The 141,832-nt window shown below is 35.3% G+C and overlaps 16 protein-coding genes and 3 long non-coding RNA genes across 27 annotated transcripts in view; 9 read left to right on the top strand and 10 right to left on the bottom strand.

Annotated features, from left to right (window-relative positions):
* The window catches only part of LOC140825985 (tubulin beta-1 chain), a 2,646-nt gene extending 1,153 nt beyond the window's left edge, over positions 1 to 1,493 (bottom strand). The window contains exons 1-2 of the mRNA XM_073188067.1: positions 919 to 1,493; positions 120 to 389 (exon numbers count right to left, since the gene is read on the bottom strand). Coding sequence (XP_073044168.1) covers positions 120 to 389; positions 919 to 1,312 — 664 coding nt within the window. The 5' untranslated portion in view covers positions 1,313 to 1,493. The remainder of the gene's footprint in view (positions 1 to 119; positions 390 to 918) is intronic.
* Positions 1,494 to 11,997: 10,504 nt separating this feature from the next.
* Positions 11,998 to 13,050, top strand: LOC140810977 (actin-depolymerizing factor 7-like). Its single transcript, XM_073168913.1, has 3 exons — positions 11,998 to 12,081; positions 12,326 to 12,585; positions 12,660 to 13,050. The coding sequence occupies exons 1-3, from the start codon at positions 12,079 to 12,081 to the stop codon at positions 12,808 to 12,810; spliced, it is 414 nt and encodes a 137-aa protein (XP_073025014.1). The 5' UTR covers positions 11,998 to 12,078; the 3' UTR covers positions 12,811 to 13,050.
* Positions 13,051 to 15,689: 2,639 nt separating this feature from the next.
* Positions 15,690 to 16,418, top strand: LOC140803324 (receptor-like protein EIX1; the record flags this gene model as incomplete). The annotated part of the gene is made up of 1 exon (XM_073159162.1): positions 15,690 to 16,418. A coding segment is annotated over one exon (729 nt), but the record flags the coding sequence as incomplete, so codon positions are not given.
* Positions 16,419 to 16,513: 95 nt separating this feature from the next.
* On the top strand, positions 16,514 to 19,813 carry LOC140825974 (receptor-like protein EIX2). 3 transcript variants are annotated; one of them, XR_012116765.1, is made up of 3 exons: positions 16,514 to 18,537; positions 19,091 to 19,169; positions 19,447 to 19,811. XR_012116765.1 is itself a non-coding variant. In XM_073188056.1 (2 exons), the coding sequence occupies exons 1-2, from the start codon at positions 16,514 to 16,516 to the stop codon at positions 19,110 to 19,112; spliced, it is 2,046 nt and encodes a 681-aa protein (XP_073044157.1). In that variant the 3' UTR covers positions 19,113 to 19,813. The 3 variants fall into 3 exon arrangements, 1 of the variants encoding a protein (XP_073044157.1); XR_012116764.1 differs by having other exon boundaries at positions 16,514 to 18,618; XM_073188056.1 differs by having other exon boundaries at positions 19,091 to 19,813.
* Positions 19,814 to 22,824: 3,011 nt separating this feature from the next.
* On the bottom strand, positions 22,825 to 27,066 carry LOC140825962 (uncharacterized). 2 transcript variants are annotated; one of them, XM_073188037.1, is made up of 10 exons: positions 26,767 to 27,066; positions 26,357 to 26,557; positions 26,146 to 26,268; positions 25,900 to 25,937; positions 25,676 to 25,781; positions 23,987 to 25,576; positions 23,821 to 23,849; positions 23,727 to 23,748; positions 23,299 to 23,405; positions 22,825 to 23,214 (listed from the first exon to the last, which is right to left on the bottom strand). In XM_073188037.1, the coding sequence occupies exons 1-10, from the start codon at positions 26,827 to 26,829 to the stop codon at positions 22,974 to 22,976; spliced, it is 2,520 nt and encodes an 839-aa protein (XP_073044138.1). In that variant the 5' UTR covers positions 26,830 to 27,066; the 3' UTR covers positions 22,825 to 22,973. The 2 variants fall into 2 exon arrangements, with proteins under 2 accessions (XP_073044138.1, XP_073044129.1); XM_073188028.1 differs by having other exon boundaries at positions 23,727 to 23,849; positions 26,767 to 27,063.
* Positions 27,067 to 39,007: 11,941 nt separating this feature from the next.
* Positions 39,008 to 41,364, top strand: LOC140825952 (remorin-like). Its single transcript, XM_073188017.1, has 5 exons — positions 39,008 to 39,412; positions 40,001 to 40,048; positions 40,164 to 40,251; positions 40,788 to 40,869; positions 40,967 to 41,364. The coding sequence occupies exons 1-5, from the start codon at positions 39,238 to 39,240 to the stop codon at positions 41,159 to 41,161; spliced, it is 588 nt and encodes a 195-aa protein (XP_073044118.1). The 5' UTR covers positions 39,008 to 39,237; the 3' UTR covers positions 41,162 to 41,364.
* A 1,600-nt stretch (positions 41,365 to 42,964) lies between these two features.
* On the bottom strand, positions 42,965 to 44,721 carry LOC140810967 (transcription factor LAF1-like). Its single transcript, XM_073168907.1, has 3 exons — positions 44,497 to 44,721; positions 43,726 to 43,855; positions 42,965 to 43,623 (listed from the first exon to the last, which is right to left on the bottom strand). Exons 1-3 carry the CDS (start codon positions 44,633 to 44,635, stop codon positions 43,047 to 43,049), a joined length of 846 nt encoding a protein of 281 aa, XP_073025008.1. The 5' UTR covers positions 44,636 to 44,721; the 3' UTR covers positions 42,965 to 43,046.
* A 4,331-nt stretch (positions 44,722 to 49,052) lies between these two features.
* LOC140825945 (pre-mRNA cleavage factor Im 25 kDa subunit 2-like) lies at positions 49,053 to 52,707 on the bottom strand. The gene is made up of 7 exons (XM_073188005.1): positions 52,381 to 52,707; positions 52,183 to 52,228; positions 50,403 to 50,496; positions 50,186 to 50,259; positions 49,750 to 49,836; positions 49,561 to 49,671; positions 49,053 to 49,424 (listed from the first exon to the last, which is right to left on the bottom strand). Exons 1-7 carry the CDS (start codon positions 52,497 to 52,499, stop codon positions 49,353 to 49,355), a joined length of 603 nt encoding a protein of 200 aa, XP_073044106.1. The 5' UTR covers positions 52,500 to 52,707; the 3' UTR covers positions 49,053 to 49,352.
* A 13,253-nt stretch (positions 52,708 to 65,960) lies between these two features.
* On the bottom strand, positions 65,961 to 68,796 carry LOC140825931 (uncharacterized). Its single transcript, XR_012116756.1, has 2 exons — positions 68,479 to 68,796; positions 65,961 to 66,317 (listed from the first exon to the last, which is right to left on the bottom strand). It is a non-coding gene; the product is annotated as an uncharacterized lncRNA (long non-coding RNA).
* A 1,270-nt stretch (positions 68,797 to 70,066) lies between these two features.
* Positions 70,067 to 71,115, top strand: LOC140803314 (fasciclin-like arabinogalactan protein 21). Its single transcript, XM_073159151.1, has one exon. The coding sequence runs from the start codon at positions 70,099 to 70,101 to the stop codon at positions 71,113 to 71,115; it is 1,017 nt and encodes a 338-aa protein (XP_073015252.1). The 5' UTR covers positions 70,067 to 70,098.
* A 9,246-nt stretch (positions 71,116 to 80,361) lies between these two features.
* LOC140825923 (heat stress transcription factor B-2b-like) lies at positions 80,362 to 81,877 on the top strand. Its single transcript, XM_073187976.1, has 3 exons — positions 80,362 to 80,569; positions 80,658 to 80,901; positions 80,978 to 81,877. Exons 2-3 carry the CDS (start codon positions 80,674 to 80,676, stop codon positions 81,698 to 81,700), a joined length of 951 nt encoding a protein of 316 aa, XP_073044077.1. The 5' UTR covers positions 80,362 to 80,569; positions 80,658 to 80,673; the 3' UTR covers positions 81,701 to 81,877.
* Positions 81,878 to 83,446: 1,569 nt separating this feature from the next.
* On the top strand, positions 83,447 to 83,806 carry LOC140803310 (putative non-specific lipid-transfer protein 14). Its single transcript, XM_073159139.1, has one exon. It carries the CDS (start codon positions 83,447 to 83,449, stop codon positions 83,804 to 83,806), a length of 360 nt encoding a protein of 119 aa, XP_073015240.1.
* A 5,446-nt stretch (positions 83,807 to 89,252) lies between these two features.
* Positions 89,253 to 90,243, bottom strand: LOC140825917 (uncharacterized). The gene is made up of 2 exons (XR_012116755.1): positions 90,100 to 90,243; positions 89,253 to 89,538 (listed from the first exon to the last, which is right to left on the bottom strand). It is a non-coding gene; the product is annotated as an uncharacterized lncRNA (long non-coding RNA).
* A 1,331-nt stretch (positions 90,244 to 91,574) lies between these two features.
* LOC140803305 (uncharacterized) lies at positions 91,575 to 97,952 on the bottom strand. The gene is made up of 7 exons (XM_073159124.1): positions 97,629 to 97,952; positions 97,516 to 97,538; positions 97,091 to 97,150; positions 94,347 to 95,832; positions 93,842 to 94,160; positions 91,990 to 93,544; positions 91,575 to 91,731 (listed from the first exon to the last, which is right to left on the bottom strand). Exons 4-7 carry the CDS (start codon positions 95,829 to 95,831, stop codon positions 91,575 to 91,577), a joined length of 3,516 nt encoding a protein of 1,171 aa, XP_073015225.1. The 5' UTR covers position 95,832; positions 97,091 to 97,150; positions 97,516 to 97,538; positions 97,629 to 97,952.
* Positions 97,953 to 99,515: 1,563 nt separating this feature from the next.
* Positions 99,516 to 102,824, top strand: LOC140825898 (F-box protein At4g00755-like). Of its 4 annotated transcripts, none has more exons than XM_073187947.1 (6): positions 99,516 to 99,659; positions 99,938 to 100,094; positions 100,992 to 101,405; positions 101,491 to 101,669; positions 101,971 to 102,089; positions 102,294 to 102,824. In XM_073187947.1, exons 2-6 carry the CDS (start codon positions 99,938 to 99,940, stop codon positions 102,571 to 102,573), a joined length of 1,149 nt encoding a protein of 382 aa, XP_073044048.1. In that variant the 5' UTR covers positions 99,516 to 99,659; the 3' UTR covers positions 102,574 to 102,824. The 4 variants fall into 4 exon arrangements, with proteins under 4 accessions (XP_073044048.1, XP_073044040.1, XP_073044031.1 ...); XM_073187939.1 differs by having other exon boundaries at positions 99,643 to 99,659; positions 99,900 to 100,094; XM_073187930.1 differs by having other exon boundaries at positions 99,656 to 99,727.
* A 732-nt stretch (positions 102,825 to 103,556) lies between these two features.
* LOC140810964 (uncharacterized) lies at positions 103,557 to 108,757 on the top strand. Its single transcript, XR_012113365.1, has 2 exons — positions 103,557 to 103,628; positions 108,596 to 108,757. It is a non-coding gene; the product is annotated as an uncharacterized lncRNA (long non-coding RNA).
* Positions 108,758 to 110,760: 2,003 nt separating this feature from the next.
* Positions 110,761 to 116,536, bottom strand: LOC140825885 (probable transcriptional regulator SLK2). Of its 2 annotated transcripts, none has more exons than XM_073187908.1 (10): positions 116,391 to 116,536; positions 114,645 to 115,826; positions 114,318 to 114,449; positions 114,076 to 114,124; positions 113,114 to 113,328; positions 112,954 to 113,022; positions 112,733 to 112,833; positions 112,061 to 112,154; positions 111,915 to 111,984; positions 110,761 to 111,652 (listed from the first exon to the last, which is right to left on the bottom strand). In XM_073187908.1, exons 2-10 carry the CDS (start codon positions 115,551 to 115,553, stop codon positions 110,955 to 110,957), a joined length of 2,337 nt encoding a protein of 778 aa, XP_073044009.1. In that variant the 5' UTR covers positions 115,554 to 115,826; positions 116,391 to 116,536; the 3' UTR covers positions 110,761 to 110,954. The 2 variants fall into 2 exon arrangements, with proteins under 2 accessions (XP_073044009.1, XP_073044017.1); XM_073187916.1 differs by lacking the exon at positions 116,391 to 116,536 and adding an exon at positions 116,179 to 116,260.
* Positions 116,537 to 123,931: 7,395 nt separating this feature from the next.
* Positions 123,932 to 125,635, bottom strand: LOC140825872 (protein DETOXIFICATION 49-like). 2 transcript variants are annotated; one of them, XM_073187895.1, is made up of 2 exons: positions 125,163 to 125,635; positions 123,932 to 125,069 (listed from the first exon to the last, which is right to left on the bottom strand). In XM_073187895.1, the coding sequence occupies exons 1-2, from the start codon at positions 125,522 to 125,524 to the stop codon at positions 123,974 to 123,976; spliced, it is 1,458 nt and encodes a 485-aa protein (XP_073043996.1). In that variant the 5' UTR covers positions 125,525 to 125,635; the 3' UTR covers positions 123,932 to 123,973. The 2 variants fall into 2 exon arrangements, with proteins under 2 accessions (XP_073043996.1, XP_073043988.1); XM_073187887.1 differs by having other exon boundaries at positions 123,932 to 125,635.
* Positions 125,636 to 137,464: 11,829 nt separating this feature from the next.
* On the bottom strand, positions 137,465 to 138,514 carry LOC140810958 (uncharacterized). Its single transcript, XM_073168892.1, has 3 exons — positions 137,927 to 138,514; positions 137,741 to 137,824; positions 137,465 to 137,604 (listed from the first exon to the last, which is right to left on the bottom strand). The coding sequence occupies exons 1-3, from the start codon at positions 138,350 to 138,352 to the stop codon at positions 137,524 to 137,526; spliced, it is 591 nt and encodes a 196-aa protein (XP_073024993.1). The 5' UTR covers positions 138,353 to 138,514; the 3' UTR covers positions 137,465 to 137,523.
* Between the last annotated feature and the right edge of the window lie 3,318 nt (positions 138,515 to 141,832).

Below are 141,832 nucleotides of genomic sequence, written 5' to 3'. Positions count from 1 at the left end.
AACGACGACATCATTGCTAACAAATACATGCTGTATTCAAGCTAATGGATAAGAACTAACAATAATATAGAGCACTTATCACTAGAAATTCAAAGAGATATATAAGAAGACAAACTTACAGCTTGGAGTGGTGAGCTTAAGAGTTCGGAAACAAATGTCATAGAGTGCTTCATTATCCAACACCATACACTCGTCCGCATTCTCGACAAGCTGGTGGACAGATAGAGTAGCATTATAGGGTTCAACAACAGTGTCCGACACCTTAGGGGATGGAAAGACAGAGAATGTAAGCATCATGCGGTCTGGATACTCTTCCCTGATCTTAGAAATAAGAAGAGTTCCCATCCCTGATCCTGTTCCACCTCCCAAAGAATGGCAGACCTGAAAACCTAAAAATGGAACAGGAAGAAAACAAAATTTGAATCAAATCAACACCGCAAAAGAATAAACATCCACCACTCGGTAAACACTTTCAACACCTCATACACACATTATCTTAAAAAAAATTCAGTCATGTATAACAATATTAGATGGTAAACAGATCATGGAAAGAATATAACGAAAACAAATAAGGGCCAATTTCTTTTTAACTCCACAAATTTTTTAATAACTCAATGAATGACCACAAGCAAGAAAAAACTCAATATTTTTTAGCCACTGCTTCATACCTTAATACAAAAGTATAGCTACAATTAACATAAAGACTTATGAAGTACTGTAACCAAAACAAATCCAATGAGAGAAAAATATTTATACAACTAGAGATCTAAAAAATCACAGTTTACCCCAATAGAGAGGACCATTTAATTTAGTGCATTGTCATCGAAAAAATTAGCTAAAAAAACTCCACAAAGCAACATAAAGCCCAGGCGAAAATAAGCATTTAAAAAACAAAAGCATCACAAATTAAAAGAATACCTTGTAAACAATCACAATTTTCCGCCTCTTTCCTCACCACATCGAGCACCGAATCGATCAACTCCGCTCCCTCGGTATAATGACCCTTCGCCCAGTTGTTTCCTGCACCGGACTGTCCAAAAACGAAGTTATCAGGTCGGAAAATCTGCCCGTACGTACCAGATCTGACGCTGTCCATAGTACCAGGCTCCAAATCCATGAGCACGGCGCGTGGAACAAACCTCCCGCAGCTCGCCTCGTTGTAGTAGACATTCACACGCTCCAGTTGCAGTTCATCGTCACCGCTGTATCTTCCAGTGGAATCTATTCCGTGCTCCGCGCACACCACCTCCCAAAACTTCGTTCCGATCTGGTTGCCGCATTGGCCACCCTGGATATGCAGGATTTCACGCATTTTGTGAGCTTCTGGATATGAAAATGGAGGTAAGTACAGATGTTTGCTCCTATAGGTATAGAGAATTGTTGGGTTCGCTCGCTATTATTGGTGTGGACTGCGAGAAGATGAAGAGTTTATATAGGCAGGAGGAGTTTTACCTTGAAGGAGGGATTTTCTGAATTTTGAAATTTGTGTGATTTTTTGAAAGTCGGGGTACGCGACGTTGGTGTGGGTGACGCACCTCCCGTGTGGAGGAAGTTGGATGTCGCGTGACAGGAAGTATTTCGGAGCACAATGCAGACATTAATTTTGGGGAGGATATTCCAGTTTCTCATATATTATTTAATTAAATAAATAATATATATACGCACACATTTGTTGTCCTTTTCACGGGTTTTTATTAAAAATAATTTAATTTTTTAAAAAAAATTCAAAAATATGTTAAAAAACCGTCGCTATATATATCAGCGACGGACGCTGGTATATGTAAGCGACAGTTTATTTCAGCGACGGAATATATATCACAACCGTCGCTCATTAGCAACGGTTGTTAAAATCCGTCGCCATTGGCGTCGGTACGAAAGACGTCGCTACTACCAGCGACGGGTTATAAACCGTTGCTGTGGGCGACGGTTTTAAACCGTCGCTATATTTCAATTGAATTATTATCCTCTTTCACCGAATGCTAATAATATGCATGTCGTGAATAATAATATTGACGGCGTGCGATTAATGTACGTCGTTAATGTCCAGACATGATTTTTTTAAAAATATTTTACTATTAACGGCGCACATAAACATACACGTCGTTAATAATACTATTAACAACGTGTCTTTATTGTGCGCTGCGAAAATTGCTTATGTTATTAAAATTGCATATGTTATTAACAGTACACATAAATGCATGCTGCAGATATTACTATCCGCAGCGTGCTTTTAGTACTATTCGCAACGTGCTTTTATGCACGCCGTTATTTCTGTCAAATACAACAATATATCGATTTAATTTCACGCTACGGTTTGATTTCGGTTTTAATTTCAAAAAATCGGTTAAACCGAATTAATCGATTTAATGAATATATTAATTTAAATTGTATATGAACATTAGAAATACACGAGAGCCCAACTCTTTATATATGGGCCAAATTTGTCAACCCAATATAATTTATTTAGCATAACAATTGAGTCAAGTCATAACACCATTTTATATCAATTATATTTATATATATTCATTATTTTATTTTCAATATTTCTATTTCTTATTGATATTTTTTATTCAATATTACTTGTTATTTACGAGATCTGCATCGTTTTTTTTTTGTTAATATTGTTGTACTTGACAGAAATAATGACGTGCATAAAAACACGCTGCGCATAGTACTATCCGCAACGTGCATTAAAAGCACGCTGCAGATAGTAATAACTACTGCGTGCATTTATGTGTGTTGTTAATAACATATGCAATTTTCGCAGCGCACGCGTACATTAATCGCTCGCCGTCAATATTATTATTCACGGCATGCATATTATTAGCATCCGGTGAAAGAGGATAATAATTCGATTAAAATATAGCGACGGTTTTATTTGAATCGGCGACGGTTTAAAAAACCGTCGCTATTAGCGACATCTCTTTTTACCGTCGCAAATTGCGACGGATGTTAACAACCGTTGCTAATTAGCGACGGTTGTGATATATATTCCGTCGTTAAAATAAACTGTCGCTTACGCATACCAGCGTCCGTGCTTACGAAGCGCGGATGCTGCTCCACGTAAGCAGCGTCCGCGCTCCGTAAGCGCAGATTACAGTCGTTTTGAAAAGGTTTTTTTTTTTACATATTTTTGAATTTTTTAAAAAAATTAAATTATTTTTAATAAAAACCCGCTTTTCACCTGTACTGAAAAAATAATGGCAAAAACTTGTATGAGACGGTCTCACGGATCGTATTTGTGAGACGGATCTCTTATTTGGATCATCCATGAAAAAGTATTACTTTTTATGCTAAGAGTATTACTTTTTATTGTGAATATGGGTATGGTTGATCCGTCTCACAGATTATGATCCGTGAGACGGTCTCACATAAGACTCACTCAAAAATAATTGAAACAATAAATTAAATTTTATAAAGAACTTTTTTATTTTATCTTGATAATAGATAAACAAAATTAAATATAAATATATGAATATATTTTTAGAGTGAATGAAAAAAAAATGTAATTTTTATAACATTGGGACAAGATAGGAAGAAACGTGTGTATTTAAAAATTAATTTTCAAAACCAATATATAATACATAGCATTGTTCTAAAAAAACTTGATCAAATATCGTTTAAACTCGTTTAAGTTTGAAGCTTGGCTAAAAGAGATAAAAACACGGTCAATCATAGGTTGATATATTAAGAGCCGTTAAATACTCTTAAGTGCGATATTTAAAAAACGAAATTGATGAATATGAAGAAGAGGGAACACAAATTAACGATTTTATTAGTAAGTAATGCTAGTAATGTACAAATATATTTAATAATAATTAAGTGGGCTTTTTTTAAAAGAAAGATTGATGAACAAGAAGAAGTAAAACGTGAATTAGAAATTTTACTAGCAACTAATGCTAGAAATGTACAATATAGGATAGTGAAGTGTAAGGACGATGAATTCGTCATAGATATTGACACTTAGGCTGCGTTTGGTTTGGAGGATAAAATAAACTAATGATTAGTAAGAAAATGATTTTTGTAGGAATGTAATATATGATGTTATGTTTGGTATGATTTTTAAGTGTAGGATAATTTTGAATTTTTTGACGAAAGGACAAAATTGTCCTTTCTTCTTTTTTATTTTCTTCTTCCACTCCGGCGGCGGCGACGACGACGTTCCGGCAACGGTCGATGGTCCCGCGTCGGCTGGTTCTCGGCACTTGCTGGCGGCGATCGGCCGGCAGTCGGCGGCGGTTGTCGGTGGTCGTGACGGGAAGTGGTGGTGAGTTTGGATATAGGAGAAGGGTAAAATTGAAAAAATAGGAAGGATTAAGAGTTGGATAAATAATCCTATGGGATGAGGAGATATTATTTTAACACACCTATGATAAATAAATAATCACACTTTTATCTAATGTTTGGTTAAAATTTTAAGATATATTAATAATCCTTTTGACTTGGTTTAAAATCTAATTTTATGATTAATTGTTTGATTATTAATCTAATAAATTAGGTGGGATAAATTATCATCACACCACAAATGACCTTTTTCTCCTTCTCTTATTTCAAAACCCTACTCACGGTATACATAAAGGAAGAGTAACTTATGGTCACTCGTGGTACATCAATTTTTTTCCTAAAATACTTATTTTCATAATATCATATTTTTTGAATGAAAAAAATATAATACAATAAAATAAAACTTCAAATATTAAATTTAAAAATTATCTTAATCTTATAATATAAAAATACTAATTTTCCATAATATCATATTTTTTAAATTATATGCTGCAAAAGTTTGCTAGTTATATAAAATAATGTTTATATTTAAAATATGCTAATAGATTCTGAATTACCAAAAAATAACTTATACTCAACTTTTATCACAAAAAATATTATTTCAATATTTGAAGTCGGTAATTCAAATTTCAAATCAAATAATATTGTGGCATGATTCAAAGTCTGTTATCCAAAGTCAAAAGCAATTTTAGGAAATAATTACTCAAATTATTTTAAAAATACATATTTAATTAGCATTTAGGGCATTTTGGTCATTGCAATAAAATTGACAAAATTAATCCATCATTTTAAAATCATACTAAACACCATGTTATTTATCCAACCATACTATTAATCTATATATCTCATTTTTTAATCACTCTAATTATTAATCATTCACTTATCCTATTACACCAACTAAACACACCCCTAATATAACTAATCATTCATATGAGGTATTGACTTGGTTAAATAATCACGCGTACCAAACGAGAGATAAGGTAGGTTAAAAAAATAAATCCACCTTATCACCCCTACCAAACACTCTCTTGATATCATACAAATGATATTTAATGCTAATTGTTTAGCCCAAATAGATGGGTCATTACCCAACTTGTAGTAATTTAGCCAAAGTCTTGGGAGCCCAGGAGATACAGCCCAAACAGAGAAAAAACCCAAGTAAAAATACAGTGGCCCAATGAAGAAACGTGATAGCAGTTCGCTGCCACGGCCCGACGTGGAAGGAAGTGGACGAACGTGGAGTGACGGGGGAAGGGAAAACTGTCGTACAGATTGGAACAAAAGTGGGTGAAGACGATCAGAAAACGCTCTCAACAACTACACACAAAAAATCTACAGTAAAAGCTCTGCAGAATTCTATCATCAATTGCACGCTCATTTTTCATTTTCCAGTATTTTAGTTTCTTCATATTTCGCATATTCCTCCGACTTTCTTGTAAAAATGTCGATCCAATTCATGGCAGCATAATGAATATTGATGTTGTTTATGAATTCCACCTTTAATTTCAGTATATTCTTCATTTTATGTTCTTATTTTTGGAGACATTTCGAGGGAATTAGAACGAACGATCGAATCGAGAAACACAACGCTTGGTAAAAGAAGTCAGATTATTTTCACAAATTTGACACGAACACGTGCCTGGCACGCCCGCAATTTTCGTGACAAACAAGTTGGCACGCTCAGTGGGACCAAATGCCTCCAAAGCGTACTGAGAAGAATGAAGGAATTCCTCCATCACATGGAAAAAATCATCGTTCACAGGAGGAAGAAACTGATGTAGAAGGAAGAACGGTTGAAAGGCTTGTACACCAGTTCGAGGAAGAAACTATGAAAGAAGGAATTGCTATTTCTGGTGGTGACGGGTCTTCGCTGAACTTTATGTTGGCTATGGAGAAAAATATCCGCTGTGATTTCAAGGAAATGACCCAAATTTCTCTACTGTTATGATGGAATTTGTGGCAGAAATGAAGGAATGGAGGAAATCTGTAAGAGGAGAGGCTGTTACACCAGAAAATGCTGAACTCCAAGAAACTGACGTTAAATTGCTAAAAGATCAAAGCCAAGGATCAGGAACTTCTCAAGCAGGTGAAAATCGCCGCTTGGGGGAAACACGAATTCCAGAATCTGCCAGGGGAGGGAGATACACTCCTCCGCACAAGAGGGATGAAGAATTCGGATTGAAGTTCCAAAACTGCAACAATGGCCAACAAATGGCTGGTAATGTGTTATCCGTGACGTCTCCTAACTCACATCCAGGGATGTATGGTGATGGGGGAATGCGTGGATTTCCAGCGCCAGGTTCAGGGAATAACACTCGGGGGGCAATCTATCCTCCTTACCAGTTACGACAAACTCCAGTTGTGGATTTTGAGATGGTACGTGATGTTATTCAAGAGTTGTATGGCCCAGGAGTGAGGCCAATTAACCGACCAGAATTCCATAAACCGTATCCTGATGTTGTGGATCGTGACAACCCTTATCCAAGAGGATACCGCATTCCAGACTTCACGTTATACTCCGGGGAAGACGGTCAGTCCAGAGTAGAACATGTGGCCAGGTTTACAATTCAGTGCGGGGAATTGGCAAATTTGGAGAACTTTTGTAATTACAAGTTACGTTTGTTCCCCAATTCCTTGACCAGCACTGCTTTCACATGGTATGCAACGCTGCCTCGGAACTCTATAATGACTTGGCATGATATGGAACGTCAGTTCCATACACAATTCTTCAGAACAATGCCGGAGATCAGTATAGCGGAATTGTCAAGGGTGGTCCAAAAACCGGGGGAATCTGCTAATGATTTTATTTGCGAATTCAAGAAGGTGAGAAGCAGATGCCGAGTTTTCCTCCCTGAATCAGAGTACGTGAAGATGGCACAGCGAGGACTTGATTTTGAACTTAGAAAGAAGTTCCAAGGGATAGAATTCCGTGATTTTTATGAACTTGCTGCCAAAGTGTCAGAGTATGAGGAATTGTTACGAGAGGAGAGTCATAAAAGAAAGTCTACAGTGGGCTCTTATTTCCAGGAAGTGGAGGAAATTGCGTTGGCAGAAGTAGCAAATTCCGGATCACGCACTGTCCCTTTGTTGAAGCGCAAGAATGAAGAATTTTCCAAGAAAAACATGCCTCCAGCGCAAACTCCCTATACGTTCGATGCATCAAGGACGGAGGAAATTTTTGATCATTTAGTGAAGGAAAAGTTTATAACATTCCCCCCAGACCATAAGCTGCCCACTAGGGAGGAATTGAAAGGGAGAGATTACTGTAAGTACCACAATTCCTTCAATCATAATACTAATGCTTGTTGGGCTTTCAAGAATGTCTTGCAGGAAAGAATCAACAAGGGGATCTTGAAATTCCCCGAGAAAAAAGAAGCAATGATCGTGGATGAAGATCCTTTTCCCCCGATAGCCAATGTGAACATGAGCAGTACTGACTTGCGCTTCTTGATTAATGAGAGGAGGAGGAGTGGAAACAGGGACATGTCCATTAGGCCAAGAATTACTGTAAAGAAGTGTTGGGTGCCTCGGAAAATGATGTTTGAGGTTAAAGAGAAGAAATCAGAAACTTGTCATGGAAAAGACCGCTATTACAGTGAGGAAGATCTGCATTATACTGGAAGGAATATGAGGTATGACAGGGAATCCATGGCCATAAGGCCGGTGAACCAGTACCTCAGAAGGAGCCCATATTCTTGGTCGATGAATAACGAGAGAAGAAGTGGCCAGCAGTCATCTCATAAGATAATACAGAGGCCGTCTCTTATGAACACTGATAAAAAATATGAGAGGAATTCCCGCTTTGTTGTTCCTCCCAGAGCAATCCCTGATGGTGTATGGAGGCGAGTAGAACATCCAAAATTCCCAAAGCCTCTTTCTAGAACCCAAAAACGACGTTTGTTGAGTTAAAAAGCTGCTGAACGTAGGGCTGGGGTAGAGGAGTCATTTAACGAGAAGAAAAAATTTGGGAGGAAGGCTACTGAAGACAATGAGGAAGAAGATGACGATCTGTTATCAGAAGAAGACAGTAAACAGGTCAAGAAAGCTACTATCAAGGTGGGGCAGATCCTCGTTTCATTTGAGTGTGCCACTGGATCGTTGATGTTGCCAGAGGAGTTTAAACGCAAAAGGACATGTGAGACCGATGTATTTATTGGAGATCAAAATGGTACAGAATCCATTCAATCTGATATGGTGGATGAGAGCATTGGTGTTCTTGTCGATGAAGAGAAAAGAGTATTGATGAAGCGACCCACCAACGAAATGACTAAGCATATCAAGCCACTCTACATTGTAGCACACGTGAATGGAAAACCATTGTCTAGAGTACTAATAGATAATGGGTCGGCTGTGAATATTCTACCCTACAGAATCCTTCAAAAATTGGGCAAGAATGTTGAAGATTTGATTCCTACCGAAGTCTCGGTGGCGGCTTTTACCGGGGAATCTACAAAAACTTTGGGAGTGTTGCCAGCAAACGTCACTGTAGGGTCCCGATCTTCGTTGTCAGCCTTTTTCGTAGTAAATTCCAGTGCTAGTTTCCACGCTTTGCTAGGAAGGGATTTGATTCACACCAATCATTGTGTGCCATCATCCATGCACCAGTTGTTGTTGATGTGGAAAGGAGATAAGGTGGAAGTGGTACAGGCTGATTCACAGCCATACCAGTCAAACTCCAACGCAGTAGAAGCTAGATACTATGATGGCGCCTTCAGACCTATCAGAATTCGTGATTACAAGGTGAATGGACAGCAAGGTGCAGTCTACATAGATACTGAAAAAGTGAGAGAAGCAATTGAAAAAATTCTCAAACCTACTGCCATGGTCTCTCCTAGACCCATGGTCCGACCTATTATCGAGGAGGTCGATGACTAAGTTCACTAAAGAAGAGATGGAAGTCGCTGCAACTTCCGAGTGGAAAGCTAAAATGCAGCAGCTGGTGAACGAAGTGCAGTCTCAGGAGTTGTGGGATATCAATGGAGCTGAAGTAGTATTTGAGGAGGAATGTGGAGGTAGCGAGGAAGAATAGTTACAAATGGATGATTTAATGTTAGCTCTGGCTCGGATGGAAGATCAACAGCCGGAGATGGTTCATAAAGATGGAATAGATGAAAAGTATTGTACAAAGTAGGCTAGATGGCCACTTTGGTTAGCTTTGTCATATTGGCTCTTAAGAAGTTTCTGTAAATATGTGAGGAATAGGCTTTTAAGCCATTCATTGCTGAAGTTGTTTGTAAATAATGATGGAGCATTGTGAATAAATAAAATGATTGCTCATGGAATTCACTGTAGTTGATGTATTTTAAGAGGAATTTTTGTTATGTTAGTTGGCCAAATTGGTGACAAAGCGAAGTTCATTTAGTGCAGGACTTGAAACTTCACTGAACTTTAATGGGAAAATATGGTTTGGCCGTTCATTGAGAATATGTGTTGATTCGTGTTGGTTTGCGTCGTTATGAGATGTTCACTTTTTAGAAAAATTTTGGCAGAGTTTCCCTTGTAAATGTAGTATGCCAAAAGTGTGAATACCTGCAAACAAACCCCAAGCAATGGATATCCAAACAACATTATATTCCAACAGCAAAGTTGAGTTTTTAGTCATTCATCAACATTCACGAAGCAAAAAGAACAAGCCAAATCATGGCAAACAAGTGTAACATGTCAAGAAAACACTACATTAGTGTTCCAGAAATTCCACAAAATACCAAAGCATAAACCAAGATTGCCATAAAGATGAGACGGAGTCTTCAAGAGAAATCAAGTTGACGTAGCTCTTCCCATTTGGACAAGCACTCGGCTCGGATCTGCTCAGCAGCCTTCAAGGTATCTTCCCATTGTTGATAGGCCTGCTTCTGATTTATCAAATCATCGCCCAAGCATTGGATGTCGGTCTTGAGTCTATCAGAGGAAGCTTTTAGACCCTCACTTTCGTGTAGAAGGGCTACCATGTCGACTTTGTGTTGAGCAAGTTCCATCTCTAATTTTTTCACCAGTCCTTCCTTCACATCGAACTCAACATTTTTCTGATGTAAAGTGGACATGGCGGTCAGCGAGCATGCCATCCAACTTCTCTTTTGTTCCCTGAAATTCTGCACCTGAATCAATGTCTCGAAAAAGTGAGGCTTGAATCCTGAAAAGCTGAAAACATTGAAGGCATATTATCTAAGATATCATGCAGTGGTGTTGCAAGGTATTTCTCATAAAAATCTCACTCAGACATATGCACAAACACCTTGAGTACAATATGAAATGTGACATATTCTACAATATTTTTATGATGGAGGATTGAGAAAAATGGTGAAATATACTTATCTTGAGATAGTATGGCTTGATGGGAATGATGTTGATGATGGAAATTTTCAGAAACTTGGTTGATGTGGGATATGGGATCTCCGTGAGGGGTTGATTAGTTTTCTCAAAGTGAAAGAGGATCGGTTGTGAGAAGCAATGAAGAATTGGATGATTTTGGGAGAAGAAGGCAAGGAAGAAGTCTAGGAGGAATGATGTTGTAAACCACACTGCTATCTTTCTTTTTCTCCTCATCTGCCTCCTCATCCTATATATCGTATTAGCACTTGGACCCAACTTATAAATGAGCTAATACATTGGAATTATTACACACATAGCCAATTGGCCCATGGGCCAAATTGGCTATGTGGGGCAATTGTTTAACCCAAACAGATGGGCCATTACACAACTGTAGTAATTTAGCCAAAGTCTTGGGAGCCCAGGAGATACAGACCAAACAGAGAAAAAGCCCAAGTAAAAATACAGTGGCCCAATGAAGAAACGTGATAGCAGTTCGCTGCCACGGCCCGACGTGGAAGGAAGTGGACGAACGTGGAGTGACGGGGGAAGGGAAAACTGTCGTACAGATTGGAACAAAAGTGGGTGAAGACGATCAGAAAACGCTCTCAACAACTACACACAAAAAGTCTACAGTAAAAAGCTCTGCAGAATTCTATCATCAATTGCACGCTCATTTTTCATTTTCCAGTATTTTAGTTTCTTCATATTTCGCATATTCCTCCGACTTTCTTGTAAAAATGTCGATCAAATTCATGGCAGCATAATGAATATTGATGTTGTTTATGAATTCCACCTTTAATTTCAGTATATTCTTCATTTTATGTTCTTATTTTTGGAGACATTTCGAGAGAATTAGAACGAACGATCGAATCGAGAAACACAACGTTTGGTAAAAGAAGTCAGATTATTTTCACAAATTTGGCACGAACACGTGCCTGGCACGCCCGCAATTTTCGTGACAAACACTAATGTTTCAAAATAGTCCACTTAAATTGAGTTTTTAATTTGATGATACGAGAAATGAAATGAATGCTATAATAGATTGAACTATTTTCTGACAAAAAACTAATGCAGTACTCTTAAATGTATTATATTTATGCATTATTTACTCCATTAATTTGTTTGGGATAACTATAATTACAGTTTAAATTTTATATATATATATATATATATATATAATTTAACATTAAACTCAAATAATTTTGGTTACATGATAAGTTCGGATTTTTCCGGGATAAAAGGTTGGTCAGGAATAAGGAGATTATGAACCAAAGATGAATAAGTGGCAAGACAATTATTGACCCTTTATTTTCTCCTATTCACCGCATTTGTCTCTTGTTTTACAATACACCACATTAATTTCCAATTTTCCTCAAATTTCAAGAATCCACGTGACTCTTTCCAGTCCTTTCTTCTTTGTTTACATAATTATAATAATAATGATAATAAATTTGCAGGTCTTTTCTTCCTTTATAGGCAGCCAAAATGGTAACCCCTCTTATCTTTTCTTTTCGATTTGATTCGAATGCCTAATATCTATTAATTGTTGCATACTTTTAAGGTTCCATCTTAGTTTGACATAATGTTTTGCAAAATTTGTTCCATGTTGGTTTTTGTTATTGATGGAATAGAACAATTTAATGCATTTTACAAATTAGAGGGCAAGCATTTAAGAGCATTTAAGTTTGGTCTAAAATGTCACATATATATATCAAAGATCATTTCTGTGTAGTCGAATGCTTCGTCTGGGACGGCGGTGCACGACGACTGTAAGCTAAAATTCTTGGAATTAAAAGCAAAGCGAAACCACCGTTTCATAATCTTCAAGATCGAGGGGCAGAAGGTGGTCGTGGAGAAGCTCGGCAGCCCCGGGGACAGCTACGACGATTTCACTGCGTCGCTCCCGCCCAATGAGTGCCGCTTTGCTGTCTACGATTTCGACTTCATCACCAATGAAAATTGCCAGAGGAGCAAGATTTACTTCATCGCTTGGTGTGTATACATTAACGGGCGTCCGAGTCGTCCTCATAACTTGAAGTTACGTATTGATTATGTAGCGATTTCAGGTCACCGGAGATGTCGAAAGTGAGAATGAAGATGGTGTACGCAAGCTCGAAGGACAGATTCAAGAGGGAACTGGATGGGATTCAGGTCGAGTTGCAGGCCACAGATCCAAGTGAGATGAGCTTCGATATCATCAAAGCACGTGCTTACTGAATGCTGCATTCTGTGCCTAAGTTCCCTCGAGTATAAATGTTTCAGATTCTTAGCTATTATTTTTTATTTATAGTAATCGATTACATATGGTCCGATATGGATTTCCCAAGTGTGGCAACATTAAATGCCTAGTCTTGGTATGATATGCAAAGTGTTTTGCATTTAAATCTTGGACTTTTTATTCAATAGCATTTCATTTTTTTTTTTTTTGTATTTTCCCTTCCAATAAGCATATGGTTCCTTCTCCATCCAGCTTCTGCTATTATTCCCTTTCTGCTATACCCTTGGATAAAACCTCCCATGGTTCTATATTAATCTCTGGCCTAAATAATGAAAAAAAAAAACCGTTTCATTTATTTGCATAAACACACATGCATTTATTTAAAAGATTATTTTAAATTTATGTTTGTTTATATTGACGATGTTTTAATAGCATCTAAAAATATGGATGAAATATATTAAACATTTAGATATTTTCTCTACAGTGTGTAAAAAGAACTAGTCTTATCGAAAAAGAAGGCAGTCATGCACAAAAGAAAATTGAATTCCTTGGAATATATAAATTGACGAGTCATGAATAATTCTGTAAGAACGCTTTGTGAAAAATATGCAAAATTTTCCAAAAAAAAAAAAAAACTCAATGACAAGAAACAACTTCAAAGTTTTTTACGAGTTGTAAATTTTGCTAGAATTTCATAAAAAATATGGCAAAACAAAGAAAATTTTTAAGTCCATTACTAAAGAATGATGCAAGATTCTTATGGACGGGAGAACACATAATAAGATTAAGCTAATTAAAAAGATTTGCAAAAATATCCCAAAAATGATCATTCATCAAGATGAAAATGATCTATTAATAGGTGGACATCGGTTCTTACAAAGCTCACACAAATGGAGTAGAAAAGGACAAGTATTGCAATGGAATATTCTCAGATGCAGAGTTCGTAAGATGACATATCAATGAAAAAGAATTACATGTAGTAAAAAAAAGCCTTTGAGAATGACCTTTATTTGTATTTGCAAAAAAATTTACCTTAAATATTGAAAATACATAGGTAAAATCTTTCTTGAAAAATAACATTGAATCTAAACCCGAGAAGCCTAAAGTACTGAGATGGCAAGCTTTGTATCAAAATTATATTTTTGATATTGGTGTTACTAAATCTCATGAAAATATTCTTGAAGATTTCTTAACAATAGATGTGCAATGCTAATATCGATGTCATCACTAAATTGCAGAGGTATTTGAGGTAACTTCTTGAAATGCTTCAAACGAAGTTCAATATGCTTTCCCTAAATGAATAAGTTGCGGGCAGAGATGAAGATAACACTTGGGAAAATTAGGTTTTCATTTAAATTTTATCAAAATTATGTAAATATATCTTTTATGTTAAATACTATGACATGAAAAACTACAAATTTTGCCAAAGATATATTTGAAAAGAAAATAATCTTTTGAGCATACTTGATAGGCATAACAACGTCACGTACCGAAAAGGGGGACTCAAAGATGATTATGCAAAATTTTAAATAAAGTAGGGAGATTAAACGAACTTTTGATGGGGAATATAGTAAAATCTAAATTAAACTAGAGTTTGTAGATTTATCTGAAATTTGCCGAAATAATAATTTTGAGGATAAATTTCACAGTTCTTTTCTTATCCCTTAAAGATGAGTGTATACTACACTAGTACCAAACTAACAAAGACTTTCACATGATTATTGTAGCAAGTACCTTTGCATCGTTACCTTATTGACGTGGTATAGTGTACCGTATCGTATCAAAAATTATGTATCTTATATCGTATCGAAAATTACGATATAAGAAAATTTTATATCAATATCCTACCGAAAATTTCGATGCATGTAACTACCACACCGTTATATTGAAATTGTACGGTATACCGAAATTTCAGTGCGATATTGGTATATACCGTTTTATATATCGAAAAAGCTTATATTTTTAAAATTTTAAATTTATTGTTTAAAGATATTATATATTTTTAAATTTTTTATATTATTTCGACATTTCTAGTATTTCGATATATACCAAAATTTTCAAATATCATATCATAACAAAATCTTCGATATGTAGAAAATTCAGTAAATTCGATATTTTTCGGTACGATATTCTTGATGTACCGAAAATTTGTTATTTTTCCCACTCTTATTAATGAGAACTATGATAAGATCCTAGCAACTTACACTCACGATAATTCATGTGCACAAATTTTAAATGTAAATATATATTTTTTAAAATCATTGATTACAAATAGCAAATCTCATTTGGTTATTTTTAGAATTTACTAAAATAGGTTATTATAATAATTTTTATTAGAAAAAAGAAGGGGTATTTGTGTATTATTATATAGTATAAATACATATAATCCATTGAGTACCCCTCCCTCGAGTATTTTCTTGATATAAGTCACTAAACTCCACCCGCAAAATTCCACTAGCTAGCAACAGACTTCGTCAATTTTATTATTGCAACGTGTTTGAGACGGCTTTGTGTAGTGAAATATTAATTAATTAATATTAATTTCCCCGAATTTGTACAGCTTGGACTATTTCTTGATATTTTTGAGATATTTTAAAATCATTGTCCTCATTCAATAATTTCATTCAAGTCTTCGCTAATATATGTGTTTCTTGATTGGACTTCTGCATTAATTTCTCAGGACTTTGCAGTTGGAGTAGCTTGCATGCATCGACGCTTATATAGTTGGCATTGAGGTGCTAATTAAAAGATCACTTCATAACGAGACGATCACTGTGATCATGAAAAACACAAAGATCCCTCAAAATAAAATCTTTGATCTTCTTCTTTTAGTAACCATTCTGCTTTCTGTGAGCTTGGAGAGTTTTTCTGGACATAACAATGGAAGAAACGTAAATATTTGTCCCGAGAGGAGAGACAAGCGCTTCTCAAGTTCAAAAGCGAGCTTACCGATTCTTACGGAAGATTATCTTCATGGGGGACTGGAGAAAACAAAATGGAGTGTTGCAAGTGGAGAGGGGTTCGTTGCGATAACCGGACCAATCATGTCGTACGATTGAATCTCCGAGGTCCAGCCATATCATCAAGTTATGTGATTCCCGAGGCTCCCCTGAAAGATAAGTTCCAGTACTATCCAGCTGCTCCCCTTACAGGTAAGATTAGCTCACCATTGCTTGAGTTGAAGCACTTGACTTATCTAGACTTGAGTAGCAATTTTTTCGACCCTCGTTTCCCGGAGTTCATATGTTCACTCACAGAATTGCACTATCTCAATCTTTCCCAAGCTGGTTTCAAGGGACCAATCCCTCAGTGTGTTGGAAACCTTTCCAAGTTATTATACCTCGATCTTAGTGGAGTTTATGGCTTCTACGGTAAAAGTCTTGATTGGGTCGTTCAACTTCATTCACTTGAATATCTTGACCTCAGTTTTGTGGACCTCCATGAAGTAACCAATTGGTTACAACCAATTAGCAAATTAAGTTCCGTAAAACAATTGTACTTGATCAATTGTTCCCTTCACGATATCCATATTCTTTACCTACAATCAATGCTTCCGCTCCTCTTGAAATCCTTGACTTCTCCTCAAATCAACTCTCTTATAATTTAATTTACTGGCTGCCAAATTACAGCAGAAGCCTTAAATGGATTGATTTCTCTTTTAACGTGGACTTGGACAATCCCAACCCCTATCATTTGGTGCATATGACACCACATACACATGTTCATCCATTTGGCAATGGGAGCAATTTAATATACCTCGGTTTGCGAGGGAATGGCCTTGTTGGGCAGCTTTCTCAGTTGATGATGAGCTTGTTCGGGCCTTTGGGAACCAAATTACGATATCTTGACTTAAGAGCTAATATGCTAAATGGATCGTTGCCTGACATGTCAAGGTTTTCATTTCTAACACAGTTGAAGCTCAACCACAATTATCTTAGCGGATTCGTCTCGAAAGATCTCCTACAACTTCCACATCTTCGTGTTCTTGATCTGTCTGATAACCAAATCATGGGCCCTGTCCCCGATCTCTCGTTTTGCTCGTCGTTGAAAGAATTATATCTTTACAAAAATATGTTCAATGGAACTTTGACTGAAAGCATCGGACGCTTATCCGAATTAGAGGTTTTGTCCTTACAGTTCAATCGCTTGGAAGGAGTAATAACAGAGGCGCATATGCTCAATCTATCTAGATTACGAGTACTGGACTTTTCTTTTAACTTGTTTCTTGATATAAAGTTCAACCATTTGTGGGTACCTCCTTTCCAACTACAGCGTATCAGGCTAACACGATGCAATATTGGGCCACGATTTCCAACATGGCTAAGAACACAGAATGAAGTCATATATTTGGACATATCTAACACGGATATTAGCGACACCATCCCTAAATGGTTCGGTGAGTTATCTCCAAATTTATTGTATCTTAACGTATCAAATAACCAATTGTATGGCGTTTTTCCAAACATATCTGTTTCTACCCACAAGCCTGGAGTTTCAGTTTATCTATTGCCAATCGAGTCTCTACATTTTGGTGTGATTATGGATATCTCAAGAAACAGAATATCGAGTTCGTTAACATTTTTGTGCCATATTACGAGTTGGAGTTTCATTGACCTCTCGGATAACATGTTATCAGGCAAGCTTCCTAACTGTTTTGCAAGCTTTGAAAAGTTGGAATATCTCAATTTGGCCAACAATAATCTCTTCGGGACGATTCCTTATTTGTTTGGCGCTTTACAAGGTCTAAAATGGTTGGTGTTAAGGAATAATAGTTTATCAGGAATCATCCCAAAAGCTTTGAGTAATTGCACAAGCTTGCAGATTATAGATCTCGGGCAAAATAGGCTAACAGGCAATATTCCAACTTGGGTAGGACGTAGATTTAGAATGATTACTGTTCTAAGTCTACGCTCCAATGAGTTCACTGGCAGCATACCTTTAAGCTTATGTGGCTTAACTGAACTTCAAATCTTAGACCTCTCATCAAACAAGGTTTCCGGAGCTATACCAATATGCATATGGAATCTCAGCGCGATGACAATCGAAGATCACGGATTTGATCTATATTTTAGTCAAGTTTTGACATTTCTGGCTTTTTCAATAATGGGGGACGACTACAGTAACTTTGCATCTATGTATGCAGACTTAAATAGTGTGTATTTAAGGTGGAAAGGAAATGAGGTCAAGTACAGTAACTCTTACGGCCTGTTAGTCAACCTCATCGATCTTTCATGCAATACATTATCCGGTGAAATACCTGATGAACTAACAAAACTTGTTGGTTTACATGCACTAAACTTGTCAAGAAACAACTTAACCTCGCATATTCCCCATAACATAGCTCTCTTAAACTCCCTACAGTCGCTCGATCTTTCATGGAACCACATTTCGGGTAGTATCCCCACCGGTCTTTCAAATTTGGATTCCCTTGGAGTCTTGAACTTGTCCTACAACAACTTGTCTGGAAAAATTCCACCTCAGATGCTGAAGTTTGATGAATCAAGCTATATGGGGAATCCTTTACTTTGTGGGCGTCCTATACTCAACATATCCTGCCCTGGGGACGATGAAACTCATGGAGATTTGGACTTCAACAATGTAATGAACAATGTGGAGCACGAAGAGAACGAGTTCATCACCCAAGGATTCTATATCAGTCTGGCCTTTGGATTTATCTTTGGTTTCTGGGGAATTATCGGAACAATTATAGCAAATAAATCATTCAGGTACGCATTTTTTAAGACTACGAGTGTTGCAGAAGACCATGTACATCTTGTGGTTGTCCTCCTCAAGAATCGCTTGAAAATGTATTTTTCCAAATAAGTTAAGTTTTTGATTAATTTTCAAGAATTGTTCCATGATTAAATTATTCTATAGTTTTGCAAATTGGCCATTAAACTTAATACTGATATCTGTTTAGATGTATAAATAATATATCTATGTATATTTTGTCACCTTCAATTTGATTGTGATAGCATCAATGACCAAATTCTAATTTGATCTTACAATTGCTTAAATTTGTTCGTTTATCTATTAAAATCTCATTTAATTTATTTTAAGATAATTATATAACTACTTATTTAAATTTGAACTTTATAAATATAATAATTCTATGCACACAACGCATATGTTCAAATCTTTAAGATCAAACACACTGTTTTTCTCCTCTAAAATTTCATATTCCATTGCTCCTCCCCTTGAATGGCTGCTCAGGTATGCTTCGATCAAAATTAACATGCAGATTCAAATATGTTTTTTCGTTTAATTTTCATGCAACAGAAGGTGGTTCTCAAAGTCATGACCATGTGTGATGAGAAGACCAAGCAGAAAGCTACGGAGGCAGTTGCTGATATTTTTGGTATCCATCGAATTCGATCCCAACTTTTTATACACATTAGTGATGAAACATATATTTTTAGCAAATAACTAAGGCCTTGAAGATCATAACATCTCGGGACAAATGGGCGGGATTACACCGATAAATACAGCATTCATATCCCCCTTGGATAAATGTTTCACATACGGTTTTTAGTTTCTTCACAGTAAGAAATTCTTTCCTGCTAGGGTCTGGGATTATTCATGATGCACAAACAGGTAGATTTTGAACATTGTATCTGATCTTAAACATGGTCTAGGGGTGGATTCCATTGCTGCTGATTTAAAAGATCAGAAGCTGACGGTACTGGTTGGAGAAATGGATGCAGTAGCTGTGGCGATCGAAGAGTCTGAAAAAAGTGGGGAAAGTCGACATTTTGGCAGTTGGGCCAGCAAAGGAAGACAAGAAAGGGGATGGATAATAAGAAAGCACAAGAAAATAAATAATCAAGCACTACATTCCATTTCATCTTATTTTTGTTTCGTTTTTATTAAAAATGTTTTAAATTTTTGTTATGCATTCTCCATCACGAGTTTTCTTCTAAATCTTTATTTTCAACTTGTGAAAATGATGAACATCATAGTAAATTCATTGGTTGTAACAAGTATTTCTAGAGAATTTATTTATACTAGAAATAATTGGAATAATTAGAATTCGAAACAAAATTAATTAACTCAACAAAAGATAATGACGATATTATTGTAAATTCTGACAATTCATGCTAATTGCTCATATGTAACTAATTTGGATAAAAACAAATTTTTTTAATTTGTTTTAAAAAGGATTTGGACAACTCAATTTTTTTCTCATATCGTTTTCTTTTGTTATTTGTCATATTATTTCAAATAATGCATATATTTTATTATAGTCTTCAATTATTTCATTCTTTTTTTGGCAATCAATAATATGCACTTTTTTTTAATTTACAATGATATTGACTATTAATCTCTTGGTAAAAACTTGTGTGAGTCGGTCTCACGGGTCGTATTTGTGAGACGGATATCTTATTTGGGTAATCCATGAAAAAGTATTATTTTTTAAACTAAGAGTATTACTTTTAATTGTGAATATTCATAGGGTTGACCCGTCTCACAGATTAAGATCCGTGAGACGGTCTCACATGAGACACGCTCTATTCTCTTTTATGTAAAGTAACAATCATTGCTAGATGTTTCTACTTTCTTAATCACCTTTAATTTAATATTATTAGATGCTTATACTTAATAACATACTGATAAAAAATATTGATTGAATGTTGCCGTTTATTTGCAATTTATAATAATAGTATTTTTAACAATAACTAATCTTTTTATTGACTCTTATAAAACTATTTTAATATTTATACCAACTCATTAGCATAATGAGTATAATTAAATTAATAATGTCTTATTGATATTATCTCCAAATAAAAATATCTTTAATTTTCTTAGTTTTTTATATAGCTCCACAAGATAATTTGCGTATCCTTATTTTGAGAAAATTTGGTTGCATTATAAAGTTTGAATATTGACTTTAACTTTCTTTTTTTTAAAAAAAAAAAGGACTATAACTTTCTAGTATAATACATTAATTTGGAAACATAATTCATTGTATATAAAACGGCGCTTCTTCCTCCTTTTTATTTTTTGTATAACCAAAAGAGCTAATATTTTTTCTATTTTATTTTCTTTATTTCTTTGTAAAAAGAGAAATTAAAAAAAAAATATTCATGTCTAGAAAATACTTTTATTTATTGTTTCTCTTGTCTATATATTTTGTTATATATGAATATATACTCTACTGCATTGTCTTAATCGACATATATCTTATATATATAATTTGTGATATTAAAGATATTTAAAAGTATTTCGTAGTTTTTTATTACTTGGACTTAATTAGGCTAACATATTAAGATGTGATATATGATATAAAAATTTCAAATTCAATTTATTCATACTGATTTTTTTCATAAAAAAGATCAACTCAAAATAACGAAAATTTGGATTCATAATTATTTATAATATGATATAAAATAATAAATGAATTTTTTTTTGACATTTTAGTTGTAAAATTACAACGGTAAATGCTAGTAGGTGCATTATTTCATTTTGACAATTATAACTTTGTTTAAATATCTCATTTCTCACTCAAGGATCAAACTTTGTTTATTTTTTGTTGGAAAATTTAATGTTCGCAATCTTGATTTTGATTTTAAAAAAAATTATTATTGTATTTCTAACATATTTACTCACGTGTGAAGTTGCAAACACAAGAAGAAAACTGAAACTGAATTTAGCCAAATTGAATTTCTGACGAGTTTTGGTGTTTTGATGATATCTCTCAGCTGGATGATTCAAATGACAATCCGCCAACTTTACCGATCAGAAAACTCAATTTAGGACAAGTCATATTTCACGTCAGTTGAGAAAATCGGATGTTATCTTGGTCAAACCGTTTGCTGAATGACCAAACTGATTGCACAAAAAATCAATCAGTTGGGTATGAGTAGTTGTGTTATTCATAATACTGAATATTTCAATGTCTGATACAAACTCGAATTACTAATGTTTTACAGCGGAAATATAAAACCAGACATAACAATGTCTTAACAGATGCAGCGGAAACATAACTTAGAATTGAAAAACAACAGTCTTCTTCACCAGTCCCAAAACTGACGCTGTTCTTCTTCTTCTAACAGTTCTTCCTCGCTCTTATCTGAGATGAGTTTGGTGGGTGAGTGATATGGTTGTCACTCAGTAAGCGGGGGCGGGAATAACTCCTAGTTTTAAAATTCGTTTTCAACAGAAACAGTAATACAAATAATATACAGAAATTCTTATTTTCAGAATAGAAATCAGTATTCAGGAATCAGTATTCAGAAATCAGTATTCAGAACAGGAATCAGAACTTAAAATTTAGCGAGCAAGCACTGAGCACGTTTGTGAATTTCATGGCTAAACTGATATAAATCTCATATATGTTCTCTACTCTAAGGGGTGAGGCCAGTAATCAGTAATCAAGAATCAGTAATGTTTCAGAATATATATTTATACCATTAGTTCACTAGGTTTCAGTGCTTTAAAAATCAGAGATCAGAAATCAAAAATACATATAATTTGCTTCAAAATAGGAATTATTAAACTGATTTCAAGACATTTATACATATGTCCACTTACCGTAATTTGCTAGAAAGCTTTGGTTGAAATCTGAAAATCTGATTGCCCTTGCTACTGGATTTCACTGTTTGAACAAGGCACTCTCTTAACTCAAATTTTCAAGTGATAATTCAAGATTTGTGTAACACCAAATCAAGGATTTGAGGGTGTTATTTGTAGGCAAAGTTCTGACCGTCAGTCTCTCAATTAATGGCCATAATCTGCTATTATGTGCATTAGCTGCTGGAACTTGCTAGATGCTGCAAAATGCTAACTAGTGCTGGAAATTCAGGTTCTCACAGAAACTATCGTGTCTAACGTATATATCATTGTTGGAGCCTATAAATACATCATCTTGAAGATAGCTTTTTAAAAAGATTCAAAGCATGGGCAGTTAGCATAAATAAATTTGCTAGTTGAGAGCACAAGCTCTTGTGTGAGGATAAAGAGATCCGTAAGCTAAAAAAGTGAAGTGCAAGCGCCTGATAATGTTTAATGCAAAATTTCACAAAACAGAATAACTGTATTTTATTGCTTCAGCCACAGAACAAATAATGGAGAAAGATGCAGTTGAAAATGTATTGTTGATATACATGCCATGTCTGCTCGACAAAAAAACTCAACAGTTGGTCTTCACCATTATTCCAAGTATCTAGTTTTTCTTTCCATTTTTCAGGTTACGAAGGGTCATAACAAGTTGTTGCCGTTCACCCTCTACCTCTGCAAATCTGAGACTTATTTCTGAATATCTCTCATGCATTTCTTTCAACCTTTTTTCCATGTTTTTGTTTTTGTCCCTCAGTGATACTACTTCACTCAACAAGCTGGAAGTATCACAACTACAACTGAAGTGGTCGCTCTTCTGTTCCAGCATTGTTTGGTGAGTTGCTCCTCTGGAAAAATAAACGGAATCAATTCCTTATTTTGTCATGTTAAATATTATGATACTAATGGCTCAAGTCAGTGCCAGATATTACCTTTTGATATGTTCTGTGTCCAGCTCCCCTGTCGTTGGAAGGTTGTCTATACCCTTGCTTCTTTCTTGAAGCAGTCTATCATTTATGTCCTTGGCAGGTGCACTCGCCTGTAGTCAGTTTATTGTTTCTTATCATTACAATTTGGTAAATGGGTAACTTAATTTATACACATCACTGAAGTGAGATTTATTGTTGCTTAAACTTGTATAAGCTATCACTTATACTTCATCAAGCACAATGTTTTACATCATACGGGAGTTGGTAGATATCCAGGCTTTAGTATTTCAGTAACATAAAGAAGAAAGCAATGTTAATTCACTTGATACATTTTTCAGAGCATAGTGGCTCCATGCACATAGAGATTTCAGGTTTGAGAGGTTTTTTTGAATGTTGGTTATTTTATGCTACATTTTCATAAATGTACCAACCTGCTCTAACTGATCTGTAAGGTTTGTCTGTGTGTTGCTCTCTTCTTCTCCCGCGGTATTATGCATAAGATTCTTTGCCTTCACTGGAGACCTGATAATATTTTGTAGTGCTGCTCTCTCTTCCTGTAAAGTTAACCAAAGTTAGTTGAGTCACTTATAAGCAAGAATAACAAATGCACTAGAAATCAGTTCTTCAATGTCTGACTTAGTACTATCATTTTGGAAATTTCATGGTTTTCCTCTGAATGGGTGATTATTACCTTCTCATTATGCAAGTCAATCTGCAGTTTGGAGACCTCTGTCTTTAGCTTTTCTTTCTCCGATTCGACCTTTAATAAATTATTCTTCACCTCACTGTTCTTCTGTCTTAGCTTTTTCACTTCTAAATGCAAGTTCTCTTCTTTTGTCTTTGCCTGATCTATTTGAGACTTCAAAGAAATATTTTCTAAAATAAATTTTTCTGCTTCCTTTCTCTCTGGTGCTATTTCTTTTTCTGAACCTTCATTTTCCTTTACCCACGTCCCTTTCTTTTGTTCTTGAAGGTCATGAAGTGTTCTTTCATACTCATCACTTTTTATTTGATGTTCATCCCTAGATTTCTGAAGCAGGTCTTCAAGAATTTCATTCCTATGTCTCAAATCATTGGCTTCTGCAACTGATATCTGTGCCAACTTCTCGTTCTCCTCAATTTTTAACGACATATCAGCAGAAAGCCTTTTGAATTCCTCCTGAAGTCGCTCTGCTGCATTTGCATTATTCCATCTTGTCTTCCTAAAGGCTTCCTCAGCTCTTATGGCTCTCTGTTCCTGCATTATTTTTGCCTGAGTCACTGCATCCAAATCTTCTTCAAATGCTTGCGCCTGATTTTCCAGTTCTTTTTGCAGGTTCTCGACCTGAATCTCAAGCTCATTAATTGCATTCAAAGATCCGGAGTATTGAAGTTCCTGATTTTTGACCTCTTCTTCCAAGCTTGCTACCTGGAGCTTCAACTGCTTCACCGTGGCCAAAGATTCAGTGTAATGGTGTTGCATTTCCATTTTTTCTTTTTGGTTTTCATGCAATGTGGAGTAGATTTCCTTGCTTTCCGTCTCTAAACATTCATAAACCAACTTAAGCCTCTCTAATTCTATTTGAATCTCTGCTTTTTCTTTCTTTTGGATTTCTAATTCGAAAATGAGGTTTTCAACATCCTGCTTCAACCTTTGTATTTCAGCATCATTTCCAAGATTGTTTACCAGGTATTCCAATGCTTTCATATCTTCATTTTGATCCATCTTTTTCTTCGGAACTGCTGCAAGGGCCCCTGCTGCACTTTTAAGGGTTTTAATTTCACTTGAAAGTTGAGTGATTTTCATGTTTTTCTGCTCCAACTCTTTGTTAAGATCTCTTAAGGTAAGAACAAATTCAGAATTTGAATCCTCTGTCTCTTGCAACTGTGACTTCATTTTTTTATTCAAGCACTTCTCATTTTCAAGCTCGTGCTTGACATTTTCCAGTGACCTTCTCATATTTGCAGTCTCTTTTTTTACATAAAATGGTTCATCTTCCACATTCTCACGTTTTGATGAGGACTTGAGTCGTTCACATTCTGCTTTAAGTGCATCCCTATCTTGTTTAAGGTCAACCATCTTCTTGCTCTCCTTAATGACTTGCTGCCTAAGGGACTGTGCTTCCATTTCTGCAACCTCTGCCTTCCTTTCTAACATCTTCATTTGGTTTTTCAAGTGCCCCAACTTATCATGTGAAGTTTCTATCATCCCATTTGCTGATATATAATCATTATTATCCGATTTGGCATCTCCTAAGCTTCCACTTTGTTCGCGACTTGTTGCTTCACTTGAGCCCTCACTCTATCGAACAAATGAAGTCAGTTCTAGTTTATAGAGCCGATAAAGTATGTGTCATATTAATTCGTTTAATCAGTATTTGCTGATAATTAGAGACCTTACTTCAGAAGAATGTATGTTTCTCTTTCCTTGACTATAGCAATCATCCAATTCCGTATCTAAGCATTCGTCAGATTCATTCATTGGTGATAGATCATCTTCGATATATCTGAGCTTCCGAGTGAAAACAAAAAAACAAAATTATCCTTTCAATTTTTACTATCACTCAACATTGTTAGGCAGAGAAAAGGAAGATGAATATTACTGCTGTTGGTCGAGATTGTTACCTTGAATTAGGATCTCCTTGAATCCTCTGAACTGTAACCTGGTATTCAATAGTAGCTTTAGGAAATATTTTTACTGATGGTACAATTTTTCAAACCACCTCATAATTATTAAAAACTAAGGAAAGAAGAAAAAACTGGTGCAAGCTACTTTCTCTGCAGCTTGGCCTCTAAATATGTGTGCACAAGTTGTGTGCAGTGACAGAACCAGGATTTTAATTGCGCAAGAGATGGAGGGAATGAACTAACGTGCAAAATTGCTCCAGATTTTGAAGTCTGCAGTGGCAAAGTTAACTTCAACGGTTTGTGTGCTTCTGCTAGATCCGCAAAATCAATCGAGACTTCTCCCAGAAAACCTGACTTTGATGATCCCTTTGACGAATAAAATAAATAAAACTGTTATCTTTTTTTTTTATCATATGTGAATCTTGGGAAGAAGAAACCAGAAAATGTAACTTACAGTTGACACAATCAAGTAGTAAAATTTCTCTCTAATTCTCCCTGTTTTGATCTCTTTGACTAATTTCACCGCTTCATAAACAGGATTTTCCCATGTACAGATTCCTTCAGCGATTAAAGCTTTTGGCAATCTCACCGTTGGCTTGCCGACATCTACTGGAACCAGAGAAATCATAAGGCCTTTTGCTTTCATCAGTGGAACCTGGAACAACATTACTGGTGAGAAACTGCTTTCCAAAATCTTGCATTTCTTGATCAGAATATCAGTTATTCTTACAACCCATGAACAAAATGATTTGTTTTTCGCACTGTCGCAGTGAATACTACATTACCATCCCTGCATTTTATGCTAAGAAGAGAACTCATTTCCATTTCTGATCCATTATAATTTGGTTTGACATCCAATGTTACCTGTGTTGCTTGAAATTGCATCTTGAAGACAGCTTTGATCTTTTTCTCGCTTCGTTTGAACATCTTTTCTTGGATATTAAGGATTCAAATTCAAAGAATCCTTCAGTTCTTGCTGTGTGAGAATTAGGAGAAATGGAAGACCATGTGTTGCCTTTGCTGCGTCAAGTGAAAGAATCGAATTTACTGTGGAAAATTTTGGTAGTTGAGAGGCGGAGGAGAATTAAATGAATAGAATAAAAATCGTTTTCTTTGTATAAATATTTCAGAAATTTACCGAGGGGACCTTCTTTTTTTCTTTTTTTTTTTTTGAAAGAAGCGAGGTTACCTGCATAGGTAGTGAAGCTTGGTTTTGACTTTTGAGTTGGATTGTTTAAGATTTGTCCTGCATTTCGTCTGCTGCTGCAGTGAATGGTGCGAATTTCAAATTTCTATTAAGAAAGTTTGATAGTATTAATTGTGTTTTTTAAATAAAAAAAAGGTTGGTTTTTCTAAAAAAATAACAAAGTAATACATTTCCCTTCGAAAATTCTAGATTGCTCTAGTTGTGAAGCATCAAAATTCATCATGGTTACGTAACCATTTGAAAAAATTTGAGTTACACCATTTCTATTAACTATAATTTTTGGTAAAGCGGTAAGCGTCCGTTCCTACATACATTATTATCCGATTCCGTTCAATCCGTGTCGAACCACTTGATCTTGATCTTGATCTTGATCTTGATAAGCATCTCTAACACACATATTTTTATTTTCTCTACCATCGCTTACATTTAATAATAGATTTTTATGTTTCAACCTAATTATTAATGTAGGTACCAATACATTATTAGTGACAAGAGAATGACGTGCCCTATGTAAATAAACAAATAACGGGATCGTGAGTGAATAAGGTAGAATACAGAGAGAGAGAGAGATTAAATTGAGATATGTATATTTAACTAAACTAGAAAAATGCACGTGCGTTGCACGTAAAAAACTAAACTACTGAAAATATATGTACGAAATTTTAATAATATTTAAATGAATTAAAACATGGTTATTAACATTTATCAACTGAAACAAACTAACCCATAAAAAATAAAAAAATCATGACCATAGACGGTATATAAATCAGAGAAAGTATCTTATCCACTTGACACATTTTCCAATATGCTTCTTGGTTGATTTTGACAACTCAACAGCTCTTTGTCGTAGTTTGTTATAACATAAATATAATTAATTTGATATGCTCAACAAGTATCTGATCGTCTTTAACATCTATTATGTTATTTACAATCTTTATCCGGGATCTGACATGCTCGTAGTTTGCTTCTTTATCACGACATTTTTTCGATTTTCTATATTGTTTTTATTTGATAATCTTATTTTTCCGACTATTTTTTTGTTGTTAAATGATTTTTCAGCTTTTGACAATAATCAACTATAACTCCTATGAAAAAATGCTTTTACTCGTGATAAGTTTTCACTTGTGACTAAAAGTATTTATAACCTATATATTCTTCAACAACATAACCAATGAATGGTGTTGCACCTTCTTCAAATATTGTGATATTTGTGATATCATTTTTATATATTTAGTATCATATTATCAACATATAGCTGTAAGGTTAATAAATTTTTAACAACTATTTCTCAATCAGTGTGAGAAAAATACTTGAATTTTTTCAAATGGCTATATCTTAGAATTGTGCCCTCATTTAATTTGACACAATTCAATGAAGTCATCTTGATCGTCATTTTTTGGAAGCTTTGAAATAATGATTGCGAGCATCATGTCATGATGATGATATAGTTTCAATCTCATTTGTTGCGTTTAGAACATAATATTATATTATTCATTGAAACAAAACAAATTTTCTTCTATCGAGTTTATATTTTGTTTTATAATATTTTATATCTTGTGGAACGATATACAAAATTAATTATTGTATTTTAAAAAGCTTGAGAAGAGATACGAATAATGTTATTAAGATATGCATATGAGATATCATTCAAATATATGTCAAAGTATTTGTCTTATTCAATATCTCATCTAATAATATAACCATTTAGATTTGATGACCATTTTATGATAGTCAAAATTAATTTGATGAAATATTGTAGAATTTTATTTGAATTTCAATATTTTGTTAAGTGAATTTATTTGACGAGGATTTTTCTATGCTACCATCATATATGTTATAAATTAGCTAGTTAGACACTTTGACTAAAAAAAGAGACAAAAACAATCTCGTATCACCTCGAAATATATCGAGATAAAATTGGAGAAAATAAAGTGAAACTGACTCAATGTCTCAATAAAATGCACAGAATTGATCTGTTATATTGTGTCAACAAAGTTTTAGAATTGTTCTCATACCATTATAAATAGAATGAAAATTATGCACAATTTGTTTTTCATGTATTTCTTTTTCTAAATGAATAATTTTTTTCTTTTTGAAAAAAACTATTTTATTGAGAAATATTGACATTTTATATGACATTCATATGTCGCACAACCATGAAGTAGCAACATAATCATTATATAACACTTAACGTACACATACAATTCTTCAATTCCTTCTTCATTATGTTTCGTTGAAATTTAAATCTGAATCATTCTTGATCTTAACATTTTGCTTTAAATATGATTTAATATATATGTATATGTTTCATGTTACTTAATTAGACCTAATTTCAAATATCTATAAAAAAAATGTGCTTGAATTATATCATACAGAAATTAGGACATAGTATGTAGGACCGAACGCTTGCCGCTTTACCAAAAGCTATAGCTAGTAGTAATGGTGCAACTCAAATCTTTTAAATCGCGCAGCAGCTCAAGCACCATAGTTCGGCCGCTTAAGCAAGCAGGGACAATTATTGCATCCAACAATCTTCCTCCCAATAATTGCACTCCTTGCAATCAATGGGAATCGAACCCGTGACCTTGCCTCTGATACCAATTGTAAGACCGATCGCTTGTCGTTTTACCAAAAGCTATAGCTAGTAGTAATTGTGCAACTCAAATCTTTTAAACCGCACAGCAGCTCAAGCACCACGGTTCGACCGCTCTACCAAGCAGGGACAATTATCGTACCCAACATAGTAATACACAACATTATTTTTTTATTTAACATGTCTTTTTTTTCATCAACTATGTTTGTCAAAATTTTTTTGTTCAAAATTTGACGCATTTCGTAGATTATATGTATGAAAAACCAAGAAATTATATAATTCATAGAAACCATTTACTATTCTCTTCGTAGAACAGAAGACTCAAAATACGTGGCTTTGATTGATGTACTCTCATATTTATTTTTATATAAACAACAAGACACATGATATAATATCAGAAAAATCAATTACCGCCAACAATACTAACCAAAACGAATAAAAAAATCATAACACAAACAACCTCGATAAGAAAAAAAATTATAACTCAAAGGTTAAAAATAATTTATTTAGTACAATAACAAAAAAATTGAAGTATATACGAGCAATAAAAACCATAAATCACTCTCAAATTAAATATTAACTCATATTATTCACAATTTGTATAAATTTTCCAATATTTTTTCAAATAAAGAGAAGAAGCCTTATCAATGTCATCGTTTTATAGATATTCATTTCACTTCTTTAAAAAACACATGAAAAATGGTGCCTTGAAATCATAATAAAACCATTTAGAAAAGTAGCCGTAATAATATAATACAAAGTCACACAATTTTTCTTAAACCATAGAAACATATTAGACTATTGACTAAATATATCTAACAACAACAAAGCATGCGTTAACTTGTGATATAATTAAATTTATAATCATGCATAATCATTGAATTAGAGCAAAATCGCATGTCAAAAATCTACTGGATATTATATATTTTAATAATTTATCCATATTTGTCGTTCACCAGAGGACTCTTAGATCTACCAAATTTTGTAGTTCACCTATTATTTTCATGATAAATAATATTACAAAAATAATATAATCAAGAACATAAAAACTCAAATTAAAATGTCTTCTATCAATTTAAGTAAAAAAAATTGATTAGAGAATATAATAATGTCGTAAAAAATTTAAATATTGATTTATAGACAGAAGTTTGAAAATACATTTGCCCCAATAAATAAAAAATGTTATCTCTTGATATTATGAGACATAAGGTAAAAACGAATAAATATTTCAATCTTTTTAATATTTTCTAAGTCACTTCAAACTAAGTAATCTAAGCAAACAGAAAACATGCATTATGTGTTTAAAAATTAACAAAATATCTCAACAATAAAAAATTGAAAAATAACCGTTTTTGTTGGATATTTGATTTTGTTTTCTCTTTTCTTTGTGCAAACAAACAAATCACATAAACAATGCAAACACAATTACATGATCAATACAAAAGACATATAACAATTAAACATGTTAACGCTAGGGTAAAAAAAAACTCCTCTCATTGCAAGAACACAAAATGATCAAATGGAGCATATTATTTAGTAATATTTATTTAGCAGCATTTATAAAAAAAAAATTGACTAAATAACTTAAAAACAATGTTTGAAATCACTTAAAGACAAATATTTCTCTCAATCACATATCTTTATTGACACTTAAAGAGTCTAAAAATATTTTTATTCTAAATGGGAGAAAGAAATTTTGTATGAGATTAATATTTATAAATAATTTATTTTTATTCAATCCGAATCATTTCCCTTTGTCTTCCTGTTATTATTTGATGACAATGTATAAATTTAAGTAACTAAAATTAAATTTAAAGTAAATTAAAATAATAATTAGTTTGATTGAGTTAAATACACTATTAATGATCTTATTAAACTAAGAAAAAAAAAATGAATTAAATAACACCATTAATATGACAAATTGTAAAACAAAAAAATAATATAATAGTAAGCTAACAAATGAAAGTCATATACTTAATAGATTAATAATAGATAATATATCATTTAGTAATATGTATTTAGCATCATATATTGAAAATTGATTTAAAAAATATATATATTAATGATTATTATTAAATGAAGGTCACATTCATATATTTATATTAGTATAGATTAGTATAGATAGATATAGATTATTTGTAAGGTTTTTTCACAAAACAAATTTTAATCTCGGCTATTGAATTTAAAAGTTTAGTAATTAGTAAATAAATAATAAAGATAAGGATTAAAAGTTTATTAATTAGTAAATAAATAATAAGGATAAGGACAAAAGAGTAAATGCATAATTGTAATTAATAATTAATAATAAAGATTGAATTTAAAAGTTTAGTAATTAGTAAATAAATAATAAGGATAAGGACAAAAGAGTAAATGCATAATTGTAATTAATAGATAATAATAAAGATAAGGACAATAGAGTAAATTCACAATTCAATCTGTATATTTATAGATATATAGATATGGTGGGTTGAGGATCCAAGTAACCAGCAGTTTGCTGTAAAAGGCTGTCGGTGGAGCATTTATACCAGACTTGTCACTTTAGAAAGTGCCTCTCCATCTCCCTTTTGTAATTAGCTTTGTTCATCCATTTGTAAATGTTTTCCCCGTGACATTTCTCACACCAATGTACCGTTGAGTCAATTATTATGAGTATTCATTAGATCAAGTTTATGGTGAAATGGATGAATCGAGTCGGGTGTTCTACCGGATCAAATCAATAATGTTGTTAGTAAAATGAGCAAAGTAGATGTCTTCGATCGTGACCTACAAACAATGAAAGCAGCTCGTGAATGGACGTCGGAGGAGTGTCCGGCGTGACAACTCCAATGAAAAAGTCAGCATATTGTCCTAAGGGTATCATAATATATTTACCTGATATATATCTCGGTGTTGCATAAGTTAAAAAAAATGGCTTTTTTAAAACATTTACAAACACTATATGCCAATAATCGTTTTCGTTGCTTTATCGACAGCAAGAGGAAAACTTGTGCCCCTAACAAGTACTTTACATTGTATCCCATTAAAAAAGAATAATAGATTAAACTAATAATTATTTGACATTCCTTCTAGTTGTGAGGAAAGATATAAGCCTAACTACTAGATAAAGCAATTATTTAGTCTTAGAAACAATTTCAAAATATAAAGGGAATAGAAAATTTCTTTCAGAGTCTTCCTGATGTGATATATAGGGGAATTGTATAAGAAACTTTAGAATATTTAATGGTAATTAAGAGACACTTCACTCTTTTATTAGTTGGAGGAAATTAAAATAATTGAACGATTAAAATATAAGAATTCGGGTGTGCCTCTAATTTTACATTATTATTATTATATATAAAAAAACAGTAAAAAATGTGCTGACGTGACAGTAGAAAATAATGATATCACTGTGAATATTGCTTACGTATCTAATACTAAATCAACACTCCGATAAAAAAAATACTAAAATAGAATATGTGTGTGTATATATATATATTTATATATTGTACTATAGTCATAACAATGAGGGGGAGAAAAAAAAATTCCATACAGTATATTGGTCTCTTTACGATTTCAGTAATATATATTATCAAATTTCGGTATAAGCCTGCTATATTTGTTTTTTGACAATTTTATTCATTTTTCCGAAGTTGTACTGATGTGTCAGTATCATGTCAACAATCATAACGAAAAATAATTAGAATTGTCAAAAATCGAAAATACATGATTAAAACTTAAATTTGATTTCAAAATCATAAGATGACAAAAATACAAAACCAAAATACAATCTATATATATATATAAAAGCAGAGTTTTTGTCAAAAATAGTAATTTACCGCCAAAATGTCATTACTAAAAAAGGAAAGATTTATAATGAATATTGATATGTGTGTACTGCAATAAATGATCACTTCAATTATTGTTTACATTGATTATATCAATTCATTTAAACAAATTTGAATTTAAATAAATTTATATTAATTCAAATGTAATTTATGTATCAATTAAACTAAATTTTATTAAAAACGTAAACTATATTAAATTTTTTTCATTGATTATATCAATCAGTTTTATTAAAAACTGTATAAATAAATTTAAAATACAAATTATTCCAATGATCAGTATCACTCATGAGGTAAATCATTCAAAAATAAATTTTGCTATTTTAAGTAATTTTCTGTCCAAATTACTCACTAAAAAAGAAATACGATATTTAATTAGTTTATTTATTTTTTAAAAAAATTAGTTGAATGTTAAGAGTTATCACTACATCAAGGTTTTTCAATGGACATTAATTTACCATTTAATAATCATAAATTTTTTATCTCAGATACATATTATTTCGAAATTACCTTAATTTGAAAGAATTAATACATTGAATTTTTCTTCCAAAACTATATGTATTTTGTATATCTTTAATTGTCTTCTTAAAAATTCAAATAAGAGAGCATAAAAAAATTAAAAGAGATAGATTCAAAAGATTTTCAAATGGACATTAAACTACTCTCAATAAACATGTATATTACCCACAATAATCAGATATGTTTGACACCCAATGCATGTCATTTGAGATTTCATAATTTGAAAGAGTTAATGTATGATATAATTCTGTCAAAAGCATCCAATGTATAATTTTTGTCTTTTGGGATGTCTTATTTGAATTTTAAATTATAAATAATGTAATATTACCTATTTATTAGAAATCAATTTTATTATATTTATCTTACTAAATTTATCTACTCCAAAATTGAATTCTGAAATGATTCATCTTTTTAGCACCATATATGAGTTGAATCATTCCAAGATGTAATGTTCGTTTAAATTTAAATTTGTTCGTTGTTATGAACTACCTACATATAGAAACAACGAGAACAACAAATATTAAGTTTGAAATATGTCTTTCATGATCGAGAAGTAAAAAATAGTATTCTTATATTTGTACAAAATTTTAATTATGACGTATTACTAATGTGATAATTTTCTTCTATATCATAAAGTTCATGTATATTTGATTGTATAAAATGCCCCGTAAAGGAAATGATTAAACCAATTCTAAATAAAGTAAACATCTTGTTAGAAGAAACATTATAAAATTTATCGACATTGTTTTGGAATACACATAGTAAACGTTATTAAAATAACATTTCTTATTTATACATAATTTACTTATGATTACATGTTTCATTTTTCTTTCGAAATAATAGGTTGTTGTGTATATTATGAAGATATTTTGTAAATAAAATCACAACCCATTTGGATAAATATATTGATGAAACAATTATTGTTATCATTCAAATGTGTCGAACATGTATCATGTCCCAAAATTGCTTGTGAATGTAGATTTAGACGAAATTACTGTATTTTAAAAAAATTATTTCTCATTAATTTTATTGAATGTGATTTAAAAATATTTTTTATCAAAAAATAGATTGCTTCTCGAAAATTAAAGAATTAAATATAAAACTTTTGATATATGATAGTGATTATTAGAAAAAAAAATTTAATCGACAGGCGTTATATTTAATAAATTTTTTTAAAATTAACGAAAAATAGTTTTTATTTTTATAATTATAATATTTTTTTTGATTTAAATATCTATTCATTTTTCACTAATTTTTAATAATATCATCCCGTGCATCGCACAGGTTAAATACTAGTTTTCTCTAACAACGATGCCCTATCTACTGGCCACGGACGATAACTATTACATGGAATTTAAAGCTAAACATATAATTCTTATAATTCCTACCTACGAGAATATGGAATGATCAGAACAAATAATTTAAAATTAGAAATCATAATTTTATTTGTCCTCCATGTAATGCATGAGTAGATCTATTGTGAGATGGGTCGATCTGATCTATGTACACAATAAAAAAATAATATTTTAATATAAAAAATAATATTTTTTCAAAAATTGAGACATCTGTACAAATCTCATGTTAGCACGAAGATCCTAAATCCACTTATCCAGATAGTACTCGTTGAAACAAAAAAAAAAAGAAAAAAGCCAGTGGTGTATGTCTGCCATATTGGATCTGGAAATTAAGGTTTGCACGTGCCTCCATGTTCTCCTTTCGTTCATTACGCTGTTTGGCCCATTCTCCATATTCATTTGCATCTCTCTTCATTATTGCTATTTTTCAGATTATGTTACTTTAAACTTTTATTTCACAAATAATTAATTAAGCTATTCATGCACGAATCAACATCTTACTGTCAATATTTTGAAATTATCAGATGTTAGATTTTAGTATTTGTTGATTCTAGTACGGAAAAACAGGATTTTGAAAGCCGGTTTTGATGATCGCTCCTATTAATTTCATGCAACCTGATTTGAATTGGATATCCGTATCATTGTATGATTTGTATCAAGAACTCAAATTTTGGAGAGGAGGTACGGGATGATTTGAGCGGGATTTTCTATTTTTTGTTTTTAATATTGAGATTTTGGTCAAAATTTTTATTTAACTAGGTAACTCAAATAGAAAAATAAAACGACTCTCGATAACAGATATCTCGACTTCCATGAGCTCATTGGTGTCTACGAAGGATAATTACATGTGGGCCTGTCAATTTTGTTTAGCTAGTAATCAAATTGTATTTGTCGGGCTGTAATAAAGCCCACTGGGGGCGAATCCATCATAAACCAAAGACAAAAAAAAAATAGAGATATTTATTTTTTTTATTTTTGAAGAAATTGAGTCATGACCAAATTCATTCATTAAAGTAAATTAGGCACCAATGGTCACTCAAACCAAAAACATCATAAGTATCTTCCTACCCTTTAGGGGACCTAAACACATACATACAACTTCTAAATCTCAACTCGCTTTCAATACTTAGAATATGATTGATTTCTATCCTATCCATCCATGCTGTCGGATTATGACATGATAGAGTGAACATATGTAAATGTTCGGTCGAACGTTGAGGCTGAACCATTATAAATATTGTATGATTTCTTCGTGTTTTTTTGTTTTTCGCCAATTCGAATCTAATCCTAATTAAAAACACCAAATATTGGTTGTTTTTAAATATATGGAAAAGAGTATGTCTTTTGTGAGACGGTCTCACGAATCTTTATATGTGAGACGAGTCAACCCTACCGATATTCACAATAAAAAATAATACTCTTAGCATAAAAAGTAATATTTTTTCATGGATGACACAAATAAGAGATCCATCTCATAAAATACGACTCGTGAGACCGACTCATACAAATTTTTACTTATGAAAAAATATATAATAAAACATCGAGATATCATTTTTGTCACATATGTGTACCTATTTTTTGTATTATTAGTGACATATATGAAATGACCTACGCTTGTAGTTTAACTTAAAATATCTAATTAAATATTTTTTATTTTATTTGAATTGGTTCCCAATTATGGGGAGATGGGTTCGTCAAATTTGTCACCATAGCAACAGAATATTTGAGCTGTCAACTTTTAATATTTAATTGCAAATTTATTTTCTCTTTAATGAATGTGTGTAATTTTTCTTTAAAGCGTGATCACATGATCACATAATTTCCTTTGTTGCATGCTTTTCTGTGGACCTTTTAATTGCAAATAATGAAATTTTAATTGATGTTTTCTGACCCAAAAAAAAGCAAAAAATTAATGGTTTCTAAAGTGGTTGGTTAGGTGTTATGGAACCCCACAACCCAACAAAAAAAAAGTATTTAAAATCAATTGTTTAGTGTATTTTTAGATGAAACTAATGTTTTTATATAATTTTTAATGAAAAATAAAATATGTTTTGCTTGTGTCCACAATATGTTATGACCTGATTTTTTCCTAAAGATTAATCACATTTTGGGGATATTTATAGTATTTATTATTGTGTCTTATCACACTTTAATGCATAAAATCTTTGATATTAATTAGAATCAATATCTTGATGCTTATAAAGTATGAAGAAAGGCGAGTTAAAGGAAATAAAGTGTATCAAGAATAAATGGTAGGAACTTTTCTGCAATTCTTTTTTTAATAAAAAACAATAATAGAAAATTTCATTAATAATTAAAATACAAAAACTCATGTGAGACTGTCTCACGGATCATATTTTGTAAGATGAGTCTCTTATTTGAGTCATCCATGAAAAAATATTACTTTTTATTATGAATATCGGTATGGTTGACCCGTCTCACATATAAAAATTCGTGAGACCTTCTCACAAGAGACATACTCTAATTAAAATTTTCAATTTCAATTTTGAGAAAATATAATTTCTAGTTATAGATATTTCCAAAAATTAATTTTTTGGAAATATCAAATACAATAATTTAAATTATAGAAAACTGGATATGGTGCTGAACTACTTTTAATTTCTCTGACCAAAAAAGCGAAGCAGCAGATATAAAGAAATTTACCAAAAACTTACCAAAAACACATAGTAACGGTTAAATTTGGCTTTTAAAAGGAAAAGTGACAACAAAAAAGTGCCCACTCAAGTAAAAAGTCGCATTTTTTGTGGACCACGTTTTATAGGTACACATTTACGGACAAAATAAGGCCACACCCCCCCACCCCCAAACGTATCTCTTGGACTTCACTCCACATGCAAACATAAATTATTCTAATTTTTTTAAAAAAAAATTTATTAAAAAATTTATATATATACTTGGAAAAATTAATAAATAAAAATGGGTCTTTTTTAATTTTTTATTTTCTATTTTTTGCTCAAGAATTTATATATTATTGTATTTAATAAATAAGGTGGGGTTTCATTGTCAACAATTGAAATACACCAATCAATCTCATAGAAGGCCCATGCTTCTAGCTCGTTTGGTGTCTCAAGCATGTGGATGAATAAAACAATTGATATATTTATATGCAAAATTTGTTTTGGATTTATTTAATGATTTGTTTGGATGAAGAGATGTGGAAAAAGAAAATTTATTTCAAGTTATCACAATAGATCCACTCAATTTGTTTGTGGAGTTCCTAAACATGAATTTAACTGTTATTTTAACTTATTCCTTTTTGTAAAAAAAAAAATCAAATTCATTGATCGATAAAATATACATAGTCGGACCTGAGGCGAGGCTCAAAAGACGGCCTTCTCATACCCAAGAGCGAGAGGGACCTAAAATATATATGATATCTAATCACGAAATGATTACAAATGCAAAATTAATATGATTTGTATAATTCAACAGCTGAAATTTTTTTTATAATTTATGGTCTTCTCAAATAAAAAGAAAGAATTAATCAAAATCCACACAATTTGGTATGTATATCAAAATTTATATATGATAAAATATTAGCATTGGGAGCAAAGTTTTCTATATTAATTTTACAAAAGCTATGGGCATTGTGAGCCAACTCACAGCAAGCCAAACGTGTCCAATCTGTATCAATCATCCATCTCTCCGCTGTCCGTTCAATTCCAAGCGACACTTACCTTCCCTCAACCACCGCCGCAACTCGGTTTACTCTCATTTTCCTGCTATATAATCTTCTTCTATCCTCGCAGCCATTTTCTTCTTTCAGTTTTCCTCTCTACAGAGCTAAATTAAGCCAAAATAGCTAAGTTTTCTGAAGTTATGGCTGAGGAAGCCAAGAAAGTAGAACCCGAGGCATGCGTCGAGCAGCCACCGCTGGTGGTGGATACCGTGGAAGATCCGAAAGACGTGGCTGAGGAGAAATCCGTTATACCGGCGCCTCTTCCTCCCGCCGATGAGAAAGCTGATGAATGCAAGGCCCTTGCTGTTGTTGAAAGTAATGTATCTGCGTGTTTATGGGTTATGTTTGTGTGTGTTTTGATGGTATATTTTTGTTTTCTCAGGAAAAAAAAGTGGGTTCTTTCTGTTTGTGGGAAAAATTGATTCTTGATTTGGGAATTTGTACTGCAACTTACTCCAGTTCACTGGAGATTATTCTGTATGTTGTTTCTGAATGTTGGTGGGGTTCAGGACTCGCAAATTTATTGTTTCTGCTGTGTGTGGGAAAAATATATAAATTGATGATTAAATTCACTGAAATTTGTGATTTTTTCTTACTTTTGCTGTCATCTGTTAGTTGTTTTGAGCTGGAATGCCAGAGTGCCAGGATCGATACTTCTTTTATTTTTTCCAAATTTTCTGAAAGGAAGTATATGCCTGTTGTCTGAACTTTTACTGAGAAAAATGTGCTTCAATAAGATAACCCCAACCCCGCCGCCAACACGCACACACACAATGTCTTATCTGTACCATGTACGACTTGAGTAATTTCAAAGTTCACTTTACCTGCATATTTGTTAGCTGATTAGTAAGTTCTTCGTTCGAAAATCTTCACACTTCAAGTGTTTTTCTGTGATTTCCAAAGAACCAGAAGCTGTGGAGGAGAAAAAAACTGAGAACTCTATAGATAGAGGTAATCATTACTGTTGTGAAATATTTCTTTCTTTATTCGTTTTTTTATGCAGGAATAATTTGGTGGAAAACATCAGAGTTTTCAAGAAATACTAATTTCTTGTATGTATCTGCAGATGCTGTACTTGCGAGGGTCGCAACTGAGAAGAGAATATCTTTAATAAAAGCATGGGAAGAAAGTGAGAAATCTAAAGCTGAAAATAAGTGAGTGCTCTCTGTTCTTTGTTCAATTCTCGAGAATGTCTAGCTGTTCTGATAACTATGTACAAATCTTTGTGAAAGAGTGTTGGGAGATTCGAATCCCAATCACAACCAAAAATTGGTGTCTACGTTTCCTGAACTTTTTCGTGCTTTTTCTGTATGTCACTTGGTTCGAGCTCTTCTTTCCTAGTCAGCATGATTCCCAAAAGGTGTATCCAAGAGTGAAACTTCCAGCATTAGAAAAAGCAAAGAAAATTGTAAATCTTGGATGAGATTGTTGTGCATTATTCCCAAAGGTGGATCCACGAGTGAAACGTACATCATTAGAAAAAACAAAGAAAATTTCAAATCTTGGATGAGATTGTTCTGCTATAATGAACAGCAGTAAGGTCTTTGTGCCTTACTTAAACATGAGATGGCCTAAACTCAGCGCATTGAGATATCTTCTTGTTCATGTTATGAGGCATAACAATGGAAATTGTGAAGCTTATTTTATTATTGATCAGAAGGTTTTAGTGGTGTCTATTCTTCATTTGCAGGGCTCAAAAGAAACTATCCGCAATTGGAGCATGGGAAAACTGCAAGAAAGCGAGCCTAGAAGCCGAGCTCAAGAAAATCGAGGTAACCTATATGTCTTTGCTGATTCATAATCGTCACCAGCATACTTTTAGCCTTGAACTAGCTATGGTCGACTAAATGAACAATTGATTTTCCATAGGAGCAACTGGAGAAAAAGAAAGCAGAGTACATTGAGAAAACCAAAAACAAGATTGCTCTTTTACACAAGGCTGCTGAAGAAAAGAGAGCGATTATCGAAGCCAAACGGGGAGAAGATCTTCTCAAGGCAGAGGAAATCGCAGCCAAGTACCGAGCAACTGGAACCAGTCCCAAGAAACTACTTGGGTTTTTTTAAGTATGAAGAAATGTCTCGTCTGCTATATGTTACAGAAGTATTTGGTTGTAAATTTTTGTTATTATTATTCCGTTTGGATGTCTAAATCTTGCAATGTTTTCATGTATTGTGGTAAATTTGTTGTAGAATTGTTTGTTTGTTTGTTTGTTTGTTCATTAGTTTTGTGTGCAAATTTCTCATTAGTGATAACTCCATTATTTGTTTGTTTGTAACCAATGTTTTACCTTAGCATCATGTTTTGACGAGGGTTTTTTGGTCGAAATGATTGATCTGTCAAGCTTTGGGAAGATCTAGCCCCCGTTCACAGCCTGAAACAAAAACAGTTGCTACTTTTGATTCTATTTTCTAGTTTAAGGATTTTATGGAAAGTGTATCGGACAATTTGATGAATTTGCCCTCAATGTACATGAAGGCTTATATATATATATATAATTCTTCGACAATATTCCTATAATAAAATCAAACATATATATATATAAAGTTATTACGTTTTGTCTTATTATAAGACTAATATAGTAATATAATATTTTTGAATTTTAATTTAAAACCAATGGCTGTATTATTGTTAAAAAAAATGAAAAATATATTCGAGAAAATAAAAGTAAGAAATGAATTAGATTTATTATTTACTTTGGTTTAATATAATTTGACTTGGGTTTCCTTTGGTTTTAATATTTCGAGCCTGCCTTACTTCTGGTGTATGTATTTGTGTTTCCTTCAAATTATGAAGAACAAATAATTACAAACTCAATTACTAAACTAATTTTTGTATGTATTTTTTGTATCCACAATCTTTCTTACAGACACGCTTTTTCCAACAAATTTATTAACAATTAAATTCAAATTATACTTTTATTCTTTTTTTGTTTGTATTTTATCATGTGGATTTTTCTTTATTAAAAATTGTAGTTGATAAATATTTGGGGTCCAAGTAGGATCATTTTAAAAGAAAAATGCTTAATTTTAATGTCATATGGGCAAACTAATAGTCAATCAATCAATTTTCAGGGACCTAATGATTTCCGGCTAAAATCCGACGGAAATTGCAGAAAATAGAAAGTTTGTACACTAAAACACATTTATGTTAATTTTAAAATTACGATGGATGTAATGTCAGGACTGAAAAAGCAATTTTTCCAAAAAAAAAAAAAATCTACTATTTAATAATACGCACCTTCCATCTAAATAAATAAAGGTTTGAATAAATCAAATATTGATATGATTTGAAATCCAAATTTCAAATAGAATAATTATTTAGTTGTTGAATTTGCATGTTAAATATAATTTCTTTGTTTCAGTATCAAGAAAAGTTGGAATGCTTCGCTGGTTTGTTTTTCTGATAATTTCTTCTCCCCGAGAGAATAGCTCTGAGATGCACGTCAACCGGAATAATTCCAATGTACGTTGAAAAGGCATTTGTGGTGAATGGTGATGTATCTTTCTTTACTATTTTGACATTTCATGCGATCAAATTTCAATTTTTTTTGTTATCTTCGTGTGTTTTTGAACAATTTAATATTTTTCTGACATGATGTTAATATGAATACAATAGGGTGTTGATGTGACGTAACGTGTGTATAGTGACACATCAGCACTTCAATAAAAAATGACTAAAATTATCAAAAATCGAAAGATACAGGACTAAGATTGCAACTAGACAATTTAGATGGTCAAAATTTAAAGATATACAAATCTAAAAATAATAATTTTTTCACGATGAAATTAAATAACAGCATATTAATCGTTATAAGAAAAAGTAAAAAGAAAATAAGAGCAAATTAATAATGTAAACAATCAAACAAATTGTTCCATGTGTTCCTCTCGGTCTTATTCTCTGTGTTGTATTTCTCTGTACATCGTTTCTTGAACTTTCTCTATGCATCATTTACATGTAAATATCATCACAAAACAAGTCGAATTCACGAGGAAAAGTATTGATCAGATCGCTATCTGAGATCTGATCTTCGAAACCGAATGGCATTTGTGATCGAATCATGTCATCAACCGAAACGCCGTTGGATTGCATTTCGAATGGCCCTTCATTCAGAAGTAAACTATGAAGCAAACTGTCGTCGAAATTTGGATTATCGCACTGATCAATGGTACTCTTGAAATCCACTTCGCTGCAAGAATTCACCGGGTCCTGGCAATGAAACTCGTCTAAAGCTAGCCACTCGGTGAAAAAAACTTTTGGTAAATTGCTTTTTTGAACTCCCCAAGAGTGTTCTGTTTCTATAATCTGTCGTTCCTTGATTTCAAACGATTCAGCGATGGAATTTTGAGAGATTGACTCGAGGGGAGGCAATGTTTCTAGTTTTAAAGGTTGGTTATTCGTGCATTCGTCTTTGATCCGAGCTTCCGTTTCAGCCTTCTTCGCCACCTTTTTCTTCAGATAGGAATGCCAGTGGTTCTTTATTTCGTTATCAGTTCTTCCAGGCAAATGACGTGCTATCTGTGACCACCTGAATTATGATTTCGTCAGAACATATATTAATATATATGTACGTACATGCATATATAATTTAATCTTCTGTATAATTATTTGGAAGGACTCAGTTTCTTACTTGTTGCCTAGTATTTGATGAAGGGCAAGGATTGTTTCCTCTTCCTGCATGCTAAACATTCCTCTCTTTAGTCCCGGTCTTAAATAATTAATCCATCTTAACCTGCAGCTCTTCCCATTCCTCTGCAAACCTGCCAAGTAAAACGACCATATATTTCAAATCTCCGCCTATAGCTCGTGTTACATCAAATGCAATACTAGCTGAATATATTCGCCACGAGCCTCGGCCTGCTGGCTTGATCTAGTCAATTGAAGAAACGCCAGAGTCGATAAACAACTAAAAAATCAGCATCTAGGCTATAAATTAAGATGTTTAGATGGTTACTGTCAATCTACATCCTTATAAACAATATGATTAAATCTTATTGAACGTAGAACACATATTTCTAATGTTGTTGACTTCTGTTAGCAAGCTTACTGGTTCAAATATTATTCTATATATTTAGTACTGAGTTAATTAAGATTTAACAAATCTGATGTAATGTGTTCGTGATTCATCCTAGTTTCATTACATCATCTTCAACAGATCAACAGCCATTCAAAGTCATTTGGTTTGCCTTTATTCTTCTAATTATTTCCTACTTGTTGAATTTCACATGTATGTCTTCTGATTCTTACATGAGTACCTAACAACGATGTCGATGATGAACAATAAGGCAGTACAGTAACTGTCTTCCATTTACGCTTATCGTCGCATTATTTTAAAGATTATAGGCATGAGCATGATCTGTTTATACACAAGTATATATCATATATGGGGCGAGCATGTTACCGGCATTTATAGGAACCGAGCTCCAACAGCCATGGCCATTCATCATGATGTAGTTTTTCAGCTTTTGATCTTCGTCCGGAGACCATAGCCCCTTTCTGTGCTTCTTCTTTGGCTTGTGATCTAATGGCTTGCAACCCATTCTTGAACAAGTAGGATCCAAGTTTATGTAACTATTTCTGCAGATGTGAGTTGTTTATTGTAATATGTTTGTACAAGAAATGGAGGTTTGGGGATAATGTGGTTTTGATGTGAGATTAGGAATCTTGGAACATGGAAATTTAAAGGTTGGAATTAGTAGGAAAAGATTATTTAGAAAATAAAAAATGGGAAACAATGGCATTACCTACCTCTTTGTTTGATTAGGAATGATATTAAAAAAAATATTATGCACTTTTTTAATATATTGTTGGCAAACAATTGTATTTCACATTAACAAGTGTAAACACAATCAAATTAATGTATTGACCAGTAAAAAGTTCATAGAGCAGTACTCTTGAACAAAGATGGATTTTATAGAGTGACGACATATTTGAATTAATTTCTATATGAGCCAATATTGTGCAATCGCGTTTGTGCAGATCTAGTCCATGGTGTGGATAACGGGATTTTTCAGTTTTTAAAGACATATATATATATATGTGTGTATTTTACTTCTGTTTTTTTTATATAACTTTTTTTTTTAAAAAAAAAGCTATTCTGTTAAATGATATTTATGCAGAAACCCATTGCCCTAATTCCCACACTGATAGTAACAGGAGATTTTCAAGCCTAGGATTCAACAATTAGGGAAAGAATTAAGATTTTAATTTAATATGGACAAGTGATTTACATGTGGAATCTTCGTCCTTAAAAAGTTTGGTTTGGTTTGGTAATTAGTAATAAATTCTTCTTGGCGTGTCGAATCTTCATGTCCATTTTGACAAAATCCAATAATTAGCAATCATTTATATAAAAAATGAACAAGATTAATTATTTTATAATTAACCAAAAAACTATAATTTGAGAGCTGGATTATATTGTATTTCATTTGGGCTTATAAATTAATCATTATTAATTAGCCGAAGTCTTCGAACTCAATACATTATCCTAAATTTGAGATCTTGATGTCAGATGAGCTACAAATCATCGACGACTCCAGGGTTTAGAAAAATACAAAACCAAATAAACAGAATTGAGTTAATTTTTAAAATAGGTTAACTAATTAATAACAGAAATATTGTATTCCAATTAAGTAATCTAATTTAATATAAAACTTGTGCAAATAGAAATGAAGAGTGGATGATAGTAAATAATATTCCTGAGGCTTTTCGTCATCCTTATTCCTTAGACTTTGTTGTGCTCCCCGCCTAAGGGCATATATTATTGTTTATATATAATATCTGTAAAATCAAGTAAAAAATAATTTTTGGCACCAAATATTTCTGACTTATGATTAATAAATAATGATTTGGTATGTACTTAAAAGTCAAGTGGAATTTTTGTGTACTGAAGAAAATATTAAAAGATTTCTTCAATTATTAAAATTCGGAAAGTCAATGACGCAAAAAATATGTTAATTAACTATATTAAATTTTGTTTGCATTTGATTTGAGATTTGATTAAAGAAATATTGCTTAAATTACCAATAAGCATGCGGGATTATTATTTTGTATATAATATGAAGTCAAGGTGACAATTGTGTTAATTTTTTTACCACATCATTATTTTTAATAATAATAATAACCTTTGTTTTTTTTTAAAATAAAAAATGAAGTATTTTTTTAAAAAAGTTGTACATTGACTTAAAATCAATTTTCTTTCTATATGAATTTATGGTACAACACATAATAATTTTATTTTAAAAAAAGAATTTATATGTTATACACATATGCGGACCTGAACAAATTAATTAATCTCAAGAATTAGTAATTCGTTACATTAAATACCATTTTTCTTAAAACAATAAACAACAAATTAAGATGAAATGGAAGGTCGACATTAATAATAGAAGTTTGGTCGACCCTACCCCTGCGGGCCCGCAGGGGTCGATACAACAGCTCGGATCTTTCCGAGTCAATTTTTTTTTTTTTTTTTACATGGAGGTGGGCCTGGATCACTCATGTGGAGTGATCCGGGCCGTTCATTGTCCTTGCAGGCACTGCCTGCACGGGTAGAGTGAAACAAACCTTACTCTTGTTGCTAACCTTGTCATTTTTTTAATGATATTAAACCTTAATCAAATCTAATACTCACTTTATTCAAACAAATCTTAAAGGATTAGCGAACAAGTTTTAACGTGTCAATGCTAGTGAAAATATATTAAGGTGTCGATCACTACTCATTCAATTCAAAAGTTTCATGTTTTAAGAATGCAAAGGTAGATGAATCGAAGTTATTTTAAATATTATCCAGCCAGTGTAATTGAAAGTATTCGAGCCAAGTATAGTCCAAACCCATTTTTATAATACATATTTTTTTAAAAATTATTATCATATTAAAATTTCTTCCTTTTACTTGATTTTCCATGTTTAAAAAACGAAGCAATGAATTGTCGGTACAAATATGGAATGTCAACAATTTGAATGTATAGATATTATAAACCAGAAGCAAAATATTTTCAAGAAACACTGAATCTGGTTTCCAGGAATTTGTTTAATTAAATGTAATATATATATATATATATATATATATATATATATATATATATATATATATATATATAATCGGACTCGTCGTTTCATCTAAAAAAAAATTAGTTATAACGATGATGCAATTTTTTAAACCGTAAAATAACTCAAATATAATGTCTTGATTATTCCTCCGGTTTACACATCCAACAATTACCTTAGTATCATGGTATGTTTTCTTATTATTTCTAAGATGAGTAGACAGTCTACGAATCTTTATCTGTGAGACTGGGTCAACCCTATCGATATTCACAATAAAAAATAATACTTTTAGGATGACCCAAATAATAGACATGTCTCACAAAATACGACCCGTGAGACAGTCTCACACAAGTTTTTGTCTTCTAAGATAGGGGTTTATATAACTACTATTTAGGTTTTGTTTTTATAAATTTTCTAAAAATACAGTTGAAAAACAAACGATCGATTTTTTTTTTTTAAAAAATTAATACACTGACAATCCATATAATTATGCTTTAATTAAATAATATTATAATGATCCAAAATATTTTGATTCAGATAAGAATATATTTTACTTGCAAGCAACCATGTGTGAAACATATTTGGGAGAAGGATCAACTTATCAAGTGACCCCTCGACTTTCAAATTTTTCATGATTTTGCAGCATATTTATTTTTTTAAGAAAATATATAAATAAATTTTAACTTTTGGACCTCCACTCTTATTTTAAATAGAAATTGATATTTTTTTAAAATTATTTATAATAATCTATCATTCATAGTTTTATTTTATATCTTTCTAATGTATATATTTTTCATTTACTTTGATGGTAGAAATTTAAAATAAATTTATCATATTAAAATTATGTTTTATCCATTATTTTACACAAATATACGTGGAAACGGTAGATTAATCTAAAATTTTGTATCCTGGCCCTCAAAAATCTTGGCCTTATCCCTTCCGACAAATGCTCAATAACATTAATATTATACTTAAGAGTATTTATATATGTGTGTGTATAATATCACTGGTTCTAAATTCTATTAATATTAATGGCTCAAGCCAGATCGGGTAGAGCAAAAAAGAACCAGAAAATATTCTTATCAAACTGGACTTCAAAAAAATAAAGAAAATAAGAAGCAATCACGATATATAGGTAAAATAATGAAGAAAAAAACTTAAATAAAAGTTTTTCCTTGCAAATTTCTTCACGATCTTTACCTGAATACCCTGATTGCTTCTTGTTTTCTTTATTTTTTTAAGTCCCGTTTGATAAGAATGTATTTTGGTTCTTTGGATCAAACGAGACTAAAAAATAAAGAAAACAAGAGGCAATCATATATACTAGTAAAAGATGCACATGCAATGCTATTATTATTTTTAATTTGATTAAATAATATTAAATAATTAACACGAAATTATTTTCGATTTAGAAAAGTTGTTCGATTTAAAATAGAAGTTTTGTTTTGATTTTTTAATATTTAAAATATTGAGTGACTTGAAAAAATTTTAGTAGAGTAAGAAGGATAATATAATAGTATATATATATATATTTCTTCTACGTGTTACATTCAAACATTATAATAGCATGTACATCTTCTTTAAACATATTTTACATAACCAAAGACAATAAAGAATAATACAGTTCTTAAAGCCTAATAAAATAATTGTACATTTTACATTGTGAGAAAATTAAAAATGGGTGAAAATTGCAATATTTTCAATTCCATGAACACAAAAAAACACTTTGAGAGATAAATTTGAAATTAATTGATTTCGAATATAATTTTATTATTTACAATAAAATAAAAAAAATCAAATTTTAAATTCACACCTTATTTATATACAAATTAGTGATACAAATTAAAATGAATTTTAAATGATGTCATTATTAAATAAACTAAAAATCATCCTAATTAATATAAAATATTATATAAATACGTAAGATTTGTATTTGAAGTTTTAAGGTCTTGCTTCTCTAAACCACAAAATATATTTAAAATTCATATATTCTAAATCCATCAATCTTTAGCACCACCTTGAATAACGTAAAAATATGTGGTCAAATAAATTTGCTAAACCAATGCCTAACCTAAGCCTTGAGAAAGCCAATTGGTTAGCCTTTCAAGATTTTAGAAACGCCAAATGAGAAAACAAGTTCAAGTTTTGCGAGACCTCGGCGGATGCATCACAATATGATCTAAGAATTAATCAAGTCATCAAAATGATCTATGCATCGATCATGTTGAACTGGAACCTGGATAGCTGCTGTGGGATGGTAGATATAACAGGTCCATATCTCTGACATAGATCAACAGAAGGCTTTGTAAAAATTATCGTGGTTGTAGATATATGAATATATATCATGGCTACTTTATTAAGATGAATCTCCAGTAAATGCTGACAAAAAGAGTGTATGAAGTTGTTCTACTCGTACCTGAACATTGTCATATAGCTCAAACAATGGAACAGCAAGAAGTTTCAAGTTCTTAGGCACAGCAAAATACTCTCTTTCAGACAGGTGAACAAGGAAAAGCTTCTTGCACTCCTGTGTTACCAAATGATAGCGGTGAGTGTTATTGAAAGTACATGAAGATATAACGTGCTACAAGACACAGCGTGGTACCTTAGGCTTTGTTATGTGTGGGGGGGAGTAAGGGTACATAATGGTTTCGAAATTTGGTCTCCACCAGACTGCTACGCACTCGCCAATCTGTAAGAAATTTTGCATCACAATAAGCATCATCGAAGCAAAAATTTAACTGTTTGTCTATCCAACATCAAGCTGATGAACAAGAAGCAACAAGAAACAACGTATAAGCACACATGAGTCTTCTGTCTGAAATGATATATCAGATGAATGAACATGGAACTCACATTTTTTCCTTCAGATGCACATATGAAGTAACAACTAGATATGTGTTGGAAATGATATAAAAAATAAGTTCCACTTCCATGCTTCTGATACTGATCCTTGTTAGAATAGATAGTTCTCCACTTTCCATTTTCACATTGGTTTCTTGATATTTTCGGTTATATACCAATGGTTCCTTAAACAGTACCTGCCAATCAGGCTGTAAAGAAGGTGAATTAGCAGCAAGTTTGCTCGAGAGTTTCCTTTTCAACCCTTCAATCTCTGTGAATTGGTTTAAAAGGAACAGAAAAAACATAAGTATAAGAAAAATGAATAACACAAAGATTGAATTTGGAACTTGGAAGGAAATATCTCTCTGAGTTCACAGAATACAATGACCAATAAAAATGAAGTAATTATCATACCATTCTCTCCTGGTTTCAATCTTCCACCTGGCAGCTTGCAGAAAGTATTTCCAATTTGCAGAAGAAGGATATGGGGATGATTATGCTCCTGTACCTGAAAGTTCAGGCATATTTCACTCCAATTAGAAAAAACAAGATGATTAAACTGTTAGCTCGTGAATACTTTACATCCTAGTATGTGGTATGCATTTAATCCTTCTGTTAAAATAACTTTCATGCGAGAAATTCACGAATAAATTTGCTGTAGACAGAAAGACCACAATGAAATAACCAATGCAGAGCACTTTTAGGACCATTCCTTATCATGTTATGAAAATGACATCAATATGCCAATTTCAGTTGTGATCCAGAAATGTTACGGATGGTACAGGAACTACAACGAGGGATATGTTTCTGGCGATGTTTCCTTGGAATGATAAAAGAAAAAGAAATGTTAGCACCATTTTATGAGATGACTGCATTTCTTAATACCAGGTATTCACTATCATTCTTCTGTTAGTCCTGTTCGGTATATATCATACAAGAAGGATAGATGAATTATCTTTATACGATCCACGTTTGGTGTGATTGTGGAGAACCCAATAATATCATGGAAGCTCATGATAATCTTCTGTGCAGAAATGATGTGGCATCCTTAGGTAGAGTTGGGTTCAAACATCTACATTCTACAGTATTCATTATATTGGTAGGCAATTTACATTTTTGCTCATTCAGATGCCATTCATTCTGGTTCCCCCCAGGCAATTATTGGAGTGAAAATGAATCCACCCCCGTTCCACCACATAGAGGCGGTTAGAAGGGAAAAAACAGTGAAAAAGGATGGAGGAAAAATGAAGAAATTAGCCTCGCAAATGGCAATTCGGATTCAATTTTAGGAAGGTAATGTCCATTGCACAAACAACAGATGTTGGCAACTTAATCAAGCCGTAAAACAAATGAAATCAACAAAAGAAACAAAAAATGCCCAAGCCAATTTGGCTTAGTAGCACCATATTCTCACAAATGCGAGAGAGACTCCGGTGCGAGTCTTCCCCACCCCAAAATAAAAAAAAAATAAAAAAATCAAGAAACAAAATGCTAGGCTATCTGTGCCTCTATTAATGTATTCTGGAAAAGCAAATTAGTCCCAAGCATCTAGTCCTCTACTTCTCGATATGAAACGGAGATTGTTATAGAAAATTCAAAGAACTATGTCAACCATAAATAATAACTATAAGCTGATTGGAAACTTATTAAAAATACATGAATAATAGAAACAACTTGATTTAATTTTGGAGCCAGTATAACCGGGTCAATAAGTGATGCCCAACCAAATGTAACAAGACAAAAGTGAGCATTACTTGAGTGTGATTCTCAGAGAGATGGAACATTAAGATAATGTCACTAAATAAAAGCATCACAATGCAATGTGTGAACGTAGAATTATTTAAGGTGAAAACACACCAACAATCATGTTTTCAAAGGAATGTTGAAGGAAGAAACGCTAGAACCATTTTATCAACATTTATTAAGAAAACATCTAAAGAAAGAAACTTTTTTACTTTTGAGTGAATTCAGTTTCGATTAATCAAAACGTTGCTATCCAGTTCTCCCAATCTAACCTTTGGCCCAAACGCAGAGTTTGAGAAATATATTTAACGAAAAAAAAAACAAATTCCTCACATGTTTGTAAACTAGAACCACTTCAAGACTCAATTTTCAATCTCGAAATGTGTACGCAAAAACATCAGAATAATTGAACATCCTAAAAATATCCAAACTGAGGGCAAAAAACACGTACCATCAGAATCCCCTCGACGCTAGTCCTCGTGCCTTCTTTCATGTAGCTGCAACACAAAAAACAAAGAAAAATGCTGTAAAATTCGAACAAATTCACCTCAAACAGTTAATCTCGAAACCCTAGACATTCAATAAATTTGATATAGGGTTTTGCATACACAGTAAAAATTAAAAAAAGAAGAAGAAACCAGATACGAACTTGACTTTCATACGAGCAAGACGATCAGCGACTGAAGTATCTTTCTCCATTTTTGGCTCTTTGGTGCCGAATGTGTAGCTGGACAGAGGATACGTATTCACTAAATCTGATGTTACCATTTTCCTCTCTCCCCGAAATCTTCGTTTTTTCTTCAATCGATCTTAGAGAAAACTCCTGTCAATAAAATTTTTGTACTTTTGTTTTTCTGAAGAAAGGTGGCCGAGAGCCGAGAGGGAGGAATTGAAGCTTGTGGACTGAGCGTGGCAGCTTAGAATGAACCGAACCGAGCCAACGACGAAACTCTGATCACTCACCCAACAAAAGTTCGAATCGAACGACGAGTTTGTTTTTATCTTTTATTTTTTAAGCTGAAAAAGATTTGTTACTAATGGACTTAATTAAAAGGCAAAACTTATGTGAGAAGGTCTTGTAGATCGTATTTTATGAGATAGATATTTTATTTAGATCATCCATGAAAAAATATTATTTTTATGCTAAGAATATAACTTTTTATTGAGAATATCGGTAGAGAATTGACCCGTTTCACGAATAAAGATTCGTAAGACCGTCTACAAGAGACCTACTCTAATTAAAAATATGAGTTGAATTTAAATGATGAATATATAGTTAAAAGGATGTCAAATCGTTTGTCTTAATAAATCTATTTAACAATGAATTTCAATCTCAATTGATTATTTTTGAATTATTGTAATTATTGTGATGAATTTCAAATCCATTCTAATGCGAATACACTTTTAAATATTTCCTCAAATCCAAACACAACCTGAAGTTACAAATGTTTTTTCTCAAGTATTGTTTGTTGGTCCCACGTGCGGAATTTGAGATAATAAAAGCCGAAAATGAAGAATAACTGGACACCAAGATTTACGTGGAAAACCCCTAAAAATTATTAGGGTAAAAACCACGGGCAAGATGGAAAGAATTTTCACTATAATATTTTGTGGTGTACAACTCACTCACTGTGTTTCCAAAGAGAACACACACTCTCTTAATACAGGAGAACAAACACCTCACAAATATTATAGAACTAAGCACGCAAATGCTTATAAGATGAGAGAAAACTCGAAGAAGGGATGATTTCAGAATGAAGGGGGGAGCTCTATTTATAGAGCCTCCTGTCAATGTGAACACGCGTTAAAAACGCGTAAAACAATTCTGTTTCAAATTTTCCTTCGCATTTGAGCGGCCCACGTTTATTATTTTTTTTATAAACATTTCTTGGCCCCATCTCATTAAAACTCTTGTCTCTTTGTCGACATTTCTCCCACTTGGAGATTTGATTGAGAATCAAACACATCTCCACACATCCTTTCAATCTTGCCATTTCATGCTGCTTACGTTTCTGCTAGACCACTTGAGGATCTACACCACTTAAACTTATCAGTGTTCACTGGCTTGGTCAGAAAATCAGCTATGTTATCCTTTGTATGGATCTTCTGCATATCCACACTTCTTTCCTCTACTACTTCCCGCACAAAGTGAAATTGGACTCCAATGTGTTTCGTCCTGGAATGAAAAGCTGGATTCCTTGCGATGTGCAAGGCACTCTGACTGTCACAAAACAAAGGAACATTCTCTTGTTTGTGCCCGATCTCCTCCAACAACCTTTTAATCCATATTGCCTCCTTGCAAGCCTGAGTAGCTGCCATGTATTGTAGTATCCCGATGCCTAATTTGAGTTAATTATTGGATTAATTATATTTCGGTGGGATCGGAAGGACCGAACCGGGTTCGGATCGTCCGAAGACAGATGGCTGGACACGTGGAAGACATGCAGAGTTCGGATCGTCCGATCAGGGTTCGGATCGTCCGAAGACAGGTGTCTGGACACGTGGAAGACATGCAGGGTTCGGATCGTCCGATAAGGGTTCGGAAGGTCCGAAGGGTACAGGGTTCGGATCGTCCGAAGTGGATCGGATCGTCCGAAGAGGATCGGATCGTCCGATCGTTGTCTATAAATAGAGGCGCGAGGCTTCATTTGTTACTCGCCAATTCCGAGTGTTCCAGAGCGTTTTAGTCGTTTCTGATGGGTTTCTAGTCTTTTCCCGAGGATTAGGCACTAGCGGGGAGCTACTAGTCTTGTAGCGGAGCTGTGCTTTAGTTGGGAGCTAGCGGCATCAGTGGGCTGACTACGGACGCAAGCTTGATTCTAGGGCTGATTGCTAGGATCTACTGATTTGAGGTACGGAAGTACTATCCGAGATAGCAGGATTGAGTATGCTTTACTATGTGTTGCATGTTTATATGTTGCATTATTATCTGTCATATGATGCATGGTTTATTATGCGGCATTTGCATAATCATGTTGAGCCTGACTATTTTTGAGATAGCCTGTTGAGAGGGTGCTCAGCCCTCGTTTGTTGTGGATGGTTGGACCCCGTTGGCCGACGGTGGTCAGGTCACCGGTATATCCACAGGTTTATTTTGGTATGGGAGCCACCTCCTGGTGCGACGGCGCAGAGTGCTACATACCTTGACGTCATTTACCTGAGCAGTATTTCGATATACCCAGATCCTGGTATCCAGTACATTTTGCATACATGCATGTCATAGTCTTGTATACTCATGCTTTCGGTGCTGAGCGTTTTATGCTCACGTCCTCGGTTTATCTCTGTTTTGGACACCCTATTCGATGGGGCAGGTCTCAGGTTGGGCGGTCCAGGAGGGAGTGGACAGGAAGCTGGCAGAGGTTGACTTGTAGTTATTGGTATTTGTTCTTAGAATTTAGTTCGATCTGGTTGTTTAAGTATTTTGTACTTACAGATTCGATTGGGTTGTATTACTGTTTTTCCGCTGTTTACCTGATTCAGTTTTAAATGTTAATTTTGCATGCTTAAGTTCTGATTAGTAGGTGATTCTGGAACGGGTCACTACATTTATGGTATCAGAGCATGCATTAAGATTTTGGGATTTAGAACTGTTCTTTTGGGTTTAATCTCTGGTAACTTTTGTAGCTAAGAGATGTCTGGTTTTGACGACGATGCTAGTAGTCATGGCAGCGTTGGACGCTGGGGAGACCGCGACGATCGGGAGCGTCGTCGAGAGCATCGAGAACGTCGTCAACACCGTCGTGATGAGCCTCGGAGTTTTAGTATGCATCGGTTCTTGCAGATGGGGCCGAAACCTCTTTCAGGCGGTGAGACCCCGGATGTTGCGGAGAACTGGCTCGAGAGGATGGAGAGCTGCTTCAAGACTTTTCAGTGCTCGGAGGAGCAGCAGATTGATACCCTTGATTTCTTGCTGGAGGGTGGTGCGCGCAAGTGGTGGAGGTCTACCTCTGCACCGATAGTTCAGCGACAGGGTCGAGTTCTTTGGGCCGATTTCCGAGCCGCTTTCATGTTGCTTTACTTTCCGCCAGCTCTTCTGCAGACCAAGGCGATTGAGTTGATCAATCTGAAGCAGGGAAGTTTGTCTGTTGATGAGTATCAGCAGAAGTTCTTTGAGTTGCTTCCGTATGTTCCGTATGTCAGTGACAATGCTAGTGCCAAGTATAACCATTTTCTTCAGGGCCTCAATCAGGAGATTTATGATCGGGTTGTTGTCTGCGATGATCCGACATCGTATGAGGGCCTTGTGAATCGTTGTCGCCAGGCTGAGGGCAGTTTGCTGAGAGGTCGAGCCATGCAGTCTGCTCGTCCTACTAGTTCTTTGGGTCCCCGCGCCCAAGCATTCAAGAAAGCTGGATCTACTTCTTCTTCCTCTGGATCTGGAGGAGTTCACCATTTTGGGAAGAAGAGGGGCCCGTGTCAGCATTGCGGGAAGGATCATCCGACGGAACGTTGTCGCAAGGTTGCGGGTGCTTGTTACAAGTGCGGTGAGTTGGGCCACATGAAGAGAGATTGTCTACAGACGGGCGGAGGATCAGGATCTGGTTCTCAGGCTTCAGTTCATCAGAGGCCACAGCAGGGACAGTCTACTCAGGGTTCTAACCTCCGACCGCGTACTCAAGGGCAGGTCTTTGCTCTTAACCAGGATCAGGCTGCTGAGGAGAACGAGAGAGTTATCGCAGGTTTATTTTTATTATGTGGATTACCTGCTTACGTTCTCATTGATACTGGTGCATCTCATTCATTCATATCTGCGAGATTTGCTAAGCGTCATGCATTACCTTTCACTTCTTTGGACGTTGTGGTATCTGTTTCCACGCCGATGGGTCATTCGGTGCTAGCTAAACGTCTAGTTTTGGGTTGTCCTCTAGAGTTTGAGGGTAATGTTTTAACTGCTAATTTGATGATTCTTGCGATGGAGGATTTTGATTGCATTCTGGGAATATATGTGCTGACTGTGTTTAGAGCTACTGTGGACTGTTATCAGAAGTTTGTGCAGTTTCGTCCAGTTGAGGGCGACAGTTGGTTTTTCTATGGAGAGGGAGCGCGACCCCCGATGCCTGTGGTTTCTGCTCTGAAAGCCTGTCGTGCTTTAGAGTCGGGCGGGGAAGGCTACCTTATCTATGCTATTGATTCGTCCGCAGTTAGTGTCGGTATCAGTGACATTCCAGTGGTTTGCGATTTTCCGGATGTTTTTCCCGAGGAGATTCCTGGTTTTCCTCCCGTTCGGGATGTGGATTTCGGCATTGATTTAGTGCCAGGCACGGCACCAATCTCTAGAACTCCTTATCGTTTAGCTCCATCGGAGATGCAAGAATTGAAACAGCAGTTGCAGGATCTTCTTGACAAGGGGTATATTCGACCCAGTGTGTCCCCGTGGGGAGCACCAGTTCTTTTTGTCAAAAAGAAGGATGGTTCTATGCGGCTCTGCATAGATTATCGGCAGTTGAATCGTGCTACGATAAAGAATAAGTATCCGTTGCCACGGATTGATGATTTATTTGATCAACTGCAAGGTACCTCTGTGTATTCCAAGATTGATTTAAGGTCTGGTTATCATCAGCTTCGAGTTCATCAGGGAGATATATCGAAGACTGCATTCAGGACCCGGTATAGGCATTATGAGTTTCTGGTTATGCCTTTTGGGGTGACGAATGCACCAGCAGTTTTTATGGATCTGATGAATCGGGTTTTTCGGGAATTCTTGGATAAGTTTGTTGTGGTGTTTATAGATGATATCTTAATCTATTCGCATGATCAGCAAGAACACGCACAACACTTAAGGATTATTTTACAGACACTTCGCGAGAACCAGCTTTATGCGAAGTTGAGTAAATGTGAGTTTTGGATTGACAGGGTTGTATTCCTTGGGCATATCATTTCTAGCAAGGGAGTTTCAGTTGACCCGAGCAAGGTGGAAGCGGTATTGAACTGGTCGCGTCCGACGACAGTAGCCGAGATCCGCAGTTTTCTGGGATTGGCTGGGTATTATCGCCGTTTCATTGTCAACTTCTCTCAGATTGCTAAGCCACTCACTCAGCTCACTCGGAAAGATGTTTCATTTGAATGGACATCAGAGTGCGAAGAGAGTTTCTTGGAACTTCGCAGACGTTTGACATCTGCGCCTGTTTTGGCTTTACCGTCTGGATCTGGTGGTTTCAGTGTTTACACCGATGCCTCTTTACAGGGACTAGGGTGTGTTCTGATGCAGAATGAGCATGTGATTGCTTATGCGTCGAGACAGTTAAAGCCTCATGAGGAAAACTATCCTGTTCATGATCTGGAATTAGCAGCGATCGTTTTTGCTTTGAAAATCTGGCGCCATTATCTGTATGGTGAGCGATTTGAGATCTTCACTGATCATAAGAGTTTGAAATATCTGTTCACTCAGGCTGAGTTGAACATGCGTCAGCGTCGTTGGATGGATCTACTCAAAGATTACGATTGTGAGATCAAGTATCATCCAGGATCTGCGAATCTCACAGCCGATGCTCTTAGTCGCAAGGTGAGATTATCTGCTCTTCAGACTTGTGCTGTATCTGGGATTATTCAGGATTTCTGTTCGATGGGATTCAATTGTAAGCATCGGAAGGGGACAGAGAGTATCCGTATAGCTACTATTTTGTCCGAGCCAGTTTTGTATTCTCGGATTAGAGATGCTCAGATGTCTGATTCTAAGGTTCAGAAATTAGCTCGGTTGGCTGATGGAGATAATACTTCTGGTTTCCACTATCAGTCCGAGGGTCTTTTGTGCTTATCTGGTCGTGTTGTTGTACCGGAAGATGACACTTTGACGGAGGAGATTTTGTCTCAGGCTCATCGTAGCAAGTTGAGTGTTCATCCAGGGAGCAACAAGATGTACAAGGATTTGAGGACTCGATTTTGGTGGAAAGGTATGAAACGTAATGTTTATCAGTATGTCTCCAAGTGCCTTGTCTGTCAGCAGGTGAAGGCTGAGTATCGACGACCTGGAGGTTTGTTGCAGAATCTTCCTATTCCGGAGTGGAAGTGGGAGCATATCACGATGGACTTCGTGACTCACTTGCCTATGTCTGTGGGGAATAGAGATGCTATCTGGGTGGTAGTGGATCGACTTACTAAGTCTGCCCATTTTCTTCCGTATAACAGAGATTTCACTTTCGATCGGATGGCACGGTTGTACATTCAGGAGATTGTACGGTTTCATGGTGTGCCCGTGAGTATCGTTAGTGACAGAGATCCTCGATTTACGTCTAGATTTTGGGGCAGCTTTCAGCAAGCTTTGGGCACTACCTTGAGTTTGAGTACTGCATATCACCCAGAGACTGACGGTCAGTCAGAGAGGACTATTCGTACTCTTGAGGATATGTTGAGATTTTGTGTGATGGATTTCGGGCCAGCTTGGCAGGATCATCTGCCACTGATAGAGTTTGCATACAACAACAGTTTTCATAGGAGTATTGGTATGTCTCCGTTTGAAGCATTGTATGGTCGACGTTGTCGTACTCCTCTGTTCTGGGAGGAAGTCGGAGAACGACAGGTCGAGGGTCCAGAATTGATTCAGCAGGCCATGGACAAAGTTCTTGTGATCAAACAGCGGATTAAGACTGCTCAGGATCGACAAGCGAGTTATGCGAACACCAAGCGCAGACCTCTTCATTTTGATGCAGGCGAGAAAGTGTTTCTCAAGGTATCACCTTTTCGGAGGATTCTGAGATTTGGACTCAAGGGTAAGCTATCTCCGAGATTCATTGGTCCTTTTGAGATCTTAGAATGTGTGGGAAATTTGGCCTACAGATTAGCTTTGCCACCGTATCTGTCTAGTGTTCACAATGTGTTTCATGTGTCCTTGTTGAGACGATACGTAGCGGATGAGTCTCATGTTTTGCATCCAACAGAAGTTCAGCTGAATCCGGATTTGTCTTTTGTAGAAAGACCAGTTTCGATCTTAGACCGGAAGGATAAGGTACTGCGGCATAAGACTATTCCTCTTGTCTTAGTGCAGTGGCAGCGCCGAGGTACTGAAGAAGCTACTTGGGAACTAGAGAGTCGCATGCGGTCAGAGCATCCAGAGATGTTCTAGTTGTAGTATTTTCAGTTATGATTGTAATTTCAGTTGTGCTTTCAGTTGTAATTCATTCTTAAGTTGAATGTATTGTTGTTCAGAATTGTCATTCTTCAGACTCGATTTCGCGGACGAAATCCTTTTTAGAGGGGGAGAATGTAGTATCCCGATGCCTAATTTGAGTTAATTATTGGATTAATTATATTTCGGTGGGATCGGAAGGACCGAACCGGGTTCGGATCGTCCGAATAGGGTTCGGATCGTCCGAAGAGGGTTCGGATCGTCCGAAGACAGGTGGCTGGACACGTGGAAGACATGCAGAGTTCGGATCGTCCGATCAGGGTTCGGATCGTCCGAAGACAGGTGTCTGGACACGTGGAAGACATGCAGGGTTCGGATCGTCCGATAAGGGTTCGGACGATCCGAAGGGTACAGGGTTCGGATCGTCCGAAGTGGATCGGATCGTCCGAAGAGGATCGGATCGTCCGATCGTTGTCTATAAATAGAGGCGCGAGGCTTCATTTGTTACTCGCCAATTCCGAGTGTTCCAGAGCGTTTTAGTCGTTTCTGATGGGTTTCTAGTCTTTTCCCGAGGATTAGGCACTAGCGGGGAGCTACTAGTCTTGTAGCAGAGCTGTGCTTTAGTTGGGAGCTAGCGGCATCAGTGGGCTGACTACGGACGCAGGCTTGATTCTAGGGCTGATTGCTAGGATCTACTGATTTGAGGTACGGAAGTACTATCCGAGATAGCAGGATTGAGTATGCTTTACTATGTGTTGCATGTTTATATGTTGCATTATTATCTGTCATATGATGCATGGTTTATTATGCGGCATTTGCATAATCATGTTGAGCCTGACTATTTTTGAGATAGCCTGTTGAGAGGGTGCTCAGCCCTCGTTTGTTGTGGATGGTTGGACCCCGTTGGCCGACGGTGGTCAGGTCACCGGTATATCCACAGGTTTATTTTGGTATGGGAGCCACCTCCTGGTGCGACGGCGCAGAGTGCTACATACCTTGACGTCATTTACCTGAGCAGTATTTCGATATACCCAGATCCTGGTATCCAGTACATTTTGCATACATGCATGTCATAGTCTTGTATACTCATGCTTTCGGTGCTGAGCGTTTTATGCTCACGTCCTCGGTTTATCTCTGTTTTGGACACCCTATTCGATGGGGCAGGTCTCAGGTTGGGCGGTCCAGGAGGGAGTGGACAGGGAGCTGGCAGAGTTGACTTGTAGTTATTGGTATTTGTTCTTAGAATTTAGTTCGATCTGGTTGTTTAAGTATTTTGTACTTACAGATTCGATTGGGTTGTATTACTGTTTTTCCGCTGTTTACCTGATTCAGTTTTAAATGTTAATTTTGCATGCTTAAGTTCTGATTAGTAGGTGATTCTGGAACGGGTCACTACATGTATTCTGCCTCTGTTGTAGATAACGCCACAACTGTCTGTAGTTTTGAAACCCAGCTTACTGCTCCTCCTGCAAGTGTAAACACATAACCAGTAGTAGATTTCCTCTTATCAGGATCACCTGCATAATCTGAATCGACATAGCCCCTGAGTGTAAAATCCGATCCTCCATAACATAATGCAGCATTCGAGGTACCTTTAATGTATCTAAGGATCCTCTTAACAGTGCTCCAATGCTCTCGTCCAGGATTCGCCATATACCGACTAACTGCTCCCACTGCTTGAGCAATGTCCGGTCTTGTACAGATCATGGCGAACATCAAACTTCCTACTGCTGATGCATATGGTACTCGAGACATCTCCATCCTCTCTGCTTCACTGCTAGGACACATCTCGGAGGATAACTTGAAGTTAACAGGAAGAGGGGTCGAAATTGGCTTACTATCTTGCATGTTGAAGCGTTGCAAGACTTTCTTCAAATAATTTTTCTGGGAAAGCCAAATCTTTCTGTTACTTCTGTCTCGGTGAACTTGCATCCCTAGAATCTTGTTTGCTGGTCCCAAGTCCTTCATATCAAATTCCCTAGCCAACTGTGCCTTCAATCTTTGGACCTGATCTTTGTTGGGGCCTGCTACCAACATGTCGTCCACATACAACAGCAAAATGATATAATCATCACCAGACCTCTTGAAATACGTACAAAGGTCTGCACTCAGTCTGTTGTATCCAAGACTCATGATATAGGAATCAAATCTCTTGTACCAACACCTCGGCGCTTGTTTGAGACCGTACAGAGATTTGTTCAACCTGCAAACCAAGTTCTCTTTGCCTTTTTCCGCAAAACCTTCTGGCTGGAGCATATAGATTTCTTCTTCAAGATCTCCATGAAGAAACGCCGTTTTTACATCTAGCTGTTCTAGATGTAGGTCAAACACCGCACACAATGCCAACACTACTCTGACTGTTGTAAGCCGAACCACAGGAGAAAATATCTCATTGAAGTCAATGCCTTCTTTCTGAGCATACCCTTTTACCACCAATCTAGCACGATATCGCTCCACTTGGTTATTGCCATCACGCTTGATCTTATAGACCCATCTGTTTCCAATGGCTTTCCTCCCTCGTGGTAGTGTAACAAGATCCCAAGTTTTATTTCTGTCTAATGCCTCCAACTCTTCTTGCATTGCTATCATCCATAAAGATACATCCGAGCTTTGAGTAGCCTCGTAGAAACTCGATGGCTCACCATCTTCTGATAATAGACAATATGCAATGTTGCTTTCAGTGACATAATCTGAAAGCCAACCTGGTGGTCTTCTGTCTCGAGTTGACTGCCTTACATTGGAAACCTCAGACTCAACTTGTTCTTGTTCTTCGTGCTCTGGTACTGCTTCACAAGAAACTTGACCTTCGTCTGTCTTATTTTCTACCTGAAAAATAGTAGTTTCTGAATTCTGTGTGCCTTTGTCTCCTTTTACTTTATCTTCCTCGAAGATAACATCCCTGCTGATGACAAGCTTGTGAACAGTAGGATCCCACAAGCGAAACCCCTTTACTCCATCAGCATAACCCAAGAAGATACATTTTCTGGATTTCGAATCCAACTTTGATCTTTCTTGCTCATTGTACAGAACGTACACCGGACTTCCAAATGTATGCAAATGAGAATAATCTGTCGGCTTCCCGGTCCACATCTCCATCGGAGTCTTCAGATCAATCGCCACTGAAGGAGAACGATTGATAATATAACAAGCGGTTTTGACTGCTTCTGCCCAAAATGACTTTTCTAGACCTGCAGTCCTCAACATAGCTCTTGTTCTCTCCAATAAGGTCCTGTTCATCCGCTCCGCCACTCCATTCTGTTGAGGTGTGTAAGCCGCCGTGAACTGTCTCTTGATGCCTTCATGTTGACAAAATTCATCAAACTCGTCACTGGTATATTCTCCTCCATTGTCAGTTCTCAGACACTTGATTTTCTTTTCAGAATCAAGTTCAACCCGCGCTTTGAAATCTTTGAAGATCTGGAAAACATCTGATTTTTTCTTGATTGGATACACCCAACATCTCCTAGAGAAATCATCAATGAACGAGACAAAGTATCTCGCTCCTCCTAGGGATACAATCGGTGCTTGCCAAACATCCGAATGAATCAGCTCTAATATGTTTTTGCTCCTGGCAGTAGAAGTGCCAAACTTTAATCTGTGTTGTTTACTGGTAACACAGTGCTCACAAAAGGGTAGTGACACTTTTGTAAGTCCCGGCAGCAGCTTCCGTTCTGAGAGAATTTTCAACCCTCGTTCTGACATATGCCCGAGCTTTCTATGCCATAACACCGTTAATTCTTCTCTTGAACCAATTGATGCAACAGCTAGTTCTGCCTCTTTGTGTGTTTCTCCCAAAAGAACATACAGATTTGTAGCAACTTTTTCCGCCTTCATAACCACAAGCGCGCCTTTCACTATTTTCATGATCCCGTTCTCGATCCGAGTTTTGCACCCGATCTCATCCAATTGCCCCAAGGACAAAAGATTTTTCGTCAGTCCTTTCACATGTCGTACCTCCTGTATGGTGCGAATGGTGCCATCAAACATTTTAATTTTGATAGTACCGACCCCAGCGATTTCCAAGGCATGATCATTTCCCATGAATACAGATCCTCCTGAGACTGGTTCATAATGATCAAACCATTCTCTCCGAGACGTCATGTGCCACGTCGCTCCTGAATCCATAATCCATGTGTCACAAAATTTGTGTCTGCCTTCTGCAACAGTTGTTGCTTCGCTGAATAATATTTCGCCACTGCCTGAAGTACTGGCCACATTTCCTTGAGAACTCTTCTCGATACTCGTACACTCTCTCTTGAAGTGCCCTTTACCGCCACATTTAAAGCAGTAAATATTTTTCTTCTTACTTCTCGACTTTGATCTACCTCGTCTTTGGCTCCCACTGGAGTCACGGTCCATAAATCTTCCTCTTATCATCGGTAACGCCTCTGCCTGCTTCGAGGATACCAACCTATCTTCCTTATTCTTGCGCCGGCTTTCTTCTCCGAGAACCGCAGTTAAGACATCGTCGAATCATAGAAAGCCCATCAGAATATTGTTGGTAATGTTGATGATGAGTTGATCGTATGAATCTGGTAGACTTTGAAGTAGAAGCTCTGCACGTTCATTTTCCCCTATTTTATGCCTCATGGAAGTGAGTTGGGCAAATAGAGTATTTAGTGTGTTGATATGGTCGGTCATTGATGAAGATTCCGTCATCCGAAGAGTATAAAGCCTTCTCTTTAGGAAAATCATGTTGTGTAGCGACTTGACCTCGTACATCTTTGTCAGAGTATCCCAGATAACTTTGGCTGTTTTTATCTCAGAGATATTTGACAAAACTTCGTCAGCTATAGCCAAGTGTAAATTGGCAACAACATTATCATTCATCTCGTTCCACTTTCCATCATCTGTAATCTCCACCGGTCTATCTCCAATAGCCGCCAAGCAATTCTCCTTTCTTAAAACTGCTTGTATCTTTATTTTCCACAGCATAAAATTGCTTCCGTTGAACTTTGCTATCTCGTACCTTCCCGCCATTATGTCTACAACAATTTTAGTAGACCGGACAAAATAATCCCTCCTTAAATAAAAAATCTCGAAAAATCTTTTCTGATGTGGAAGATCAGTCTAGGCTGCAACCACAGAGCATACTAAGAATTTTAAGAAATTTTAAACCAAGGCTCTGATACCACTTGTTGGTCCCACGTGCGGAATTTGAGATAATAAAAGCCGAAAATGAAGAATAACTGGACACCAAGATTTACGTGGAAAACCCCTAAAAATTATTAGGGTAAAAACCACGGGCAAGATGGAAAGAATTTTCACTATAATATTTTGTGGTGTACAACTCACTCACTGTGTTTCCAAAGAGAACACACACTCTCTTAATACAGGAGAACAAACACCTCACAAATATTATAGAACTAAGCACGCAAATGCTTATAAGATGAGAGAAAACTCGAAGAAGGGATGATTTCAGAATGAAGGGGGGAGCTCTATTTATAGAGCCTCCTGTCAATGTGAACACGCGTTAAAAACGCGTAAAACAATTCTGTTTCAAATTTTCCTTCGCATTTGAGCGGCCCACGTTTATTATTTTTTTTATAAACATTTCTTGGCCCCATCTCATTAAAACTCTTGTCTCTTTGTCGACATTGTTGCTTAAGTTGCTATAATTGAATGGGAGGACTAGAAGTTTTCAAAGAGATATTGACATAAGACATCGAGATCAAACTCACGTAACTCTCCAAATATATGAAGAAAAAAATTGGATGAAGAATGATATATTTTTTAAATAAATTTAAAGCTCATATACTAGCAAGTTATAGAATCAGAAGCAAAATGTCAATAGTAGTTTAGTATGTATTGATGTGTGATATTTTTAATAATGTATATTTCATTCAATCAATTATAGTTATGTAAATATATTATTTGGTTTTGATAAAAATATTAAAAAAAAGATTGATTTATTCTATTTGTCCAAAAAATTTAGGTTATATTAGTATTATTCAACTCGGTTCGGCCACCGAAAAAAGTCTGGCCGATTCGATTCGTCCAAAAAAATTTGGGGTTAATTCGGTTTTGCTCATTTTAGTCAGGTCATCATGCTCACCCCTACGTGCCTTGCATGGTGTTCATTTTTTTCGACCTTGTGCTGCATCGGACATGTATCCACTGAGATCATATGGTTTCACTTGCGAATATTTGAACTCAAGCATAAACAACAGCTCACAAAGATAAAGACACGTTTTCAAAATCCAAGGTTTCAAATTTCTTTGATCTTAAGCTTAGAAACGGTAGCAGCATCTCCTGAACTATAGCACCAAGAGAATCATTATTCCTTCTCAGTGTACCGAATTTGAAACACCAAGTCACAAATCTAGTCATTTGTTGCTTCATTAAACGCAGACGTTTATCGATTGTTTTGAGATGAAAGGAATCTTAGAACACACCTTCCAGAATCTGTTACAGAACTTGCAGCTGCATTTCAAAAACTTTATTACAACCTAGTAGTCCTTGTTCCCAAAATTCTTGCACCAAATTTGGGAGGGGATAGGCCGAACTGGAAGATGTGGACGTTGCTGCAAAGGAAAACAAAGTCTTGATAACTACATAATCAAGTTAAGACCGAATATGTGTGTACAACTTGGAAAAATGCATATGACAGACGACCTTTGCAATGGAAAACATAACAAAACGAAAATACAGACCAACTAAGGTTGCATTTAGATTTACGGATTTTAAATTCATTGATTTCAAATATAGTAACTATATTTTTGTAATTTTGGAGTAACAAGATCATAAATTGCAAATCCACTTTTGCATGTTTATAGAGTGTTTTATGTTAGTTACGATGAATTTCAACTTCACATAATAATTGAGTTATTTGAAATTCATTCTACTTTGTGTAAATAAGTAAGATATGGATTTAAATATCATCATTTGTTTCTACAGTTAACAATAAAATTATAATCGAAATCAATTGATTTCAAACCATCAATCCGAATGCAACCTAAGAGATATGCTCAAATTTACATCCATCAATTACTATTCTTCGTGACAATCATATTCTAAGGTTGTGAGTATAGGTGTAAGATGCAGGGAAGACAGGTTTCGATCCTCTCACCTTGATTAGAGGCATCTCGGTGAACCCTAGTGTATGGAAAATTTCCAAATTCAGATGAAACACAATTTTAACCGAAGAGACTGAAAACAAGGTAAAAGTAGCATCCGCACTTGTCAAAACACATACTACATCTACAAGTTCCCAGACACATCCCCCAGTTACAATTAGTAGCCTTCCAAAATTTCCCTGAATCCCATCAAATACAAAATTACATCAGGCATTCCCTACAACGCAGAGATAGGATCTTAAAGACTTGAAAGCGAAGGTTTGGGTCAGGAAAGCACGGAAGGTGAAGCTTCCTCATGGTCTTGCAGTCCTAGAGAAAACCTTAAAATTTGTAACACAATTTTCACAAAAACCAAAAATTATAATTGAAGAGTTTTCTGTTAGTATGCAACTATGCAAGTCCAAGAATGAGCTCAAAACGAAATACTACAGTCTATTAATTGGGATAACTTTCTAAGCTTACTGCTGACATATATATCACATAATAAATGCTTGATCACAACATGGCTCACCCCATGAGAGATATTCCAAAGACAGTCAACTTTACAGAGCTTAGCACTATCATATATGGCACATATAACTTAATCCAGCCTATAACATAATTATGAGCCGCAAAATTGATAGAATAACAGTCTTCCCAAATTACTCGTTATACTGTATAGATATATAAGCGCCATGGGAGGATTCAAACTCCATGTGTGTATATATATATATATATATATATATATATATATATATATATTTATATAAACTAGCATGTCAAATGAATTTTTTTTATAAAAAATAAAAATAAAAAATCTCATCCACAGTTACTTGTCTAAAATCAACGTGTTATCATGACATTTCCTTTGTGTATCCCCACAAGTGCTTCTTCCATATTTTCTCCTGTAATGTTCCCAACACAACACCAAGTATTGAAAATTTGGAAATTGACTCTCTGAAGATATTTTTAAATTCAAATATGATCGTCTATATGTATATACTTTTGGTTGGAAAAAGATCACGAATTTTAAAAATATCATTTTGGAGGAAGATTTCAAATTATCCCCTTTTAATCACCAATTCTAGATCGATGACTCTGCTCGGCAAGTATGGCAATATTTTTCAATGACCTTTGTCGTGAGGGCTTCAAGATTCTTAACTTCGACGATTTGTAATTGGATGGTGCTGGAAGGGTCATGTAAGGGGGAATAGATCACTCATATGCTCTATTTTGTGCTAAATTTCGTACTACATTAAAAATTGCAAATACACGAGGATAAAATTACACCACCACCAAAAAAATAAATTTAAACCAAGAAAATAAAAAAGATGAAAACTTTATCGACGACAAGGAAGAACACAATCCAACCCCTGAAATACTCGAAAATGTAATCAATCGTAGCAATAATTATTAAAATCCCATTTCTCAGTAACCCTAAACTTCGAAAATCAGAACAATCAAATGAGGTAAAATAAAGCTGAAATCTAGATTCTAAATTTTAAGAATGATTAAAAATTGAGTTTAATAATGGCGAACAACACGAAATTCCCAATCCTTTAGATACAATACAACAAAATCAGAATCAAAATTTAAAAATAAGTTAACCCAACGCTAGTTATGCTTTTACCTCAAGTTCCGCAGATTTCATTGCGATCGGAATACATATCAGAACAATGCCACACATTGCAAAGGCGGTGTTGCGCTTCCAGTGTTTGGGCCGGCAGTTGGGCCCACCCGTCAGGCTCCACACTTTCGATCTGAAGTCTCCTCCGTCGTGCCCGTGGGCTCCTTCCACGTGGTGATGCTCCCCGCCGCCGCCCATTTCTTTATCCGGCAGAACTTTTTCTTCTTTTCCACTGCTGATGGAGGTTGAAAGATGAGAAGGATTTTTTTTCCCGAAACAATAATAATAAAAAATCACAAGGAACCGGGATTGGAAACCTCGGAACCTCAATTTTTCTTATAATTATTTTTTAATTTGTTAAATATATAATTGTTTTTGTATTATTTAAATAAAAAAACGAATCATATTGATAAAAAAAAGGCAATATAATGATAAATTTTTTAAATTAACAACAAAAATCATAATAATATTACGAAAATTAGAGATGAATAAATATCGGTATGAACCGAAAGCCAAATGGCTGAGATGATTGATTTAATTCAAAAATTAGGTTTGATTAATTTGGTTAATAGAATTAACCGAATTAATGGGAAACCGATATGAATTAAAAATTAAAATTGATATTTCAATTTGTATCCGATTTTTTAGAGAAAAAAATACATATAGATTTTAATTAAAAAAAAATTAATTGATATACAGATAAATTAACCATATTTTTAAACAAAAAATTAAACACAAAAAATTCTTATGAGACCGTCTCACGAGTCAATTTTGTGATTTTATCCTATCAGACCCATAAAAAAAATACTATTTTTATGCAAAAAATATTATTTTTCGCTCTAAATATAGATAAGGTCAACCAGATGTTATAAAACCCCCCAATTCATCAAAAATTGTGGGGTCTACTGCCACATCTTCATTATAATAACATATCTGTTTTACTCACATTCTTTTTAACTATTGAGTGGGTCTCATGTGAGGCCGTCTCACATATTAAGGCCGTTTCACGGATTTTAATATGTGAGACGTGTCAACCCTACCAATATTCACAATAAAAGGTAATACTCTTAGCATAAAAAGTAATACTTTTTCATGGATGACTCAAATAAGAAATCCGTCTCATAAATACGACCTGTAAAAACATCTCACACAAGTTTTTGACTTAACTATTGTGGGTGCTCTAAATGAATTAATGACCAAATAATAGTCGCTAATTGGTGGATTCTGACATGAAAACTCTAAAATCAACTAGGTAAGTATAGAAATGTAAAACGAGTCAAGTATAGAGATATAAAGAAAATAATTTGTATCATTTTTGCAAACCTTCTGAATTGATTTTTTTTCCCCGTTGTATTTCTAACAAAATTTTATATCATATTAATAAGGTTGGAATAAGAATTTTTCCCGTAAAATTTATTTATTTTAATAATTTAATTAATATATGTAAAAACATATATAAACTTAAATAAATGAGGAAAACAATAATAAAAATGGAACTAAGAAAAATATATACTTTCAAAAACAAATTTCTAAAACTTGGCACTCCTCCATTATTGTTCTTCTCCCTCATTTCCAGCAGCAGTGATTTGTATTTCGAAATAGCTAATTCTCCAGCCACCGGCAATGGCGGATTCCCCTTGTTCGCACTGGTGGCACGCTCCATTCTACTTGGCCATGTCTTTAACCCTCGTATTCATATCCATATCAACACCCTACCATTCCGGGCCCGACAACCAATCCCCGTCGGGCCACATGTTGGCCTTCAACGCCTCCAGGGCCCTGCGTGCCCACGGCGGGTTCAACACGATCGCCACTCTTCTACAAATATCCCCCGAGCTATTCATCTCCAGGCCCGAATCCACTCTCTTCGCCGTCCAAGATTCCGCCATCTCCAATCTCTCCATCCCGCCATGGGCAATGCGGCAGCTCCTCCGCTACCACGCCACTCCCTGCACTCTCCCCAAGGTGGAGCTGTTCAAGAAACCTCCCGGGTTTTGCTTCCAAACCCTTCTTCAAGACAAGAACCTGGTGATCACCAATAACGATGCGAAAACGGGCTCGATCATGATCAACAACGTCCTGGTTTCTCACCCTGATTTGTTTATCGAAGGCCCGTTTGCTGTGCACGGCGTTCTAGGGCCTTTCGACCCGATTTCATCCGCTGTATGCAATGTCTCAACTGATCAGACCAATCTTGTTGCTTCCAATCCTACGGATAACATTGAATGGAATATAATTGTCAGAATACTCGGCTCCCACGGATTTGTTTCTTTCGCAATTGGATTAAACTCAATTCTTGACGGGATTCTTGAAGATTATAATAATTTGAGCTCTGTCACTATCTTTGCTTCCCCGAATTCGGGCTTTATTTCGTCGCCATCACCATTTCTGGACAGAATTGTGAAACTTCATATTCTTCCACGGAGGTTTACTCATATGGAGTTGTTAGCTGCGGGGAATTCATCTCTAAAAACGCTGGTTCCGGGTTACGATCTCAAGATCAACACGTATTTGGAGTTTCTGGAGATTAATGGGGTGGAGATTAGTAGACCAGATTTTTTCTTATCCAAGAAATTTGTGATTCATGGAATTCTGAATTGTTTTGATTCGGAGGAGTTTTCAAATTCATTCAGATCATGATGGTTTTCTAAATTTAAATGGACTATTTCTGTCTTCAATTTTTTCTATTCGGATTAATATGTCATCCGCAAATAATGAAACAAAATCTGATATCAAACATCAGCAGGAAAATAGCATCTTGGTATTGTATGTTTATTCGCGATTTTGTTCTTCGTGTTCTTAAATTTAGTTTTAGTTCGTTTTCTTTTTGTCAATTTTAATATTTTTTTCCCACGTTATACTATTTAATATGACACAAATACGATACTAATGTCAGATCAACATCCCGATGAGAAATAACTAAAATTAATCGAAAAATAAAAAGACAACATATATAACCAAAGATAGAACTTTTTCAGATGCTATGAGAAATGACTTTAGACCATCTAATAACTCATTTAAATCTTCACTTTATAATTCATACAATATCAAATCTAATTATTTAAGTATACCGAGTTATCATCCTCATATTATGTCCAGGAGCCAAACGATATATAGTATAAATAATCGTTAAATGTGTACTAGCCAGGGACGGAGCCACGTTAAAGGCTGTGGTGGGCTTCAACCCAGGCTAGAATTTAGGATTAGCGACGGTTTTACCACTTCCGTCGCTAAAATTTTTGAATCTGTTAAAAATTTTAGCCCATAGCCCACTACGAAAAACGGATGGATTAGCGACGGTTTTTCTACATCCGTCGCTAAAATTACGACGGTTTTGTTCTAACCGTCGCTGATTTGCGACGGATTAATATTAATCGGCGACGGTGTTTAGAAGAGCCGTCGCTAGTAGAGCTATCATTCAGCCCAGTCTCGGTTTAATTCCTGGCTACGTCCCTGGTACTAGCCTTCATGATCTTGGTTAATGGCGTTCCATGATCAAGAAAACTTGATCAATGAATTGACTTATAAAGGCTAACCCCATATACTACACTTGGATAGCGTTTGCACCAATAATAAAATTAGGTTCCACATTTGTAAATTTCAAACCCAAGAAAAGATTTTGACTAACCAAGTTATGCAGGAATTTCAAATTCTTGAGAACTAGCACACGGGAAAGAGATAATAGGGGATAAAGAAGCGAGTGCAAGAAGATACAAAGATGATGACTCGATGGATTGATCAAGCTGAGAAAGAAGATTATTAACAGATTTATGAGAGAAGGAAAACAAGACTCATCAAATGTAACATGTCATGAAATGTAAACCCGGCCATCAGGACTTAAGCATTTATACCCTTTGCTTATAGGACGAAGACAAGGAAAACATCTACACCCAAACACTCAAAGCAATAAATAATTTGGTTGTCTTTTGAACATATAGTAGTAATTAGAGGCATATCATTTTGAAGGACGGTGTTAGCATTATGTTAATGAAATATCGTTGTCCCAAAAATCAAGAGGCGTGGATGCTTGAGCAAGAAGAGAACCCTATATCAACTATGTGTCTATGCTTTCGCTCAACCACTTCGTTTTGCTGTGAAGCATGAGGATAAGACAATCGATGAGAAATCCCATGCAGCTTAAGAAATGAAGTTAAAGTCCTAACTCGTTTCCCCAATATGTTTGTATCCCCAAAGGCTGAGGTAGGCTCCAGTCCTGGATAAAATATATATATATATATATATATATATATATATATATATATATATATATATATATATATATATATATATATTATAGTAATTATAGTATATATCTAATTTTATCATACATTAAAGTTTTGTCAAATCCATAAAATAATTATATTTACTAACTTAGTCCACTAAAATTATTTTCGACCCATTTAATCATAAAAGAAATTACTCACTGTACTTTTGTAAGCAAGAGCCTCGAGTTGAAAAAAGTCGCGAGGATGAGGATTTAAAAGGAATTTCTGGTACGAGATTTGAAAAAGCTTATGCGGCAGAGGGCCTCGATTGAGTTTGCACGAGGTGAAATAATTGTTTTTTGCTACTTAATTAGTTTATTCCATTTATTATGTAGAAAGATTCAAACTATGGCTTGGTTGAGTTTGTAGTTATTTTTCAGCTTATGTAGTGATGCAGTCATAAAAGATTAGATTTTTGGTATGTATAAAGCTTGAGATTAACTTCTGTATGATGTTATTTTTAGTGTATTTTCTGTTTTTCCGCCCCAACGCGAGTTTCGAGAAGAAAATTTCACCCGGGACATTATGACGGGGAAAATCTTCCGCCCTAGCATGCCTGCCTCGCGGCTCCGGTACATTTTTCTTAAAGATTTGATTTGTATTGTTTTAACGCTTCATGTTTTTACGGCAACAACTGAACGATCATTCTCAGCTATTAAATTTCTTAAGATCTCACTCTGGAATAAGATGAAAGAAGAGTTATTGGCAGATTATATGATTATCTACACTGAAAGAAATTTTAGTGCAAGAATATATACTGATTCAATAATCGATGAGTTTTATTCGATGAAAAACCGTAGGACAGTGGCTTATATCTACTTCATGTCACTATTGTTTATCGAGTCATCCAGCCTTAGGTCAAAAATTTTTCTGGCTACGTCCTGAATCGAACCTCGCCTTGGGCCTTAAAGTCTTTGAACACTTGGAAAACTTTAGATTCAGATTTGAGAAAAAATCCAAATGTATCTACTATAAACATCCACAAAACTCGCATAACATCTATATTCATTGGTGGAAACCGTGTGTTATGGCTGTTTAGAGATATAGGTGATTGATGTAATTTATTACATTAGCGCAGCACATTTTGCGGGCTATTTGCTTCCACATTAGATGTTAGGCATCCCATTTGTGAATGGCTTGTGGATTTTTATGATTGCATATTAAATTAATACACAATGTTTTCTTGTTTAGCTTGAGACAGTCTCACATATTCCATCTGTTGATGGGCGCATTCATCCTGCCAATTAGCTGAAACCATGGTTCGCCGAAACGGCCTTTATGCGGTCGGAACGACTGGAACGGAACGGAAACGGTGACCACCATTCCAAAGTTCCAGAGCAAATCGGTGATTGTTTTGTAGCACTGTTTTTCGACGTTTTATCGGCGATTTAACGGCGAAGCGGAACGGAACGGCCGATCGGAACGGTTTGATGTTTAAAAAATATGATTACGAGATATTCATGGTTCATTACGGTAAGGTATGGTAATGGTTATTGTAGATGGTTATTGTTTATGGTTATGTTTATTGGAATGGTAATAGAATAATTATGTTATTTGTATTATATTTCATAGTTGTTGTTGATTATGGAAATGAATGTGTAGAATAGAAAGTTGATCTTGAGCCACATAGGAAATGGAAGTGCAGAAACTGTATGAAAAATGTGGTAGTAGTTGTGATTTTTTAGTATAATGTCTTGTATATTGATCCAATTGTTGTGAGGCCTTAGAAAGATAAGATATAAGACTATAACTTTCGTGTTTTGATAAATCATTTGATTTTTCAATATCTGGTACACATGGAATTAGACATCGTGGATTTGATTATGGGTCGTCTCAATATATTGGTGATAGATACAATGAATCTTCATCATCTATATGGCGGGGTGTTAGACGTCATGGTCCCGAGTATAGATCTTCAAGTACATCTGATAGTTCTAATGTGTATCGTTGATTCAGATACTATAATCGTCGTGACGAAACACTATTACAAAATCAGTCATCACATTCTAATGATATTTTGTCATCTCAATCTAATCAATATCTCTATGGACAATCACGTCAATATCCAAATGTTCGAAATCAATTTAATCTACGAGATAGTGATGAAGAATATAACAATGATTTCGCTCATCCGCGTCACTCTTCATGATATTAGCATTGATATGTTATAATTTTTAGTGTGTATTTCTAATTGTGCTATTATTGCAAAATAGTTTTGTATTGATATATTAATTTGTAATAACGTCATATATTTTATTTTTTAGTATGATATAATTTATATTTAAATTTTTTTACCAATTTTTTGACTTTATTAATTTTTTTATATAACCGTTCCGCAACGTAATATTGGAACTGGAGCTGGAACGGTAATTGTCGTTCCAAGCACTGCAACCGTTCCGACGAACCATGGCTGAAACTCGATCCAAGTTACTGCGGTATCTTGCTTATTAGTTGGAAAGATTTTAATTTTTTAATAAATAAAAAACTGAATTAGCATGTAAGACATGTAACTTCTGTTCATCCTCACTGACCCATATATAAGTAGTTATTTTATTTGTTTATATTTGGCTTTTACTTCCGTTTGGTCTTCCTATGTGCCATGCAAATACTGTCCACATGTCTAGTTTCAATATTTGAGAACCTTTATGTAAAAATCTGGTTTTAAGGAGTTACTGATTATCGAAATGATGTAAATGTGCTATGACATTTCCTCACTGTTTTATTCACAAAAGCAGAATTGCCATCGCCTATTCGAGGGAGTTCCGAGGATATATAGTTTTGAAGAGGCCATGCATGCAGAAGCCATTAAATGACGTAGCTTCCTCGAGCAAAACTAACTCGCTTCGCTCAGGCTGGACATCTTATCAAGATGAAATTGATGCGATGGAACAAGATGATAAGAAGGTTCTTTTCTTGTCTGTTTTCAATTTAATTTTTCATGTCTATGGGCAGACCATTTGGAAGCTGGACGCTATCCAGAAAAAAATAATTAAAGTTTTTATATTTTTTAAAATAGGTTTCATTCCTGCTCAGCACCACGAAGTTGCCCCTAGGTTTGCCCATGCATCTATTAATTATTCTTGTTCTATTGCAACCTATTCGGATCTGATTCTGAGAGACGCAAGAGCTTCAGGGAGCATAGGAAAGCTCACTACGATGAGTTCCGCAAGGTTAAAGAACTTCGACTTAAGGGATCCTTTCTCGAAGAAGGGTTCGACAAGGAACACTGACAATAGATACAAGGCTGGAAATGTTGATTGTTGGATAATTTTGATGTTTAATGAATGAAGATTAAGCAAATTAATTATTGTGTTTGATTGGAAAAATTTGAAACAAAGAACGAAGCTAAATGAACGAATATTAAGTTCGGTGGTTCTGAATTAAACTAGAAACTAGTTCATGGAATATTGATAGAACTTCAAACGAGTAGTCGGAACATGTATGGGACGGAAACCGAAAAGGGGAAAAAAAAGATTTCGGTGAACCGCACGGGTGCGCAGGTGTGCGCGCCTGCCAAGAGCGCTTGGCAGCACACGCAGGCGCGCACGCGCACCGAACGCGCCCACAGGCGTCACTTCGGATTTTTCTGCCATTTTTCATTTCATCGGCATTGTTTCAGTTACCATGGCCAAGGGACACCCCTATGTAGGGATGGCAACTTTCCCCACGGGTTTGGGTCCCCGCGGGGAAAACCCGAAACGGGGATGAGGATCCCGATTTTTTCGGGTTTGGGGATTTTTTTTAAATCCTCGATGTAATTCGGGACGGGTATGAGATTAATATCCCCATCCCCGAAATCTCCGAACACGTCCCGAAAATAATATCAATAATAAAATAATAGTATTATTAATATTAATAATATAATAATAATATTGTTTTTTAAAATATTAATAATTTTATTATTATTAATATTGATATTGATATTAATATTATCTCTAATAATAATAGATAATAATAACTTTTGGTTTGAGAAAATCTCCGAATTCATCATCGTCTTGACATATTAATATTTTTGAAACGGGGATGAGGACGGGGATGGGAAGTTGATCCCCGAAGTTTCGGGTTTGGTGATTCCCCGAACCCGAAAAAGCGGGGATCGGGGCGGGGATGAGGGTGGGGATATATGACATTCGGGGATGGGGATGGTAATGACAAACCCGCCCGCCCCGGCCCATTGCCATCCCTACCCCTATGAATGAAAGATTATATATTTTCACATGAAAAACATTAAATGCTTGTTTTATTGAAAATAAAAAACACATAATTTCATTGCATATTGTTCTTCTTCCTTTTTCAACAAGAGAGAGTTTCATTCATTTTCTTGTTATAGAACTTAGATATTTAAGTGCTCATTATGCAAGAGTTGTAGTTGTATATTGGGAGAAGATTGCCACAAACCTTAGCACATTGTGATGGGAAAATTCTTTTTACGGAGAAAGTGTTCAACACTTGCCTCTACAAGCCATTTTCATAGTTTCTTCTTGTTTTTCCAATCAAGTTTCAATCCCACAAAGAACAGATTCGACACCATCAATAATCGATGGAGTCAAAGACATCGACATTGAGGAACCCTCGCCCTGTGCTAATGGATCTTAAGATATGTTTACGGACACCACGATACAACTCTTTCAAGTGTCTCTCCTCACCAGGGTTCGCTGCCATAATGTGATTCTGGAACTCGTGCGTTGAGTTCTGTAACTGTGTATTTATGCATTCACATTGGCCTTAAATTTGGAAACATAGCTATTCACCATATGTGTGCTTTTTACTATAATAACGTGAGACTTTCAGTTTTGCCTACTGTTTAACAAATGAAATCTACAATCGTTTATGCTGCGATATTGATTTGTATAGATGAATCCAACAAGTTCACGAGTTCAATTTTTTTTGCCAATATTATCTTGATCGAGTTTTTCTACTGAACTTGCTTAGCGTAGATGACTGATTAACTTGTGTAGGTTGGAAGCTTAAAAGTGCGTAGGGATGTTGATAAGTGCAAGATTTGCACTTAATTTACATTAAAATCAATTTTGAATTATGCTTGTTTCGAACAGAATTATGCGTTTTTGGTTTGTTTATGTTGTCATTTATCGAATAGAGAAAATAGCGAACACGAAGCCAAGTGGACCAAGAAGCGCACGACCACGAGCACATCACCGGACAGATGTGTGTGCGCGGCCACGCCACTTCACGTGCAGGCGCGCGCGCACCCATACAAATGCAAGACCAGTGAGTCGCGCGCCATCGCGCCACATCGCGCGCAGCTGCGCGCGCAAAGACAAGCACCCGAGCAGAACATCGCGCGCCACCGCGCGACATCACGCGCACCCGCGCGCGCACAGAAGAAGCGAATGCACAGAAGCTTGCGCGCGGGCGCGCGAGATTACGCGCAACCGCGCGTACACATGCACAGCCAAACACAGTAGCGCGCGCGCAGCAGCGCGATATCACGCGCACCCGCGCGAACGGCGTCCCAGAAATCACTATATAATGTGCACCGCTAGGTCAGAAGGGGGACACGCCGTTTTGGACGAAAATACAGAGGAAGACTTGGAGTGAAGGCGAGACGAAGGCACGGCACGCGAAGATCGATCACAACTACGAAGAACGACGGATCTGGGGACAGAGACGACGCTTCGGATTTGTTATCTTTTCCTTTGTTTCTTTATTCTATTGTGTATCGATGCCTAGAATTACAAATATGTCTTGGGTTCTCTTGGATTTCGTGATGAACTAAACTTCCATTCTAGAGAATGACGTAACTCTGTTGAAACGATGATTTGACACCGTTGCTTATTTGATTGAATTCCGCTTTCGTTTAATTGTGTTCTCTGTGTTTACTGCACTGCAATTTACTGGCCATAAATTGTTGTTGTTTGATTAATCTTATAACTCGGGAGAGGGACTAGGATTATAGATCATTAGAGACACATCGTTAAATGTTTATAGCGTTCGGAAGGCGTATAACTTTAGCGAGGCTTAGTAAGAACATTGTTAGCATTTATCTATGAAACGTAGATTCTAATTAGGAATAATTGAATCGAAGTTGATAGATACACTTTATTCGTCACTTGGGAAAGGGGGAATAAAACAATCTAAGTGTTCTTGGCCATTAATTGATTGGAATTCAGGAATATAAATTAAACTGTGAATAATTATCGTGGAAACTTTGTGAAATCATTTCTCTAGATACTTTCTCTCATTATTATCTCTCAATTCGGTGACTTATTTAATTCATTGTTTTCAGCTAATTCATTCAACCAAACCACCCGTTTATTCAATTTCTCTAAATAAAGTTGAGACTATTTTAATTACAAGAATTGATATACAATTTTACACACACTCCTCGTGGGATCGATATCTGTACTCTAACCAGTACTAAAACTTGACACCTTACACTTGCGGTAGGAAAACGCGCAACAGATGTAAATGAACCAAACGGTTTGCGAGCTATTCGAAGCTCGGCTCGATAAAAAACTCGTTTGAGTTTGTTTGTTAATCATATCAAACCGAGCCCAAGCTCGATTTTGAGCTCGGAAATTTAATCAAACCAAGCTCAAGCCTAAAGATATTCGACTCATGAGCTCGCAAACATGTTTGATAATAGGCTCTCACGAGCTCGAGCTCGAGCTCGGCTCGTTTAGGTAGCTCGCAAACATGATTTTGGAATGTTCAATAATATACTTATTTATGTTTTTTTTGCTCTTATTTGTGTCGTTTTTTGTTATTTATGAATGAAGTTACATTATTATGTCTGATTTAAAATTAGTTTATAGATATATTTAATTTTTAACATGCTCAATTCAAACTCAAACTCGAGTTCAATTCTATACTTATCGAGCTAAAAAACGAGACGAGCTCAAGCCAGGCTTGTTAAACAGGCTAAACGAGCTATTAATGAATCAAGCTCGAGCCTGGCTTGATTAACATGCTAAACGAGCTTTTAATGAGCCGAGCTCGAGCTTTTAACGAGCTCAGTAATTTCAATACAAACCAAGCTCGAGCCTGATAATAGAAACTCGAATCGAGCTCGAGCCTCAAACAATTTTAAACAAACCAAACTCAAGCTTGATACTGTTTGATTTGGATCATTTGTATCCCTAAATATACGCATGCGACAAATAGGGTTGTGGGTTTCTTGTAAATAAAATAAAATAATTTTGCAAGAAGTGAAAGTGTGAAGATTATATGGAAAGGACAACTCCCATTAAGGCCGCAAGTAATTTTCCTTGGTTCTTGGACTCAAATACATATGGATAAATTCATGCAAATTGATCGGGGGACCATAATCCATGTTCGGATGAGAATAATATCTGCCCTCACTTTTCAGCCACACATAACACTTATCTACCACCGGATTCAACGTGTATAATTTACCTGGACTAATTTTATTATTGTTATATATATTACTCCACAACTTTGACTTGCAAAATCAGATTTGAATCATATTGGAAACAACTGGATATCCTTTTAAAAAAAGGAAAGAAAAAATTGAATATTTTGAATATAATTATATACAATAATATAACAAGTTGAATCATACATAGATTAAAATTTAATATTATGTTCATATATGTCGTGTCCAAATTTATATTAAAAAAATCAGACATAAAAATTAATTAATTATTTAAAGTTTCTAACTTTCTACAAACTCCCTCGCTATGAATTTTATATTAATAATCCCCGTACCTCGAAACTTCTCGCTCTTTCCCCAACTAATGCACTCCTCCACATCTCCGCCGTAGATGAAGAACTTTCTAGGAGTTACAGCCGTGCTCCGCTCCAATCTCTCTCTCAGCCAGATCTGCCTCTGAATTTCATAGATTCTGGTAAGTTAATTGATTTTTCTAACTGGAATTAGTGTTTTTTTTTACGATTTTTCTTTAAAAAAATATATTTCGTGGTTGAATTGTGAAGGTGAGAGCGGAGCTGCATGGCGCGGCGTGGAGGATGTGAATCGACGGTGAGATTGATTCCTACGCCTTTCTTGACTAAGACGTATCATCTGGTGGATGATCACACAATCGATGACGTCATTTCGTGGAGCGAGGACGGATCTAGTTTCGTCGTGTGGAATCAGACGGAGTTCTCCAGAGATTTGCTTCCCAAGTACTTCAAGCACAACAATTTCTCCAGTTTCGTTCGTCAACTCAACACTTACGTACGTATGCTTCAATGGTGTGGAATTTTGTGTGTTTTTGGGGTGATTTGTTGAGTTGTTTTTCGTGGAAATACAGGGATTTAGGAAGGTAGTACCTGATCGGTGGGAGTTCTCCCACGATTGCTTCCGGAGAGGCGAGATGAACCTCTTGAGCGATATACATCGACGGAAAATCGCGACTCCGTCACCGGTCACGGCGGTTGCGCCTTCATCACCACCGACACCAGCTGTAAATCCTCTGGCGGTGTCTCCGTCGGACTCCGGCGAAGAATATGTGCTTTCCTCTTCTGACTCGCCCGTACTCGTCCGCGAGTTCAACTGCAACAAGGCGGAGCTGATCGGCGAAAACGAGAGATTGAGAAAGCAAAACGTTCAGCTCAACAAAGAGTTATGCCAGATGAAGAACATGTGCCACGGTATCTACAATTTAATGTCCAATTTTTCGAGCAATAATAGCAGCAACGGTCGGCGAGACTATCGTCGTAGATTAAGCTGGGAAGAACATCCGGTGAAGCCATTGGACCTACTCCCAACGACTAGATTCTGCGAGGAAACTGGCATCGCCGCCGCAGCTGAGCCAGCATTAAACGGCGAAGAATCCGTGAATGACATGAAATCCGCAGCGGAGGAACTAAGCGCGAGATTATTCGGAGTGCCAGTCTGCCTAAAACGCGGGCGCGAAGGCGAAAGTGGTACGGATTTGCGGCTCCAGCAGCCGGGGAGGGACATCAAATCCGAGCCGTTGGATGAGCCGCCATCTTGGTTGAAGAGGAGCAACTCGAGTAAGGTGTGCAATTGATGTCTTGTTTGGGCCTACGGTGGGGATTAGCATAGATGATAATAATTTTTCTTCAATCTCCTCCTTTGATTTTGCTGAAAATTCCTATCTCTAAAAGTTTTTTTAAATATAGAACCTTCTTTTGCTACGTAGCTAGAATTATTGACCAGTATTAGTCCAAAGTGCAATTTCCCTTTATTTAAAAGTCAAATAAACATTAGGAAAATGAGTGGCAGCAACCAATTGATTTTTGCTTAGATGGACCGAACGAAATTCGGCTTGGCTGATTGAATGATGTAAATAAATTAAACTATTTTTTAATTCTAATTGTTATAAAATTTGAGTGAAACATGAAAAGTTATAACCATGGGCATCAGGGTTTTGGATACAAGCTCCAACTTAATTTTAGGTTTATGGATTTTCTTGTTAATAAATGGTACTTGATCTGGACGAAGTTGTATACATACAAAAATATATAATTTATTTAAAGAATAAATATGAGATTGTGATTCTCGATATTGAATAAAAATATTTTTATTTTATATATGACGATTTGATCGAATGTCTAAATGACATTCACATATTACACAAAAATTTATGTGAAACTATCTCATAAGTAAATTTTATGATATCAATATGTTATTCGACTCTATTTATGATAAAATATTGTTTTTTATATTAAAAATATAATTTTTCATTGTAAATACGAATTGGGTCGGACTGATCTGTTTTACGAAAATAGAATCGTGAGATCGTCACAGAGAAGGATGTCAATGGGGCGAGGGCGGGGGCGGGTTTGTCATCTCTGTCCCCGAATTCATCTCCACACTCATACTGTCTCGATCCACGTTTTTTCGGGTTCGGGTAATCCCTAAATCCGAAACTTCGGGGATCAACTTCACATCTTTATCCTCATCCTCGTATCGAAAATATTAATATGACAATACGATGACGGGTTCAAAGATTTTCTCAAACTAAAACTTATTATTATCTATTAATATCAATATTATTGATAGTATTTTAAAAAATAATAATATTATTATATTATTGTTACTAATAATATTATTATTTTATTATTGATATTATTTTCGGGACATGTTCGGAAATGGAGATAGTAATCTCATACTCGCTCCATCCCGAACTATGAAAAAATCAGAGATTTTCATCCACATTTCGAGCTTTACACGTGGGATTCCAAACTCATGGGAAAAGTTATCATCTCCAGTCACATAGACATATTCTATATATTATTTACATGCAGATTTGTTCGACTCATATCAATGAAAAGTAGTATTTTTAAAACATTATTTTTTATATTAAAAATGCTATTTTTTATTCATGCATATATGTGATCCGATCGATATAAAATCATCTTAAAAAAATGAAATGTCCCTTTTTCCTAAATAAAAGGTACCTTTTGTCTAAATGAAGGGCGGGAATGCGGGCTAAGATCTTGAGATTAAGGCCCAAAAAGTTGAATTTGATTTGATTCATAATTTGTGAATTTTGAACATTTCTTTATTTATATATTTAAATTGCTATATAGTTTGAATGGAACATGAGCTCTAGCTTGAAAGCAGCGTACTCAACTCACGTATAGTAATCATCCCATGCAACTTCAATGCAATTGCCACACGCTACGCATTTTGCACCAAACCTTGCTCACCTAATTTCGCACGCACTCTATAATATTTCTACCTCATTCAATTAAATTTATTTTATTTTAAAGAACAAACTAATTGAATGATGAGCGATCGATATAACCAAATGGTGCGAATCAGTTCTGTTCGCACCGCAGCCTGTGCGATCGTAGTGGTGGCTGTTGTGCTCTCCTGGTTCCGGGTAGCATTCTCTGCCGACTGCACCATCGTCACATCGTTGGTCTCTGCCTGCTCCAGCTTCGTGACCTACGGTTCCCCAGACCCGATTCCAGGTTCACCGTGCTGTGTGGCCACGACCAGCCTGAACAATCTGGCGGACTCCGGCGACAACATCCGCACTGTCTGCCGGTGCTTGATGGAGCTGATAAGTACCTACAGCCCTAATGCCACCGCCATAGCCACCTTACCTGGATTCTGCGGCGTTTCTCTTGGATTCACCATTGATCCTAACACTGATTGTGAATAGTAAGATCGAAAACAAGATTTTCCAACTCTTGCACACACTAAGTGACTAAGTGCTTCTAGTCTATGACCATTTCGCGATTTGAGAATATGATATATAGCATGACAAAGTGTTTTTAAGATATCCCTTTAATTCACCTGATTTTAATATCATTGATTTGATCAATTTTTGCAATATGATTAATTTTTTTTTTTTTTGAAAAACAGTTGACTATGTACTAAAAGGAACATGTTATATAAAGAACAGAGTAACATATTCTACTAGTAAAATATTAATTTATAAATTTTTAATATGATTGATTTTTTATAAAGATAAGGTGAAATATGAAAACCAAGATACTAAGATTGGTATAATAAAATTTGGTTGGGTGTGGGTGTATTTGTTCAACCAAGTCAATGTTATTCAAATAGAAAATTAAATCACAAAAAACTTTTGGCAAAAACTTGTGTGAGACGGTCTCACGAGTCGTATTTGTGAGACGGATCTCTAATTTGGGTTATTCATGAAAAAATATTATTTTTTATGCTAAAAATATTATTTTTTATTGTGAATATGAGTAGGATTGATCCGTCTCACAGATTAAGATCCGTGATACGGTCTCACATTAGACACACTCAAAACTTTTTTATAGACGATATCATGAGTCAATTTTAAGAGTTCGTATCTATTATTCGGTCAAATCCATGAGAAAATATTATTTTGTTATGTTTTTTATTGTAAATATGAGTCGAGTTGACCCATTTGATGGAAATAAATCCGTGATAGCATCTCACAAGAAATTTACTCAAATTAAATAGAATCATTCTACTTCATATTTGTACTGATGAAGTCAATTACAATGAAAAATCTGCTATCAATAAGGATTTATGACATATAATTAATTAGTATTACAGTAAATAAATTACTATTGATGTTTTTACAGTTTTGAGTTGATAAATAATACATATTTAGATGACACGTGCATGATATATTTTCTGCAGCATCGACCAATACTCCAATATGAGGGGAAGAAGAATCTAGCCAGCCAAGGCAAGACTGGTAAAGCTTGGACAAGCCATTCCGAATCTTATGTCCCAAAGGATGTCACAATGTTTAATTAAAATATATATTTATTTTTTCAGAATTAATTAATAAGCAAGTCTCTGGCCTATATTTACTAATATAAATTGTTATTATATTAATAAAATATAATCTTGAAACTATTAGGCATCGATTGTGACAATAAATAAGAAGTTTGAAACTTCTACTTATTGGACGTACGATTTTGTTCTATTTGATGATAATCATGTAAAATGTTTAATTTTCATGCATGTCACATTTCACCACTATGTTAAAACGACTCGATCGAATTCATAATTTTCGATAATCGAGTTTTTAAATGGGGTTTAATTTGAAAATTAATTAAAATTAAGTATTTGTCAAGTATCACTGAAGTGATCAAAAGAAACATTTACGTGTCATTATCGTTTACACTGTGCTTTCGAACTTGATATAAATCGAGTGAATTCATCGTCTCATATCCAAGTCTGAAAGAAGGCTCAATTTTTTTGTGTCGAACTTGGTTACTTATGCAAGAAAATATATTGTACTGATGATATAATGATTTACATAAAACAATAATGCCTCATTCAAAAATAAAGAAAATTTTAATCTAAATAAGACTACTAATGTAGAATACTTATTTAGAAAACGAAAAACAAAATTTTCTGACTCCCAAAAAAATTGCAGTCAACCCGTGATTAATGACTATGTTAAGCAAGTTTCAATACTTCGATTTTAATAATTAATATGTTACTTAAAATAATAGCATATATATTAGACATAAAAAAATATTAACATATCAAACTTCCTGGTTGATTTTAATTAAGCAATATTTTGCTACAAAAACCTTGGCCCATTCACCGTTCTTCAATAATAAATCCGATGAAAATGATTTTGTTTAGTGACAAACTAGACAAAAACTTGTGTGAAACGGTCTCACGGGTCATATTTGTGAGACGGGTCTCTTAAATGGATTATCCATGAAAAAGTATTATCTTTTAAGATAAGGGTATTACTTTTTATTGTGAATATAGGTAGGGTTGACCCGTCTCACAGATCTTAATCTGTGAGACGGTCTCACATAATACGCACACAACAAACTATTGGTTATCGTGGCTCTCTTTGGATGAACATTTATATATTTTTTAAGTATATATTCGGACAACTATTTTGTAAAAATGTTTTTAAAATTAATTTTTTTATATAATTTGATTTTAAAAATTATATCTACAGAACATTTTTTTGAAATAATTTTCAGTCATCCCAAAATAAGTCACCTCATTCTATTGAATCAGAGAACGTCATGTCAATGACTGAGTTTTATGATCCGAGATGATATCTGAAAGATATGCATGGTTAAGGTTCGTGAATAAAGTCTCTGTGTTTGTAATTTAATTTGTGGAGTGAGAGGAGACCTTTTTACTTTTTGATTATGCAATGTAAGGGATTGTTTTATCCTGTTTATGCGTTTGTAACGGTTTGTTTTATTACAAAAATTCATTTGAGTCAGGTTTGTTGAAATAAATATTAAAAAGTATTACTTTTTATTGTAAATATGAACAAAGTTATCTCGTTTCATGAATAAAGATCTGTGAGACCGTCTCACGAGAAGTCTATTTTTGTTCATCTGATTTGGATTTGGAAATTGCCTGATATTACATAATTAATGAATGTGTTTTATAAGGATAAAGCATTTACCGAAATAATATCCAGGAAATGCCATTAGACTTGTAAACTTTACTCGTGATAATAATATATATTTTGATGCTCAATCAGACCCTATCTCGAAAAGGCTCAAACCTTGCACTCGTCCGAGCCCATAAAGATGAATATGTAGCTGAGCCCATGTGGACAGGGTGAAAGAGCCGAGCCCATTAACTAAAAGTATCCATAGGCTAGTTATATCTCGTAAATATAGAAAAAAAAACACTTGGTAATCTCTAGTGATGCGAAAGAAATCCACCGGGATCCGGGATAAGACAATCCACCAAATATGGTAAGAGTCCTAGACGTCATAAGAAGTGAGTCCTACTTTTAGAGGTCTCCTATCTTGAAAATAATTCTACCTCAACAAGGATTATACTCTTGAAAAGTAATCAACCCATCTCACTTTTATAAGTACCATGTACTTGTTGAGTGGGTCTCATGTGAGTGCGTCTCACGAATCTTAATCTGTGAAACGGATCAACCCTATCCATATTCACAATAAAAAGTAATACTCTTAGCATAAAAAGTAATATTTTTTCATGGATGACCCAAATAAGAGATCCGTCTCACAAATATGACCGGTGAGACCGTTTCACACAAGTTTTTGCCGTACTTGTTGTAACTTTATACATCACTTACTTTAGCTCTTTTGCTATCTTAGCACTACTATATTACGTTTTTGTTCTTTGCATTTATAATCGGAGCACTAACTTAAGTATCACAAGGGTCACGCCAGAAATATCTTTGGCGCCCCTAACCTTATTTTCATCTGTGTAGACCCCATTTGACCTACCCTACCCAAAGATTGGAAGATTTAAAATCCATTCACCAGATCGAATCCGATGTAAAATTTTGGTTACATCAATTAGCGTCATATGTGGAAACTTGTAAAAAAGAGATAAGATAGCAAATAAAGAGAACGTAATAAGATGATTCGATGTCAACAGAAAATTGATGAGAATGAGCTCCACAAATAAGAACAACCTCGATGACGCATAGATCAGTCGAACAGACATATGCCTCTCAATATCACTCAATTGGTTTTAGTAACGTTTGGGCAATTTTCGGTCTTCCATGGAAGAGCCACTAGTCTTCACCGAAAGAGTTTTTGATATTCTACGGAAGAGTCACTTGTCTTTCCCAAATGAGTTTCTGGTCTTCATGGGAAAAATACATCTTGATTTTACTTGGAAGAGCTCATGGTCTTCCTCCGAACAATTCTAGACTTCTACGGAAGAGTTCTTGGTCTTCCCCAAAAATTTTTATGGTCTTCCATGGAAGAACACCTGGTCTTCTCCGAAAGAGTTTCTAGTCTTCAATGGAAAGATCTCATCCTGATCCTCCTCAGAAGAGCTCATGGTATTCCTCCGAAAAATTCTAGACTTCCACGGAATAGTTCTTGGTCTTCCCCAAAAAAGTTTATGGTCTTCCATGGAAGAACATCTGGTCTTCTCCGAAAGAGTTTCTAGTCTTTAATGGGAAGATCTTATCCTGATCTTCCTCGGAAGAGCTCATGGTATTCCTTCGAACAATTTATGTTCTTCCACGGAAGAGTCCCTTGTCTTCCCTAAAAGAATTTTTGGTCTTACCCGAAAAAGTTTCTGGTCTCATCTTGATCTTACTCGGAAGAGATCTTGGTCTTTCTCCGAACAATTTATTTTCTCTGACGGAAAAGCTTCTAGTCTTTCTCAAAAGATTTATTGTTCTAAGAGCTCATCTCGGTCTCCCTCGGAAGAGCCCTTGATCTTCCTTCGGACAACTTTTGGTCTTCTACGGAAGAGCCACTGGTCTTTCCCGAAAGAGTTTCTGATCTTTAATGGAAGAGCTAATCTTGGTATTCCTCCGAACAACTCCTAGTATTTTCTCCCAAAAAAAAAATATTTGGTCTTTATAAAAAGAGGTTATCCTGGTTTTCCATAAAAAAGCCCAACCAGTTCGGCACAATATAAATCCATTAACTTGGCATTAATGAAAGCCCGACCAACTCAGCATAATGTAAGTCCATGAATCTTGCATTCACGAAAGTCCGGCCAGCTCGACATAATGTAAGTACATGAATATGACATTCACGAAAGTCCAATCAACTTAGCATACTATAAGTCCATGAATTTGGCATTCAAAAAAGTTCGACTAGCCCAACCAGCTCCACATAATGTAAGCATTAACAAAAGCCCGACCAGCTCGACACAAAGTAAGCCCATGAATTTGGCATTCAAAAAAGCGCGATCATATCATCATAATGTAAGTCCATAAATTTGCCATTCATGAACGTCCGACCAACTTGGAAAAATTGAAGTCCATGAATTTGGCATTCACGAAAGCTCGATCAGCTCAACATAATGTAAGTCTACGAATTTGACATTCACGAAAATCGGACCAGCTCGGCACAATGTAAGTCCATTAACTGGGCATTCTTGAAATCTCGACCAGCTCAACACAATGTAAGACCATCAACTTGGCATTCTCGGAAGAAATCATGAAAACTTGGGGATAAGACCAAACCCAGCAAATCTACTAAGTGTCCTAGCAGCCATAACAACTGAGTCCTTGTGGGAGCCCGTGCTCCTGATTAATATTTAATGACCAAACAACCAGGATTTATTAATGTAAACAGCGAAAGCGATTAAAATTTTCTCATTTTGGGCCTACAGAAATTTCGGCATGACCTATTCGTAAATAGGACATCCCAAAAATATCAAAATATCACAACAACATTTATATACTCGAAATAAAGTCATAACATCAATTCACAAACCTATAGCCGCACTGGCCAGGACTAAACACATGCAGAGCCGGCAAGGCTCGATCACACAACTAACAATTCAAAACATAGTAAAAACATCAGTACAGCTACACGGGGCATCTCCCCGGTAAATGTGTGACTCCATAATATAGTATATATCTATCTGGGAACTCTCAACCACGACTCGACGACTGGGCACCACTACCTGACGCTCCACCAGACGCGTCAAATCCTCCTGGATAACCTGCTATGGCATCAAAAATAACCACAGCATAAAAAGAAACGAGGGGTCGGGCCCCAGTACGACGAACCAGTAATATTACGACAAATATAACTGACATGAAATAAAGTCAAGTAAAATGCGATGCAATGCAATGTAATGCAATGCGTGTCGGTAGCAACGAAATAATGGATACCAAAATGGAGTCCAAATGAATCGCATCAACAACAGTAACAGTGGCCACCCGTGCCAGGACTGCAGCAACGTAATAACATGCCGCCGCTCATCCATGCACGTAGCATCGAGGGTACGGGTGCGACCCGCTCAGTCCTCATGCAAGTCATCAGGAGTGCTAATCCTACCCACCCACTCCATCGATGACGCTACAACTCGATAGATCAGTAACAATAGCAATCAACGGAGTCAAGGCTCGAAATGCTATGCACTAATGAGATCAACTCAAATAAATGCGTGAATGCAATCACGTTATTCACAAAAGCACATAAAGCACGCCACAACTCATACATAATACTTAACGTCATTTCACATCACTATAGACGTCATAATAAAACAGTTCATGCGTACCTCAACTGAACCCTTAATTTACCACTGAAATTTCTTAAGGATTTCTCGAATAATCCAATCATGTGGCAAATAATACATTTCATATCAATTTCAATTTATTATTCCAATATTCACTAATTTAGCCTAAAATTCCGAAAATCCATAATTTAGGCTTTAAAATTTCTAAAACTCATCGCAAAGTCAAATATACCAATTTATTTAACTTAAATATCTCAATACCGGACAACTTGAAATTTCGAAAATTCAATCGTACCGAATCTGAAATTTTCGATATTTCTAGAAATTTCCAAAATTTTCATTTTCTATTTCTACTGCTCTAAACACATCCCAATAACGATTTAACATTTCAAAAATCCTAAATCCCAAATAATTTAATCTGAATTTTCGAATTTAATTCAAATAAATTCCAAAAATTCGATAGATACCTCCAATCGCTCCGATATAGTACCTACAATCAATAATCCAATATATATCAATTGTTGGAACTCGAATTATTCAAAATACCCAAAATTTCGAAACCCTAAAATCATAATTCTACCTCAAGGCTTCGGAGTAAAGCTCTAGGAAGCTTAAACCGAGAGTTTCCTCACAAATTCCGGCGAAAAACGAGTGGCGGTCTCCGACGGGTTTCCGAGCGTCGCACGTTTTCTTAGCAAAAAGGGTATCACAACGTAGCTCTAGTCGAGAGCTTTCCAACCATATATTTACTTTATTTTTCCGGCGACCGGAGCGGCTAGAATCGAAGGTCAAAGCTTCGAAAATGGTGAAGGGTCGAGAACGATCGGGAAATGCAGAAATTGAAGGAGAGAGAAACGTGTACAGTGTCTGATCTTTTTTTTTTTTTTTAATTTATTATATTTTTTTTTTTTAAACTTAGTAAATCAAACTGGGCCGGGCTTTTACTTAAACTGGGCTCTCACATTCTCCCCTACTAATAAAAGATTTCGTCCTCGAAATCTAGCATACATAACATTTATACAAAAGTGGTTTACAAACATTTACCACTGATAATACATTGGGAAATCAGAATATATGGAATAATTTATTACATTTTCAAACAAATGAGGCCATTCCTGACGCATCTTTGCCTCTAATTCCCATGTAGCTTCTTCTCTCCCATGTCTACTCCACTGCACCATAACCAGTGGAATCGTCTTATTCCTCAGTTGCTTCTCTTTGCGATCAAGAATTTGCACTGGATGCTCAACATAGCTAAGGGAACTATCCAACTCCACCTCATCAGTCCTCAAGACATGAGAAGGATCTGGCTCATACTTTCGTAACATAGATACATGAAACACATCATGTATCGCAGACAAACTCTGCGGTAAGTCCAAACGATAAGCCAAAGTGTCAATCCTCTCAACAATCGCATATGGACCAATATAACGCGGAGCTAGTTTCCCTTTGCGCCCAAATCTCATAGTACCACGAAACGGTGATACTTTCAAGAAAACCTGATCGCCAACCTGAAATTATAAAGGCCTACGCCTTTTATTAGCATAACTGGCTTGACGATCCTGAGCTGCTTTCATTCTTTTCCTGATCATTTCAACCATATCTTTCATTTCTTGAATAAATTCTGGCATTGACATCTGTCTTTCTCCTACATCTTCCCAGCATATCGGAGATCTACATTTTCTATCGTACAAAGCTTCAAATGGTGCCATTCCGATGGTTGCTTGGAAGCTGTTATTGTAAGAGAACTCAACAAGTGACAATGATTCCTGCCAACCACCCCTGAAATCCATCACGACTGCTCGCAACATATCCTCGAGTGTCTGAATGGTCCTTTCAGACTGACCATCTGTCTGTGGGTGATATGCAGTACTCATCGCCAGCTTTGAACCCAATGCTGATTGCAAACTACCCCAAAACTTCGAAGCAAACCTGGGATCACGATCTGATACTATGGTTACGGGCACACCATGCAATCTCACCACATGATCGATGTACATTTTCGCCATTTTCTTATAAGTACAAGTACGATCATAAGGAATAAAGTGGGCTGATTTAGACAATCTATCAACAATCACCCAAATCGCATCACAACCACGATTAGAACGAGGTAGGTGTGTCACAAAATCCATAGCAATGTGCTCCCAATTCCACTGTGGTACTTCAAGACTATGTAACATACCACCAGGTCTCATTCTCTCAGCTTTAACCTGTTGGCACGTCAAACATCTAGCCACAAAATCAGAAATCTCTTTCTTCATACCTTCCCACCAGTAATGAGATTTCAAGATATGATACATCTTTCTCATTCCAGGATGAACACTGTGTCGACTACAATGAGCTTCACGAAGTATAGATTCTTTCAAATCTATCAAATTCGGAACCACAAGTCTACCTTGATAGCGCAGACATCCATCTGAAGCAACACTGAACTTTTCTGATTGACCTGTCTGAGTCAATTCTTTCAATCCATGAACATGCGGATCAGTTCTCTGTGCTGCTTTGATTTTAGAAACAATCTGTGGTTCAACTTGTATAGATGAAACTATAAAGTAGTCGCCCTTAGACTGATAAGTCCATCCTGAAGTTCCCAAATGCTCATGAATCTTTGAAATAGTCAAAGATGTCAACATTTTAGGCTGAACCTTTCTGCTCAGAGCATCTGCAACTTGATTCATTCGCCCTGGTTGGTACTGAATCTCACAATCAAAGTCTTTAAGTAATTCCAACCATCGACGCTGTCTCATGTTCAAGTCAGACTGTGTAAAAAGATACTTCAGACTCTTGTGATCAGAATAAATTACAAACGGTTCTCCGTACAGATAATGACGCCATATCTTCAATGCAAACACAATGGCAGCTAACTCCAAATTATGAACTGGATATCGAGTCTCATGTGACTTCAATTGACGAGAAGCATACGCAATCACTCGCCCATTTTGCATCAAAACACAACCCAGTCCATTTAAAGAAGCATCTGTACAGACAACAAATCCACCTGAGCCTGAAGGCAAAGCTAGCACTGGAGATGTGGTCAACTTTTCTTTTAAAGTCCGAAAACTAGACTCACATTCTGCAGTCCATACAAAACGTCGATCTTTCTGTGTCAACTGGGTCATAGGTCTAGCTATTCTAGAAAATCCTTCAATGAAACGCCTATAGTACCCAGCTAATCCCAAAAAGCTTCGAATCTCAGACACATTGGTTGGTTTAGGCCAATTGATAACAGCTTCAACTTTATTAGGATCAACAGATACTCCTTGTGCAGATATAACATGGCCTAAAAATAAAACTCTGTCCAACCAGAACTCACACTTAGAAAATTTGGCGTACAATTGCGCTTCTCTGAGTGTTTGGAGAACTAATTTCAAATGTTCTTTGTGCTCTGTTTTTGACTTAGAATAAATCAAGATGTCATCAATGAAAACGATAACAAATTTATCTATGAATTCCCGGAATACACGATTCATTAAATCCATAAAAACCGCTGGAGCATTAGTAAAACCAAACGGCACGACTAGGAATTCATAGTGTCCATAACGTGTCCGAAATGCTGTTTTAGGAACATCTTCCTCTCGGACTCTGAGCTGATGGTATCCGGAACGAAGATCAATCTTGGAATACACAGAAGTACCCTGCAACCGATCAAACAAGTCGTCAATACGCGGCAGAGGATACTTATTCTTCACAGTAGCCCGGTTCAACTGCCGATAATCGACGCACATTCTCATCGTTCCGTCTTTCTTCTTTACAAACAATACTGGAGCTCCCCAAGGTGACATACTGGGCCTGATATAGCCTTTCTCCAGTAAATCTTGTAGCTGTTCCTTGAGTTCTTTCAATTCTGTTGGAGCTAAACGATATGGTGCTCTAGAAATAGGATTTGTCCCCGGCATCAATTCAATGCTAAGATCTATTTCCCTTTGAGGTGGAAAACCTGGAATCTCATCAGGAAATACATCTGGAAAATCCTTGACAACGGGAATGTCTGAAACTTTCAATCGTTCTTCCCGTGTTGCATCAAGAGCATAGATCAAAAATCCTTCATTGCCGATTGACAACAACCTAAACATTTCCATTGCAGATACTAATGGAATTCGAGACTGTGAATCATAACCATAAAAATTCCATTTGCTGCCATAATACGGTCTAAATCTGACAACTCCATAGAAACAATCCACAGTAGCTCGATAATTTGTCAACATATCCATACCGAGGATACAGTCGAAATCAGACATAGCTAATTTGATTAGATTAGTTATCATAATATTATCCTCAAATCTAATCACACAATTCAAAACTATCTCATTGGACACCAAGTATACACCGGCAGGAGTAGCAACTGACACAGTATCCAACAAAGAAATAGTAGCAATCTCATGCTCATCAACAAATGCGGCAGATAAAAATGAATGAGATGCTCCTGTGTCTATCAATATGCGTGCAGGATAGTCAAAAACATAACAAACACCTGCAATCACTCCTCCTGGTGCATCCTGAGCCTGGTCTTGAGTCAATGCATGGACTCTAGCCAGCTGTGGCACTGTAAATTGTTGCTGAGGAGGACCTCTAGGCGGTGGATAACCAGATTGCTGAAATGACTGTGCAGGAGCATATGGCTGGAAAGCTGGTCCTCGGGGAACTTGTCCAGACTGTTGTGGCTGAAATTGCTGTCTTTGTGCATTAGGACATACTCTGGCGAAATGCCCAACTTGACCACAAACGTAACAAGACCCCTGAACTCCTACACACTGGGAACTAAAATGTCGACCACCACATCGGTCACAATGCACAGTGCTAGACGACCCAACAGAACCTCCCCCTCGTGCACTGCCTGAACTGGAGGAGCTGGATTGCGACTTCTTCTTGAATTGCTTTCCTTTTGCCTTGTACCTCTGCTGTTTGGGTTGTTGGTATGACTGTACAGGCTGATATGGAGGTAAATCCACTGGCATTGACATACTACTCCCAGATCCCTGAGAAACAGATGATGGACCTGGCTGGGGATCTCCTCTGAGCAAACTTGCTTCAATTTTCTTCGCCTTTTCCACTGCTTGAATATACGTATTAGGCGATCCAGTCATCACCAACGTATGAACAGTCCGCTGCAACCCATGCAGAAAACGTGATAGTTTAGCCTGATCATTCCTGGCAACATGTGGAACATAGGGCAAAAGAGCAGAAAACTGTGAAGCATATTCCACCACTGATTTGTTGCCCTGTACCAACTGATTGAACTCTTCTTCTTTAGCAGCATAATATGATGGCGGTGCATATTCCTGGGTAAAGTGAGCACGAAAAGCATCCCAAGTAATACTTTCACCAGAGTCCTTCATTGCTTCTTCTGTGGCTTCCCACCAGAGTTGTGCTCGATCTTTAAGTTGGTAGATGGCAAGCTTCAATTTAATATCTTGGGAATACTCCAACAAATTAAATAGATGATTTATACTTTTCAGCCAGCTTGATGCTTTTTCTCCGCTCTCGTTGCCAAAGAATTTTGGAGGACGTAATTCTTGAAACTGAGAAATTATTAACTGCATTCCTCCAACTTTCTGTGTCAGCTGTTCCACTTCTTGCTCAATCGCTACCTGTCTAGCTCCAGGTCTTTCAAGTCGAGGAGGTTCTTGGTTAACTTCTTCTTCAACATTTTGAGCGACTTGTCCTCGAGGTCGACCACGTCTACCTCTAATGATAACTGCAAGTCCTCGAACATTTTGCGCCTCAGATTCTTGTGCTATTTCTTTTCCTTTTCTACCTCTTCCTCCAGGTGCCATTCTACAAGACACGAGGATTAAATCCACAGGCAGATAACAGGTAAAAGAAATTTATAGGCAATTTTTTTTTTTTTTTTTTTTACTACATACCATGCCTAATCAGCTAGTCATTCTAATGCAGGTAAATTCAATCAAATCACACCAAATAATTCAAATAAGAGCAAATAGTCAAACACAAGCACAATCATGTTATTTGTGTCTAGACTCAAGTGCCCTAGACTCTAGTTCGAGCATATCCCAGTTACGCTCTGATACCAACTGTGGGGGCCCGTGCTCCTGATTAATATTTAATGACCAAACAACCAGGATTTATTAATGTAAACAGCGAAAGCGATTAAAATTTTCTCATTTTGGACCTACAGAAATTTCGGCATGACCTATTCGTAAATAGGACATCCCAAAAATATCAAAATATCACAACAACATTTATATACTCGAAATAAAGTCATAACATCAATTCACAAACCTATAGCCGCACTGGCCAGGACTAAACACATGCAGAGCCGGCAAGGCTCGATCACACAACTAACAATTCAAAACATAGTAAAAACATCAGTACAGCTACACGGGGCATCTCCCCGGTAAATGTGTGACTCCATAATATAGTATATATCTATCTGGGAACTCTCAACCACGACTCGACGACTGGGCACCACTACCTGACGCTCCACCAGACGCGTCAAATCCTCCTGGATAACCTGCTATGGCATCAAAAATAACCACAGCATAAAAAGAAACGAGGGGTCGGGCCCCAGTACGACGAACCAGTAATATTACGACAAATATAACTGACATGAAATAAAGTCAAGTAAAATGCGATGCAATGCAATGTAATGCAATGCGTGTCGGTAGCAACGAAATAATGGATACCAAAATGGAGTCCAAATGAATCGCATCAACAACAGTAACAGTGGCCACCCGTGCCAGGACTGCAGCAACGTAATAACATGCCGCCGCTCATCTATGCACGTAGCATCGAGGGTACGGGTGCGACCCGCTCAGTCCTCATGCAAATCATCAGGAGTGCTAATCCTACCCACCCACTCCATCGATGACGCTACAACTCGATAGATCAGTAACAATAGCAATCAACGGAGTCAAGGCTCGAAATGCTATGCACTAATGAGATCAACTCAAATAAATGCGTGAATGCAATCACGTTATTCACAAAAGCACATAAAGCACGCCACAACTCATACATAATACTTAACGTCATTTCACATCACTATAGACGTCATAATAAAACAGTTCATGCGTACCTCAACTGAACCCTTAATTTACCACTGAAATTTCTTAAGGATTTCTCGAATAATCCAATCCTGTGGCAAATAATACATTTCATATCAACTTCAATTTATTATTCCAATATTCACTAATTTAGCCTAAAATTCCGAAAATCCATAATTTAGGCTTTAAAATTTCTAAAACTCATCGCAAAGTCAAATATACCAATTTATTTAACTTAAATCTCTCAATACTGGACAACTTGAAATTTCGAAAATTCAATCGTACCGAATCTGAAATTTTCGATATTTCTAGAAATTTCCAAAATTTTCATTTTCTATTTCTACTGCTCTAAACACATCCCAATAACGATTTAACATTTCAAAAATCCTAAATCCCAAATAATTTAATCTGAATTTTCGAATTTAATTCAAATAAATTCCAAAAATTCGATAGATACCTCCAATCGCTCCGATATAGTACCTACAATCAATAATCCAATATATATCAATTGTTGGAACTCGAATTATTCAAAATACCCAAAATTTCGAAACCCTAAAATCATAATTCTACCTCAAGGCTTCGGAGTAAAGCTCTAGGAAGCTTAAACCGAGAGTTTCCTCACAAATTCCGGCGAAAAACGAGTGGCGGTCTCCGACGGGTTTCCGAGCGTCGCACGTTTTCTTAGCAAAAAGGGTATCAAAACGTAGCTCTAGTCGAGAGCTTTCCAACCATATATTTACTTTATTTTTCCGGCGACCGGAGCGGCTAGAATCGAAGGTCAAAGCTTCGAAAATGGTGAAGGGTCGAGAACGATCGGGAAATGCAGAAATTGAAGGAGAGAGAAACGTGTACAGTGTCTGATCTTTTTTTTTTTTAATTTATTATATTTTTTTTTTTAAACTTAGTAAATCAAACTGGGCCGGGCTTTTACTTAAACTGGGCTCTCACAGTCCTACCCTTAGAGGTAATTATACTCCAGCAAGGTATCAACACCTAATATTTCTATAAATATCATGTATTTGTTGTGTCCTTACACATTCACTTACTTTAAGTCATCCGAGAGAGAGTCGAGACTTATTCATGAAAATAACTTCAACGGTGTTCAGGTAGCCGCATATTCATTATTGACGGTGCAAGCTGTCATGTCTACTCAGAAAGACCTTTGATACATTGAGGTATGTGCCAAAGAACTAAACAAGTGCACGTAGAGCCTTTGATTTGATTTCAGATTTCATTTATGCTTACAGATCAACAAATACCTTTCACCTTCATCTTTTGTTTGGGGGTGAGTATTAAGTTCTGTTAAACTTATAACAAACTATGTTCAACAATAAATTTACTAGTTTTTCCCTAATATATATAACAATAACAAATAATTAAAAATCAAACTAATTTGATTTATTTTTTTCATTTTCCGTACATGTATTTGTTTTCTTGATCGTTTATAGTATTTCGAATTTAATTTTAAAATTATAAAGCTATTTTTACTCAAACAATATATATGTGTATGTATATATAATCAAGACAAAAATTTGTGTGAGACAGTCTCAAAGATCATATTTTCTGAGACAAATATCTTATTTGGGTCATCCATGAAAAAGTATTACTTTTTATGCTAAGAGTTTACTTTTTATTGTGAACATCGGTAGGATTGACCCGTCTCACACCGTATCACAGATAAATATTCGTGAGACTGTCTCATAAGAGACATACTCTATAACCAATTATACATCAATTTTTTTTTTTTTTTAAAGAGAAGCATGTTAGTATAGAAATGATCTGCAATCTAATGTGCTTGCGGATGAAACATGATGATCGCTAGTCGAGGCTTGTGTTGGACATGATTTCTTCAAGAAGTTTTTCAACTAAGTAACCCAACTAAGATTATAGTACTTACTAGTTCCCAAAAAAAAAAAATTTATTATACAACTAAATAATTTTAAAATTTAATGTTTAGGGTAGGGTCACACAATTGAGTTGATGAGGTTGTATATTAATATTTAAAATAAGACGTGAATGTTGAGAATAATAATATTTTAGTTTGATTCTTCGGATAAGATAATAAATTATAATTGTGTTTTTTAATACTTAAAAAGTATAATATATATAAATAAAAAAATATGAAAGATAATAATATAGTTTTTCGTTCAACAAATGAATTATTTAATATCAGCTACGTACAATTAATGATTAACCAAATATTTTAAGAGTATGTCTCTTATGAGACGATCTCACGAATCTTTATCTGTGAGATGGTCAATTCTATCGATATTAATACTCTTAGCATAAAAATTAATATTTTTTTACAGATGACTCAAATAAGATATTCGTCTCATAAAATACAATATATGAGAACGTCTCACACAAATTTTTACCATATTTTAAGCATCGCATTATTAAATATTACAACAAACATAACCGAAAATAAAAGTTATGAAAAAGCTGTGAACCTTAACCTGAAAACGACACGTGGAATCCTTATGCTGACGAAGCTTTTATTCTCGTCGTTATCCTTTAAGGAAAAACCCAGTGAAATTTCGTTCTCCTCCTCAGAAATTTCTGTGACACAGACGGAGATAATTCTTGGGTTGTCAGAATCAGGTTCTGGGTTCACTTCTTTTTTGTCTCTCTAATCTATGGACAATATTTATTCGCAGTTCGAGTTTGGTGTATGTTTTCATGAATCAAGTGTTTGAAAGCTTGAGTTTTTTTTTTTTTTTTTTTGCAACTTCCCCGTTTGATTTGTGGTACAATTCATTGAATTTGAGTGGAATCGTGTTTTCATTTTGCTTCTTTTGTGATTTTTGGTTCAATTATTTAATCGTTGGTTGTTTGATTCAGATGGGTTTCTATTGATTTGGATGTTTTAAAATTTTTAGATGGGGATGATAAGAAATAAAGCAGATGACATCGATGGCGGCGTGGATTTTATCGAGAGGCTTGAGCCGGATATGTGTATAAAGATTCTGGGGTATTTGGAGGACCCTTCCGATCTTGTTCGCGTGTGTGCTGTTTCAAGTTCTTGGCGAGTATTTGGTGAGTAGAATGTCTTCTGTCTGTTGAGAATTTTACCATGTGGCATTTTCATGGGTGTTTTTTTTTTTGCGTTCCATTTTTTCTCTTTGGAGAATTGATTTTGGCATAGCCTCAAAGTATGCGGGACAACCTCGAATGTCTTGACTCAGTGGATTTTGGGGACGAAACTTGTAGGTTTAGCGAATTGTGCATGAAATTTGTGAAGATTTTAGTCTCGTGAGGGTCGTTTTCCACCCAAATGCGAGATCTGCCCCAGTCTATAAGACCTAACAAAATGCTTTTTTCTTTAACATCTTGGACTATCAGTTTTACGAAGGGAACATGTTCTGAATTAGCTAGCTACTATGGATCTAGCTCATGAATTTGGATACGATGTACTTACTATTATCAATGCGGACACTGTGATGATGGGATGTGAGTAAAGTTTGAAAGAGCATACGAAGCCATGATGCTTTCGTATGGCAAATGAGTCTAATAAATCTTGAAATGTAAATACGGATATGAAGAGATGCTAGATGAGCTTATTTCGCAAAGTGTTGTTCATGTGGCTTAAATCTGATTACTCATGGAGTGATGTTATTTATTGATGCCTGTACCTAACCGAAATCCCAAACAGCAGATCTGAGGTGTCCACTGTGATCGTTTCATTGACATTTAGGGTTTTAACTTGAGCGAGAAATAATAAATTTGGGATTTTTGACTCGTAGCATTTAAAATTTATCAATTGTCTAGTCGTGTAATTTGTTAAACACTCATCGTATTACTACCTTGTTATGCATTATGCAATTAGTTGGGTTAGAAGGTTTGTCTCTTTTCCATTTTAATGATTTTAGTCAAAAAGAATTGATGTTTTCTTGCATTCTTATTCACTTATATTGAATTGGAACTACTATGCAGTAATCTCAAATGGGCTTTGTAAGGAGATTTGTCAAAGAATGTTCCCTGAGACCTCCAACTTCGATCACATTGTTGAAATTAGAAACATGTTTGAACCTACGGAAACTAAGAGAGATGATTCCGCTGAATGGGCTTGTCTTGAGAGGGAACATAGAGCATATGCATCCTTGAGTCGATGTCTTACCTCGTTGACGGGAAAAAATTGCATATTAGATGCTATTTCTGCATCCAGCACGGATAATTACCCTGAAGAAAGCATCAAGAATACTTTGGAGCCGAGTGACAGGGTCAATCAAAGGGCTTCATATTGGTCAAGCAAGGGTCAATCTGATCCTACCGTATCTGAGACCTTGATATATGAGTTGGCTGCTAACTTGTGTTTGATCACTGAAGTTCAAGTCCATCCATTCCAAGGTCAACATAAACCTTGCTACGGTGGTTAGTTTCACACACTTGGTGTTTATTTTAAATCTAACTTGAGAAATTGTCTTCAAAACAGCATATTTTCAGTTTGGCTTCCCCATATATTCATCGAGGGCCGTGAGATTTCATGTGGGCCATCCTAAGGTTCCATCGGAATTCGACAATGATGATGGAGATCACTTTCTTGATGTTAAAGAATTTTCCGACGACAAGTTTGTATGGACACATTCTTCCCCTGAATTTCCAATGGCCCAGGTCAGTCTTATGGCGTGGTGTTCTTGTGTCTATTTTTGAGATTTGTGTGGATAGATTCTTTTTTTGTTAGCAACACTCTTAACCGTGAAATAATTTGCATGGTCTTTTTCACTATAACATGACTTCTTGTTAATGAGAAGTTGTAACTATGAGCTGATAAGAACCACGGTCTGGCGAGGCATGAAAGCTCAGATCTTGGCTGTAAAAATTATATTCGTGTCTTGTATACACTCTCTGTATTTGCTTTAATCTTCGTGAGGAATGCCGAGTGATCAATAATCTCATTTTATCGATGGAATAGGAGAATCAATTGCAAACGTTTAAGCTCCCTGAACCTGTTTTTGCCATCGGTGGAATTCTGAAAGTAGAACTATTAGGCAGAGTTCAGACACAAGAAACGGATGGGCAATATTATATATGGTGAGTTATTTTTATGTCCTAGACATTGGATTTTCAGCATTTTTTGTCCAAGGGGGAGTAATCACCTCAGGCCCCTTCTGGATCCGCCTACTCGTTCTCCTGCAATATTTAAGAACGACAGTCTATATTCTTGTATAATCTCTCGCTCTCTTTAATAAAAGAGGTTATGAAAATGACCATTCTGACAAGAAATACTTGTTGCAGCATCACTAATGTGCAAGTTGTTGGTATACCACTCTCCCCTGCATTTGATATTGATGTGGCCGACGAACACCAAAAATGCACATTGAAATACTATCCAGGAACTGTCAGCCTTTTGTTACCTCCAAAATCTTTGGAGCTGCAGTCGAGCAGCAGCCCTTCTCGGTTTCACAAGTTCAGTTCAAGCTTGAGGACTTGGGAGCAAATGATACTCAACACGTTTCGTGCAGCTGGACCTTTGATTGTGGACGATGGTGATTCTGATAATGAGTATCTTGATTAGCGATGTTATCTACCGAGTAACTTCCACTGCTTTTTTGAGTATCTGGATTAGTTAGATTGTTCGAAGAGTGTTGGGGTTGTTGGGTTTCTGCTCTTTTAACTGTCAACTCGGCTCCTAGGGAAGTAGCGTAGCGAGTCCGTTTCGGAAGGGAAGAACTGAAGAAGTATATGAGTTTGATAACCTGTTCAGTACAAATTACGCTTTATACCGAACTTTGGCCTTCGGAAATAAAGGATTATACTGTATACATATATATAAACGCTCAAATCTCAGCGTGTGTATCAATCTTTCGTGTTTATCTGAGGTAGTCCTCTCGGAATATAATACATACATACTATTTGATTTAATAAATCCCATCTATTTCTTGGGAAAAAAGAATAAACCCCATATATATATATATATATATATTATTTTATATACGACTGATTTACGTTTAGTACCAGTCTTATATATGCAAAAAATATATATTAATACATGAATATTATTTATGGTATGAATATAATACTTTATATTTTTAAGTATTTTGATGTAAATGATATATATTTGTGTATATATGAAATATTTTGTTAGTACTTTTAAAAAAATATTTGAAAGTTTTTTAAAGTTAAAACTAGGAGATATTATTTCATTCATATGCTCACTCGAGCGAACAAAATGAATTCTGAGTTGATAGAAGTTATGAAATATTTATCATATTATTGCAGTTTCAAGAAGTTCAGTTATTATTTGACATATGTATATGTACATATTTTGTAAAAATCTAGGAGATATTGTTTCTTTCACTTGTTGATGGTAGACTATATCGCTCACATATTCACTCTCTTCCAGGTAGTAAGAGCGAAGATGTAGCCGTTAAGTGGAACAAACTGAATTCTGAGTTGATAGAAAATGATGAAATATATATAACGTTATTAAATTTTGAAGGAGGTTAGTTATTATTTGATGTACACATATATTTTTTTGAGGAACACACATATGAGCATATGCATGCTTGAGTCGATGTCTTACCTCTTTTACGGGAGAAAATAGCATATCAGACGCTATTTGTGCGTCAAGTATTACGTAATGATCGGAAACATTCTGTATATTGAGATAATGAAGAATCAAAACTGATTGTTCATACAGAGATCTACTTTATATATCTTTGATGCGTTAGCTTCTTTCACATGGTTACTAACCAACCAACTAACTAACTGAATGTGTGTGTGAATATCTAGTAAGTGAGTTGTATATCTAATATCCCCCCCTCAAGATGTACTATAAATGTTTTTGATAGACATCTTGGAGAGTAAGACTGCTAGAGTGGTTGATGGCAGTGGCTTGGTGAACATATCCGCTAGTTGGGAAGACGATCGAACAGGAAGCAATTTGATTGAACCATCGAGGATCCGGCCTCGAATAAAATGGCAATCTATATCAATGTGCTTGGTTCTTTCATGGAATACTGGGTTTTGAGCAATGTGTATGGCCGATTGACTGTCACAAAATAAAGTAGATGGCGAAGTGGTATGAACTTGAAAATCGCGAAGGAGATTAGTGAGCCAAATTATTTCACTAGTAGTGCTAGCCAAGGCTCGATATTCAGCCTCTGTGGATGAACGTGAGATTGTAGCTTGTTTATTGGCTTTCCAGGATATCAATGCATCACCAAGGAAAATGCAAAAACCAGTAACAGATTTTCTGGTATCCTGACATGATGCCCAATCCGCATCAGAAAATGCGCGCAAAATAGTGGATGATGATGTTGGGAAAAACATGCCCTGCCCCGGTGTTCCTTTGAGATACCGTAAAAGGTGATGTATTGCATGTAGATGAGGTGTGCGTGGCTGAGACACGAATTGACCGAGCTTGTGTACTGCAAACGTGATGTCCGGGCGAGACAATGTAAGATAAAGGAGACGGCCAATGAGGCGTCGATATTGGGAAATATCTGTCAAAGGTTCTCCATCAGTGATGTTAAGATGAGTACGGGGTTCCATTGGTGTGGAGAGGGGCTTGCTTGCCAAGAAACCAGTGTCTTCTAACAATTTAAGAGTGTATTGACGTTGAGATAAACAAATTCCCAATTGTGATCTGGCAATTTCAAGACCAAGAAAGTATTTAAGAGAACCTAAGTCCTTGAGTTTAAAAAGACCCTGAAGGTGAATCTTTAAGTCTTGAATAAGGGTAGAGGAAGGTCCAGCGATGATAATATCGTCGACATAAACCAGTAACGCAATGAATGAAGACCCCATGCCTTTAGTGAATAAAGTGTGATCAGATTGTGATTGAGTGAATCCAGATTGAAGAAGAGCGTGGGAAAACTTTGTGTACCATTGTCGAGACGCTTGACGAAGCCCATAGATTGACTTGTGAAGCTTGCACACCAGTTTGGGCGATGAAGCAGTAGCTTGAGCTGGAATGGTATAACCAAGAGGTAAATCCATATAGACTTCCTCCAATAAGTCACCATTAAGAAAGGCATTGTTGACGTCTAACTGAGCAAGACTCCATTTTTGACTAGCTGCAAGTGCTAGTAGGACTTTGACAGTAGCTAACTTGGCTACGGGGGAAAACGTTTCAAAGAAATCAACACCTTCTTGTTGCGTGTATCCTTTGGCTACAAGACGAGCTTTATGTCGATCAATCGATCCATTGGATGCATACTTAATCATGTAAACCCATCTACTGCCGATGGCATGTTTGTCCGGGGGTAAAGGAACCACGGACCATGTGTGATTTGCTTCCATGGCATCGAGTTCATCTTTCATGGCTGCTTGCCATTGAGGAAGATGTTTAGCTTGATGAAAATATTGTGGCTCAAAATGTGAGGATACATTGAGTGTGAGGTTTCGAAATGGAGGTGATAAAGAGGCATAGGATATGTATGAGGTTAAAGGATAAGCAGATTTAGAACTCAGCTGGGCCTTTGATTTCAAGAGGTTGCAATGATAATCTCGAAGGTATGATGGAGGTTGAGAGTGCCTAGAAGATGTGCGAGAAGGCATGGAAGTTGTTGGAATTGAAGTTGACACCAGTGGCAAAGTGGTGGTGTTGGAGTCATTGGATGTCGGAGACTCAATCAAATCTGGAATGACAGATTCAGGACTTGTTGGCTGAGACTCAACCAAATCTGGAATGACATATTCAGGGCTTGTTGGCTGAGGCTCAATCAATGGTGGAGTGACATATTCAGGGCCCGGTGTGTTTAATGGGAGCGGGAGAACTACCTCAGGAAATGAATCAATACAAATCTTGGACATGAGTGTTTTGAATGGAAATGTATTTTCACGAAATGTCACATCCCGTGAAACAAAGATTTCTTTGCTATGGATGTCGAGTAGTTTGTATCCTTTGATGTTGGAAGGATAACCCAGAAAAACACAAGCACGAGCTCGAGGAGAGAACTTGTCACGATGAGCAGCCAAAGTAGATGCGAAGGCAAGACATCCAAATGTGCGTATTGAAGAATAATCAAATGCCTTGTGATAAAGCAGTTCATAAGGGGACTTATTGTGTGTTGTACGGGATGGAACCCGATTGATCAAATAAGTCGCGGTCAAGATACACTCGCCCCAAAGATCAGTATGTACTTGGGATTGGAAGAATAAGGCTCTGGCAACATTAAGAAGATGCTGATGTTTTCTCTCAACCACAGAGTTCTGTTGTGGTGTCTGGACACATGATCGTTGATGAATGATACCCTTCTCCACGCACAAGTCGGTGAAAGCAAGTTCCTTTGCATTGTCTGTACGAAATGCTTTGATCTTTAGATGGAATTGAGTATGAACCATAGTGGAAAATCGAGAGACAACTCTACAAGCATCAGACTTGTGTCGCAACAGAAATACCCACGTGAATCTAGTGCAATCGTCTACCAATGTTAGGAAATATCGTTGATTATTTAATGTTGTAGCATTGTACGGTCCCCAGATATCACAATGAATAAGGTCGAAAGGAGAATCAGACATGTTATGATGAGATGGAAAAGCAAGTCGCCTTTGTTTAGCTAATGGACAAATGACGCAAGATTTACAATTATCTAATGTGGCTTCACTGTATTGTAATTGATCTTTAAAGGTATGCATCACTTGAGCAGATGGGTGTCCAAGACGGTTGTGCCATGTCTCCACCGAAATCTGATTAATGAATATGTCCTGATGATCTGAGTTTGTATCCAGAACATAAAGACCTTCAACTTTCCTACCCTTGCCAATCATCTTCTTCGTGTTCACCTCCTGAATATTGAACGAATTGTGATAAAAGCTAATCACTGACTTAGCATTTGCAAGAAGGGAACTGACTGATAATAGATTAAACTTGAAGTGTGGTATAAACATGACATCTTCAAGAGTCAAATATTCACTAATTCTAACACTGCCGCAAAACTTGACTTCAATGGTAGTGTGATTAGGGAGCGTAACGGTGGAACCAGTGACAGATTTCAATGAGCTAAATAATGACGCACATGAGCAAATATGTCTAGATGCCCCGGAGTCAACAACCCAACATGACGGATAAGATAAACCATTATGAGCATATGTGGATAAACAAATACCTGTGGTGTGGGCAGTTTCAGAGTTAGCCATGGGGGTAACATGTTTGTCCAAGGAAGAAATCTGCTGATCAAAGAGCTGTCTCAACTGATGCAGCTGCTCAGTGTTGAATCCTTGGATGGAATTCTGAGATATAACATTGCTGGGAGGAACATGACCTGAAGGACCACTAATTTCAGATACTTGCTTTGCCTTAGCTGTTGTATAACGAGATGTGGGTGTGCCCCGAAGCTTAGAACCTGGAGGATATCCATGTATTTTATAGCACGTATCCACTGTATGACCGTGAACGTTACACTTGGTACAAAATGGCCTTTCCTTAGGAAACCTCGATTGCCCTCGACCCTGAACATGTCTTTGTGACTGATCATTCTTGAATGCAAATGCCATGTCTCCAGTTGAATGAGGAGGAGTAGTGAATTGTGTACCAATTGTTCGGTGCCTTTCTTCTTGAACAACGAAGGAGAAAACACGGTTGATGGGGGGAAGAGGATTAAGCAATAACACCTGACTTCTAATTTGGGCATAGGATTCATTGAGTCCCATAAGAAAGGTCATGATGTATTCCAGTTGAAAGTGTTCATCCAGCTTCTTTACCCCTTCACACATGCATTTACCACAACTACACATCGGACGAAAGTTGTTCAATTCTTCCCATATGGCTTTGAGTTTTGTGAAATATACACTTACAGAAAGTTGGTCTTGACGTAAGTTCACGAGATCGCGTTTCAATTGGAAAATTCTTGGTCCATCACTTTGCTGAAAACGCTCCTTGAGATCATCCCATATGGCGGCTGCGGAATCAGAAAATAGAATGCTTGCCGAAATATCTTTGGATACAGAATTAAGAATCCAAGAAATCACGATATTGTTGTTTCTAGTCCAGAAGCCAAGTAAATGAGTATCAGCCTCTAATGGCTTCACAATTGTCCCATCCACAAAACCCAGCTTGTTCTTGACCGATAACGCAATTCGCATGGCTCTGCTCCAAGAAGCGTAATTGTCTCCAGTCAATGATTGCGAGACTAATGTGAGTCCCGGATTATCAGAATGATGCAAGAAGTAAGGGCTCATTGGATCATCTATGGCAGGAAGACCGCCAAGTCGAGGAAATTCGGATAGATTTCCAGGCGCCATTGGAGATACAATTCAAGTTTCACCGAAGAAATACGACGAAACAAAAACAAATGGCAATTTGGGAAGAAGATGAAGAAAGAACTCACCAAGAACAGTGACGATTAAAGCAGATAAATCGAAGATTGACTTCGTGATTGACGTTTCCGACGCGGAAGCTCTGATACCATATTACGTAATGATCGGAAACATTCTGTATATTGAGATAATGAAGAATCAAAACTGATTGTTCATACAGAGATCTACTTTATATATCTTTGATGTGTTAGCTTCTTTCACATGGTTACTAACCAACCAACTAACTGAATGTGTGTGTGAATATCTAGTAAGTGAGTTGTATATCTAATATCAAGCACTGATAATTATCCTGAAGAAAGCATCAAGAATACTTTGGAGTCAAGTGACGTGGTCAATCGGAGGACTTCATATTGGTCAAGCAAGGGTCAGACTGATCCTGCCGTGTCCGAGACATTGATATATGTGTTGGATAGTAGGTTTGGTTTGATCACTGGAGTCCATGTCCATCCAATCGAAGATGAGCATAAACCTTGCTGTGGTGCTTAGTTTCATACCCCTTCATGTTTAGTTTCAAACCGAACTCCGAGATTGTCTTCGAAACAGCATATTTTGAGTTTGGTATCCCCATATATTCATCGAAGTCTATGAGATTTCATGCGGGCTGTTCTAGATTCAATTGACATCAGATGTTCATGAATATCCCGACGACATGTTTGTATGGAAGTATTCTTCCCTTGAATTTCCAATGGCTTGGGCCATCTCCAATCCATATCTTCTATTTTTCATCTTCTATCTTCCAAAATAAAGATCTATGATCTCTATTTTCAAAAATCTTCTCCAACCCATATCCTCTAAATATTATCAAATAACTGTGCTTCTTTAATTTTTAACACATATCTTCTAAATATTACCAAATACTTTCTTTTTTTAAATATATTTCTTTGTCAATAAATTGTTCATTAGTTCCATTTGACAACTAATATAAATAGTAAATTATAATTAATTCACTAAAAAATTAAAATAACTTTTTATAAACAAAACAAGCATGGTCGACCAAAGCAAGATAGTGCTTTGGTATACCATGCTATGGTATGCTTTGGTCGACCAAAGCACAACCAAATCTGCTTTGGTCGATCTAAGTGTAGGTGTATGATTTCAAGCCCAGTCGATCCATAAAGAGTGATATTTTCCTAATTTTTTTTCAAAAGTACTATATTGCAATTTTTAAAATATCTATTTTGTAATCATTTCTCACTCTTTTTCACTCCTCTATATGAACAGTGATCCTCTGAAATGGAAGAAACAAATAGAACACGGTTGGAGAAGATTCCATCCTCCATAATGGGGGAATCCTCCATTATGGAGTACGGTTGGAGATGCCTTAGGTTGGTTTTATCACTTTATGGTGTGGTGTTCTTGTGTCTATTTTTGAGATTCATTTGGACAGATTCTTGTTTTATTGGCATTACTCTGAAATGATTTGCGTGGCCTTTTTCGCGATAACATGAATTATTGTAAATGATTTTAAAGAAGTTATCTATGAGCTCTGCTAAGGATCACAGTCTGGTGTGACATGAAAGCTTAGATATTGGCTATAAAAATTATCCTTATGTCTCGTTTCCATTGTATTTGCTTTACTCTTTGCGAGGGATGCCTTATGATCAATTCTCTCATTTCATCAATGGAACAGAAGAATCAATGGCAAACGTTTAAGCCTCTGAACCCGTTTCCACCTCTGGTGGAATCCTGAAAGTAGAGCTATTAGGCAGAGTTTAGACATATGAAATGGATGGGCTATATCATATACGGTGAGTTTATGTTTATGTTCCAGATATTGATATTAACATATTTTTGTCCAAGGGGGCGTAATAATCACCTTAAGCCCCTGCTGGGTCTACCTACTCATTCTCCTGCCACGTTTAAGAACAACCGCCTATATTCTTGTATCATCTCTCTCTTTTAAAAACGTAGCTTTAATTAAAAATGACCGTTCTTACAACTTACAAGCAATCCTTGTTGCAACATCACTCGTGCAATCTGTTGGTATACGATTCTCACCTGCATTTAGGATTCAACAGCTCGATTATCACAAAAAATTCACATTGCAGTACTGCCCAGAATTGGTCGACCTTTTGTTTCCTCCAAAATCCGTTGGAGCCACTGTGAGCCGGAAGCGCTTCTCGGCGTCGAGAATATCAACCTTTGATTGAGTATGACGATGGTTACAAGTATAATGATTATTTACATACCTTTGAATGGGCAGTTACCCTTGGGGCTTAGGAGCCTTTGCTGTACCTATTTATATAGAGGTTTTGACTCATTTGAAGAGAGACATTTCAGTGAGTATGTAATTGACATCCACTAAAATACGAATATAAGTTTTTATAGTTTAATTTAATGATGAATAATTGGAAGAAAATTGAACGGAAATTTTAGACATTATAATTTTTTTAGTTGAGTTGATTTCCACCCAAGAGCCCCCACAAACAGGACTCTGCAATTTAAATAAAACCAGTGAGCTAAATAAATTATCAGCGTCAAATGTACTACCACGGAACATCACAAGAAACATAACGAGGATACAGAAAATTAAATCCGAAATGATAACGTTTCAAAACGGCCTGGACAAATAACAAATCCTCAGGGTTTCATCCCCTGCCAGTATTTGAAACACCAAGAAAACACCTGGTTTAGTCAGACCTTCCAGCTGAAGTTCATGTTGTCATCAAGATCACTGTTAAAAAAGTCATTTAGTGAAAACTCGGGGGTAATATCTTGAACGATCCCGGTGGATGAATGAAGATTCTGTGGCGATTCGGATGCTGTTTGGCCGAATCCGACATTGTGAACTGAAGCGAAAGATTCACCATTTGAAGCATCTCTAAAACTATTGCTTCTGCTCGGTGGGTGTACCACTGCACTCTTATTGTTCTTGTTATTGTTCAAATCTTGAAGCAATTGCTGGAACATTTGCTGTTGCAATGAACTGCCTTGCTGTGGCGCTTGGCTGCTTAAAAGACCACCTACCTGTGGACTCTGCAAGCTTCCTAGCATAATACTGGACGGCTTTGGAGTCACTGAAGATGAAGGTTGACTGGAAATGCTGAAAGGAGAAGATCCTTCTAATTGCATTGAATTATGGATGGAGTTTATTGAATTCTGCCTCATAAGCAGATTTTGGTAGTTAGTTGATGCAAGAGCAGCTTGTTCCGAGACACTCAAAGCTCTGTTGCCAACCATATGCGGATGGTTATTAGCTACACCGTTGATCCCAGCATGCAATACCATTAGATTATTATCAGTTGGCATATCCTGCAGACCTCCCATCCGCTCTACTTCTTGCAACTGGACATTGGATAAAATGGCACGGCGAGGAAAGTTTTTCAAGCCCTCTGCAAAATAGGTTTCAACTTAGATTTCTGACAACGAACATCATCACCTGCTGTCTAAGATATTTTTACATGCGCTAAAAATCATGTGGAAATCAGGTTGGCATTTACTATATGTGTATTATTGCACGGCAATTGTTGGAAATAAAAAATCAGACTTCATACGATATTACCAATATCATAAATTTTTCATATGATTTTATGATTAGGAACGATTTCCCACTACACCGAATTTGACTAGAAAATAGTGGCAATGAATCCATACCAATAGCCCCGACTTTTTGTTCTCTGCAAAATCCCATCAGGTCTTTCATGCTATTGACAACCTCTGCAATCTGCTAAAAGAAAATAAATGAAAAACCTAGGAAAATGGCCAAAGGCAATAAGTAGTTTGTAAAGCTTGAGACATGCCTGCAGGCACCGAACATATCTTTTCGAAAATCCCAAATCATTTAATGACTGCAACTCCAAACTCCTAGCAAGCTGACGCCCAGCTGTGACAATCCTGTAATTGAGTGAACAACTTCTTATGACTTGGTAAATGAGAGAAGCTACCCAATACTTCAGATATGTATTGTGATGAAATATCCAGATATGCATCAGGGTCATTTTGTCATCTTTTTTCCGGGCCTGCGTAGGTAGGTATTGGAAACCCAGAAACTAGTATTCAAGCCAATGGCTCAAATCTTGTACAAGAACAGGGAGTTTATGATACCATGTAAATTGGCCAGAAATTTTTGTTCAAGTCTATGGGAACGGAAAACACTTAAGCGAATAAACCACGTCACCAATAACTCAATAAAAATGAAAAGACAGACGAGAAGAAAACAATGGAAAAAGAATGACAAACTTCCTTACAATGGCCATCCGCAGATAACCTTCGAACACGAAAAGTCCGAAAGAAAATTTCCTCGATCATCAAAGAAGAATAGGATTTTTGATGATTAATTCTAGTTTTAAAGCTTACTTTACCTTTTTATAGAACATAAAGAGACGAATGACATTCACAATGCCCATCCTTACGTCGCTCAGATTAGGTCAATTAAATGAAAGTTAATGAAAGAATGGATTTTTGAAACTCACATAGCACTGTTTGCCTGTAAATCTGGTGGAGAAATGCCATTGGGTCCACTTTCAGATATTGTATCATGGCATTTCTGTGCAACCTGAAGCAGTTGATTCACCTGCCGATACAAGTTTATTCCTTAAGCTCCCAAATATATTGTTTAACACATTAATTTCCAGATATAAACCAGTTGGATAAAGGACTGAAGCAGCCAAAATAATTAAGAACACACTTTTACCTGAGGGGCAACTAATCTACGAGGAATGAGTTCTTCGTGTTTCCGTGCACAAAATTCCCAAGACAAAATCTAGAAAAATTATAGAAATTAATTTTTACAGCATAAGTGAAAACCCTACATGAGCACAAATCTGACAGTACTTTCAGTCTTTTAAAGTTACCTTTAAATCAGGTGTGAAGATAATTCGAAGCTGACCCTCAGAAACCACACGGAATTGTTCGTATATACTTTCTTGAACTGCCTTTGCATACTCCAGCATCATCACTCCAGAAGGAAATCTATTTTCACGAGGGAAGTCCAGAAACAGAAGTTCGTCTATAACACCACTACTAAATTTTATTTCATTGAGTCTAGGGAGCACTTCAGAAGTTGCTTCTGTTAGCATAACAAAAGAGTAGTACATGTGAGCACTAAATTTATCTAAATTTGATGTAAAACAAACAAGCCATAGAAAATACAGTAAAAAAACCTGATAAAACTTTTTGTAATCATAAATTATTCAAATAAAAAAATTGCTTAAATCAGTCATTATTCAGAGGACTGGTCCCAGCAATACTCAAATTCAAGTAAGCTAAAGATGAAGTATCCTCTACCCTCACTGTTGCACATAAATAAAGAATTATAGATTCCAAGCATGGACAAAGACCCCTCAAAGTCTAACTTCTCACATCTTCCCATGACATACAAAGGATGGATTTTTTTTTGATAGGAAACTAACATACAAAGGATGGATTTACTAAAACAAAGGAAAAGAAGACCAAATAAGCAAAACCATGAAGCTCAGAAGTAAAATTCACGATTTGGTATTAACCATTAACATGCAAAATAATAATTCTCAAATAAGTATTATTCTTGCACTGCCAACTTCCAAACAATATTGAAGGTAACGGTTGATTTTCTCGAGTCAATTCAATCATCAAGAGACGATCTTCCATTAAACAAGATAGTGCAAATGATATTTTTTCTTCCCCGCGATAATCACGATTTCGTGGCTAACCATTGTTATCAATTACATATTAAAAACCAGTAAATGAAATTATCGAATTTATAGCCAATAACAACAAAGGAACAAACAATGTAAAATATCGACTTTCAGTATATGTAGCATTGAGATAAACTCACCGAATCCCCTTCCAGATTTTGAACCACAAATGTCACAACACCATGCATCCTGAACAAAAAGAAGCAACAACAGCAATTACATAAACAATTTTATCAGCATCTCATTCTAGATGAAACTGTTGGGAGAACAATGAAATGAATTAAAATAGCATAAGAAGAAGTATCATGATGCATAACCATCAATAAAACAATTGATTCAAAAGATATATGTTCTGTGAAGTAACATGCGCCAAGATAATTACCGTTGCTGCCTGGGGGAACACACCGGGTGAAAGATGCCTGATGTTATCATATAGGGACAGACACCACCTCTTTTTAGCTCGTGGAGAGTAGTACTCAGCCACAAATTTTCTCCAATATGCGATAGTGTTTTCCTGACAAGATACATGAATATGACACACGATTACAAGTCATTTACAAAACTAACTTACATAGGAACAAGGAAAGAAAAATAAATAACAAACTCATGTGCACTGTATCAGCTGTATAAGTATGAAATAATCAATATAAAATGCAACAGGATAAAATATGTTGAACTAGATAAAGTCAATACTTATTAAATGACTCACTGTTGGTCGCTGTCTCTGATGATACAAGTACTGCATTAGTCGACGTGAGCATACACCACCGTCATAGGGACGCTTAATTCCAGATGCAGCCTGTACTCCCTGTTGTTGAAGATGATGTTTTAAAAGCAACTGCTGCTGTTGCTGCTGTTGTAATAACTGAGCCCTCTGCATTGGGGACAAAGATGGTAAGAGCTGTTGTTGTCTTAGCCTCTGTTGCTGCATCAGAGCTTGCAGTTGGGTGTTTGGGTTCTGTAACTGGATGGGATCTTGTCTATGCATCAACTGTTGTAAAACTTGCTGTTGCAAAATATCTTCCTGCTTGATTTCCAAACGGGGTTTCTTTAGCAGCTGAGATATATTAGTAGGGTCCTGGAAAAAAGAACTAGGAACCCTCTGACCACCAGGGAACTGAACCTGACCCATGCGTGACGTAGGCAAATATGTGGCACTTGATGCCCCCTGATGCGGCTGACTTTGTTGGGCTTGTTGTGAACCAGGATCTGGATTGGAGCTTCGCTGCACCGTTGAGGATCCATCCATGACAGATGAGCCAGAAATGCTAATGTTATTAGAAGAGAATGACATCGGTGAGGCTGGCAAGAGCAAGTAAGATTCTGTGTTAATACTAGCACTTCTCTGAAGATGGGGTCCTCCTGAGAGTCCTGAGTTTGCATCAGTGACCAGAGAACTAGCACCAACACTAGGTCCAGAACTTGCCACACTGTTCAGAAATGTTTTGCTAGCATCACCAGAAACCTGGTCCATGATTCCATGTGCATGTCCAGGTAATGCATTCAATGAGTTCCTAGAATTTGAATTCAACTGAGAATTTCCAACACCCCGGGATGGCCCATCTCCTTCAAAAAAGATACCAGAACTCAATGATGATTGTGCCATTTCTCCAGCCATCCAAGAATGGCCAATTGTAGGCAGAGCTGCTCAGTGGCTGGTTCCAAATAACTATCCAGTCGCAGCCCCTTGACAATTACGGACTTTCGAAAAAATTAACAAGACCGAAAATTTTTCTGGTAAATTCTTAAATTCAACTACTTCGGTTGGAAAAAATCACCCAAGATATGATCAACATTAGAAGATAGCTACTTTTAACCATCACCTTCCTTAATGAACCATTTGTTTTCCGCTCAAAACAACAGAAGCTCAAAGAAAATCTTTATTTGGATTCTGCAAAGTCAAATACAATCAGCAGTTCACTTAATTAGCGCAGGTAATCGAACTGACAAGAATAAAAGACAGTAGTCACATTTCGAAAAGCTACCCACCCCCAAAAAGAAATTCGTCAAAGTTATCAACGAAACCCTAACTTAAGCAAACCTCCAACGCAGTAGAACGCAATAACAAGCTCAAATGAACCACAAATGAAACCCATCGAACAATAAACTGACAAATCACTAAGGCACACAATAAAACCACTACTGGTTGTGACAAAAATAAAACCACTACGGACACGCAACCTCCAAATCGAACAAAAAAGCGATCAGCGGCAAAGCTACTGAATTTAAACAAATTAACTCACCAAATTGTTCAGAGCAAGAAACATACTCAAAATTAAGCTCGTCTTACTCAATCCAAGATCGAAACTTTCAGAAAACACACCAAACTGAAAATGTATTGAAAATTACAGTTCTGTAAACAAAAATAGTACTAAAAAATCCAAATTATTAGTTAGTACCCACTTCTAAAATGAAATGAAGAAGAAATTGTATTAAAAGTTCAACGCAATCCTACCTCACACAGAGCTACAGAGGGAGAAATCGAAAGGATTTGTGAAGGAAAAGGGAGAGAAGAAAAGAGGAACTCCGGTAGATCACTAACGTAACGGAAAAGGAAAGGTGCAACCGACACCTGTCGTTTACTAGATACGTGTCGAAATATAATTGGTTTGAAGACTCTAATCATAACAAGTAGATTGCACACGAATCTCAAACCGGCCGTCGGCTATGCATATCTATGCTATTCTACCCACTATGTTCTATTTTAATTAATTAGTATAATTTAAATATTTCACACATATATTATTTTAGGCAAAAATCTGTGTGAGACTATTTCATAAGTAGTATTTTGTGATACAGATCTTTTATTTGTGTCATCCATGAAAAATTATTACGAGTATTACTTTTTATGCTAAATATCGATAGGTTTGACATGTCTCACATATAAAGATTCATGAGACCGTCGCACGAGAGACCTACTCATTATTTTATTTACAAGTATATTTTTTTAATCTTGATTTATCGAAGTTATTTGACATACGCGTGTTGGACGTAATGTGTTCAGACAACCATCATTGTTTAAATTGGGTTGAGACCTGGCCTTCAAAGCCCAGGCCCACTAAAACCAGCTCAAAGGACGTTTGGGCCGGATCGACCCAGTGGACATAAATTCCATCTATTTTTATGCATGGTTCCATGTTTCCACGCTGGCAAATCAAGATGAGCGCTGGCCACTTACTTCCCTTTTCTTGATTCCATTTAAAAAATTTTCCCCCCGAAATTTATCAAAAATCTATCATCTTGGGTAGTAATTGCTTGCTTGCAAATTCCAAATCTCAGCAGATGCTTAATCTTTCAGTGCTTCGCTTCACACTGGCTATGTTTTACTTCTTTTTCTCTTGTCTTCTGTACTTTATGAATTTTTCTGGGATTTATTATTAAAGGGATAACTGGATTGGATGAATCTTACTTGGCCAGATACATTGGATATACATTTGGGACGCTTATGTTGTTGAATCAATTTGTGGGCTCGGATACTTCGTCAATCACTCCAGCTCAACTGGTTAATGATTTCATACCGCAACAAATGTGAATTGTTACATGGCTTGTGGCCTTATGAACTTGGTAATTAACGTTGTAGCTCATCTCAGTTCAAAACGAATTGTGCGTACGAGGCTACTGGAATGTAAGTACCTAAAGATGTATCAAAAGAAAATGCTTCTGGTTGGTTTGAGAAACGATTACGAAGAAGATTGGATTCTCCAACTTGAAGGGTCCCTTGTATTATTAATTCCAACAAGCTAAAGGTGGTACTGTTCTTACTTTCGCAAATAACAAAAGATGTTCTAAATGTTGGACTTAGGCTTATTGGGCTATTGGGCTTGTTCTTTGAATGAGAAATTGGACAAGGCTTAGTAGATGGCAAGTGGGAAATGTCCCACATTGGAAAATGAATATAGCGTTGGTGAGTTTATATTGTGTTATACTTTATGGAGGTGTAACAATGATTGGTGAAGAGGCTCTCTCTCGCGCGCACAGGTGCAGGGGTGCAAATCATGGGCCCGATTTGCAGTGGAAAAAGACTTGACTTGTGTGCAGGCGTACATGCTCGTCGAATGTCGGACCGATCAAGGCGAAATTTCCCACCAAGCACCTAGCTTTTTTTATTTTCGAAATGGTCTGTGACCTTTGGTGCTTTTTGATCGTTATGGACTAGTACCAAGATCGAGTCCTAGACAAGCGGATCTAATTTTAACAGCCGGAACAGTAACAATGAAGATGGCCCCCTCCTTAGTGAGATTATATGAGCAAATGCCCGAACCAAAATATGTTATTGCTATGGGAGCCTGTACAATTACAGGAGGGATGTTCAGTACCGATTCTTATAGCCAGACCTTTGGCCAGCCGTAACTGTCCTGATGAGTGCCTATAAATAGAGGCAGCCTCAAGTCTTTCAAAAAAAGATCCAACACACTCTCCTACATTCTGCTATTTTCGAAGCTTTACTTGTTCTGCTGTCTCGGCTGCCGCTACTTCCACCGGCTGCTGCTCTTCGGTCGTCACACTGTCTCGTGATAAAGTTCAGGTACTGATTCAGTTTGCCGTGGTGGTGCCTTGTAATTTATCTGAGGGAGGGATGTTCTTGTGTTTTCGTCGTGCCATTGCATGTTAAATAGTTCTCTATGAGTTAGAAATCTTTGGAGACTGTAATTTTTTCTTACATTAGAAAGCAGATTGATTGGTATTTATCTGAATTAGAGTAGCAGTCCTTCATGTATTTGTGTAATTTAGGTCAAAAGAAGACCCTGTAGATCCGAAAATCGAATTCGAAGACCGATGTAAGTGATTTTTGTTGGAGTTAGTTTAACTCAACAAAAATCAGCTCAACATTTTCTTTGTTTTTGAGTTTTCACTGTACCTCAGTTTTGTTGTTCGATGATGTCTTGTTCTTTGTACTGTCACATTACAACAGTTTATATCATTTTTTTGTCTTCATCTCTTAGGTTATTTTGTAGTAAGATTATAAATTTTCAATTTATTATATATTGTTTAATTTAATTTTAATTAGTATGACTTTCAAGTTTAACACATAATGGTGGTATTTGATATTCATTATATTTTGTGTAGTTAATGAGTGAAAATAACGAAAATATTTATTTAATATTTTCATCGTTTTTTTTAATTGGTAAAAATAAAAATATGATGGACCAAATTCGTTTTTGGGTAAAGGGCCCGGAAATTTATCTGAGATATTTTTCGATAATGTATTGTGTACTTCGTTGGGTTGGTCATATTACCTCAAAATTTGTATCACGGGGAAGCCTAGTTCGATCACAACAGAGAGAATTAGAAATTTTGTGTACTTATGATTAATTGTCAAGCAAATAGAGTAAAAATCCGAGTTCGATATCTATTCAACTTTTTAATCTAAATTTATTTTGAATAACGATTTAAGGACGATTTCGGTGATTGTCCGGCAATAAGGAATTGAGATGACGAACAAGCATACTAGAGTGCCCTCATGTTCTGTTTTCCAGTGCAATTACTCCGATTTGTATGTTGAAAAATATGTTCAGAAAAGTGAAAAAGAAAATAATGACAATAATATGATAAATATTTGAATGCACCTTACTTAGGCTGGGTTATTTATAGGTGCGGAGAGGACCTCCGGTATGTTAAACATGTTAATGTTTATTAATCGAGATATCGAACGAACGAACGATGACTCAATATGAGTAGTGGTATCACCGATTTAATGAACACTAACCACTTTTGAAAATAAAAATTAAAAATAGATAGATAGATATTTGAAAGAGTACTCAGAGAAATGGTGTCTTGGAGATTCCAACTCAATCCAATTCTCCTTTTTTTTGCAAGCATATAATAGGTAGTGGTTTTCAAAATTCGTATAAAATCAAAAATCCAAATCGAAAAAACCAAACACAACCGAAGTTTTTTTTTGTTCGATTTCGGATTATAAACGTCAAAACCGAAATTTTATTAAAATAAATTTTTTGTTTATATTTCTATTTATATTTTATATTTTGATATGATATTTGTTGAATGAATAATCATTTTGAATAATTTTTAGTTGATTGTTATTTCTTTAATTAATTTAGATCTTATATTTAAATATTTTATTAAAAAAACATGTAAAAAGTTAATATATTTATATTATTTATTTAAATAATTATATCAAAACTGAATTAACCCACCGAAATACTCGAACCAGTTTGGTAGAAACTGAATCGAACCGAAAGAAAATAGTTCTGATATCGGATTATATTTTTTTAAAACCGAGAAAACCGAAATTAAAAAATCAAAAACTGAATCGAACCGACCGATGAACATCCCTAATAAGGCAAAACATGTGATCGTATTTTGTGAGACGGTTATCTTATCTGAGTCATCCATGAAAAAGTGTTACTTTTTATGCCAAGAGTATTACTTTTTTGGCAAAAACTTGTGTGAGACGGTTTCACCGGTCTTATTTGTGAGACAGATCTCTTATTTTGGTCATCCATATAAAAGTATCACTTTTTATGCTAAAGGTATTACTTTTTATTGTGAATATGGGTAGGGTTGACCCGTCTCACAGATTATGATCCGTGAGACGGTCTCACATGAGACTCACTCTACTTTTTTTTAGTGAATATCGATAGGATTGATCCATCTCACAGATAAAGATTCGTGAGACCGTCTCATAAAAGACCTAGTCTCCTAATAATGGAGACCAAAACTTACGCCATATCTTCATGTTATCTTATCATATCTCATGATTAAATCACCTTCCACCATTTGCGAAAAAGACTAATTTGATATTATTATTATTATATTTGTTATCCAATTTTGTTGGTGTGAGTTTATTAGTATATTTTTTCGATTTTGTCTCTAACATATCTTTAATTTATCTAAAAATTCAAATTATCTCAATAAATATATAGCATATCTTAATAAAATAATATATCTTTTACAAAAAAAAAATTAATATGACAGACATCGAATGCCACGAAACACTAACGATAATAATAATAATAATAATAATAATAATAATAATAATAATATCTGAAGGGGAAAAATCTTGACAAGTTGTTCAAAAGCCCAACAACTTTGTTGCCATTTTAAATAAGGTCATTTAATTTATGAACGCACAGATATATTTCATTTTCATTTCTTACGAGTATGTGTCCCGAACGTGGATTTTAATTCTGTCTCCTCCGTAGGATGCATCCCATCTTTCTATTACATTGCCTAAATAGATCAATATTTACGAGTTCGATTTTTTTCGAGGACTTACTTTTATATTTATTTACATATATTTCTTTTTACTTTTTTATGTGGGCTGTAACTAATGACATATATGTTATCTTAAAAAAATGGAAGACGTTTTCTCTAAAAATCTTCATATTGAATATGATATAAAATATAACTATTTTAATCATTATTATACAAATTTATGTATTTAATATACATATATATATTATCTGTGTGTGCCGGGTTCTCATAGTCTGAAAAGAAGTGTATGGTAAAGTGGTCTACAGTGTTCGAGGACCCAAAGTATTTAATGGCGTCAAATCAACTGGTTATTGGTTAGAAATTTGGATTTGGATTTGAATTGTTTGGTCCATACCAAAATGCAAATTTCATTGTAAAATTAGCAACATCGTATCACACAATTTCTTATGAGATTGTTTCACGATTAAATTTTATGATACATATTTTTAATTTGTTTCAGTTCATAGAAAAATATTATTATAAATATGAATCAGATCAACTCATCTAAAAAATATAGATATACAAGACCATGACTTACTCATATCAAATTGGTTATATGTTAAACATGGTACCAGATAAAATTATTTTCACCAACTCATTATTCCTTTTTAGCATCTCATTAAGCGTAACAATGATCGGTTGCAGCACTTGACGAGTTTTGAAAAACCGTCGCAATAAGAAGGCGACGGTGACTTTTCAGACGGTTTTAAGGTCCGTCGCTAATTTGTCGTCGCTAACACCAAAATTTTTTGTAGCGTCATGAAATGTCCGATAACAAATGTGATATGATTAAGCCCGGTGGTTGGTCGATAATTTCACTATTCATGTTAAATTTTATTAAATAAATACAAGTCGTTGTATTTTGGTCGAGATTTAAGAAGATAATAACATCGAAATCGGACAAGATAAGTTTCCAAACAGTGACAAGACCGGGTTAGTTAATTAATGAGCACCTTCACTAAAAGCACACCCTTAAAATTGAACGGTCTTCTCACAAGAGACGGCCTTTCAGTTTGATTTTGTCCACTCACTTCTTTTAAAAGCCAACCTCAAAACTTTCGTTGTATGATTTGTGGGAAATGTAAATTAAATAATTAATTTCTTTCTATAATATATTATTCTTAAATTTTAAAAATATAATATACACACATAATAGTTGTAAGAACGTCTTGATTATTTTAAAAAAACAATAAAAAAATCTCTTGGTATACTCTCTTCCACGCTACCAAGATGAAAGTTGAACACATAGCTTGTATGATTAAAGTATGTATATATATATTTAGTATGTCTTTTGTGAGACTGGTCAACTTTATTGATATTCACAAAAAAAAGTAATAATCTTAGCATAAAAAGTAATATTTTTTCATGGATAACCCAAATAAAATATCTGTCTCACAAAATACGATCCGGTAGACCGTCTCACACAAGTTTTTGTTATATATATATATATATATATATAATTTTGATATCCTGCACACCTACCGTGCACACCTTTGTGAGCACCGATGAGGTGTCACTCATTCATTGGATGTGATGAAATATAGAAAAATTGCGCATGCAGTGGATGAGTGACACCTCATCGGTGCTCACAAAGGTGTGCACGGTAGGTGTGCAGGATATCAAAATTGTATATATATATATATATATATATATATATATATATATATACTAAATCTTAGCATACACAATATGTATAATATCAATCCCACAAGTAAATAATAAAAATTATTATAGAAATTTTCCATAAAGTTCAAGCTTATTTTAATTAAAAAAATATGACCATGGTGGTGATTTTAGTGCTTAATTATCAGTATAATTAAAGTTAACTTAATTTTATTTAATATCCAAGATCCAAACTTAATCTAAGGAATCAAACGATCCAAACAGTCGGTGAGATTGTAATATATTTTTTTATAATGTTCCAGATTGAAAGTAATGTAAGTGACGCACTTTTGGAAATCAGCATTGTACTAACAAAATCTTGCCATCAATGGTAACGTAACGAAGAGCCAAATAGAGAGAATTTTACGGGGGCCGATGCCAGGACCAATTCAATAATTGTTGTATTCATTGACATTTAATAATTATTGTACCTTACATATAAAAAAAAATATTATTATAGTACGGACTTTTATGAATCTCCCTCCACGAGAGATTCGAATCTTGATTTCCTCAAATGATTAGTACAAGAGTTGCCAATTTCATATTTAGACTAAAGTTTTAGCAAACAAATAATTAATTAACCACCTTTGTAAGATCATTAATTAATTACGTATTGGCACGAGATTCTTTTACGTGAAGAAAATGAGTTGTATTATTATTATTTTAAAAAAAAAAAGAAAAAGAAGTATGAGCTATTATGAGGTGTACGTACGTACGTACCTCATATCAATATTTATTTATGGGTAAAAACTTGTGTGAGACGGTCTCACGGGTCGTATTTGTGAGACGGATCTCTTATTTAAGTCATCCATGAAAAATTATTATTTTTTATGCTAAGAGTATTAGTTTTTATTGTGAATATGAGTAGGGTTGACCAGTCTCACAGATTAAGATCCGTTGTGATTCGGTTGAGTAACACTTTCGATGTAGTTGTATCGATTAGATCGGTTCGATCGTGTCTGTTTTGTTTTGTAACTAAACAACGTTACTTCTGGTGTAAGATAGATCAGTTTCCTTGCTGATTTTGCATGTCTGTGTATATTATGTTCAGTGTTTTATATGTAATATTTTTTTATATTAAGTAATTTTTGTATAAATAAAATTTAACTCATCAATATGAATAAATTTTCCTAACATATCTAAAAACTATCAATGATTAATTTAACATTGGCTATCTCCCTTGTTTTCTGCTTTATCTGATCCAAATTTTTCATCTTCTTCGTTTCGATCAAGAATTCTGTATTCTTTGGTCAATTCTTCTGCTTTTCGGGACTCCGATTCCCAATCAGTTAGCAGCAGAACGACCATCATTGTTATCATACATGAAGTTTGGGCCGCCAGAAGCCCGAACCACAGGCCCTGGAAGTCCATTCTCAAGAAGAAAGCTAATCCCACAGCCACCGGCATTCCCACCAGATAGAAGCATCCCAAGTTGATGTTTGCTCCGACTTTCGGTCGGGCCGTCCCTCTCAGCACCCCGCAGCCCGTAGTCTGCGGGCAATTCCCCAGCTCGCAGAGCCCGATTATCGGCAGAACCAGAGATGTCAATGCTATTATCTCTTTATCTTGGGTGAACATCGTGGCCCATATGTTTCTAACCGATACTGCAAACAAGAAGGCGGTGAATCCCAGTAGGAATCCCCCGGAGAGACCGACAATGGCGGCGAATTTCGCCTTCTGGGGCCTGCCGGCTCCTATCTCGTTGCCCACTCTAGTTGACACGCTGAAACTGAGAGAAGATGGGAATATGTAGATTAATGCGGTGGTTTGAATCAGAATCCCCATTGATGCAACTGTTGCCTTTGGGTTTAGCAGCAGCCCACAAATCAAGATCATTATTTCATACCACCACCATTCAAGACAAACTGAAACACAGCTTGGAATAGCTAGATTCAGAAGGGATTTCCAGCCCTTTAAACACTCCATCGATACGCCTTCCCAAGTTTTTTTATACACTCCAGATACTATTATGTAGACCACTAACGATGCAACAAGGTTTATATTTGTCCAAACCCCAGCAAATGCAACTCCTTTTATACCTAATTCGAGCTTTGAAACGAGGAGATAGTTAATAGGTACATGCAAAAGAATCGAAAAAGCTGCGCAGAAAGTTAGCGGCAAAGTTATGGACTGAGTTCTGAGGTAGATTCGCAGTGGATGTAATACAGCCTGAGCAAACAGATCAGGCAAAGAATAGAACAAATATTCTTGAGCTTGTGCTGCAATGGATTCATCTTGCCCACAGAAGAGAAGAATCCTGTTCATGTTTAACCACAGAAAGGCTATTGGAAACGAAGTGAAAACAAGCAAAAGTACAGTTCTTTGCAAAGAAAGTCCTAGGAGTTTGTACTTTTTGGCTCCAAAAGCTTGTCCACAAATGGGTTCCATCCCCATCGCTAAACCAGAGAGGACAGAATAACCGGTGATGTTAGCGAACCCGACTGCTAAAGAACCGCCCGCTAAAGCTAAGTCCCCTAATCTTCCGAGAAAAAGCATCGAGATAATGGACCTGGAGTAGAGTAGCAGACCTGTTAGGATCATTGGGAGAGCTATTCTGGCTATGGAGACGGATTCTTGAAGAAGGAGAGAGAGATGACTGGTGGGCTTGTGTGGTTTCTGTGTGGGTTGGATTAGTGTTGGGGTTTTGGGGATCAAAGAAGTGAACTTGTCGGAATCTCGATGATCTGAAGGATTATTGCATTTGATGCACATTTTTTTGTGGGGTTTTCAGTGTGTGTATTTAGTGTTTGTGTGTGTGAGAGAGGTAGAGAGAAAAATAGCCAGCTATAATGTGTGTTTGGAGAGCTTCAAAGAATGAGCAGAGGGTGGGTATATATATAGTGCAAATGGGGTGATCAGTCGCCGCGTGTAGCTGGCGCTTGGCTTTTATGGATGGGCGGTGATGTGTAGTGCGCGCCCGCGGGCTTGCGAAAGGAACTTAAGATTCTCGCGCACACGGATTTCGCAAATATGATTTAATTCCATTTTAGTATTAATAAAGGGTACTGTTTATTTTTAAGGAAAATTCTTAATATTATCATCCCATAATGTCACAATTTACAAAGGGATTAAAAATAGAGGACTACAAAATCTAGAAATGGCCCAAACGATAAACCAAAAGATGTGAGGACATGAACGTACGACTCGATTAGCTGATCGCAGACAATGTTGTGCAATAAAAGAAGCCCGAGCACAATAGTGCTGGATGAGAGCAACAATAGGAGCTTCATTTGCAAACTGTGATGGGTTAGTAATGGACTTCACAGCATTAGATGCATCCGTTCCACAATGTATAAAGTGGTTTTAAAAATTTCTTGGATAGATCGTGAGATGGATAAACACGACAGATGTTACTTTAATCGGGATAGAATAGAACAAATGTTGCTCGCATTACACTAAGTTTGCGTGCGAGCAAATATGCGACACCCATTCCTTTACAAATCTTGTTAATACGTAACTAAATCCATTAACTCCAACTCATGAGTCAACACCATAACATCACATGATGTTCATCATATGTGAGTGTGTGTGTGTGTGTATATCTATTATTATATATAGACACACAACGAGTTGATAAAGTAGATGATTGTTTGGTCAACAAGGAGAATCAAACTCATGATCATAATTCGATGACAGACTAGCGTGATTTGGAACATATTACATCAGTCTAGAAGTTTATCCATCACACACCGAAAGATAACGGGCTAACTATTCCATCTTCTTAAAAAAAACATAACATTCATTGACTGACAAAATATTACACCATCCAATCAAGTACATATAGTCATGTGACAAATGAAAAATTAAAAACCCAATCACAATAATTTAATTCTATATTATATATTATAATATATTTATATGCTATAATAATACTATAGTTATGAATATATATTGTAAAAAACATAAAAAAAATGCTAAATAAACATCAGCTATATATTTGAGGATTGACGAAAAAGATATTGCGGTTTATCTTTGAGACGTGTGAAATATTTTTCAAATGTTAGATTGATCAGCTAAAAGTTGCTCCATGAATTATTAATTTACAGCTCAATCCCAGTTTGGACCAAACAAATTAATATATAACATTTTGTTGAAAGTAAAGCGCCAAAACCTTAATATTTTAAAATTTAATAATTTTAAATTTTCGGTTATAAAAAAGGCAATAAAAACGGACATTGGAGGATATAGATAAAATCGAAGGGCGAAATCTGCCATCTGGGGCCAACAAATCAACGGCACTGTAAAGGGCCAAAGTTTTGCTGTCTTTCATCTCCAATTACATGGAGAAAGTGTCGAGACTTTAGATTACCAAAGAATCAAGTCCATTTTTGTTGTGGCACTCAAGCATTCATCATATTCTCAAAATACAATATGGCGACAAATGATATTACCCGATTGGAAAGATCCGGATGCTTACAGTTGAGTCCGAGTGTAGTAATCGGCACATACTTGAACAAAATCAAATATCGAACTTTGTGTATCGTACCTATGTCACAAACAACTCAAGTTAGAGTTATCTAAAGAAAACTGCCCGAAAACAAGATAATTTGGATAAGAAATGAGAGCTTACTTTCCACATTAGGGAGTGTGACCTATTGATAGGTAAAATAAGACTAAGAGCAAAAAATAAAAATAAAAATGACTGGACCAAAACTAAATAATTAAAAATAAAAAATTTCCCATTTAATAAAGGACCTCCGCAAGTTATTAAATATATATGAAGCCCGTCTAATGTCAAGCATGAACTAGATGACGAAGATTGAAATTGTCATGACCCGAAACCGAGATGTGTCATCGACGTTGTTTAACAATTTAAAATCGTATAACAACAAACCACGTAGTACATCAACTAACCAAAAGTCAGTCTATTACATAAATCAATAATCGTTTTTACAATGCGATATAATCGAAATGCGGAAGCGTAAAACACGGTAATATAACTAAAAGACAGAATGAAAAGACTGGTCTTGAATTGGACTGGCTTCATCAACATCCTCAAAAATATTCTTGTTCTTTATCTTCGATTTGTTTCTCGTTCTTATTTGAGGTGAGAATATAAAGAGTGAGTATTTGAGGAAATACTCAGTAAATGAGGGTCGATCGTACAACAAATATCAAATTTATAATTATACGGATACATTATCATAATTTCAATAATAATCATGTGAATCGAATCCAAATACAAACATAGCACTTGTGGGAGGAATTCCACTCGAACTCGTACAAGACTTGGTTACTGCAAATCTGGGGCACGTTACTTGAATTTCGAACAAGTTGAAGGTATTTCGGATAGTGGCAGCACTTGAGCAGCAACTTCAGCTCAAAATTTGGGACAAAATGTGGATAAAATAAAGGTAAGCCGAGGTTCGAAAATAGCAGCTAGGGAGCTCGAAAATTGGCTAACTTTGTGCCTTGTTTTGATGTGGTTTCCTCCAACTCTTTGGGGTATTTATAAATTAGAAAAGAAGGGGATTACACACCATTTTCAGCTATGTTTATGACCTCCTTAATGGCCTTAAACACCAATAAAGGGCTGTTAAAGGTTGGTCGTGGGCTGTTCAAATTCAACTTTGAATTCATGGCTTGAATGAGATTTAAAGTCTTGTTAATCTGTATTTCATGGCTTTGTATGGTTAATTTTTGGGTCTTCACATAAAAAATACACTTGAAGTATTTTGTTTGTATTGTTTCAATTTTTTCTTTTGCTATATCTTTGACCGTATCTTAATTTTTTATTTGTGTTGAAAAGTAAATGGGAAATGAAACATGGGTCATTATCAAAATGGGAACCAAATTATATAATTTTATGAATATTTTATTTTTCCCCAAAAGTTTAGGGGAAAAAAGTAATGCTTTGGTCTTGCAGGCGTGTGGAAAGAAAATGTAGTTTTCAAGAGGGAAGAGCAAATTTTACATGTTAAATCTGCCGTTCACATTGGAACTATTCATTTGTTTATTTTTTATATTAAATAATATTTATTATACATAACAAATTTAATTAAAGGAAAACGATAATTTTTGTCTATTACTTTGTCCAACGAGTTTTAGTTCATTAAATCTGGTAATTTTGATACACAAACTTTTAGTTTTTTATTATTTGGTCCAATTATTGACGTGACATATTACAAGTTAGCAATTTTCGATATCCATTCAATATATTTCAATGTCATATCAATATTTTTCGATAATCACATTGTCAATTGGGCCAAAATAACTGAAAATTACAAGTTAAAATAGAAAACCAAACTTTGAAAACTTCAGTGAACCAAAACCCTAAATTGAACAAGTTAATGAACTAAAAAAAACTAATTTTACTTTGATTAAAGCTTAAGAATATTATTTCATGATCTTAGTATACGTTTTTGATATTTTATATTTCGCAGCTGATTTCCTTTCCCAAAAAAAAAAAGTTAATATTCACAATTTCTTAAAAAAATAATGGCTCCCTAGTTTTATATAACTCTTATCTATAAATTTATTGCTTAATTTGTTCCCATTTTGACAAAACATTAGGTATACTTTGAACTTGTCCAATAAAATCATTATTTTGGAAAGATTATTGCCTCAAAGTTCCTCAAATTTGGTGAATGGGTAATTAATTACTATTATTGCCTCAAATTTCCTCAAAAAATCATGCTAACTCGACATGGCGTGATTGTACTTTCAACTAAGAAGAGCACATTGATTTCATGTCGTTAGGAAAATTTGTGGCAAATTATGATTGGCTCTTTTAGGTCAACTTGTCGCATCCATAACATAGCTTACAAATTCAATTATATTCGTCTATTCTTTTTGAAAATAATTGATCCCAATTAACCGTAGATGAGATCCTACTTATGTATGTTACGTTCGGGGACGGGGGTTAGTTGACACCGGCGTTGCTCTCAAATTTACATTTGAAAACAACAATCCTCAGAAGTACTGAATTTCAGAAACCAGTCTTTTATTCATAATACGAAATAAATCAATTATCTGTTACAACTCGAATACTGATGTTTTACAGCGGAAATGTAAAACCAAGTATTACAGTATCTTAACAGATGCAGCGGAATAAAAATAAACATAAACTGAGACAACAGTCTTCTTCACCAGCCCCAGAACTGGATCTGCTCTTCTTCTTCTAACATTTCTTCAGTACTCTTATCTGAGATGGGTTTGGTGGGTGAGTGATATGATTGTCACTCAGTAAGCAGGGGCGGGAATAACTCCCAGTTTTTGAAAATCATTTTAATACAGAACAGTGTTTCAAGAATATACAGAAACTCTTACTTTCAGAACAGGAATCAGTATTCAGAAATCAGTAATCAGTAATCAGTATTCAGAAATCAGTAATCAGAAGTTTAACAAGTAAGCACTGAGCACGTTCGTGAATTTCATGGCTAAACTGATATCAGTCCCCTATATGTTCTCTCCTCTAAGGGGTGAGGCCAGTAATCAGTAATCAGAATTCAGTGATGTTCAGAATATATATTTCTACCATTAGTTCACTAAGTTTCAGTGCTTCAAAATTCAGATATCAGAAATCAAGAATATACTTTGCTTTGAAACAGAAATCATCAAACGAGTTTTCAAGATATTTATACATAAGCTCACTTACCGTAACTTGCTTAAAAAATTTCGGTTGAGGTCTGGAAATCTGCTTGCCTTGCTACTGGATTTTACAGCTTCGAAAATGCACTCTCTTAGCTCTAATTTCAAGTGATAACTCAAGATTTTGGTAAACCAATTCAGTTGTTTGAGGGTGCTATTTATAGGTGAAATTCTGACTGTTGGCTTCCCATTTAATGGCCATAATCTGCCATTAACAACTTTTATTCCGTGATAAATGCTTCAGTTACAAGTCTAAGCTGAAACAGTAACTGTCTACTAGAATTTGCTCTTCTGTTGATGGATTCTGGTCTGCTGCTGGATTCGGGTCTGCTGGATTTTGTCTGCTGGAAAATACCATCTTCTGAAATATGAGTTGCTGCTGGAAATATTAGCTTCTGCTGAAATTGGCCAGCTGCTGCTACTGCTGAAATTTCAGGTTCTCACAATGTAGGCATTATCCTCACTTCAATTCAACAGATAAGATCTTGTCACACATACAATTTCAAAAAAAAAAATGGGTATTATATATGCATGGACAAATCTTGGTCATCCATCCTATCATATGGGCAATGCCCACATGGGTAGGATGAATTAAACCCCAATTAACCATAAAAAAAAAAACAATCTAAAAATGCTATAACCTAATCAAATTTCTTTCACAAATCCATGTAGTCGACAAAATTCCTTAAAACACAAAATATACTAACTCAACTGTTTGAGGCAATTGATATGTTGAAAGGTTTGAGATTTTGAGTTATAATATTATAATCAACTATAATTTTTTATGTAATAGTGAGTATTTGGTCTTATAATTGGTACAAAATCCAACGTTACTTTGAATGGTTCTAAAGAATTGTAAGTTGATACGATTTCTTTCGACTAATAGTTGAGCGAGAAAATGATCGAAATATTTATGTTTTAGTTTACATTTTTGATGGGTAATGAGGCTCAAATTAATTATAAAAGTCCAAGTCCACAATTAATTATAAAAACCCAAGCCTGCTATGCACTCTCCAAAAAAATCTATAAATAAGAGAGTATTATCATTATTCAAAGGAGGATTTTTGGATACTTAAACCTTTTAGCTCTCAATTACGATCTAGGAATTATTTCCTGGCTTGAGCGTCGGAGTGTCTACCCCGACGTCTCTGACGTTTTGTTTGTGACGCGGGTGATAACCCACAAAGATTTCTATCCACCAGCTACTTCGAGGACCCGATTACGAACAAGTAGAGTAGTTCGGACAATCATAATTTTTAGCTACATCAATTCTATTTTAAAAAATTGATTTGTAGTGTAAAGGAACAAATTACAATTTTCGTCTTAACTTCACATCTTTTTTCTGGCTGTTCCACTATGTCCTGTCAAAAAACTCGTTGAAAAATTGAATGTGTTCGTTTCACTGAATGAAGGCACCTGAACCTTCAAGTTGCTACCTCAGATGGAAAGTTTGATAAGATGGATTTTATTTTATTTTTTTTCTCGAAACACTAAATCTATCAAATATGTTTTATTTGTCAATAATTCTATTGTATGTGACACATGCAGCAAAAACAAAGCTTATATTATTCATATTAAAATTCATCTGATCAAAAAGAAAAGAAAAAATAAATTAAAACGCCCCCTAACACGTCAAAGTGAGAAGAAAAAATTGTCTTTTTCTTTTTGATCAGATGAATTACCCAAAACAATTATCAATGTTCCTTGATGAAAACAAAATTTTGGAAAATTACGAGATTAAAATCCAAAACATGTTATAAGTATTTTTATAATTTTTTAGTAATACGCCATACGCACGATCTTAAAATTTATATGACAAATTACTCTTCATCGATAATAACATAGATTAATTCTTCGGTCATAATCCGGCTTTATAAGTGGAGAATTAGTGATCAAAGTTTCTAGAATTATTGGTCAATCCAATAAATTATTTCAATCTCACACCTACAAGTCGCATGTACAACAAAACCAAACTAAGTCAGCAATATACATTAACCTATTTCAACACTCTTAATAATTTGTATTAATGAAATAAACCTATTTAAAAAATTTTAATACTTTCAATTCTCAAATAAAAACGCATCATCATCAAGCATCACTTTTAATAATTTTTGTCTAAAAATAAATTGAAAAAATTCATACTCGACTGCCATTATATTGGGTTTTAATCTTATATTGTCGGAGTAACATCAAAAAATACCGACATGATATCAGAAATTATAGACATGTTGTCGAAAAATGTCGATATATCCAGTGTTACGTCGAAATTGGAACAAAATAGTCGATTTTAGTGTATCGAGAACAAATTTTGATAAATTAATGGACAAGACTTAAAATGAGATAGAGATAACTAAGAAAAAAGAAAAAAGCAATTTCTTGGTGACTTGTGAGGTATGGCCTGACATAATTTTTCTTGAATTTATTACCGCGTCCCATATCCAATTATTAATTTTAATTATTTGTTTGTCACACGTTTATTTAATTATTTGTTTGTCTCACGTTTATTTATTCTAATTCTAATTATTCCTTCTCTTATAGACAAAAATACCGACTGAAAAGAGTGCAAGTGAACTCTCTCGTTCGTTACTTTGAAAAAGATTTAAAAACGACATTTACCATTTCTTTAATGTCAACTTTATTATATCCATCAAACAAGTAATGATTATATATATATATATATATATATATATATATATATATATATATATATATATATATATATATATATATATATATATATATATATATATATATATATATATATATATATATATATATATATATATATATATATATATTGGAAATTTTGAGGTATAATTAATGTGTTTGGATACTAAGTCGACCAAGTCAAAGGATTAGTGGACCAAGCCTTGTTTAAAAGTCATCTGATACATAGACAGATTATAAATCAAGTCCACTAAACCCACTTTGCAAGAAAAAAAAATAGTTCATTGAAGAAAATGACATAATCAAAATATAACAGACGACGACCAGTAACATAAATAAAATATAGAATATATTTGGAATTTAAATTAATAGGTGGAACTTGAAGAATTTTCGTAAAACAAAATATTTAGATTTTGAAAAATAAAATATAGATTTAAATAATTTTATCTGTTAAAAAATATTTTATCTGTATATCATCTATAAAGTTATTTAGCTCGAACGAAAACAATTTACTGCATAATAGGTAACGCTTTTTAGACAACTATGCTTCTTGTTGAAACAAATAAACAATATCGATGGTTTATAATCCATTTGAAATCGAAGTTTTAAATTTAACATGAGATTGTGTTCTTGACATTATCATATTAAACCCATTTTCAGGCTATAAAACAAGAAAGACATTCAAATAAGGGCCATGAATATCATCAACAATGACAAAAGCTAAAAGTTTACATGATATATGTAACGTCTTAGATTTGACGAATGTCCTCATTGTACAGAGACGAGTCTTTCTTACGTGTTTATGTCCTCATTCACTAGCACCCTAAGAAACTTCCCAAGAGGTCATTCATCTTGGAATTGCCCCAAGTCAAGCACGCTTAACTTCGGAATTCTTTTGTGATGAGTTACCGAAAAGAAGATGCAACTTCTTGATATGAGTAACATATATCAAATTTTTTAAACCCTCCTCAACTGCAGAGTCTCATACCTGAATAATTTCGGAATCACTGATCTCCTTCCAGTGTAAGATCGGTTCATTCATGTTCCTTCAACCTAAAAGCCTGCCAAGAACCGCTCATTGTCCGTGCAACCTCATGGCACCGGCAATAACCCCTCGCCCTCTTCAGCTCCGGGCCTCACATGTCCACCAGCTTCTACTCGGTTCGTCCCCGAACCACACCGTACTAGGAGAGCTCGGCTCTGATACTATTCTGTCACGTCCCGAGCCCGGGCCCGCGACTGTGTGACTGCTCAATGGGCCCTTATAGCAACTACTTCGTATCCATCACCGCTTTACGAAAATGATTAACCCAAATTACTATAGAAATATATAATTTATATTTCAGTAATTTCTGAACTGTGTTATTAATCAAAAAAATAATTTTTTTGAAATACTTTAATTAGGTGATCATTAGTTTCAATAAAATTAAAAATTGTGTAATATTTTCGGAATACAAATGTACGTGCAATAGTAAAATAAATTCTCACTTAATGATATTTTAGGTACCGCATTTTAATTTCATCACATTATCATATTTTACTTAAATTGTATTGTTAGTGTTATATATTTGTTTATTTGAGAATTTGATTTTCGATATTACGAATTTCAGTTAATCGACTATCTATATTTTTTGTTGAAATTTTAGTCTTTTTTTCGGTGTGGAGCTAATATATGTGATATTGATGTGCCGCTAACGTATATAGTATCACATCAACATTTCCTATAAAAATGACAAAATTGCCAAAATCGGAAGATAGCGGTCTAAAACAAAAAATTTGATAATATAGAAGACAAAAATCACAAAAAAGAAAACATACATAACTAATATAATTTTTTCTTCATCTATTATTTGAGTTGAATAAGGTCGAGGCCACTAGTTTTGATGAGAAAATTATATTTTTGGTTATGTAATTTACATTTTTCTATTTTTATTCATGTTAACAGTAAATTTACATTTTAGTCTTGTAACTTCGGTGTTTTTCATTTTTGATCCTATTATAGTAAATTTTCATTGTTAGTCTTGTCACTTGTATTATTTTTTTCAATTTCGTTTATTTATCTTTTATTTTTTGTCTTTTTTACAGAAAGACACGATGAACTCGAGCAAAAAAAAAAAGCTAAAAATGAAAAATTATATAAGCTACATCAAAAAATGAGAATTCATCGTAACTGGACTAAAAATGAAAAAGAAATGTAAGTTACAAGAATAAAAATACAAATTCATTGTTAACATGATCAAAAGTGGAAAAAAGTACAAATTACATGACAAAAAAATGTAGTTTTGATTTATTAAAGTGGATACAAAATTAAGATTTAAGAGAGTAATCAAATTATTACGTAAAAGGATTTTTTAATATTCTTTTTCATTCTTAATCGGATATAGGGATTTTAGAACGGATGAAATGTAATTCTGATGAAGAAACCAAAAATAAGATGTATGGCACCATAAATGTCCCCAAATTACATCTATTTTAGCCCATAGACTGAAGATTCGACCATGTATCCAGATAAATTGTTGATCTGGGCACAAGTTCTGGCAAAATCGAGCTCGTCGTAAATCGCAAGAAAAACGTCGTACCGATACTCGAATATCATCTTATATTATCCATCAAGTAGCTAGTCGTCTAATTTAAAAACGGGTCTTTACATCCCCGCTTCTCTATCCTTTCATACCTAATGGACCACAACCTTTCTGTCTATCCTTTGCCTTCCCTTTAGGGCAAACCTGCCATAAGTATCTGAATGGACTCGCAACTTTTCAGTAGTTGAATGCAATAAAATGAATGGGATATCTATGTTTTTGAACCATTCAAAATAAGTACCTTCATTGTTGTATATACCAAACAAACAAACATCGGACTAAGACTGAAATTTGACAATATAAAATAGCAAAATAAAATAATAATATATAAATAGTTTTGATGATGAGACGAATTTCAAGTTTTAAGAATGAGCTTTTTGGGTGGATATTTCTACATGAATTTTGTGGATAGAAATAGTTCAATTACATTAATTATTTTCTCAAATTATCAGCAATGTCATGAACGTAGCTTGTCTATGTAAATATTCTCTCTAAATTTTTGTCTTAAACCATGATTTTGTTGCTGTATGAGCACATATATTCAAACATATATATATATATATATATATATATATATATATATATATATATATATATATATATATATATATCAATCGTCAAATACAAAAAGTGTTCTTCATACCGCAAACATTACAAAGATCAGTTCGAATGATAAATCGAAACGCGTTGCTGGAGATGACGATGGTGGTTTGCACGGCCACATGGAAGCTTTAAATAAGACTTGCATGTTGTGTAGTACCACTTTCAATGGTTACGCTTATGAAAAATCAAGTAATTTATTTATTTTCTCCGAAAACATCACTTTCTTATCATATGAAGATAGATGCCCGATTCTTAAAAAATGCATATGACAAATTAATATTAATATCAACAATTTCTACGGGTAAAGATTTCGATACAAGCGCGATAATTTCAAGATTTAAAGCTTATATTAATTCCTCGTTATTATCATAGTTTAAAAGTTTTAAGTGAATTTTATTTTGAATGTTTCAACGCCATTTGGATTAATACATTAAACATACACTCATTTTATTGAACATGGTAGAATAAAAAATTTGAATGAAAATAGGACTTTGTCTATTTTCAGCTGACAGAAAGTTATATTTATTAAAAAAAAATACAATTAATGGAATTTGAACAAACCAATTTAGACGAAACCTCTTGGGGTCCCATTCGTGCAGTAACTCATTCACAACATTCTATTCAGTTCCAAGGCAAGCTAGTAAGTACAAAATGAGACCACAAAATTTAGTTGCACTATAAATTAATGACAAAAACTTGCATGAGACGGTCTCACAGGTCGTATTTTGTGAGACGGGTATTTTATTTAGGTCATTCATGATAAAATATTACTTTTTATGCTAAGAGTATTACTTTTTATTGTGAATATCGGTAGGGTTGACCCGTCTCACAAATAAAGATTCGTGAGACCGGCTCACAAGAGACCTACTCTAAATTAATAATTATTCTAGATATATTAGTAGATTTCAAAAACTCCTGTATGAAATCTATTCCAAAATGAGTTACACAAATTAAGTAGGATCAATTTTTTTATTTAAGTAGCTTCCCAAAAAATGTCAATAATAAGTGAGAGACTATAGTATCAACCTTAGCAGAAGAGAACAGTACACTCCAGTTTACAATCGGCCTCTTTATCCATATGGGAAAGGTTTTCGAGTTAGCAGATTGGGCTTCTTGTAAGTTGTACCACCATTGGGTTTCAAGCCCAAAAATACATATATTGTAAGTCAACTTTGTTACATTGTAAATAAACACATTACTGGCTGTACCCATTTTCATCCACTACAAAGTAATTTGTGACACAAAATTAATTATTACATATGAACTTAATTACATTCCATTGAGGGTTGTTTGCTCCTCTCCAAATTGGTCAGAAGCGAGTAAAGATGCAAGAAATTCTTGATCTTCGCGCTGTGATTTTTTTTTTTTCAAAAAAAAAAAGTGTTACAAAACCCAAGTTTTATATGCGTGCACACGAGATTGTTACAAGTGAAAAGATACATATATAGAGTCAAAAATATTTCGATACGAAATAAATAAATTATACCTCACTCGGAGAGAAAAGCGTTGTCCTGAATTGTGAAGGAGCATTGAAATCCAGAGAGTTGATTGTATCTTTTCCACAATTCTGCTGTTAGTAGAAATAACAAAGAGATGAGTAATATAATGTGTGTGTACCTCCATCTCAATATATATATATATATATATATATATATAGCTTCAGAAAAAGTACCTGTCCCTGATTTCGAAATTGCACGTCATCTGTAAGAGAAGTCCTGATTCCACTGTCTTCCGAGGACATGGTAAGATCAAATGCAACCAAATCAGGACCAAACAGAGATTCTTGAATTTGCCCTCCATTTTCCATGCCACTCATAAAGCTATCTAAATTAGAAGGATCGATTAACTTTTGGTAATCTGCAATTACATCAGACAACTGTTTTCCATTCGCATCGGGCGCAAAGCATGTAGAATCCCCTATAGACTGCAGCAATCGATCCAAGCAGCCCGTATCATCGATCGGAAAGTTTTGATCACCAGTATCGAGGGTATTTCCCTGGAATCCTAATCCACTCTTAGTTACCACTCCACCGCAAGGTTTCATTCCCTGGTTTGTCTTACTCAGGCTTGAATCAGTAAGCTGCTTCAAATTCGACATCCTTAACCCAACGTAATTCGTCTGATACGCCAAACACTTAGATGGGTTATAGTCAGTAGAAACAGTATCATTGGTTAAAACACTGATCTCTTGACGGGGTGAATCTTCGTAACGAAGGCTTGGAATATTCAACCCGGCTGAAGATAACAGTGGACGTCTGGAAACAAGTGGGCAGGCTCCCTGAGAGATCTTCCAGGCCTGATGCTGCAGAAAGATTATTACTTTTAGCAAAACTGATGCGCGACGGATCTGTGTCCTGCATCAGGAGGCTTGAATTTGTGAGATTTGGTCTTCAGAAAACGTCCTGAATGGGAAAGTATTCGGGACCATTCGATTCTTGGTGTGGTATTGCTGCAGGAAGAAGCCTCCTGATTTTGGAAGAATATGCCATTGTTCATTCCCGGAAATTGTCCTGGATTTTGATGCTGCTTGTCTATGTAATTGTTGAGCATTAGAATTGAAGGGTTTGTTTGTGATGCTGTAAAATTTATCGAAAGCTTCTGTTGAAATTACAAACATCCGACTATCCGAGGCATAATCAATTTTATAGCTTGCATCAGAAACCCGTCTCTGGAATGCGTGTAAATCAGGAAACAGAGAAAAAAACTATTATGGAAAGCAAATCATAAATGAAATAAAAAATTTTAAGATTTTTCTTTCCCTGGAATCATTTTTTTATAAAAAAATTTAAAGAAAAAATATTTGTATGATCAGAAGATTCATCCCACATATAAAATTGAAATAGTCCATAATATTATATTTGGTTAAAGCTAAATGTATATAAATTTGTGTCTATAAATTTCATATTAGTTCACAAATTTTTTATTAAATATTGTACTAACATGATTATTATTTGAAATAAATACAAATTTATCTATATATATATATCTGTGTGTGTGTGTGTGTGTTGATTTTTTTGGTTAAAACAAACGCTAGAGAATGGGATTTCGATCTAATAAACTAATATTCACGATGATCCTTGGAATGTGAAATTTTCACTTTAAGGATTTGTAATTGTTACTAAAAAAATCGTAAATGAAATTAAAATATCTACTTTATGGGGATCATTTTTGTTGTATTAAATAAAAGTACATGAACTTGAAATAAATACACCATGATTTTTTTCCTTCCATATATAGTTATTCAAAGGGGCAAGAATCATGCATTCACAAATTATTTATGAAATCATAAATATATGAAATAATATAATGTGATACTGTAATTAATTCTCTGGAGAAATGAAATGTATGAACCTAAAATGACTCGTACGTTTTCTCTAGTTAGTCCAGGCACATTGATTAACTCCAGGATTTTCTTCGGAACAGCCCCTACCCAAAATACAAAAAAATGGAAAATAGATATATACATCAGGAAAAATACACACACACACACACACGCATACATACATATATCTATTCTATTTTGTTAAAATTGAGGTTATAATAGTAATCATCTAAGAAATACACCAACATTTTCTTCCACTTTACCTTTATATGATACTAATATTACGTACACTTTTGTTTTTTTTTTTCAACACACTTTTTTTTTTATTTTTTTTATTTCAATCATTCAATTTAGTCCCTCCATAATTTGTGTCAAATTTCATTTTAATCATATTGATAATAATAAAAAAGATTGTACATATACGCATCGCGTGTGCAGAGTAACTAATATATATTATGTATTGTGTGTACATATTTAAGTACACACACTTTTAATCACATGCATGTTTGTGAATTTCCATGTGTGTGTAACACGTATAGATATATTTAAATAAGAAAAATCGTATCTTCAGTTTTACATCTTTGAGTTTTTGCGACTTTAGTCCTCTTTAATGTAAAGTTCAATCTTAGTCCTTTGTTTTTTTTTTGACAATTTTAATCATTTTTACAACCTGATGCTGACGTGTGTTGTGTAACATTAGCATTCTCAAGAAAAAAAAAAATACTACGTACAATTACCAAAAATCGAAATATACTGAACTATGACTGAAATTTGGCAAGATAAGCACGAAAATTGCAAACAAACAATCATACATATCAATTTACAATTATTTTAGCACATATATATCGCTATATCGCATGTGTGTGTCATGATAATTTAAGATTACTTACTATCAATACCGACGTTTCTAATTCTGCCCAAGAACCGGTTGTGTAATGTATTAGTCCAAACAACTTTAGGCTTTTTTCGTGAAGATGACTCAGAAACTTCCCCTCTTTTTTCATCCGAAGGCCTTTCTTTTCTTTGAGAATTTCTGTTTGAATCTCTCTTAATATTCCCATCTTCATCAAGTACTGACGATGATTCAGAAACATCATTAATGTCGTCGACCTACATTTTTTCCTCGATAAGAACTTGAATTTTCTTATTATAATTTATCGCTGCAAATTGCCATAAATCCCTCAAGTCATCCGCAGATACCGGCCAAGACGAAGAAAGCAGCACCATTTTGCAATCCTTTTATTGCAACACTTTCTTCATTATCTGCTGATATAACTGTAAATGTGACACAAGAAATTAAATATATCAGGTTTAGGCCATGCATGACATAGATTTAAATTTTAACCAAAAAAAAAATAGAGATTTAAAAATATATAGAATTGAATGACGGGAAAAAAGGGAAGAAAAGAACTTATTCATGATTAAACAGTAGGGTTTCATTTGCTGATTACCAGAAATTATTACTCTCAAACGCAAACATGTAAAAGAAAACAAGATTGAATAACGTTCTCAAATCTCAAAGAACATGTCAAGTTGGGTTCTCATAACCAGTTGCGACGTATCGACGTAACTAATTACAAGAAGTACGTTTGTATGATCTTCTTTTACCGATTACACTGATTCGCTATAATCTGGTTAGCAAAAAATCTGATTTTATATATGTAGCATATATGATTAGCTCACAAACTACAGGCAAATCGAATTCTTGAGCAATGACTTTCTGTAACTCGAATCCATTCATATCTCGCATGTGAACATCCGATACAACCAAGTCGAAGGCACCCATTGATTCGAAGTGCTTCGTTCGGGTGTTTGACTGTGACAACTGAAATTAAATATGAGGAAGAAACCATAGTAATTAGTTAGAACGTTAGGCAAAAACTAAGAGTATTACTGATACTCACCGGAAATTTAGGGTCCGATCCCAACGAGCGTCACTAGTTCAGACATAGGCTTTAAGATGACCCTGAGCCTAAAATCAAGAAAAAGACCGTTAAGAGGGGGCCAGGAGGATGTCCTGGTGTAGCCCCTCCGACGCTCAAGTCAGTGACTGAGGATATATGAGGGGAGCAGCTAAGAGTGCTGCTGAAAACAATATAGTGAATCCATAATCATACGCTCAAACTGGTATTTATAGGAGAATACCTGGGCTTGTCATGTGTCATTCACCTGTGGGACTTAGAGATGGGCCGGGAGTTTGGGCCGGATCTTGATGGGTTCATCCCTGGGTATCAATTACTTGTTTGGATCACCCAT

Source organism: Primulina eburnea, chromosome 1, assembly GCF_022965805.1.
Source record: "Primulina eburnea isolate SZY01 chromosome 1, ASM2296580v1, whole genome shotgun sequence".
Taxonomy (NCBI): Eukaryota; Viridiplantae; Streptophyta; class Magnoliopsida; order Lamiales; family Gesneriaceae; genus Primulina; species Primulina eburnea.
This window is presented reverse-complemented; position numbering and strand designations above follow the sequence as displayed.

What these genes read in the sequence shown, in the direction of transcription:
- LOC140803310 (XM_073159139.1), top strand. Translation starts at nt 83,447, where the DNA reads ATGGTGCGAATCAGTTCTGTTCGCACCGCAGCCTGTGCGATCGTAGTG.
- LOC140825945 (XM_073188005.1), bottom strand. Translation starts at nt 52,499, where the DNA reads ATGGTAACATCAGATTTAGTGAATACGTATCCTCTGTCCAGCTACACA. An exon ending in CACACATAACAAAGCCTAAG is followed by an intron (nt 49,672 to 49,749) that starts GTACCACGCTGT and finishes TTGGTAACACAG; the next exon opens with GAGTGCAAGAAGCTTTTCCT. An exon ending in AGCTATATGACAATGTTCAG is followed by an intron (nt 49,425 to 49,560) that starts GTACGAGTAGAA and finishes GATCTATGTCAG; the next exon opens with AGATATGGACCTGTTATATC.
- LOC140810977 (XM_073168913.1), top strand. An exon ending in AAGATTTACTTCATCGCTTG is followed by an intron (nt 12,586 to 12,659) that starts GTGTGTATACAT and finishes TAGCGATTTCAG; the next exon opens with GTCACCGGAGATGTCGAAAG.
- LOC140810958 (XM_073168892.1), bottom strand. Translation starts at nt 138,352, where the DNA reads ATGTCGAATTTGAAGCAGCTTACTGATTCAAGCCTGAGTAAGACAAAC. An exon ending in AATTTCGAAATCAGGGACAG is followed by an intron (nt 137,825 to 137,926) that starts GTACTTTTTCTG and finishes TTCTACTAACAG; the next exon opens with CAGAATTGTGGAAAAGATAC. An exon ending in CGCTTTTCTCTCCGAGTGAG is followed by an intron (nt 137,605 to 137,740) that starts GTATAATTTATT and finishes AAAAAATCACAG; the next exon opens with CGCGAAGATCAAGAATTTCT.
- LOC140825872 (XM_073187887.1), bottom strand. Translation starts at nt 125,524, where the DNA reads ATGTGCATCAAATGCAATAATCCTTCAGATCATCGAGATTCCGACAAG.
- LOC140825974 (XM_073188056.1), top strand. Translation starts at nt 16,514, where the DNA reads ATGACACCACATACACATGTTCATCCATTTGGCAATGGGAGCAATTTA. An exon ending in ATAGCAAATAAATCATTCAG is followed by an intron (nt 18,538 to 19,090) that starts GTACGCATTTTT and finishes TTCATGCAACAG; the next exon opens with AAGGTGGTTCTCAAAGTCAT.
- LOC140803305 (XM_073159124.1), bottom strand. Translation starts at nt 95,831, where the DNA reads ATGGCACCTGGAGGAAGAGGTAGAAAAGGAAAAGAAATAGCACAAGAA. An exon ending in ATGAGATAGTTTTGAATTGT is followed by an intron (nt 94,161 to 94,346) that starts GTGATTAGATTT and finishes TATGATTCACAG; the next exon opens with TCTCGAATTCCATTAGTATC. An exon ending in GAAAGGCTATATCAGGCCCA is followed by an intron (nt 93,545 to 93,841) that starts GTATGTCACCTT and finishes CTAATGCTCCAG; the next exon opens with CGGTTTTTATGGATTTAATG.
- LOC140825923 (XM_073187976.1), top strand. Translation starts at nt 80,674, where the DNA reads ATGGCGCGGCGTGGAGGATGTGAATCGACGGTGAGATTGATTCCTACG. An exon ending in TTCGTCAACTCAACACTTAC is followed by an intron (nt 80,902 to 80,977) that starts GTACGTATGCTT and finishes GTGGAAATACAG; the next exon opens with GGATTTAGGAAGGTAGTACC.
- LOC140810967 (XM_073168907.1), bottom strand. Translation starts at nt 44,635, where the DNA reads ATGGGTTGCAAGCCATTAGATCACAAGCCAAAGAAGAAGCACAGAAAG. An exon ending in CTCGGTTCCTATAAATGCCG is followed by an intron (nt 43,856 to 44,496) that starts GTAACATGCTCG and finishes TTTACTTGGCAG; the next exon opens with GTTTGCAGAGGAATGGGAAG. An exon ending in CATCAAATACTAGGCAACAA is followed by an intron (nt 43,624 to 43,725) that starts GTAAGAAACTGA and finishes ATCATAATTCAG; the next exon opens with GTGGTCACAGATAGCACGTC.
- LOC140825898 (XM_073187930.1), top strand. Translation starts at nt 99,695, where the DNA reads ATGGACAATATTTATTCGCAGTTCGAGTTTGGT. An exon ending in AAGTTCTTGGCGAGTATTTG is followed by an intron (nt 100,095 to 100,991) that starts GTGAGTAGAATG and finishes ACTACTATGCAG; the next exon opens with TAATCTCAAATGGGCTTTGT. An exon ending in TCAAGTCCATCCATTCCAAG is followed by an intron (nt 101,406 to 101,490) that starts GTCAACATAAAC and finishes TCTTCAAAACAG; the next exon opens with CATATTTTCAGTTTGGCTTC.
- LOC140803314 (XM_073159151.1), top strand. Translation starts at nt 70,099, where the DNA reads ATGGCGGATTCCCCTTGTTCGCACTGGTGGCACGCTCCATTCTACTTG.
- LOC140825962 (XM_073188028.1), bottom strand. Translation starts at nt 26,829, where the DNA reads ATGTTCAAACGAAGCGAGAAAAAGATCAAAGCTGTCTTCAAGATGCAA. An exon ending in TGCAATTTCAAGCAACACAG is followed by an intron (nt 26,558 to 26,766) that starts GTAACATTGGAT and finishes ATGTTGTTCCAG; the next exon opens with GTTCCACTGATGAAAGCAAA. An exon ending in TTACAGATCAGTTAGAGCAG is followed by an intron (nt 23,406 to 23,726) that starts GTTGGTACATTT and finishes AACTGACTACAG; the next exon opens with GCGAGTGCACCTGCCAAGGA.
- LOC140825885 (XM_073187908.1), bottom strand. Translation starts at nt 115,553, where the DNA reads ATGGCTGGAGAAATGGCACAATCATCATTGAGTTCTGGTATCTTTTTT. An exon ending in ATCAGAGACAGCGACCAACA is followed by an intron (nt 114,450 to 114,644) that starts GTGAGTCATTTA and finishes GTATCTTGTCAG; the next exon opens with GAAAACACTATCGCATATTG. An exon ending in TTACAGGCAAACAGTGCTAT is followed by an intron (nt 112,155 to 112,732) that starts GTGAGTTTCAAA and finishes ACTCAATTACAG; the next exon opens with GATTGTCACAGCTGGGCGTC.
- LOC140825952 (XM_073188017.1), top strand. Translation starts at nt 39,238, where the DNA reads ATGGCTGAGGAAGCCAAGAAAGTAGAACCCGAGGCATGCGTCGAGCAG. An exon ending in GGCCCTTGCTGTTGTTGAAA is followed by an intron (nt 39,413 to 40,000) that starts GTAATGTATCTG and finishes TGATTTCCAAAG; the next exon opens with AACCAGAAGCTGTGGAGGAG. An exon ending in CCGAGCTCAAGAAAATCGAG is followed by an intron (nt 40,870 to 40,966) that starts GTAACCTATATG and finishes GATTTTCCATAG; the next exon opens with GAGCAACTGGAGAAAAAGAA.